General features: G+C 48.5%; 1 protein-coding gene across 2 annotated transcripts; it reads right to left on the minus strand.

Annotated features, from left to right (window-relative positions):
* Positions 1–21,221: 21,221 nt before the first annotated feature.
* On the minus strand, positions 21,222–96,462 carry LOC135202965 (uncharacterized). Of its 2 annotated transcripts, XM_064232481.1 has the most exons (12): positions 96,335–96,462; positions 95,179–95,286; positions 71,577–71,713; positions 70,652–70,826; positions 39,872–40,031; positions 39,568–39,709; positions 30,863–30,936; positions 29,393–29,513; positions 28,541–28,632; positions 22,945–23,231; positions 22,274–22,352; positions 21,222–21,710 (listed from the first exon to the last, which is right to left on the minus strand). In XM_064232481.1, the coding sequence occupies exons 1-12, from the start codon at positions 96,386–96,388 to the stop codon at positions 21,655–21,657; spliced, it is 1,485 nt and encodes a 494-aa protein (XP_064088551.1). In that variant the 5' UTR covers positions 96,389–96,462; the 3' UTR covers positions 21,222–21,654. The 2 variants fall into 2 exon arrangements, with proteins under 2 accessions (XP_064088551.1, XP_064088552.1); XM_064232482.1 differs by lacking the exons at positions 70,652–70,826; positions 71,577–71,713.
* Positions 96,463–103,999: the final 7,537 nt, after the last annotated feature.

The raw sequence follows: 103,999 nt of genomic DNA on the forward strand, positions 1-103,999 counted from the left end.
TCCATAAATCCTTCGATATTCATAAGTAAATTATTCTTTCTTTTTTTTTAATAAGCCACATTTGTCACTTTAGGTAATATGCTGTATGTTAAATCAAAAACGTTTGCTGAAGCAATAATGAAAATAATAACCTAATATATAACATAGGTCTAGGCTTAAAATCAATGTCAAAAGCATTGTAAAGTGACAAAAGCGATATGAAACAAGTAGGTTCTATATGCCACCTTTTATGATCCGGATATTTTTGAAATGAGATATTTCCCCAAGAGAATGGACAGCATATTATGCATGATTTATGGTGTACATGTGGCAATCCTATAAGCCAACGAATGCCCTATTCATGGCTATGAGTTTAAAAAAATTGGAAAAGGGCATCTCATAATTGGTCTTTTTTTATCAATAAGCTACATTAATATAAAGAAAATCCACGAGTATAATACACCACTTCCTAGCATACTAATATCGAAACTTATTCGGTTATAATCAGTTGAATCACTTCAACTAATGCAATTGCTAATACATATTTGCAGATGTTTTCTCAAATAAATAAATAAACAAATAAATAAAAACTCATTAAACACGACTATACTTTACAATAATGTAAGTCAGTCTTCACCCTAAGATTAATTCACAAATTGACAAAGTTTTATTAACCTATATATATATATCATATATATATATATATATATATATATATATATATATATAATATATATATAATATATATATATATATAGATTATTTATGAATTATTTTATATATATTATTTATATATAATAAGACATCACGTTTGGGCTACGTCATCTGCTGTTGTCAAGATCGGTTCTTACCTGATATTGGCAGGTGAACACTCGAGACTATACTCTGTTTTTTTCCATCTGTCCATCCGCCTGTGGTTTTTGTGTATGGTAACACCGCGTCCGGGCTTTAGATAGTTTACACTAATTGTAAGTTTAGGTAAATAAAAGGATATTTGGGTGTACATTTGCAACTGAAAAGTGTTTTTAATACTTTACTTGTATGCGAATTACACCGTTAATATTCGAAATGTGATATTATTAATAACGTTGAATGTAAGCTGAATGAAAACTATCTTAAGCCCGGGACGCAGTGTTACCATACAAAAACACCACAGGCGGATGGACAGATGAAAAAAAAAAAACAGAGTATAGTGAAAATGGTTAATATTTCAAAAATATTAGTATTTTCAAAAATACTATGTAATTTTAATCATATTTTATTGATTGAAAAAAGTTTTAAAAGCATAAATATAATAATGCGGACCTACAGCGCCGCATACGTGAGGAGTGCAGACCTCAGCTCTGCATTCAATGACTCCCCCTCGAATCTTCTCCGCACTTTTTGGTCGTTTCTCCGCGCTTTGGCAACACTGCAGTAGAGGCAAGTTTGTCCAAGCATCCGGGTAAGTCACGTGACCTTCGCCCTTTAAAGAGTTATGCTGAGAGACCAAACAAATAAAATATTTTTGTTAGTCACCGATGCCGGACGGCGCGGCGATGATTCTCTTAATGCATAAGCTCAAAAGGCGAAAGTCAATTGCCTTCAAAAGACCGAGGTCCCTGATGGCAAGAAAATCTCATAGACGTTGAATCTCAGCTTAAGGAGAAACAACACTGTGACGTGAAGACGAAGGTAGGCAATGAATGCAACCTACGTCTTCCAGCTGAATCGAGAGAAGGAATCTCAAGATTCTAAAACCTGTGTTTACAAATGACTGAAAACGCTAACCGCCATTTCATTGCTGTCCGTTGTGCAACACAGGGGAGAGCCGCTTGAAGAACTGCTTCTCATGGGCTGAACGTTTGGAAGTAGAGCTGGCAGGTGTGGGAGTAGGCGATGTCTTTCAATACATCTGCTAATCCGGGGTGAACAATGAACAATTGTACACCTCCGAATACAAGATATTTTGAGGACAAACTCAGATTCCGCAAAAAATCATTCGCATTATCGGGATACGATGCAGCAAGAGACTATTACAGAATTCTGTTACCGTGCGGTAAACAGAAAGATGAGAGTCGAATAGATATCTCTGTTTAAAATTCTCGCAATACCGAAGACGATGAATACTAGCGTTTCACAGCAGTAGATGGTCATTCATGTATGCGAGAATCCCCGTTAATCAGAGACTTAAGTCCGTGATTGTTGGGCAGAGATACGGTTGTTATTCAATCAAAGCAGGTGAGAAAGACATAAACAACCGTCTATCTCAAAGCGGCAGCTGATACTGAAATGCCTCTGGCAAAGTGGCAATTCAATACGCAGTAGCTGTCGCTGACATCGTCATCCTGAGTTGCCAAGTAATCCTTTCCACGAAGGAATGCGTTCGGCTAGAACCACCCGAGCATAAAAAGATATGCTCGAGCATTATATTTAAGCGAAACGAATTTCGGTAAATATAAAAGCTTAATGGTGTTGTTGTGACAACACCATAAGTATATAAAATTGAAACTGGAAACTCCTGGGAGGTTGCAGGCAACCCGGGTTGCAGTTCATTAGAATACTTTTCGTCTAAGTCGCAATCCGTAGAATAACCAGAGGATATGCGCCTACCCCTCGGACCATTCAACTGCTTAGCAGAATCATGTCCGCGAGGTTAATATACGTAGTATATTTGTCGGATTCTGAAACAACGATCTCCATCCTAAATTCTTTCCTTCAGAAAACAAAATAAGGATTGGAGATCGACCACCTTCGTTCTATTAAAGAGAGTGAAGGAGAAAGTCTTCCTCGAAGGAAAGCTTCAATGGTGAACAGAATACTAAGACGATAGTTCCAGCCAAACTGGATATTCCCGTCCGTTCTTCTCTATTCCAGGTTGGTCGCCTACTGTGAGATAGTCTTCTTTCAGCAGCAGTCTTCTTCCTAATGCTAGAAATTACAGGAATTCGAGCATAAGGCGAGGTTCCCGATTATCGTGTAACATATCGGGGATTCTCGTCTCGCTCACTTTGGACCGTGGTCTCGCCTAAGTGTTTGGAGATCGTAAGAAACTCTAAGGCCGGGCCACACACGTGCAGTTTTAACTGACAGTTATAACTGTTCAGTTATAACTGAACAGTTAAAACTGTGTGTGGTATCTCATTGCTCATTTCGTCAGTTCAACAAAACTGTACAGTTAAACTGAGACAAATGCAATGTTCCATATTTTTAACTGAAAGGAGTAACTGAACTGAGCGTGTGTGGGGGGATTCGTACTGTACAGTTCTCAATTTCTCATTTCTACAGGTGGTAGCGGTGAGTACAGTTTGTTGAGATAGCACGTAAACAGCGAAAGCAACTTTTGGTACAGTTCCAGTCATGTGCAAATAATTGAGAAAATCAATTGGTTCTTCACTTAATTCCTTTAATAATTTAATATCAGAACATTGATTTTGCCTTCAGTAACCACTTTTTGCACCTCACCACTGTTTACGCTTTTTAGTTTTATTTTTTCTATTTGTTTGTAGCATTACAAAGAATACATCGAGAGCACAAGATCGTACTTCTCGGAATCCATGGTAAAAACTGAGGGATTGAACTGTGTGTGTGTGTGCATTTCATTTTTAACTGACGGTCAGTTAAACTGTGTCAGTTATAACTGCACAGTCATAACTGTCAGTTAAAACATGACAATTTGTCGAAAATTGCATTTTTCCTAACTATACAAACCTGAGGTCCTTTAACAATAGGAAGGTAACTAGCGGCAGCTGGGACGGTCGTAAGCTTCGAACAAGGGGTAGAACGGTAGTTAACTGCTTGTCCGATCGTGCGCGCGCCCGCGCGCCCGAGAGTGAAGAATCACTTTTGCTTTAGGCCCATGCAAAAAGTTGCAGAGTGAGGGGTGGCATGAGGTGGGACTATATGTAAGGACCTCAGGTTTGTATAGTTTAGGAAAAATGCAATTTTCGACAAATTGTCATTTGTTCCGATACGTAATACAAACCCTCGGTCCTTTAACAATAGGAAGACTCACTTCTTGGTGGGAGGAATCTGAGTCTTTGGTGAACAGACTGGTGTTCGTCAACCCTGGAGTGCCTCCCTGGTCGTAAGAGCAAGGGAGGGATCCAAACCTCTGTCCGATTGATCGGGGTGTGCACGCAGGATCAATGGTCAGACCTCTGGGCCAAGTACTAAGAGAGAGGCAAGCGTATCTCTTCGTACCAGCAAGCAAGCAAGAACTTGTTCCTGTTTGCAAGAGACAATCATAAAATGATGGGTTGTCTCAATTTGGCATCCACTTCCTCCTTGTTGGAGGAAGTGTGGTGGATATTTACTCCTATCCCTACTGAAAGGGATAGGATGGTGCTCTATTGAGTAGCTCACCTGCATCTCGTCTTACCCAGCAGGGTGACGACCGTGTCCCCTCTACCCAAAGGTAGAGGGAAGAAAAAGAGATGGGAAGAGGAGCCAGTCACACTCTCATTCCTCATCCATTCTTACGGTCACACCAGGACTCGATGCTGTTCAGCCTGCGAGGGTCTGGGTTAACTACACAACGTGGTTGAGCAACCACCACGGTTCCCAAGGAAAAAGATCCAGGAAACTGTGGGCAATATCCTGAAGGTAGAAGGAGGTGCATGCGGTCCGGTTGGACCAGGCGCCTGCCTTCATTTACCTTCGCCACGGAGGAAGTTCTTGCGGAACGCGAGAGAATGATGAAGAGGCGTCCGCACTCATCCTGGGTGTCGAGTTTCTTCAGACAGCTCCGTCGCACCTTCACAGAGGACAAAGCAGCATAGCCTTCGTATCGGAGGCGGTGACGTCCATTAGGAGGGTATTGTGAAGGACTCGAACCAATCGTCAGTTACCGAAGGGTTCCGAGTCTTCGCTACGAGATCGGTACGAAATCGAGCGTCACAAATCCCCATCCCTTTGTGCTTGAACTTCTCAAGAGAAGTCATGCAGTTACCTAAGACGAAAAGAAGGGAATAGTCCGTATGACCTATCCCTCTTCTCGACTTTGGTTATGTACAGTACTCATACTGACAAGCTATTAAGACGAAGTAATGATTGCTCTGGAACAACCGAACTAAGTCCACAGCATAGTTCGTAACTGACTCGGGCGCTGAAAGCTGACAGCTGCCGACTGACCTGGTTCGGAATCAGTAGAGGCAAGTTGTCCAAGCATCCGGGTAGTCACGTGACCTTCGCCTTTAAGAGTTATGCTGAGAGACCAAACAAATAAAATATTTGTTAGTCACCGATGCGACGGCGCGCGATGATTCTCTTAATGCATAAGCTCAAAAGGCGAAAGTCAATTGCCTTCAAAAGACCGAGGTCCCTGATGGCAAGAAAATCTCATAGACGTTGAATCTCAGCTTAAGGAGAAACAACACTATGTGACGTTGAAGACGAAGGTAGGCAATGAATGCAACCTACGTCTTCCAGCTGAATCGAGAGAAGGAATCTCAAGATTCTAAACCTGTGCTTACAAATGACTGAAACGCTAACCGCCATTTCATTGCTGTCCGTTGTGCAATGAAAGCAGGGCGTTCTTCAGTAATGAAACACAGGGGAGAGCCGCTTGAAGAACTGCTTCTCATGGGCTGAACGTTTGGAAGTAGAGCTGGCAGGTGTGGGAGTAGGCGATGTCTTTCAATACATCTGCTAATCCGGGGTGAACAATGAACAATTGTACACCTCCGAATACAAGATATTTTGAGGACAAACTCAGATTCCGCAAAAATCATTCGCATTATCGGGATACGATGCAGCAAGAGACTATTACAGAATTCTTACCGTGCGGTAACAGAAAGATGAGAGTCGAATAGATATCTCTGTTTAAAATTCTCGCAATACCGAAGACGATGAATACTAGCGTCTCTCAGCAGTAGATGGTCATTCATGTATGCGAGAATCCCCGTTAATCAGAGACTTAAGTCCGTGATTGTTGGGCAGAGATACGGTTGTTATTCAATCAAAGCAGGTGAGAAAGACATAAACAACCGTCCATCTCAAAGCGGCAGCTGATACTGAAATGCCTCGGGCAATTCAATACGCAGTAGCTGTCGCTGACTCGTCATCCTGAGTTGCCAAGTAATCCTTTCCACGAGGAATGCGTTCGGCTAGAACCACCGAGCATAAAAACGATATGCTCGAGCAATTATATTTAAGCGAAACGAATTTCGGTAAATATAAAAGCTTAAATGGTGTTGTTGTGACAACACCATAAGTATATAAAATTGAAACTGGAAACTCCTGGGAGGTTGCAGGCAACCCGGGTTGTTGCAGTTCAATTAGAATACTTTTCGTCTAAGTCGCAATCCGTAGAATAACCAGGATATGCGCCTACCCCTCGGACCATTCAACTGCTTAGCAGAATCATGTCGCGAGGTTAATATACGTCAGTATATTTGTAGGATTCTGAACAACAAGATCTCCATCCTAAATTCTTTCCTTCAAGAAAACAAAATAAGGATTGGAGATCGACCCACCTTCGTTCTCTATTAAAGAGAGTGAAGGAGAAGTCTTCCTCGAAGGAAAGCTTCAATGGTGAACAGAATACTAAGACGATAGTTCCAGCCAAACTGGATATTCCCGTCCGTTCTTCTCTATTCCAGGTTGGTCGCCTACGTGAGATAGTCTTCTTTCAGCAGCAGTCTTCTTCCTAATGCTAGAAATTCAGGAATTCGAGCATAGGCGAGGTTCCCGATTATCGTGTAACATATCGGGGATTCTCGTCTCGCTCACTTTGGACCGTGGTCTCGCCTAAGTGTTTGGAGATCGTAAGAAACTCTAACACTCTGAATGCGCTAGAAATTCCGTAGAATTCTAAGCAGTCTGCGAAACCCGCCACCGAACGTTTCGTCAAACGATATCGGCTGGTGGTCCTCTCGATTCCCGTAGAAATCGAGAATGGGTGGGCAGGATCCCTCCTCAACCGACCGGGGCTTACGTCAGGTAGGAACCAAGAAGGTCCCCCTGGTAGCGGAAGTCCCCAACGTGGGGGATCCTACAGAGAAATCTCTGTAGGATCCTTCCCCTTTCCCTCGTAGCCGTAAGGAGAGAGGGAATAGGGGAGGAATTGGATACTCTCTCGCCTTCCCAGTGGAACTAGCAGTTGGAGAAGAGTAGAGCAGCCATCGCCTTGCGGCGATGGCCTCTCAGAGTCTGGGAAAACGTATCGTCAGGAGAAAACGTTTTCCCCGAGGAGGGTTACGAACTCTCACTGTAGGTAAGGGTCTGCCGCCACTGTGAAACGTCGTCTGGGTGGGGCTGATTGACACCTGACAGGAGAGAGCCAACCTACCGTCCTCCGACTCATTCCAGTCCTCGTCGAGTCGAAACCTCTCAGGAGGACCGAAGGAGTATTTAAATACGGTGTCCGAAGACACGTAGAAACGCCGCTGTCGCAGTAGAGGAGGTGGAAGTAGCTTGATCGACCGGCCAGAACTGAGAGAGCCTTCTTGTCCGGAGACGAGAGACTCTGGTTCAAGACAGAATCGGCAAGCTCCGATCGCGGCATACCCACCGTCGGTTTGGGTTCCCTCTCGGGCCCCAAAACGACTCGAGCAGAGACATGGGCTCTGCTGGTGGGAGCGGCGATCCTTCCCCCCCCGGTCGTTGTGCTGACGAATCAGTCCAATAACCTGGGTAAAGTTACTCTGAATCTCGGAAGTTACAGCGTCTTGGGAGGCGTAGGACCGTCCAGTCCTCAACAAAGAGCAGCTCCAGGACCCTCCTCCTTCAGAAGAAGGACCAGCAACAGATCCCTGACGGTTGCCTACCAATCACTTGCGCGTACGTCCTGGTGGTTCCTAAGACCAACCTGGCGTGCGGGCGTCGTACGATGCGGCGTCGTAACGGGATCGTGAGCGGCGCATCTCTCACGATCACTCCATATACCTCGCTCTTGCCTGGCGTATGCCGAGGAAGTTGAAGGTATCGGAGAGACAGAACTGACGCTACCCCTCTCCCCCTCCCCCCCCCCCCTGTACGGTCGCCTCCAATCACTTGCGCGTACGTCCTGGTTGGTCCTAAGACCATACGTGGCACGTGCGGCGTCGTGACGGGATCGTGAGCGGCGCACCTCTCACGATCACTCCTAGCTACCTCGCTCTTCCCGGTGTAGCCCGAGGAAGTTGAAGGTAGTGGAGAGACAGACCTGACGCTCCCCCCCCGCTCGCTGGCAAGGACCACGTACGTGGGGGGCTGCAGCCGATCACCACCCGCGGTGGGGATCGATCTGCAGGCCTGGCCTCCGTGCGCTCACCTGCTGGGAGCGGCTCGACTGAGCACGTCGACCCCGGTCCCGTGCGTCAGACGAGCTGCTGCTGGTCACCGTATTCGCCCGGTCCCTGTGGGAGCGGCGGTCAGGGTGACCTGCAGAGCTCGCTTTCGCCGTGAGACCGGTGAGCGTCCTCGCGGCACGTCAAAACGCTGGTACCAGCCGAGGCTGGTTACCGTCGGTCGAGGGACCTGGGGACCTCTTCCCAGCCTTAAACGTGGCCGGTCAGAGACCGTCACGTCCACCCGAGGTACCGGCTGGTCGCTGCGAGAGCGGCCGCTGGCCTGGCGAGAGTCACCTGAGCGGCTCTCGACAGTCTTCTGCTCCGTGCCTCGGTCATGACGCTGAGCGAACTCAGGCGTCTTAACTTTGGCTGCACGGTCACCCGAAGGAGATCGTACACTCGGAACTTCTTCTCGCGGACGAGAAACCGAGCCGGTACCTGGCTTAGCAGCAGAGCTGCCAAGACCAGGCGAGGGTGTACCAGCGGTAGCCAGCACACCCTTGTCCCCGTCTTCTTCTTCTTCTCAGAAGGGGAGACGGGCCCCGTTCCCGAAGGAACAGGAGGACCAGCAGAAGAACCCCCCCGTCACACCGGAATGTGACGAGCCCTTCGAAGTTCCCGAAGGAGTCTTCTTAGGGGGAATAACAAAACCCGGTTACCAGCTGGTCGCTGCGAGAGCGGCCGCTGGCCTGGCGAGAGTCACCTGAGCGGTTCTCGCCAGCCTTCTGCTCCGTGCCGTGGTCTTGGCGCCGAGCGAACTCTGGCGCCGAAACTTTGGCTGCACGGTCTCCCGAGGGAGAGCGTACACTCGGGATCTCCCGCGAACGAGACCGAGCCGAAGCCGGGAACCTGCGTAGCGGCATCGCCGCTAGCACCAGGCGAGGAAGTACCAGAGCTAACCGATACTCCTCTGGTCCCCGTCTATCTCTTCCTTACGGAAGGGGGAGACGGGCCCCGCTCCCGCGAGGACCAGCAGGAGGACCAGCCCAGTGGGGACCCCCCGTCCCACCTCAGGTGGGGGGGGACGGTGGCCTTTTAGAAGTTCCCGAAGGAGACTTCTTAGGGGGGGGAGGCAGCCTTCTTCTTCTTTCGGCTTATGGGCCTTAGAAGTCGAAGGGGAAGAGGCAGCAACAGACGAAGACGAAGATGACACCTTCCTCTTCTTCGTCAGCTCACGCAGGACAGTCGTCAGGTCCTCCATCCAGGCCGGAGTCGGGCCTATTGCCGAAGCAACATGGCCCGACTGCACCTGTCCGGAAGGACCTGGGACTGGGGTGACACAGCCATGGGCAAGGAACCAGCATGGACAGGCGCAGGAACCAGGAGCGACAGGAACAGCAACCCATCTCAGGAGCGGCAGGGCGGTAAACACAAGAAGGGACAGCCAAGCCAGTAGCGGGAACCACATCAGTGACAGGTACGGCAGGCCCAGCCATCGCCTCGTAGAATCATCGGCAGCCAGCGTGGTACTGGCGGCCGGTCCAGGGGCGAGCTGCTGGAACAGCGGAAGTCTGGGGCAGGCAAAACACGAAGAAAACACAGGCGGCGGCGGCATACCCCTCCTCGGTACGGCGGCGACCGGCCCTAGAAGCGGCAGACGGCGTCACCGACACAGCATGGGGAGGGTAGACCAGCGGGGGGAAGCAGCATAAGCGGCCGTGAATGTTTGTAGTGGAGACCACTCCAAGGTCACCGCCCCAGACCTCGCTAGACTCTGCAGCAGATCGTGGATGCTAGGCACGCCCTGCAGCCGCAGTGGTCCATACCTGTCCAAGGTCGTCTCCCACGGCTGTAGCACCTGCGGTAGCACAGACAGATTAGTAAGAGGGGTTCCCTCACGCACGGGGGGGGGGGGGGGGAGACATGCCCCACCCCGAACGGAAGGAAGACCCCAAAACAAAAATACGAGGAACTGAGCGGGGGGGCAGGACAGAAGACGAAGAATCGGATACCAAGGGAGTCGCGGGAGAGCTTTCCGACGACTTCCTGGCAGACCTTCGCTTCCCCTACCCCGCACAGCAGTGAAAAGTAATATGAAAATGAAACAGAATACTGCACTTGCGATTCACTTCATAGAACTTAAAGAGGGAAAATCAATTCCCGGTAAGAGCGGAAACTTGATCCATAATAATATGATGCTATCATAAATATATATGAAAATGAACAATACTGCACTTGCTATTTTTCACTTTCACAGCAATAAATTCGTAATGGATTAATTCCCGGGTAAGAGCGGAAATTGATCCAAAATTAAATTTGATGCAATTAATAAATGAAAATGAAAGAAAACTGCATTGCGAATCCACTTTCATTGCATTCTATTCATACAAAATAAGAGGCTCTTGCCGAGCGCAATCAAGCTCTCGGCAACGAACGCACAGGGCAAAAATATAATGAAAAAAGAGTACTTACATCTTTCAATTACACACTTTCGCCCAAAATACATGACTCGGCGCGAGTGCGCCCGCCCTCGGCACCGAGACATAATTCAAGGGTTCAATTCATGAAAAGAGCGGAAATCGCCGTCTCTACGGCGATAGCTCCATGTTGATTCATAATTAAGTAATGAAAATGAAAACAGTGTACTTACAGTTTCATTTTCAAGTCAAACCAACCATTAGTAGAAAACACAATATAAACAAAGCATACGACGATGAAGGCGGGCAGAGAGCGATGACGAACACGTCCTTCACACCGCGGCCGAAAGCAAAAGTGATTCTTCACCTCTCGGGCGCGCGGGCGCGCGCACGATCGGACAAGCAGTTAACTACCGTTCTCCCCTTGTTCGAAGCTTACGACCGTCCCAGCTGCCGCTAGTTACCTTCCTATTGTTAAAGGACCGAGGGTTTGTATTACGTATCGGAACAATGCACGTGTATGGCCGGCTTAACACTCTGAATGCGCTAGAAATTCCGTAGAATTCTAAGCAGTCTGCGAAACCCCCACCGAATTCGTCAACGATATCGGCTGGTGGTCCTCTCGATTCCCGTAGAAATCGAGAATGGGTGAGGATCCCGCCTCCTCAACGAACCGGGCTTTAACGTCACTGGTATTGGACCCCGAAAGGTCCCCCCTGGTTAGCGCAGGTCCCCAACGTGGGATCCTACAGAGAAATCTCTGTAGGATCCTTCCCCTTTTTCCTCGTAGCCGTAAGGAGAGAGGGAATGGGGGAGGAATTGGATACTCGCTCGCCTTCCAGTGGAACCTAGCATTGGAGAAGAGTAGGAGCAGCCATCGCCGCCTCTCAGAGTCTGGGAAAACGATCGTCAGGAGAAAACGTTTTTCCTAACTATACAAACCTGAGGTCCTTTAACAATAGGAAGGTAACTAGCGGTCAGCTGGGACGGTCGTAAGCTTCGAACAAGGGGAGAACGGTAGTTAACTGCTTGTCCGATCGTGCGCGCGCCTCCCGCGCGCCCGAGAGGTGAAGAATCACTTTTGCTTTAGGCCCATGCAAAAAGTTGCAGAGTGAGGGGTGCATGAGGTGGGACTATATGTAAAGGACCTCAGGTTTGATAGTAGGAAAAATGCAATTTTCGACAAATTGTCATTTGTTCCGATACGTAATACAAACCCTCGGTCCTTTAACAATAGGAAGACTCACTTCTTGGTGGGAGGAATCTGAGTCTTTTTGATGAACAGACTGGTGTTCGTCCATCCCTGGAATGCCTCCCTCTGGGTCGTAAGTAGCGAGGGAGGGATTCCAAGCCTCTGTCCGATTGATCGGGGTGTGCACCGCAGGATCAATGGTCAGACCTCTGGGCCGAGTACTAAGAGAGAGGCAAGCGTATCTCTTCGTACCAGCATTGTAAGAACTTTTTCCTTTACATGAGCAAATGTAAAGTAATGGGTTTGTCTCATGTTGGCATCCACTTCTCCCCCTTGTTGGAGAAAGTGGTGGCTATTTACTCCTATCTCTAGTTAAAGAGATAGGATGGAGCTCTGTTGAATAGCTTACCTGCATCTGACCTCCAGTTTCCAGCAAGGTAACGACCGTATCCCTCTGCCCACAGGTAGAAGGTAGAAAAAGATGGTGAAGAGAAGCCAGTCACTCTCTCATTCACGCATTCATTCTCCCAGTCATACCAGGAATCGATGCTGTTCTGCCTGCTCGGGTGCTGGGTAAGCTTACACAACGTGTTGAGCAGCCACCACAGTCCCAAGGAAAAAGTATCCAAGGACTTGTGGGCAAATATCCCGAAGGTAGAAGGACGTGAAGTGGTCTGGTTGGCCCAGACACCTGCCTTCAGGACCTGCGCCACGGAGAAGTTCTTACGGAACGCTAAGGAGGTCGATACCTCTGACTTCGTGGCTCTCGGACGGAGCGTACGGATGTCGTCGCTACCATCAGCTTCGTACGCTCTCCTGATCCCCTCAACGCAGCCAGAAAGAGCGTGTTCTTGGAGACTTCTTCCTTGGTGCCCCGGTGCTAACGAGAGAGCGTCGACACTCAAGGCCTGAGATGTCGAGTTCTCTCAGATAGCGCCGTAGCGCCCTCACAGGACAAAGCAGCATCTCATCCGCATCGTTATCGGTGAAGTCCAGGAGGGAGGGGATCGTGAAAGAACTCGAACCTGTCGTCAGGGATCGACGGATTCTGAGTCTTAGCTACGAAGTTCGGGACGAAATCGAGCGTCACAAGATCCCTAGCCTCTGGTAATGTTTAACAATCAATAAGAAAGGCCCATTAGTTATTCCCCTACTCTCTTCGCCGATGCCAGGGCCAGCAAGAAGAGGGGTCTTGAGGGTCAGATCCCTGTCTGACGACTCTCGGAGTGGCTCGAAGGGTCTTTGAAGTCAAACTCCTAAGTAACGATAGTCACATCCCACGCAGGGGGCCTGAGTTCCCTGGGTGGGCAAGACCTTTCGAAGCTCCTCATTAGCAAGGATATCTCGAACGAATTCGAGATGTCCAGTCCCCCTCAGTTTTTAGGACGAGAGCCAGGGCGGCTCTTATATCCCTTAACCTGTGGGTACTGAAGAGGACTTCTCTCGCAAGAAGACAAACGAGGAAATCCGTACCTGCTGAAGAGTGGCTCTGAGAGGAGACAGACCCTGTCTACGACCACCAACCAGAGAAGACGGCCCACTTCCCCTGGTACACAGCTGCAGAGGACTGTCTGACGTGTCCAGCCATCTCTGTTGCTGCGCTACGAGAAAAGCCTCTCGTTCGCAAGAGGTGGTGGATACAGCCAGCCGTGAAGTTGAAGGACTGGACTGCGTGGTGGTTACCGTTCTACGTGTGGCTGGGCGGGCTAGGAGTTGTGCCAGGTGGTATTCTCTCGGTGCGTCCGCAAGAAGAGACAGCAGTCCGGGCGGATACCAAACGGCTTGAGGTCGTTTGGGAGCACCAGGATCATTCTGAGATTGGGATTGTGACCAGCGCTCGACTGATCACTTTCCGAATCAGACAGAAGGGAGGAAAGGCGTAAGCGAAGAGGTTGTCCCAGGGGTGTTGAGAGCGTCCTCTGCAGCTGCCCATGGGTCCGGCACAGCTGAAAAGAAAACCTGAAGTTTTCTGTTGTGCCGGGTGGCGAACAGGTCTACGACCGGTCGCCCCCACAGGTTGAAGAGCCTTTCCGCCACATCTTTGGTGTAGAGACCATTCGGTCCTTATCACCTGATCCGACGGCTGAGCTTGTCTGCTACTACATTCCTCTTGCCTGGAATGTAGCGTGCTGACAGCTCTATCGAGTGAGCCGTGGCCCCCCCACTCGTGCACCTGCACTGTCAACTGATGGAGAAGGAAGAGACACTAGCCCCCCCCGCCCCTGATTGTTGACATATGCCACTACTGTGGTGTTGTCGCACATCAACACCACTGAGTGTCCCCACAAGCGGTCCGCGACTCTTTGAGAGCGTTGAACGCCGCCTGAGTTCCCAGACATTGATGTGAAGGTGCTTTTCGTGATGGTTTTTTTTTTTCCAACACACCTGGCAGTCCAAGCAACTCCTCCAGGTGTGCGCCCCATCCCTCGGTCGATGCGTCTGAGAACAGAAGCATCTCCGGGGGGGGAGTGCGTTAATAGGCACTACCTCTTAAGAGGTTCTTTGTCGTCGAGACCACCAGGCTAGGTCCTGCCTCACCTTGTCCGTGATAGCCACGGGAAAGTAAGGAGGATCCCTTAGGCCATGGGTACCAAACCTCCCTTCCTTAGCCTCCACTGGAGAGACCGTAGGTGAAGACGCCCGTGAGGGTGGACTAACTTCTCGAGTGACGACAGATGGCCGATCACGACTTGCCATTGCTGTGCTGCCTGTTTCCTGCCGCGACAAGGAACCGGCCGGCTGCCTCCCTGAATTTGCTGATACGCAAGTCTGGCGAAAGACTTGCCCTGCTACCGTATCTATCAGCATACCCAGGTACTTCATCTTCTGCTTGGGTTCGAGATCGGACTTCTCGTAGTTTATCACGATCCCCAGATCGCGACAAACTTGAGGAGTCGATCTCTGTCCTGTAGCAACTGCGAGCGGGAGCTCGCCAGGACCAGCCAATCGTCGAGATACCTCAGAAGACGTATCCCGTTCGAATGGGCCCAAGCCGACACCAGAGTGACACTCGCGTGAAACACCTGTGGGGCGGTTGATGAGACCGAAACAAAGTGCCCTGAATTGGTACACCGTCCCGTCGAAGATGAAGCGGAGGTACTTTCTGGAGGACTGATGGATGGGTATTTGAAAATACGCTCCTTCAGGTCCACTGAAAGCATGAAATCGTTCCCCCTGATCGAGTCGAGCACTGAGCGTGCGACTCCATCGTGAACCGCGTCGTGCGAACGAAGCGGTTCAGGGGAGAGAGGTCTATCACCGGGCGCCAGCCCCCCGATGGCCTTCTCCACTAGGAAGAGGCGGCTTGTAAAAGCCCGGTGACTGGTCCTCCACGATTTCTACAGCTCGTTTCGCCAGCATGGTCCTTGATCTCCTGTCGAAGAGCGTTGTCCTTTGCTGATCCCCGACATAGGTCTGTAGATGGACCGGTTGGAGGATGAGGGGGGGCCGAGACTCGAAGGGTAGTAGATCTTCCCTCCCTGAAGGACGTCTACTAATCCACCCAGTTCTCTGGCCGCCGTAAAATCGCTGCCAAGAGTCCCCGCAATGGCTCGCCTAGGCACCCCCCCACTTCCGGCAGCAGGGTGAAGGGGGTAAACCGCCGTCCCTAGCGTTTCCCTCCTCGTTTCGACTTCTTTCCAGCACCTCCTCGGGAAAGGAGGTCTGGGAGGAGGGCTGGTTGCGGCCTCCTCTCGCAGAAGTCGAAACAACTGGAGTCTTCACGGGGTTTGGGGACGGTGACGGTGCAACCGTCTTCGCCGCCGTGGAAGCGCTAGCCAAGCTCTTTGGTTTGGCCGCAGTTACTCGAGATTGCCCAGAAACCTTCGAGACTGCCTGGTGGACTAAGCGGTCACTCTCGTCAGTGCGCCGCCGTTCCACCGCAGCGTCCACCATCTCTCCAGGAAAGAGAGCTGGGGAACTCCTAAGAGGTCCATTTCGTAGCCCGAGTGCCGCCTCACGCCCAGCCCCCTTGGTCCCACCTCGGGTAAGGACTGCGTCCCTACGTCGAAGAACCAAGTTGGCCCACAGGTTAGCAGTCTGATGGGCGAGGTAAGAGATTGCTCTTCCTCCAGACTGGCACAGTCTCCTAAAAGAAGCGTCGTCTTCGAGAGCAGAACTCCCGGAGCCGGCCGCTACTTTGGATATTGTGAGGGACCACAAATCCAACCAGGAAACTGCCTGGAATGCTGCCATAGCGGTAGATTCCAGGGCAAGTGCCTCCTGCTGCGAGAACCATAGGTTCTCCGACAGGAGCTGCTGCAGGACACACCTGGAGTCAGCCTCGCTAACTCCGGGTTAACCTGTTTCGGCAGTATCGGGTCTTCCGATGGTGCACGTAGAATCGCCTCTGCCGCTGTAGAGGAGGAGGAAGCAGCTTAGAGGACCGTCCGGATTTTTAGCGAGTCCTCCCGTCCTGAGACGAGATTCTCCACCTGATCCAGGGACTGAGTCCGCAAGCTCTGATCGTGGCAACCCCATCGTCATTTTGGGCTCTCTCTTGGGACCCCAAAATGACTCGAGCCGGGACGTGGGCTCTGCTGGTGGTAGCGGCGATCCTTCCGCGAGGTCATTATGCAGACGCATCAGCTTAATGACCTCTGCGAAGTTCCTCTGTATCTCGGGCGTCACAGCGTCTTGTGGAGTAGGACCGTCCAGTCCCTCCAGCAAGAGCATATCCCTCGATACTCCTTCTTCAGAAGGAGGAACAGCGACAGACCCCTGACGGTCGCCTCCAACTACTTGCGCGTACGTCCTGGCTCTGGTCCTAAGACCGTGCCTGAGCCGTTACGGCGTCATAGCCGGGTCACGAGCGGCGCAACCCTCTCTTGATCGACTCCTTGTGGACCTCGCTCCTCCCTCCCGGTATAGCCGAGGAGGTTGAAGGTACGGGAGAGGCAGACCTGACGCTCCCCCCTCGCTCGCTGGCAGGACCAGCGTGCGTGGAGGGCTGCTGCTGATCGTCAACCCGCGGTGACGGTCGAGCAGTAGGCCTAGCGTCGCCGCTCGCCTGGGGCGATTGGCTCGGCTGAGAACGTCGAGACCGATCTCTAGCGTCAGGCGAGCTGCCGCTGGTCACCGTCTCCGCCCGGTCCCATCGGGAGCGGCGGACGGGTGACCTGCTAGGCTCCCTTTCGCGTCGAGACCGGGCCAGCGTCCTCTCGGCGCGTCAAACCGCTGGTACCAGCCGTGGCTGGTACCGGCGGCCGTGGGACTCCTTCCTCGCCTCAACCCGTGGCCGGTCAGCGACCGTCACGTCAGCCCGAGCAGCCAGTTGGTCGCTGCGAGAGCGTCCACTGGCCTGGCGAGAGTCGTGTGCACGACTCTCGCCAGTCTTCTGCTCCGCGCCGCTGTCTTGACGGCGAGCGAGCTCGGACGTCAAAACTTGGCTGGACGTCCTCTTTGGAAGAGCGTCCACTCGGTGCTTCTCGCGAACGAGAAGCGGCCGAGACGGAACCTGGTTTAGCGCAGAACCGCTAGCACCAGGTGAGGACGCACCAGCCGAGGCTGATGCACCTCTGGTCCCCGTCGACTTCTTCTTTGCAGAAGAAGCGACGGGCCCTGTACCCGAAGGAACAGGAGGACAGCAGAAGAGCTCCCCAACTCGCCTGAGCGAGCCGGGCCCTTAGAAGATCCCGAAGGAGTCTTCTTAGGGGGGAGGAGGCAGCCTTCTTCTTCTTCGGCTGTTTAGCCTTAGAAGTCGAAGGGGAAGGAGAGGCAGCAGACGACGAAGAAGACGATGAAGACGACGACGACACCTTCTTCCTCTTCCTCTTCTTCTTCGCCAGGCTCCGCAGGACAGACGTCAGGTCTTCCATCCAGGAGGGAGCCGGGGCAGTTGCCGAAGCAACAGGGCCCGACTGCACCTGTCCGGAAAGACCTGAGACTGTTACAGCAACACCAGCAGCAGGAACAACAGGAACAGGTCCGGAACAGCAGGAACGGCAGGAACATCTGAAATGGAATGTGCAGGCCTATCTGAAAAGGAAAGAGTAGCTGGAACGGCAACAGGTACGGCAGGCACGGCAGGTACCACGGGAATTGAGCCAGGCGTCCTGTTCGACAGTCACCGTCATCCGTGGCACTGGCGGCAGGTCCAGGGGGGTACTCTTAGGGCAGCGGAAGTCCGGGGTCGGCAAAGGAAAAAATCCAGGTGGTGGTGGCATCGTCCTCTTTGGAACGGCGGCAATGGGTTTTTGTACTGCCACCGTGGGTGTCACCGACATTATATGGGGCGTATATACCAGATGTGGTGGCATCTCATACGCTGGTGTCGTTAATGTGGTAGTAGTGGTGGTCACCGCACCATGATGACCACCGCCGACCCCGACAACCGCTGAAGCAACCCTGGATGCTGGGCACTCCCTGCAGTCCCCAGCGACTCCCACACCTGTCCCAAGTCGTCCTTCGCTGATGGCACACCTGCGGAAGCAACAGTCGGGTTAATTGGAGGGGCTTCCCCGCGCCTGGGGGCGAAACACCCCCCCCAGAGCGGACGGAAGATCCCGAGTACAGCTGTACGTCCGGGTAGCGGGCGCCCTCCTCCACACTCGACGGATCGAGAGAGGAAAAGGACTCCGCTACCCCCCCCGCAGGGGAAGGCGCGAAACGTGGGGGCTGGCCGGGAGGCAGGAAAGAGGACGAAGTGTCCGTCACCAAAGGAGTCACTGGACTTTCCGATGACTTCTTGGCCGGCCTAAGTCTCTCCTGCCTCGTACAGCAACCCACACTGGCGCCTCGGACCAATTCATACAAACCACACATGGTTCGTTGCGGGAGCACTCTCGCCCGACAACAAGTACAAACCTCGTGGGGGTCCACCTCAAACGAATGACCTGAACCCTCCACATTTACGCCCCTCCAGCCGGACACACTCTACGGGCGACTGGAGGGCGCGGTGATATTTCCATTTCTTCCAATTCACTCATTGCAAGAATAATAGAATTGAGAAAAGTACTTACAATCACTCCTGATATACAGAAAGAGAAACAAATACTCAAAGTTGAAGCAAACGACAAAGCGGGCAGAGCGATGGCGAACACGTCCTTCCCACACACGGCCGAAAGCAAAAGTGATTTGTTTAACCTCCCAGCGCGACGATCGGACAAGCAGTTAACTACCGTTCTCCCTTGTTCGAAGCTTACGACCGTTCCAGCTGCCGCTAGCTACTTCCTATTGTTAAAGGACCGAGGGTTTGTATTACGTATCGGAACAATGAACAATACTGCACTTGCTATTTTCACTTTCACAGCAATAAATCGTAAGGATTAATTCCCGGGTAAGAGCGGAAATTGATCCAAAATTAAATTTGATGCAAATAATAAATGAAAATGAAAAGAAAACTGCATTGCGAATCCACTTTCATTGCATTCTATCATACAAAATAAGAGGCTCTTGCCGAGCGCAATCAAGCTCTCGGCAACGAACGCACAGGGCAAAAATATAATGAAAAAGAGTACTTACATCTTTCAATTACACACTTTCGCCCAAAATACATGACTCGGCGCGAGTGCGCCCGCCCCCTCGGCACCGAGACATAATTCAAGGGTTCCAATTTCATGAAAAGAGCGGAAATCGCCGTCTCTACGGCGATTGCTCCATGTTGATTCATAATTAAGTAATGAAAATGAAAACAGTGTACTTACAGTTTCATTTTCAAGTCAAACCAAACCATTAGTAGAAAACACAATATAAACAAAGCATACGACGATGAAGCGGGCAGAGAGCGATGACGAACACGTCCTTCACACCCGCGGCCGAAAGCAAAAGTGATTCTTCACCTCCCTCGGTGCGCTGCGGGGCGCGCGACGATCGGACAAGCAGTTAACTACCGTTCTCCCCTTGTTCGAAGCTTACGACCGTCCCAGCTGCCGCTAGTTACCTTCCTATTGTTAAAGGACCGAGGGTTTGTATTACGTATCGGAACAATTGCATTCTTATTGCATTTTTCATAAAGAAAACTTCAAATATTGATTATTTTGCATTTTTGGTGTCATATCTCTTCTGCCAGATCAGCGTTGTAGGTGGCGTAACCCTGGAACGTGTTGTAAGCCTGGAAATAATTTCTGATGAATATAATTGAAAAGAGCCTTAACCTCGGAACGTCGTAAGCCGAACCCGTCGTAACCCGGGGACTGCCTGTATACCTGTCTCCATCTTCTCAGGATGACTCCACTTTTGTGGATATACCAACAGAATGTCTCAACAATCCTCAACATACCCTAATAATGCTACAAATCCTAAATAAGCAGCACAAGCTCTCTGGCCACATTCTTTGCTTCTCCAGAATGTCACTCAAGTTTCACCTAGTGACAGCACGTTGCGCTTTGACTGCACAGACACAGAGAGAGAGAGAGAGAGAGAGAGAGAGAGAGAGAGAGAGAGAGAGAGAGAGAGAGAGAGAGAGAGAGAGAGAGAGAGAGAGAGAGAGAGAATAATATGAATCATCAGTGAGAGATTTGTAATGTAGGGAGAGGGAGAGTACTGTTTAACAAGAATCAACAGAGAGAGATAGTGTACAAGCACAAGTCAAAGACCATCTTGCAGGCGTCAACAAAATTACATTAAGAACAAATGTATTGTACATAAAAAATAAAAAATAAAGCTAGCCATTAAAAATAATTCTGATGTTCCTCAGCCCAAGTTCACTTACCTTCTCAGGTATCTGGAAACCTTTTTATGGTAACCCAAAGGCTCTTTGCTCATACCCTCACAAGTAGTTGGGTATCTTCCAAGAAAATGTGCCCCAATTCTGCGGAAGGAACAAGGCATGCCCTTTAACTGCAGTGCATATGTAATGGCATGAATAAAGACAATAATCTTTTAAATCAAAATCTTATGCATACACATAGTGAAGTACATTCGCAAGATCACCATTTACTGTAAGCAGCACACAACAAAGTGGAAGCACACAACAAAGTGTAAGCCAAACATTGAAAAACAAAAGCCTAAACCCTTCTCTTGATCAGAATGAAACTGGCAAAAAGTACATTCTGAATAACTGCTCAAGAGGTATTTAATATCTTTATTGCATTACTATCGACATGAAAAATTAACAAGACCAACAAGTCTCACTTCTAGACTCTCACTGTGCTTGACCACAAGATTTGTTGGGCAATGAGAAGGGAAATCTGAAGAAACATAAAGGTACAGAACTTGGAAAGATAGGTAGGAGACCAAAGGAACACATGAAAAAAAGAAGTACGTAATGCAATTGGAGCAGAGTAGACATATCATAGCTTTCAAGTGAAATAAAGACCAGTACAATATAATTCAAACAGCAATAGAAATTCACTTTTACATTGCTATTCTGTGTAGCTATAGAAGATGTATCACTAGTTAAATATTAAGGATAATCTTAAATATAATGAACTTTACTTATTATGTACTTAATTTAAAAAGAACCTCTGTAAGTGACTGAAAAAGGGGAAAAGAAACTCCTGGTTCTATATAAGAGTTTAATGCATCCTTTCATAAATACTACGTATATACAAATTTACATAACATTTTGGCATAATAACAAACTATAAAAGATACATTACATTTTAAAATAGTGAGGCATCACCTGAAGTTACCAAAGCCTTAATCTGGCTCAAAACAAAGTTACCAAAGCCTTAATTTGGCTCAAAACATAACTTAACAATCAGTTAACATCTATCACATTTAGGAGTTATTTTACATAAGCTAAACACTCTATTTTGGGTCCAAAATTAAATGCAAACCAAAATTTAAAATAACTTAACTTCAAAAAAGATTTAGTCACTTAGAGTTAATATATAGTTCGTGTTCAGCCCACACAGAACATAAAAACAATTTGGCTTTTCAGTATATTAATAATGCTCACAAGACTTCATTTTTAAGCCCAGGACTGAAGATGTCACTGCTTGATTCCTTCTGACTTTCCTGATGAAGACTTTTTGCAACTGATGTCATCTAACCAGAATCAAAATTAAGAAAATAACATAAGTCATAAGTTAAAAGAGAGATTAGAGATTAATGCATCATGTACATTTTCTTCTTGTGTGTGTGTGGTGTGAGCGAGAGAGAGAGAGGGAGACGAGAGAGGAGAGAGAGAGGCGAGAGAGAGAGAGAGAGAGAGAGAGATCGAGAGATAGAGAGAGAGAGAGAGAGAGAGAGAGAGAGAGAGAGAGAGAGAGGGTTAAAAGTTACAAGAGTTTCAAAACTCTTCTACCTTCTTAGCTATCTACCCATCAACACGACATTCCATCTACTCAGTAATAACACATAAGCTACCAGTCTATTTCTTCATTATCTATCAATTTAATTCTTCACCATTTCCTCATTACCTAATATGACTATGAATATTTTTTAAACCATTATCCCCAACAATGAGAACCACTCTTAAACAAATTCTCACAAGACCTGCCCCACTTTCATTCACTTCAGGAACTTATGGCTTATCAACATCACTGTCACTTTCTCTTTCATCTACGTACCTTTATATTGACATCCCAAGCTTCTAGGAAATATCTTACCTAATTGCAAATATGACTTGGACTCATCAAATGCTTCAGGCTCCATATACAATGGCTCTCCAGAACTCTCCAGGCAATTCTGAAATTGAACTTCAACTCATCATACAAGTCAATGATAGTATTTTTCTAGAGTCACATAAAATATAGTCACATCACTGAGTCATTTCAAAACAAATAAGGATAGGAGGGATGTTGGGAGGGGAGAACTTTAATTCCTGAAGGGATGACTAAGAAAATGAAGCTGTATAGTTAGGAAAGATGATTCCTAATAAAATGGCTGAAAAGTGAGACACATAAAGCTGGAGACTGTCATAACATTCTTCAAACCTAAGTAAGAAGTGTAAAATCTTTGTATATTACATTCACTTGGAGTAACACAAAGTTAAGGAATTGAACAACTAACAGAGAGAATCAATGTTATGAATTATAAGTGTAAGACTGCAAATCTGCTTGGGTCAAACGGACATTATAATGATCCTTTAGCATTCTCTACAGTTCACCAAGAAATATTCCCCCAAAGGTCTATGGGGTTATCTCATCAATTTCCATTTTTTCCCACCAATTCTGGATTGGTTTACTGGTACTGGCAGGGTCTGAATTTAAAAAAAAAAGATGAATAAAAAGTTCACTCATATGAAAACATACTACGTATAAGAGAACAACCACCTTACCGAGCCTGAAGTCCGCCTCGCAGAAGTCACCTGCTCCTTCTTGGGGGAAGCTGGAGGGGGAGGAGGGGTAGCACAGGGCCGTACTGGAGGACACTTCAGATAAGACAACTGACCCTGAGACATTCCACTTAAAGTTCGAAAGGACACTTCCTTCTGACTGACATCATGACTCGTTCTGCGACGATGGTCCATTGGTTGGCCTCTGGGGGCTGGGTGATGTCTATGATCTTCCTGACTATCAGCTCCTATTGTGTGGAGACTTGCCGCTAACATAGCAGTAAGGGCAACTGAAAATTGTTCAAAAGAAACAGATGAAAACAGCATGTACAATCTATATCAAGAAACGATAATGCACAACCTTGAAGAAAAGGAAGTTTCAATTATGAGAAAGAAAGTGATAGTGAGAGATTGTAACAGGAAACTTTCACAATGCATAAGTAATTTCAACAAACCAACTTGAATAAGTACATAAATCAGTATGTATACTGCATGGTAGAACCCACTAACAGTACTATATTGAAATTAGATAGGCACTCTTAACACTCCAAAGAGAAAAGGAACAGAGCAATTTTAAATACAGTATGATGGGAACAGGTATATAACATCATAATTCCGTATCCGATTACTTATTCTCCTAGTACATGTATATTAATTTTAAGGTGCATATAGTGTACTTTATGTTCCACTCTATCATAGCATCTTACATGTCAAAATCTTAAACAGTTTCAACCATCGCTTTGATAAGTACGTAGGTGACTACAATAATCTAACGTTTGACATGTTTCTTGTAATTATTTGATATATTGTATATACTATTTCTTCCATCTTTATTTTTCATCATTACAGAAAAACTTTTATTTTGGCTACATTGATTATTTCAAATTACATACATATTACACAATATGTATAACCTCATAGTATTTTGTTTCTGTAAATCCTTACATCATATTAACTTTGATGAGTGTGCAAATCACAATCCCAATATTTTGATGATTATTTCTACTTACACATACTTTACTGGCCACCATTACTATCCATTTTATTATTTCTCTGTCACTGATTTTTGAGAGCATATACAATTACATTATATCCTAACATACATACTATTTTTTATATAAAAAATTATACACATATGTACACATTAAGAAACCATGATGAACTGTAACAAGATGTTCTAATCCATTACACAGACTAGCCTAACACTGGAATGCTTGGGAATTTTGGATTCTCAACCTTTACATAGAGTATAAAATTAAATCTCATACCACTTTGGGGAAATAGCAGGTGCACAAACATTACACAAAGGTGAATATCATAAGGGTATATACAGCATGTTAAGTTATGACCAGAAAGCATGCAGAGCTGCTTAAGCTCCCCTTATCCACTTTTTAAGCCTGGCCCTTATCTTTGACTCCAACTCTGCATCATCAGCTTATCATACAATGTAACCCCAACCTTTAAGCTATGTCTGTTCATTTGCTTATATCCACTATTATTTTTGGTGAGTACCTACATTCAGTATCAATATGAGTGCACTGTTGTTCATTTTTATGTTGCTTATCATTTAAAGTTTTTTTTTTTTTTTTTTTTTAGACTAGTAAGGTTTTAATAGATATTCACAGTGGATACAGCTTAAGCATTGGAGCAAGTTGTTCCACAGTGTCAGTATATTACCATTGGTTGCAAAGTATCAATTAATTTTGAATTCTGACTTGATGTAACTGTATTATTTTATTGTTATCGAAATGTTGAATTAGCAGTTAGTTTGGATGATAAACTGTAATGCCAGGCTAATTATCACCTGTTAAGGGTTGCCTCAGCTTAGCTAATTACTAAAATACACTTGGTGAACATTACTTGCCTTTCAAATGTAAACTACACATGAATAAATTATTAAGAAAGTTAGACAGTACATCATCTGGTACCATCATTTCCTTTAAATGTTTTTATAAAGTTGTAAACAAGGTTTGAAATGTTTCTAAAGGGCTACAACTAGATTGTAAGAGTACTATAAGTACCTATTTTCAACATATATAAGAGGTTCAAGAATATAAGACTCATTTACAGTGCAGTTACAATATACAGTAGAGCCTCGGTTCTCGACGCTAATTCGTTCCAGAAGGAGCGTCGAAATTCGATTATTTCGAGAACTGAATCAAGTTTTCCCATAAGAAATAACTGAAAATGAATTAATCCGTTCTTGACCATCAGTTATTACCCTAACCTTGCCTTTTTATACAATAAATTACATGTAAATTACAACTAAATAAGTTAAAAGTTAAATAAATATCATGTTAAACGTATATTTATAATTTTAAATGTATAATATACAGTATAAAAGAAAACTGGCCTGCGTCCAACCGATTGTTGACCAAGCGCCATAGGCTACCTAGGTAAATAGTAAGTAGAACGTAGTGTAGTGGGTAGGCATAAAAGGTGTTGCTAACATAATAAAAACATTAAAAAGCATGTCTAATTATTACAGTAAATTAATAAACTATTAAAAATAAACCCAATTTATATTTATCAAAAACTTACGAAAGTTTGCCTACAGTAAGTCGGCATTAAAGGATGTAAACAAACCATAGCGCAGCCCTGGTGGTTTATAGCGGGACTATGGTAGTAAACAAACCATATCGTCGCTATAAGCCTAGAAACGTTTACATTCTATATTAATTTATGGTAAATCTTATACGGAGTCGACTGCAATACTGTATACAAAATCACTTGAAAATTATCTTTCAGTAAATGTTATGATACTAACGATTTTGTTTCATAAATGTCCTTATAAAAAAGGTGCGTCTTTTATGGCAAATTGTCCAATATCAGGGCTGGTTTCAAGCTTATTGGACTTTGACAATTATTATGGTACTGCATGGTACATATATACGTACATATAAGTAAAAGAATCTTCTTGGTTTCTATAATTACTATACCATTACGTACCAGCATCTCTTGAGTTTAATATCAAGCTAACCTCTTTTTTACGAGGACGCTTATAAACCAAGCATACAGATTGCGTTCGTTACCGCGCACGCATTACATATGTAAACTGTGTCACTACCAGATCTCATACGTAAACATTGACGTCTTTTTACAGTAGACATAAAAGAATCGTCTTAATTTCTATAATTATTTTATACCATAGTGGCTTCTCTGATTTAAGCTAAGGCTAACCTCCTCTTTACCAGCAAGCTTAACAAAGCTTAAGATTGCATTCGCTTCTGAACGACACACGTTATGTATGTAACAGTGGTTTCACTACCAAATCTCACACGTAAACAATGACTTATTTTTACAGTAGACATAAAAGAATCTACTTAATTTCTATAATTAATGTATACCGTAGCGGCTTCTGAGTTAAGCTAAGGCTAACCTCTTCTTTACTGGCAAGCTTAAAAAGCTTAGATTGCGTTGCTACCGAACCGAACATGTTACATATGTAACTGGTTTCACTACCAAATCTTACACGTAAACATTGACATATTACAGTATGACATAAAAGATTCGTCTTAATTTCTTAATTACTATGCACTTAATATGGCATAGTGGCTTCTCTGATTTAAGCTATGGCTAACCTCTTCTTTACCGGCAAGCTTAACAAAGCTTAAAGATTGCATTCGCTACCGAACCGCACATGTAACCTACGTACGTAACATTGCCTTCACTCCAAACCTAACACTTAAGTACATATTGCATTTGCTACTGAAACGCGCGCCTCAAGTGTGAGCATGGTTTTAGAATAGGTCTACGCTTGAAAAAAAATCAAGCAAGGGTGCTTGATTAAATCTTTTTTTCACTCATCACTTTCATGCAGAGGAGAGGATAGACGAAACTTAAGGTTTATTTTGGAGTTGGGAATGATGGAAACATTTTGAAGAAGGAAAACGCACTTTTCCATTATTTCAGAGATTAACAATAGCAAAAGGTTTGAACATAGATAGCCAGTAGTAATGTTGGGACCCATGATGAATCAAAAGGTAACTACATATAGTTGATACCACCGAAAAAGCAAACGAAATGCGCGCAAGGTGTACGAGACACGACGTGTTTGAATGTTTGTAAACAATAGCTGCGGACTTTAAACAATGCTGAGTGGCATCACCAGTGTTACCAACTGTTTTGCTAAATTATGCTAGTCAGTCCAAGCAAGAATTTATGCCAAATATAGTGCAATTTTGTGCCAGAATTATGCTATTAATCTATCATTATCTAATTTCTCTAATACATTTGAGCTAAAACAACGATGTAATGGAAATTTAAAACATTTATATATTAGGTGAAATGATACAAAGTGACGAACAGACAATATTATAACTAATAATTTGATGATCTTTACATGTTAGCAAACTCGAAATAAAACACCATTTTTCTTTAATAGATCACATATGTAATCACTAGTATACTATTTGATATGCAATCACTAGTATACTATTTGACAAATGTGTGAAGATCACACATACAAATGTGAAGGAAAACATACAAATTTTACTTATTACTGCATCATTATCATGCCACTGAGAACCATTTTTCTTTAACAGGTCACATACACAATTAATAAATACATACTTGAAAATGTGTGAAAATTACTTCAAATATAACATCTTGATATTTACTGAAAAATTAAAACTAAAAAAAAAAAAAAAAGGTAAACAAACAAACCAGTCTCTACTCAAGAAGAAAAACATACGTACTGATTACTTGATCATTATCATGGCACTGAAACACCATTTTTCTTTAACAGATCACATACACAATGAATAAATACTTGAAAATTGTGTGAAAACCACTTCAGACATAATTAAAATTTTGATAACTACTGAAAAAAATAAAACTTAAAAAAGGAAAAAAAGATTTACGCATGAAGAAAAAACATTATTAACACTTTACTGATCGTTTGTCATGCCACTGTGTACTATTTATTTATATTCACAAAATTTAACATTCCTTAGTTGGGTTCAAACTTAGCAATTACCTCATTTGTTAGTGCTGCTTTTGAGGCAATTTCACTATGAAGATACATATATTCACTATAGCTGTGTATGAAATTGAGGAATTTTCTGCATTTTATTTAAAATGTTAGTGAAAATACATTATAAAATTGTACTAGAACCCTAAGTGTGAAAGAAATTATGCTAAGCTCCAATTCTTGGGTCAAATTATGCTAAAAAACATGAAATTATGCTACATTTGGTAGCACTGGATGACGCCAACTAGAGGCGGCTTACAAACATCATATGGTCGGGGGTCGGAAACTGGTTTTTTGTTTGAAAACAGATAGAGTTTATTGGAAATTTAGTGGCGAAATCCGATTATGTCGAGTTCTAATACGGTCGTGAACCGGGGCTCTAGTGTATACCATATATACATACTAGTTTACCACACACTACAGAACATACAGCACTTCACTTCTGTTTTCATCCACTTCTGCAATCTTCCATCTTTAAAGTCAGGCCTACTTCTTCCTCTAAATTATGCCACCCATTTTCACTCATATTCTTTTTCTTATATCCATCAAATCTGTGCAGCTGTGCATTATTGTATAAGGAAATTAAGCATTTACCAATCAAACTCTGTAGTACTGAGTATTACCAACCTTCTTGTCTTCCTCGTCTCTGAGATACAAGCCTCTCTTGCATTACTTGCTGCTGCATGGCAGCCTGGTGATCTTTTATGTAACGTCTAACCCTGTAACATGAAACATGTATCAGTTCAAGTGGTACAGAAACACATCCAATTAGGCACATGAAAAGTTACTCAGCACATCCCCTAATACTTCTGGATGTTCTTAATTGAAAACATTAAATTTGGGATCAAAACAAAGAAAATTCCCTCCACATGGAGATTCCGACCTGGCCTAAGAGGGCTAGTAGTTAACATGTTAACATTTAAATCTATATACAGTAATTAAAATTTCCTATTCAGATGGTTCAGGCATTGATCATCTGACTAATAAGAATATAAAAGCAGGCCATAATAAAAGAGCAAATGAATGCACAATTTTGGCCATACTGGGTCCTTCACTGTCCATGCTTTTACTTCTGCTTTCAGTTTTCCCTCAAACTGATTGTACAAAGACAAAACAACAACCTGTTGTGAATGTGAGCTTGTCAAAGACCTTAAACTAGTCCCAAGTCCTGGTCCTCATAATTCATAGCATATTTGTTACATGCTATAGCATAATATAATATATTAGTATACTATTACACTTTTGTTGCTCTGTTCTTTTCCTGCTTTGCTGATTTCCAGTCCATATACTAATTATCTTTCTTATTCTGTCTGTCAGACAAATGATTGGTGATCCTGATAGCATTGTGGGACCATGATATGGACAGATAGTATGTACATGATTATTGAGACTGTAAGGTAGAACATTTGAGTTATCAGAACAGTATCTTTGAAAAAGCTAGAACACTGAATATCCAAAATAAAAAATGAATGTACTCACAGAAAACACACAAAGAGGGCAACAACAACTATGAGTATACACCCAAATAAAATTGCCATGATTTCTCCATGACCCAAAAGTTCTGGGTCTTTCACCACTGGCCTGGGAATGGCTGCAGCCCCTGGTATGAAGAATCAAGTAAAAAACTTAATTACAGCACAATAGCATAAACAGTTTCATATGCTGGATGTTGATGGATTGTCTCAGAATAAAATATGAAAATGCAGAGCTGTACAAAGTGAATGCAGTCCTGGATCAATGAAGTGAATATTTTGAAAAGCTGTTGAATGTGTAGGATAACTCAGAGGCACTGAATAACCCAAAAGCAGAAGGGGTTAATGTAAAGTTGATAATGCTTGTGGAGGTGACTGCTAAGGATGGAATGAAGACAATGAAGTAAAATGGAAAAGGACAGGTACCTGGAGTTAACTGGATTACAAATAAGATACTACGATAAGGTTGTGATAGTTTAACTGAGTGGCTGATCGGGGTTTGTAAGGTGAATGAGAGAAAAGTTACAAAGCCACAGGCAACAGAGGCGCCACAAAAATTTTGGAGACACAATCTTAATTAGTATACCATAGGTGTATGGTAGAATTTGAACTGAGACTAAAACAGACAACAGGACTGATGGGGGAAAAACAGAGTGACCTTACATAAAGAAGAGGGTGGAGAGATCTAGTGTTTGTCTGAAAGTAAAGGGAACAAGCTATATGTGGCATACATGGATACATAAAAAAAAACTTACATTAGAATTAACAGAGGCAGTTTGGGGGTTGTTGAGGATGTATGTACTACTACTGTACACAAAGTAAGTTATCAAAATTGTGAATGTTGAATGTGCATAAAAGAAATAAGGTCAAAGCTATGGAGATGAACAGTTTGTGTAGTATATATGGCATATAACTAATATGATGATGAATACAGGGACTTCTATATAGCATAAAAATAACTAATAGGATGATGAATGTGGAGGGACATACCTATGAACAAGTAAAAAAATTTTGGCACAATCGAGGTTTCTGTACATTGTATAATCAAGGCCACTGAAAATAGCTTTATCTTTTGGGGGTCTCAATATAATGCTGTATGAGCTGCAGCTCATGAAACTTTACCATGGCCCCGAGGTGCCCTGGCGTCTATTGTTGCCACACACAAAAGTTTATGGCTAACTTTAACCTTGAATTAAATTAAAACTACTTAGGCTAGAGGACTGGAATTTGGTATGTTTTATGATAAGAGGGTGGCTGATCAACATAGCAATTTGCAGCCCTCTAGCCTCAGTAGTTTTTAAGATCTGAGAGCACACTAAAATTGTGGACAGAAAAAAGTGCAGACAGACAGACATAGCTGGCACAATAGTTTTGTTTTCAAAAAATTAGGTGGTAAAATGTTACCAAAAGTGAAAGGATTGAGCAGAGTTCAATAATATAAACAAGACAATAAATGAAACTCTACAGTAGAATTTACCTAACGACGTAACTGTTAAGTTGAAACCAGCATATTCTCCAATGGGTCTTGGGAAGAACAAGCCAGAAGAAAACCTGTTGAATCAAAATCATTAATGTACAGTACATTTGAAGAAAATCTTCATATACAACTCTTGACTATGGTTCTTGGTAGACATTTTTTCAATAACAGTAGTTGGGAGGAGTAGAAATTTAAATATTTCATTAAACGGTTACCTTTCTTTATTTTGTTAATAAAAAAAATACAGTATACAACTAAATAACTTCAAATTCACTGCTTTCATCCACACAGGGGCAATGATTTTAATCACATAACAGATACTAAGTATCAATGAGCTAGCTTCATGGCTGAAAGTTATAAACATAATAGTAATGAGCTTTGTATGGTTAAAAAGATATCAAATTACTGCTCTCTTTACTATCAAACATGTATTATGAAGTATTTCAACTAAAACACAGACCAACACTGAAAAACCATGAAATTTTTTCCTTTCTAATTTTATCCATTATGTATTGTATGTAGTATATGTATCATAATCTGGCTAAACTCAGTCTAAACAAAATATGCAAAATATCTAAAAGGATATGAACTCTTAGGCTTTTTATTCACAATAGGTAGCATACACTATCCAGAAAGGTATCACCTTCATCCCCATTTGTCAAATACAAGATGGTGTCAAGCAGCACCTTCCAGTTAACTTATGCAGTACCTTAACTTCTTTATTATGCACTCCAATAGATCCAAGAAGGATGCAGATTTCTACAAAATGAAACTAATATAATATACAGTACGTACATATATGATTGGCCACCAAAAAGTCCTACTATGTCCCACATCTGCTGTTTCTGTTGCTCAAATCTTCATGTTAACCATATGTTTCCCCTCCCCTCCTCTTGCATTAAGTTAAGAAGTAACTTACTTTAGTCATGAAATTAGGCTTGTCAGCTATTACCAAATGACTGAAGAGAACAGCACCCAGTGTGTCCAATTTTTATTCCAGTTTTGTTATTCATAATAGAATACTCCTTTGGCATGTGAGCCCATGCCTGCCATACAGTATGGATAAAACTTCAAATGTGTTGTAGGGTGAAGCCTGTGAATAGTCTTGTGCAACCAGCCTACAACTTATGCCACTTTTTTGCTCAAAAACAGTGAACCTAGCAGCCTTCAGAATCAATGTTTTAACGCAATCAGGAGCCTCTTCAGATGGGGGAAGACTTCAAACTTAGTCTCTTTCATGTCTCTGTCGAAACTTGAGAGACATGCAGCCTTCATATATCAAGATCTTTAGGTGAGCACTCTACATGGAGTTTCTATCAAGACAGTAAGGGTCATCTCCAGATATTTTGATGTACTTTTAATCAAATTTTGTCTAAACAGGAGTTTATCATCAGTGCTTCAGTCACCTAGGACTTTGTGGCAGCACTTCATCAGGGAGCACTCCTCAGGTCTATCAGCCACCTGGAGTTGTTCTCCCCAGTCTGAGATCTGATTACCTTGGTTGAGTCTTCGGTTCAAGGCTCTCTTCAGTCCTTTTCTCAAAAACAGCTAATTTCATGGGTCCCCTCTGCAAGACATTTTTCCTTATCCAAGTTAGCAAGACTCCCAACTGGGATTCCACAAGCCTTTTCTTTTGTAAAGATCTCAGCGTCAGATCCCATGCTTCTGCATATGGTAATCATACCTTCCATTTCTCACCTTTTCAGTAGTAATGGAAAACACTCCACTGGTATGGTTAATTCTGAAGCAAGTTATCCCTCTTATTTTTACTTCTACAGTAAAATTTAGTGTCTAAGGATTTCACATGAGGCACAAATTAGACTATGGTAAAATTATGGCTTATACATATTGCAAAATTATAAGAAAAATGATATTGTTATGATACAATAAAGTTTCATACATACTTACCTGGCAGATATATACATAGCTATCGACTCCGTCGTCCCCGACAGAAATTCGAATTTCGCGGCACACGCTACAGGTAGGTCAGGTGATCTACCTGCTGCCGCTGGGTGGCAGGACTAGGAACTATCCCCGTTTTCTAATCAGATTCTCTTCTTCCACCTGTCTCCTGCGGGGAGGCTGGTGGTCTTTAATTGTATATACTGCCAGGTAAGTATGTATGAAACTTTATTGTATCATAACAATATCATTTCATACATTCACCTTACCTGTCAGATATATACATAGCTGATTGACACCCTTTGGTGGAGGGCAAGAGACAGCTAATTACTGACTAGACAGGTAAACAACATATGTTGTAGGTATTTATAGACCTTAGTTCCTCTGTGTTTCTAGACGAAGGATTGACTTCCTAGCTATTGCATAGGAGTCTGCTTCATCTCAAGAGCCTTAGCGAGATAGTGATCTGTGGCCAAGAGTTCTTGTGGATCTGTCGATGGGGTCTCTTCCACTTACTCGACAGAACCTAACTGGCGTTTGTCATGGGAGCACATCCGCTTATATGACAACACGCACTTATTTAAGGAGCGCAACACCGATCCCGATCACCTGTTCCTAACATGAGGGTTCGCGCTAAATTGAAAGAGAGTTATCCCCCAAACTCCTTTCAAACCTCCAATAAAAATCATTGAGTTAAAATAAATTCAACTCATTATTAAAAGGATCAGTGGTCGGCTCCATTATCCCAGCAACGTATCCGCTGATACGTATAAACCAAGAGAGAAGAATCTCTCGTAGGTTAACTTGAAGTCCTTCGTGTAATGAGCAGTCAACACATAGTTGCATCTCTTATATGTTAAAGCTAATATGTCTTCCTGACATATTGTTACGAAAAGAACAAGAATTTGCAAAAGCTCGCACTTCATGAGCTTTTTAAATTCTCAGCTGTTTGAAGGTATCATCAAGTCACTTATGAAGTGCTTTAGAGGTCACCATTGTTTCAAAGAAGACTAGGACTTTCTTGAACTGGATCTCATCTGGATGAAGCCTAACGCCTGGCTTGCGCCTGGCTGGCGCGAGGAGTATCCTGTTTAGAATACTCCTGGCGCCTGACAGTCGTAAACCTTCGAATACTCCTGCCCGTCTGGAAGGCGCATCTCGCTCCAAATACTCCTGGCGCCTGTTAGGAGTATTAAGCTCAGAATATCCTGCGCCTGGCAGGAGTATCGCGCTTTCGAATACTCCGGCGCCTGGCAGGGAGACGGCGCTTTCGAATAATCCTGGCGCTTGGCAGGAGTATCGCGCTTCGAATACTCCTGGCACCTGGCAGGAGTATCGCGCTTCGAATACTCCTGGCGCCTGTTAGGAGTATTAAGCTCAGAATACTCCTGGCGCCTGGCAGGAGTATCGTGCTCCGAATACTCCTGGCGCCTGGGAGGAGTATCGCGATCGGAATACTCCTGGCGCCTCTGAATACTCCTGGCGCCTGGCAGGAGTATCGCTCTCCGAATACTCCTGGCGCCTGGGAGGAGTATCGTGCTCGGAATACTCCTGGCGCCTGGCAGAAAGTATCGCTTTCCTAAGAGGAGCATCGTGATCGGACTATCTCCCTGGCGCCTGGTAGGAGTATCACGTTCCGAAATACTCCTGGCGCCTGGGAGGAGTATCGTGCTCATCGGAATACTCCTGGTGCTTGGCAGGAGTATCGCGTTCCGAATACTCCTGGCGCCTGTTAGAGTATTAAGCTCAGAATACTCCTGGCGCTTGGTAGGCACATCGCGCTTCGAATACTCCTGGCGCCTGGTAGGAGTAAAAAAGTCTAGAATACTCCTGGTTCCTGGGAGGAGTATCGAGGTCAGAGTACTCAAGGCGCCTGGCAGGAGTATCTCTCCCGAATACTCCTGACCTATGGAAGGCGCATCTAGTTCCGAATACTCCTGTGGCTTGGTAGGAGTATCGCTCATGGAATGGCCTTTCGAATGGCAAGTATATTGCGCTTAGCGGGCGCTATACTCCTATCAGGAGTTCTCTCTTCTCCAGTTTGGCTCTTGTTGCTTGGATGAAGATCTTGGCCTAGAACGATCTACAGTAAAGTCAGGCTCTTTGCGCCTACTTGGCGCCTGGCTCCTAGTTGGCGCCAGACGCTTGGCAGGAGTTACTTCCTTTCCCACGTCTGCCTGCCTAACGCATCGCTCCCCCCCGAGAGATGGCCGCTTGTGCGACAACTCCCCTGTAGGGTTCGTCGCGCCCAGACAGGAGATCGGTATTTGGATCTCTTAATCAGAAGTCCTGTCATCCTTTTTACGAGTAGGATCTTTAGAAAGTACTCCTACCAAAGACGCTAATTGCTCCTGCACATTCATCACAATTTAGTCCGCTCCATCCAGTAGACAATAGGAAATCTCAAAAGTCCAAGAGACAAGTCTTCCTCCGAGGAGGATCATTATTGCATACTTCCGTTGCTAACGAGTTTCTCCTCCTACATGTTGATGAGTTTTTCTCGTTGCAGAAGCTTCCCTATCCTTGCCCGAAGGAAGGGAAGGAGCTTGGAATTTAAAGAGATTCTGAGCTGAAAATTTGGTTGATTTCTAGCTCTTGAATGTATCTCTCTGAACCTTTTGGGAAGTAGTTTGAGCCCTTCTCGCGTTCCAAAGACCTCTGTCAGTAAACGTTTAAAACCTTTTCTTCTTCTGTAGATGACAATGTCACTACATTACCCGGAACAACGAAACCTCTATCTAAAAGCGTTGATCCAGGAATAAAAGGCTTTAGTTCTCTTGCCAAACATACTATGCTGGCCAGAACCCATTGCCGAGTCGTCATAGAATTTGATTCCAGATTCTAAAGCCCAAAATTTCACTTGTCCTTTTGATCGTTTAGGACCAAGAGAAACATTTGATTAGGAGCAGTTCCATCTTGTCGGAACACGGAATTCTGAGGCCCAAATTAGGATCCCATTCTAAGTATAAGATCTCTTACTCTTATCGTATAGAGGTATTGTATAAAGATCCCCGAAGATCTTAATTCTCTACTATCTCTAATATTCTTTGTCTAGACAGAATATATCTTTTCACTGTGTTCATTGATAGCATAAATTACCAAGGTGATTCTTCCCTCTGAAAGGGAAGAAAACCATTATGTGGTTCACAGAGGTATCGGAAGAGGACAGTTTCCCCTTTCTATCTAGCACGATCTGCAGCAACTCTATGTCTTTAACATATTTAAAGGAATTATCAAGCTTCCCTTGAAAAATCCTCTCATTCATATTTCTTCTGGTCAGTCTGCACGCAGACAGACTCAAGTGAATAGGTTTTTCAGTTCCAATAGTTTATAATAGATTCCGATCAAATCTCTTAGAAAAACCTTCCGACACATGCTGAAAGAAGAACGTGACTTCTGTGAATCCAACCTTTTATTGCCAAAATGATGCATTCATCTTCTTCCTTAGACGCCCATTTATTTTAATATGTGTTAAGAATATATACAACTAGGGGAAAAAAAAAAAGACTAAAGTTTATTCCCCTATTTAATTTAAAGATGGCGTATCTTGCTACCTCTCTTGTTTCGAGGAAAAGGAAGCAATCTATAAGAAGGTCGTTCATCTTCTGCCTTGCGAAGATATCTGTGAATATTTTCCGCAGGGTCTGACACTCTTTCCAATGAATGTTATAATCGTGCTCTGCCGAATTAAAATTCTTTATAATCCTATCACCTTGTGGTAAACAGCATTCATCTAGGAAACTCTGTAAGGATAGTAGGAACGCTGTAATTAACCACGGTGTGTGCATAAGGCTTAAGCGTATCGTTATCTTAAGGTGAATTTTCCTACTACATTCTTTCCCTCGCCGAGGCAGAGAGATATCCTTAGCAAAACGAATACGATGTTATTCATGTTTGCCTAAAAAAATCCCCTCAATTCGTGGTTAAGTCCCTGATTGTAATGGGGATATACGGTGAAATAAGCATTCGATTCCTTTAGGAGAGAAAGATGTAACCAACCGTTCACGACCGAGAACCGGATGGTACTAGATTGGCTCACAATTACAGCCGTGTCGTTCACCTGCCTGGCTGCATTCATTCTGAGTTGCCCAGTTACTCCCTTCAATGAATGGATATAATAAAATTATTCTCCAGTCTAAGAAAGCTCTCAATAATGCAAATTTTTAGGTGGCAAACAACCTTTGTTAAATACCGAGGCTGAATAGGTATTGTCGTAACAAACCTTTTAAGCGAAGTCTTTACTAGGAAAATCCTGTAAGGATATAGACAATTCCGTAGCGAACCAGAAAGGCAACTATGGTATGCGTATTATGACTTGTCATTCAGTAGTCATATACAGCAAGCCTTCTATCGACACTCTTTCCTTTCCTTTTGCCGACATGCAGAGAAAGAATAGAAATCTTACTCTCTTCGTTCATTTCGTCAATAATCCGAATGAGTATTAGTCGAAAGATATTGCAAATGACAACCGAGGATCGAAGAGAATCTCTCCAGCTTTTATTATCTTGGAGATAAGTCCGTATTTTACGCCTTTCTTATCTGGAAGAGCCTCTAATCAATGAATGAGAGCTCGTACGAATCTTGTTCAACTTCCAAACGATGCCCCTCTTTCTGTAAATGGTTGGTTGCAATCTATTTTAGAAGGAGGATGATTTTAATATCCTCTTACTAATACTGAACTAATTCTCACAATTCTGCTCTATCTTCCATTCCTCAATTTGGGGCAAGATTGAGCAACCGAAGGAGAGCGCTTTCCTTTCGAAAGGTGAAGGGCTATTCGCAGTACCGACTCTAACCTGACAAGGGCTACGGCAGCCTGTGCTACATCTTGAGTCCCTGCCTGGAAAAAACCGAACTTGCTCTTGCCTTTATTGCACTAAGACGATCCTGACAAGGGCAACGGCCGCCTGCGCGACAACTCCCGTCTCTATCAGGAGAAGCCTCGAATGTCTTTCACCCTTCGCCTGGAGGACTCTCGGCGGTTTGTCAGGCTCTTCTTTGTAGGAGAAAGTGTCTGGCGCTAAGCAGGAGTATCTTGCCTAGAATACTCCTGGCGCCTGGTAGGAGTATCACGTTCCGAATACTCCTGGCGCCTGGGAGGAGTATCGTGATCAGAATACTCCTGGATCCTAGAAGACGTATCGCCCTTGGAAAGTTTTCTTGTTGGAAAGTTCCGAGCATCTGAAAGGCGATCCTCGCCTGGAAAGTTCTGTACGTCTGGAAGGTTATTCGAATCTGGAATCTTCCGCCTTCTGGAAGATCCTGTGTGCGGAAGGTTCCGATCTCTTGTATATTTGTTCTTGCTTAGAATTCGACAATACTTCCATTTTCGACATAGCCCTCCCTTTCTTCTGAATGAGAAGGACTTCCATTTCCGATAAAGATCCTGGTCATAGGTATTTCAGGCGCTTTGCGCCCCATATCAGGCCCTTCGGTGCTTTGCGGCCCGTTTCAGGCGCTTTGCGCCTTGTTTCAGACGCTTTAGGCGCATTGAGCCTCGTTACCGGAGCTTCATGCCCAAGGAGCTAGAAGCTTAAAAGTTATATATATGTGTACTCACTAAACGAGATCCATATAATTCATTCGATCAACAAATATTCTTTAATATCTAATTCGTTCTTCTCAGAATAGAAATATTTTCATATACTTCTCTTTCCTTTCTCCGTCTCTTCTGAGGTTCCGATAGCCAGACGAGATTATCTTGCATCTTCATTTAATCTACGCCGTTGAATGTTTAACTCCTTATTCGTCAAGGACGATAATAATAAAAAGGGGAACACATTGAATTAGGATGCCTTTCCAATGGCTATCCCTGGCAGTCTGGGACGTTCTACAGAACCTGCCGAGGGGAACGCCTGAACGGTGGGGGTTCTCCATAACCTCCGTACGGCTTTCGACATTCCTTCTCTCCGGGCCAGGAGCTTGGAAGAGGTCCTAGGGGCCTGGGAGCGAGACAGAGAGCCGATCAGACGCACCCTCTATTGCAATGGGGAACACTATAATCACTTCTTACCTTATAATAGCTCGTATCTTGAGCTACATTCCTTTATCTTCAAATTGCAAATGAATTTGTAGTTTTCTGTGAAGTAAGAAGGTGATGAGGAAACAACACTACTATGTACTGTTAATATTCTAACTGCTTGTCAGAACGAGGGCTATTAAAGCTTCTACAGAAAGCATATCTAGTTCTATGTTTTCTGACTTCCTCAAATAGGAATTAGTTACCTTATTTTCCTCAATCAAATTCTAACATTTATTACACTTTATCAATGAATAAATATTTATATTTCCCTTTCTTGCAAACTATGTAATTGTCTACCGAAAACTTCGGTAGTTACACATACTCTATTCTTCGAAAACTTCGAAGTTAATTCATTAAAAGTTATTAAAAGTTATTAAACACGTATGCCAAACCACCGATCCAGTACTTCCCTGTAAAAGTCGCCCAGAAGATCGATGGCGATGAAACACGAAAATCAATCAGGAGGGAAAGCAAACATATGTTTTACCTTCCCAGCGACAGAGAGAATCTGATTAGAAAACGGGGATAGTTCCTAGTCCTGCCACCCAGCGGCAGGCAGGTAGATCACCTGACCTACCTGTAGCGTGTGCCGCGAAATTCGAATTTCTGTCGGGACGACGGAGTCGATAGCTATGTATATATCTGACAGGTAAGTTGAATGTATGAAATTATATACATACTCTGAAAACTACAGCCAGTTTCTATGTCCAAAATACTTATCTAAGAAACCATCCAGCCTTGTGCCTAAAGGATGAAAAAAAATGTATCCCCTTACACTCACCTGATAATGACTCCTTTGGCAATAAAGTTAATAGGTTCTGGAAGACCACTACCACAAAAAGTTTCAATGATCTTCATTTTGGGTTTTCCTGGTTCACCTTTCTGCATCTCACCAATACTCAATGATCCTCGATGACACTGGTCTAAAAGACGAGAGCACATAGAAATGTAAAAATTTCCCTCACAGGACATTTTACACTGCAAATATAATCTCAGATTTATGAAAATAAGCTAAAGTATGTGAGCTTTAGAAGCTCTTCTTATGACTGAAGTTAACTTTCTTTGATCTGCTGCCAATCTTTTACCTTTCTCATTGCGGCGAGGTAGATTGAAATTTTCAAAATCTATTTCAAATTCAGATGGAGATGGTGTTTCGACTATCCATTCACAGATGACGTCATCAAGGTAATGTGGATATTCTGGGTTTGAGATGATAATGCTCTTACCAATGCCAAGTGAGATTTTCTGTTAAAAAAAAAAATAAAACAGGCATAACAGCAGAACATCTCACACTATCAAAATAAATAGAAAAAAGAACACAACAAAATCAGTTTAACAGGGCATGGTATTTCATCGTAATCTACTTTACCATGCTCAATGTGCATAGTCTCTAATCCAGGCACTATCATTACAGTCTCTAATCCAGGCACTATCATTACAGTCTCTAATCCAGGCACTATCATTACAGTCTCTAATCCAGGCACTATCATTACAGTCTCTAATCCAGGCACTATCATAAGCATCAATATAAAGAGGTAATAGTAACTGGTAAAAAGTAGAGCTACAAAAGTTGGAAAGCTAAGCTGAAAGAGATCAATGGTAATGGTTTAATAGTGTAAGGTAAAAATCAATACCGCTGAGGGTCAAAAGGACAGTACAAAGAACCATTAGTAGTCTTTATATAGTGTGGAGTACAATACAAGCAGTAACCTTCATTGCATACTGACAGAGTTATGATTAAACAAATGAAACTCATTCTCCAATAATATCCAACAGAATTTATGATTATATAACTGCTGTATAGGTACTTAATTCTTATACAAAATTATGAAAACATGTACAGTAGCTAGAATCCGAAAAGCTTTGCTAATAAGCAGCATATGAACTTTTTCTAATAAGGAAAAGATCTTGCAGTGGGTCTTGTGCAGCACATGTAAAATAATACTACAGATGCACTCAACTTTGCAAAGTCTCTTTGACTATTGACGTATTGCTTTCTTGTATTTACAATTGTCCCCTTTGGTCCATTATCATCCAGACATCTAACCTGTTTAACAACCTTTTTCTTGTCAAAGTACTTTGCAATGATAAACATCTTAAGTCCTTTGTAGTCTCCTCCTATGTACCCTACTTTGCTTTACACCTGTTGTTTTTTTCCTCTTCCCATTTACCTGTCCTACTCCATTTTTTTCAACAACAACTTTTTCCCTTCTTGTTGAGGTCTGAATAAGTAATGCAGTACCAATAATAATGTAATAATAAATAATAACAGCAATAAAAATGATAATACAGGCAGTCCCCGTTCATCAGCAGCGGTTCCACTCTTGGCGCCGTGCTGATGAGCGAAAACTGCCATTACCTGAAACTTTGCGATTTATGGGGCTTTCGGTACCAATATCTAGTTCATGGCACCATAACTCTATTATTGGTGCCTTATCCCGCTGACAACTGAAACTCAGTATGCCATAGCGCCATAAATCACCTATTTTAGCACCATAAAACCAGATCGCCATTAACCGAGTCCGTCAATAACTGAGGACTGCCTGTACTGTAATAATAATATGATATTGTTATGATACAATAAAGTTTGTTCATACTTACCTGGCAGATATATATATAGCTGTATTTTCTGAAGTCCGACAGAATTTTAAAAACTTCCGACACACGCAGTGGTCGGCCAGGTGGTTAGTACCCATTCCCGCCGCTGGGAGGCGGGTATCAGGAACCATTCCCATTTTCTATTCATAATTTTTATTTCCACTGTCCCCTGAGTGAGGTGGGTGGGTACTTGATTATATATATCTGCCAGTAAGTATGAACAAACTTTATTGTATCATAACAATATAATTCTTTTGTTCATGAAAACAACTAACCTGTCAGATATATATAGCTGAATCCCACCGTTGGAGGTGGGAAGGGACAGAATAGAAGGATTTTGGGAAACAAATGCATGCAGATGATTTACATCTTGGTTCCACCTGTTAGCATAGCCGACTTCGTGATTACTGTCACCCAAGTCTGCTTCTGCTTTACTAGAGTTGCCAGCGAGGTAGAGACCTATAAAGCTGGTGCACTCCAGATGATCTGTCAACGGGGGCGTGACCACAATGTTATAGACATATGTGACCATACCATGAGGGCTAAGAATAAAATAAATATATATATATATAAATATATATCACCACCTGACAACACCTAGCCAAAGTTAAGGTGTGTTAACTAAGGCTTAAGAGTTAAGAAGTCGCCGTTGTCAGCGACTCAACAACTAAATTAAGAGCTCTTCCTAACCATTTTCTACAGGATAGGATGAGTGGTACTTCTTGCCCCCAAGATTGTGTCTGCAGACACGTATGGCCCTAGCGAGCAGCAGATCTCATATGCCATCTTCACATCTCGCAGGGAGTGTGAAGTGAACACAGAGTTGCTTCGCTAAAACATTGGTACTCAGGATGTTACTGAGTGCCATGCTCTGTTGAAATGCTTCCGAGGCCGCGCCCTCACCTCGTGAGCATTCAGATAAAAAGATTTCAAATCTTTGTGCAAACACAATGAAGGAGGCATTTGAAAGAACTCCTTAACACTAAAGCCAGGGTGTTCTTCGATATGGGCCAAGTCTGGTCTTTTTCGGAACACTGCAGATTGCCCAGAATGACTTCGACTTTCTTGAGTTTTATGTAGATAAAACTTGAGAGACCTGACAGGGCACAGGACTCTCTCTGGCTCCTGCCCACTAACTTGTGCCATCCTTGGCTTCCAAGCTCCTGGCCCAGGACAAAACGGGTTTCCATTCTTAGGCCACCACGAAAGGCTTAGAGAGCACACCGCCTTGTGTTCTCTAAAGCCAAAACTTGTGACGATGGCTTAAAATCTCACTAACCCTCTTTGTCGTATCTAGGGTGGTTAGAAGAAGGCATTCCTGATTCACATGCAAGAAGTTAAACAGGTAGGAGGGGAAAAGTTCGAATGCTTTGACATCAAGAACTTCAGACTACGTCTAAGTTCCATATTGAAAGCTTCGATCTGGACATGCACAGTCAGTCCGTCTTGTTACTAAAGTCAGGTGACCGACCAGTTGACCAGTTCAGACGAATCAAGGACAGCAAGGCTGTACCCTGAAGACCATAAGGCACTATTCTTCGCTGAAGGATGAGTGTCTGGACTGCCTGGGCGATTCAATCTAAGCAAACCTTGGGGGTGTATCAACGCAACCCAACGTCGTCAGCGAATCAACTCCTGACTCGAGCTTCTGGTGCCAGGAGAAAGGAGCAAGGAGCAAAAAGGCGATTCAGTCCCGAAGGAAGAATGCCTGACAGTCCAACCTGGTCTCATGTTACACGATCATCGGGGGTGTATAAACGCAACCGACTTCGTCAACAAGAAACTTCACGGGCTACTATATGTCGCCTGATCTCGCACGAGTGTCTTGACTCCGAGAAAACAGGTGAGACAAAAAGTAGATGGTGAGCGAGTTTCGAGATTCCACAGAACTCAAAGATCGTGAAGGGCTTTGTTGTTTGACAGACGCAAATCTCTGAGCCCAAAAGCCGTCAACAACATATTTGCGTATTCTTTAATAGTTGTGACTGCCAGCTTTCCCATCTTCGACGGAAATGGAAGACGGTAATCTTATCCTGTCAACATCTCGATAGTCTGAACGTTGTCAGACTCAGAGCGGAGAGGTTATAGGTACCTTTCGAGTTAGAGTAGACCGACTCTCTCGGAAAAGGTCCTTGGAAAGTGAACTAGGAAGGAGTGACCTCTGTGAATCCAGGATCCTGGAGGCCAACATGGGGCGATCAGCGTCATTGTCGCTCCCTGTGACGTCATAAATCCTCATACATCTCCTAAGCGATTGAAAAAGGGGAAAAAGAGGACTAAACCATCCATCCCCGTTTAATATAATAGGATGGCGTTTAATGGTACCGATCCCGGATCGAGAAAAAGGGAGCAGAGAAGAAGAAGCCTCTTCGTCCTCAACATATCGAAGAGAAGAATGAAGGGCGTCCCTAAAGTCTCCACAACTCTCAACTTACTTCTAAAGAAAGATTCCACTCGGACGTCAAAAGTTGCTGCCGTCGATCAGACGATTCGTACGGACTTTTGCAATCCTGTAACGAACCTCTAGAGGATCGTTACATTCTACGCCTGTGTTATAATAGGCTCTTTCTCGTAAACTCGAGCAGGGACCGAGAGAAGATACTTCTTAAGATATGAGAGCTGTGGAATATCAGAGTTGATGTGGACCACTGGTTCCAAAAACTCGTTTCGAGGACTGGAGGGACGACCGAATTGCATTTACTTCTTTCAGATTAAGATCCAGGACATCTGAAACACTATCCAGATGTCCGGCACCTTCTTCTATCATGACGCACTGAGAGATGTTCAGAATAATTCCTAGATCTTGAATAATATTTCAGTTTCCCGGTAGGAAAAAAAACTGTGGTCTGAATTGCAGTCTATTCGGGGAAACAAACTTCTTCAGGAAGGAAATGGTCCCCAGCAAGCTCATCCATTCCCTCCCCGAGTATGCTTACTTCCCTATAAGGCTGCGCTTTGCCTAAGCAGGAGAGCATATAAAAGTGCAATGTTGCGGTAGACTCGTAGTTATACCGTGCGGTAACGAGCACCGAAAGGATTAAGAGATAACTCTGTGAACATAGTAAGGCAAAACGAATGCAACGTTTATTCATTCACGTAAGAAATCCCCTCAATCTTAGGCTAAAGTCCGTGATTGTAGGACAGAGATAGTTGTCATCAATCCCGCAGGAGAGAAAACCGCCAGCAGAGATACGGTAGTCAGTCAATCCCGCAGGAGAGAGTAACCGCCAGCACAGAGATAAGGTTTTGTCAAGTCAATCCGCCAGGAGAGAGGGACGTAACCTACCGCGCATGACAGCACACGATCTGTTACTGGCTCGGTTGGAAACTTGGACAGTCAGACACAGCAGCAGCCAGCAGCTTACGAACGTCGTCTCTTAACTTTATGTCTGGGTTGCCAGCTACCCTATTCTACGAAGAAATAGGTCCGTTTATTTTTTTGAGCAAAAAGAGACTCTCAAGCTGGTATATTTAAGCGAAACAGAAAACGCTAAATATATAGATGCGTTTGTGTCGTCAGAACATGACAATTTGTCGAAAATTGCATTTTTCCTAACTATACAAACCTGAGGTCCTTTAACAATAGGAAGGTAACTAGCGGCAAGCTGGGACGGTCGTAAGCTTCGAACAAGGGGAGAAGAACGGTAGTTAACTGCTTGTCCGATCGTGCGCGCGCCCGACCGCGCCCGAGAGGTGAAGAATCACTTTTGCTTTCGGCCCATGCAAAAAGTTGCAGAGTGAGGGGTGGCATGAGGTGGGACTATATGTAAAGGACCTCAGGTTTGTATAGTTAGGAAAAATGCAATTTTCGACAAATTGTCATTTGTTCCGATACGTAATACAAACCCTCGGTCCTTTAACAATAGGAAGACTCACTTCTTGGTGGGAGGAATCTGAGTCTTTTTGGTGAACAGACTGGTGTTCGTACAACCCTGGAGTGCCTCCCTGGTCGTAAGAGCAAGGGAGGGATCCAAACCTCTGTCCGATTGATCGGGGTGTGCACCGCAGGATCAATGGTCAGACCTCTGGGCCAAGTACTAAGAGAGAGGCAAGCGTATCTCTTCGTACCAGCAAGCAAGAACTTGTTTCCTGTTTGCAAGAGACAATCATAAAATGATGGGTTTGTCTCAAATTGGCATCCACTTCCTCCCCCTTGTTGGAGGAAGTGGTGGATATTTACTCCTATTCCCTACTGAAAGGGATAGGATGGTGCTCTATTGAGTAGCTCACCTTGCATCTCGTCCTTACCCAGCAGGGTGACGACCGTGTCCCTCTACCCAGAGGTAGAGGGAAGAAAAAGATGGGAAGAGGAGCCAGTCACCACTCTCATTCCTCATCCATTCTTACGGTCACACCAGGACTCGATGCTGTTCAGCCTGCGAGGGTCTGGGTTAACTACACAACGTGTTGAGCAACCACCACGGTTCCCAAGGAAAAAGATCCAAGGAACTGTGGGGTCAATATCCCGAAGGTAGAAGGGGTGGGGGTGCATGCGGTCCGGTTGGACCAGGTGCCGCCTGTCGTCATTACCTGCGCCACGGAGAGAGAAGTTCTTGCGGAAACGCGAGAGAATGATGAAGAGGCGTCCACACTCATCCTGGGTGTCGAGTTTCTTCAGACAGCTCCGTCGCGCCTTCACAGGACAAAGCAGCATGCCTTCGTATCGGAGGCGGTGAAGTCCATTAGGGAGGGTATTGTGAAGGACTCGAACCAATCGTCAGTTACCGAAAGGTTCTGAGTCTTCGCTACGAAGATCGGTACGAAATCGAGCGTCACAAATCCCCATCCCTTTATGCTTGACTTCTCAAGAGAAGTCATGCAGTTACCTAAGACGAAAAGAAGGGAATAGTCGTATGACCTATCCCTCTTCTCGACTTTGGTTATGTACAGTACTCATACTGACAAGCTATTAAGACGAAGTAATGATTGCTCTGTAACAACCGAACTAAGTCCGCAGCATAGTTCGTAACTGACTCGGGCGCTCTGACAGCTTGCCGACTGACCTGGTTCGGAATCAGTAGAGGACAAGTTGTCCAAGCATCCGGGTAAGTCACGTGACCTTCGCCCTTTAAAGAGTTATGCTGAGAGACCAACAAATAAAATATTTGTAGTCACCGATGCCGGACGGCGCGGCGATGATTCTCTTAATGCATAAGCTCAAAAGGCGAAAGTCAATTGCCTTCAAAATAAGACCGAGGTCCCTGATGGCGGAAGAAAATCTCATAGACGTTGAATCTCAGCTTAAGGAAAAGAAACAACACTATGGTAACGTTGAAGACGAAGGTAGGCAATGAATGCAACCTACGTCTTCCAGCTGAATCGAGAGAAGGAATCTCAAGATTCTAACCTGTGCTTACAAATGACTGAAAACGCTAACCGCCATTTCATTGCTGTCCGGTGTGCAGTGAAAGCGGGCGTTCTTCAGTAATGAAACACAGGGGAGAGCCGCCTGAATAACTGCTTCTCATGGGCTGAACGTTTGGAAGTAGAGCTGGCAGGTGTGGGAGTAGGCGATGTCTTTCAATACATCTGCTAATCCGGGGTGAACAATGAACAATTGCACACCTCCGAATACAAGATATTTTGAGGACAAACTCAGATTCCGCAAAAATCATTCGCATTATCGAGTTACGATGCAGCAAGAGACTATTACAGAATTCTGTTACCGTGCGGTAAACAGAAAGATGAGAGTCGAATAGATCTCTGTTTAAAATTCTCGCAATACCGAAGACGATGAATACTAGCGTCACAGCAAGTAGTTGGTCATTCATGTATGCGAGAATCCCCGTTAATCAGAGACTTAAGTCCGTGATTGTTGGGCAGAGATACGGTTGGTATTCAATCAAAGCAGGTGAGAAGACATAACCAACCGTGCATCTTGAAGCGGCGCTTTTTTTGGTACTGAAATGCCTCGGGCAATTCAATACGCAGTAGCTGTCGCTGACTCGTTCATCCTGAGGTTGCCAAGTAATCCTTTCCACGAAGGAATGCGTTCGGTCTAGAACCACGAGCATAAAAAAGATATGCTCGAGCATTATATTTATGCGAAACGAATTTCGGTAAAATATAAAAGCTTAAATGGTGTTGTTGTGTACAACACCATAAGTATATAAAATTGAAACTGGGAAAACTCCTGGGAGTTGCAGGCAACCCCGAGTTGCAGTTTCAATTAGAATACTTTTCGTCTAAGTCGCAATCCGTAGAATAACCAGGATATGCGCCTACCCCTCGGACCATTCAACTGCTTAGCAGAATCATGTCGCGAGGTTAATATACGTAGTATATTTGTAGGATTCTGAACAACGATCTCCATCCTAAATTCTTTCCTTCAAGAAAACAAAAAATAAGGCTGGAGATCGACCACCTTCGGTCTCTATCAAAGAGAGTGAAGAAGTCTTCCTCGAAGGAAAGCTTCAATGGTAAAGAGAATACTAAAGACGATAGTTCAAGCCAAACTGGATATTCCCGTCCGTTCTTCTCTATTCCAGGTTGGTCGCCTACTGTGAGATAGTCTTCTTTCAGCAGCAGTCTTCTTCCTAATGCTAGAAATTCCAGGAATTTGAGCATAGGCGAGGTTCCCGATTATCGTGTAACATATCGGGGATTCTCGTCTCGCTCACTTTGGACCGTGGTCTCGCCTGTGTTTGGAGATCGTAAGAAAACTCTAACACTCTGAATGCGCTAGAAATTCCGTAGAATTCTAAGCAGTCTGCGAAAACCCCCACCGAATTCGTCAAATGATATCGGCTGGTGGTCCTCTCGATTCCCGTAGAAATCGAGAATGGGGCAGGATCCCTCCTCAACGACCGGGGCTTACGTCAGGTAGGACCCGAAGGGCCGTCCCCCCCGGTAGCTCAGTCCCCCAACATGGGATCCTACAGAGAAATCTCTGTAGGATCCCTCCCCTTTCCCTCGTAGCCGTAAGGAGAGAGGGAATGGGGAGGAATTGGATACTCGCTCGCCTTCCCAGTGGAACTAGCAGTTGGAGAAGAGTAGGAGCAGCCATCGCCTTGCGGCGATGGCCTCTCAGAGTCTGGGAAAAGAAAACGTATCGTCAGAGAAAACGTTTTCCCGAGGAGGGTTACGAACTCTCACTGTAGGTAAGGGTCTGCCCGCCACTGTGAACGTCGTCTGGGTGGGGCTGATCGACACCTGACAGGAGAGAGCCGATACCGTCCTCCGACTCATTCCAGTCCTCGTCGAGGTCGAAACCTCTCAGAGGACCGAGGAGTATTAAATACGGTGTCCGAAGACACGTAGAAACGCCGCTGTCGCAGTAGAGGAGGTGGAAGTAGCTTGATCGACCGGCCAGAACTGAGAGAGCCTTCTTGTCCGGAGACGAGAGACTCTGGTTCAAGACAGAATCGGCAAGCTCCGATCGCGGGCACCCACCGTCGGTTTGGGTTCCCTCTCGGGCCCCAAAACGACTCGAGCAGAGACATGGGCTCTGCTGGTGGGAGCGGCGATCCTTTCCCCCCAGGTCGTTGGTGCTGACGAAAAATCAGTGCAATAACCTGGGCAAAGTTACTCTGAATCTCGGAAGTTACAGCGTCTTGAGGAGTAGGACCGTCCAGTCCCCCTCCAACAAGAGCAGCTCCCAAGACCCTCCTCTTCAGAAGAAGGATCAGCAACAGATCCCTGACGGTTGCCTCCAATCACTTGCGCGTACGTCCTGGCTGGTCCTAAGACCATACCTGGCACGTGCGGCGTCGTGACGGGATCGTGAGCGGCGTATCTCTCACGATCACTCCTATATACCTCGCTCTTCCTGGCGTATGCCGAGGAAGTTGAAGGTATCGGAGAGACAGACATAACTGACGCTAACACCGCCCCCCCCCCCCCTCCCCCCCCCCCCCCCCTTCCCCCCCCCCCCCCCCCCGTGACGGTCGACCTCCAATCACTTGCTGCGTACGTCCTGGTTGGTCCTAAGACCATTACGTGGCACGTGCGGCGTCGTGACGGGATCGTGAGCGGCGCACCTCTCCATGATCACTCCTAGCTACCTCGCTCTTCCCGGTGTAGCCCGAGGAAGTTGAAGGTAGTGGAGAGACAAACCTGACGCCCCCCCCCCTCCCCCCCCGCTCGGCTGGCAGGAACCATCGTACGTGGGGGGCTGCAGCCGATCACCAACCCGCGGTGGGATCGATCTGCAGGCCTGGCCGTGCCGCTCACCTGTGGCGAGCGGCTCGACTGAGCACGTCGACCCCGGTCCCGTGCGTCAAGACGAGCTGCTGCTGGTCACCGTATCCGCCCGGTCCCTGTGGGAGCGGCGGTCAGGTGACCTGCAGAGCTCGCTTTCGCCGTGAGACCGGTGAGCGTCCTCGTCGGTCGAGGGGACCTGGGGTACCTCTTCCCAGCCTCAACCCGTGGCCGGTCAGAGACCGTCACGTCCACACCGAGGTACCGGCTGGTCGCTTCGAGAGCGGGCCGCTGGCCTGGCGAGAGTCACCTGAGCAGCGGCTCTCGACAGTCTTCTGCTCCGTGCCTCGGTCATGACGCTGAGCGAACTCAGGCGTCTTAACTTTGGCTGCACGGTCACCCGAAGGAGACCGTACACTCGGAACTTCTCGCGGACGAGAAACCGAGCCGGTACCTGGCTAGCAAGCAGAGCTGCCAAGACCAGGCGAGGGTGTACCAGCGGTAGCCAACACACCCTTGGTCCCCGTCTTCTTCTTCTTCTCAGAAGGGGAGACGGGGCCCCTTCCCGAAGGAAACAGGAGTACCACAGAAGAATCCCCCGTCACACCAGAGTGACGAGCCCTTCGAAGTTCCCGAAGGATCTTTCGGGGTTAGGGGGAAAACCCCGGTTACCAGCTGGTCGCTGCGAGAGCGGCCGCTGGCCTGGCGGAGTCACCTGAGTCTGTTCTCGCCAGCCTTCTGCTCCGTGCCGTGGTCTTGGCGCCGAGCGAACTCTGGCGCCGAAACTTTGGCTGCACGGTCTCCCGAGGGAGAGCGTACACTCGGGATCTCCCGCGAACGAGAGACCGAGCCGGAACCTGGCGTAGCGGCATCGCCGCTAGCACCAGGCGAGGAAGTACCAGAGCTAACCGATACCTCCTCTGGTTTTCCCCCGTCTTTATTTTTTTTCTCTTCCTTACGAAAGGGGAGACGGGCCCACTCCCGAAGGGGAGCTCCCGAAGGAGCAGAGGACCAGCAGAAGGACCCCCCGTCCCACCGGGGTGGGACGGGCCCTTAGAAGTTCCCGAAGGAGACTTCTTAGGGGGGGAGGAGCAGCCTTCTTCTTCTTCGGCTTATGGGCCTTAGAAGTCGAAGGGGAAGAGGCAAGCAGCAGACGAAGACGAAGATGACACCTTCCCTCTTCTTCTTGCGTCAAGCCTCACGCAGGACAGTCGTCAGGTCCTACCATCCAGGCCGGACGTAGTCGGGCCAGCCTAATTAGCCGAAGCCAACCACGGCCCGAACTGCAACCTGTCCGGAAGGACCTGGGACTGGGGAAGACAGACCATGGGCAGGACCAGCATGGACAGGCGCAGGAACCAGGAGCGACAGGAACAGCAACCAGCTCAGGAGCGGCAGCGGTAAACACAGAAGGGACAGCCAAGCCAGAGTAGCGGGAACCATATCAGCGACAGGTACGGCAGGCCCAGCCATCGCCTCGTAGAATCATCGGCAGCCAGCGGAACCTGGGTACTGGCGGCCGGTCCAGGGGCGAGCTGCTGGAACAGCGGAAGTCTGGGGCAGGCAACACGAAGAAAACACAGGCGGCGGCGGCGGCATACCCCTCCTTGGTACGGCGGCGACCGGCCCTAGAAGCGGCAGACGGCGTCACCGACACAGCATGGGGAGTGTAGACCAGCGGGGGAAGCAGCATAAGCGGCCGTGGAGGTTGTAGTGGAGACCGCTCCAAGGTCACCGCCCCAGACCTCGCTAGACGCTGCAGCAGATCGTGGATGCTAGGCACGCCCTGCAGCCGCAGTGGCCCATACCTGTCCAAGGTCGTCTCCCACGGATGTAGCACCTGCGGTAGCACAGGCAGATTAGTAAGAGGGGTTCCCTCACGCATGGGGGGAGACATGCCCCACCCCGAACGCAAGGAAGACCCCAAATACAAAATACAACGAAGAAGCTGAGCGGGGGGCAGGAAGGAAGACGAAGAATCGGATACCAAGGGAGTCGCGGGAGAGCTTTCCGACGACTTCCTGGCAGACCTTCGCTTCCCCTACCCCCGCACAGCAGTGAAAAGTAATATGAAAATGAAACAGAATACTGCCCTTGCGATTCACTTCATAGACTTAGGGGTTAAAGGGGAAAAGATCAATTCCCGGGTAAGAACGGAAACTTGATCCAAATAATATGATGCTATCATAAAATATATATATGAAATGAAACAGAATACTGCACTTGCGATTTCACTTTCACAGAAAATAATCGTAAGGATCAATTCCCGGGTAAGAGCGAAAATTGATCCAAATTAATTTATGCAAATAAAATAAATGAAATGAAAAGAAAAGAATACTGCATTGCAAATCCACTTTCATTGCATTTTATCATACAAAATAAAAGGCTCGTGCCGAGCGCAATCACGCTCTCGGTAACGAACGCACAGGGCAAAAAATATAATGAAAAAAGTACTTACATTTTTCAATTACACACTTTCGCCCAAATACATGGACTCGGCGTGAGCGTCGGCACCAAGACATAATTCAAGGGTTCAATTCATGAAAAGAGAGGAAATCGCCGCATCTACGGCGATAGCTCCATGTTGGTTCATAATTAAGTAATGAAAATGAAAACAGTGTACTTACAGTTTCATTTTCAAGTCAAAATGACAATTTGTCTAAAATTGCATTTTTCCTAACTATACAAACCTGAGGTCCTTTTACAATAGGAAGGTACTAGCGGCAGCTGGATAGGTCGTAAGCTTTCGAACAAGGGGTTCGGTAGTTAACTGCTTGTCCGACAGGCGCGCGCGCGCGACTGGAGAGGTAAACAAATCACTTTTGCTTTTGGCCCAAGCAAAAACTGCAGAGTGAGGGGTGGCATGAGGTGGGGCTATGTGTAAAAGGACCTCAGGTTTGTATAGTTAGGAAAATGCAATTTTTAGACAAATTGTCATTTGTTCCGACACGGCATACAAACCTTCGGTCCTTTTACAATAGGAAGACTCACTTCTTGGTGGGAGGAATCTGAGTCTTTTGTGAACAGACTGGTGTTCGCCCAACCTTGGAAGCCTCCTGGTCGTAAGAGCGAGGGAGGGATCCAAGCCTCTGTCCGATTGATCGGGGTGTGCACCGCAGGATCAATGGTCAGACCTCTGGACCGAGTACTAAGAGAGAGGCATGCGTATCTCTTCGTACCAGCAATGTAAGAACTTGTTCCTGTACAGGAGCAAATATAAAGTCATGGGTTTGACTCTTGTAGGCATCCACTTCCCCCCTTGTAGAAGGAAGTGGTGGATATTCTGCTCCTATCCCTAGTGAAAGGATAGGATGGGGCTCTGTCATATAGCTCACCTGCATCTCGTCCTCATCAGCGTAGTGACGACCGTGGCCCTCTGCCCACAGGTAGAGGAGGAGGAAAAGATGGGAAGAGAGAGCCAGTCACTCACTCACTCACATCCATCCACACAGTCACACCAGGACTCGATGCTGTTCAGCCTGCGAGGGTCTGGGGTTAGCTACACAACTTGTTGAGCAGCCACCACGGGTCCCAAGGAAAAGGTATCCAACAGGACCTGTGGGCAATATCCCGAAGGTAGAAGGACGTAAAGGTAGTCTGGTTAGACCAGACACCTGCCTTCAGGACCTGCGCCACGGAGAAGTTCTTACGAAACGCCAACGAGGGCAGGGGCCAATACTTCTGACTTCGTGAGCTCTCGGACGGGACGTACGGATGTCGTCACTACCATCAGCCTCATACTCCTGATGACCTCACGCAGCCAGAATGAAAAGAGTGTTCTTGGATACTTCTTTCTTTGGTGACCCCGGTGCAATAACGAAGAGGCGTCGACACTCAGGCCTGAGGTGTCGAGTTCTCTTCAGATAGCGCCGTAGCGCCCTCACAGGACAAAGCAGCAATCTCATCCGCATCATTATCGGTGAAGTCCAATAGGGAGGGAATCGTGAATGACTCGAACCTGTCCGTCAGGGATCGACGGTTTCTGAGTCTTCGCAACGAAGTTCGGGACGAAATCGAGCGTCACAGATCCCCATCCCCTGGAGTGTCGTACATCATAGGAAAGACCATGAAGTTCCCCTACTCTCTTCGCCGATGCCAGGGCCAGCAAGAAGAGGGTCTTGAGGGTCAGATCCCTGTCTGACGACTCTCGGAGTGGCTCGAACGGCGTTCGAGTCATACTCCTAAGGACGAGAGTCACATCCCACGCAGGGGGTGCCTGAGTTCCCTGGGTGGGCAAGACCTTTCGAAGCTCCTCATAAGCAAGGAGATCTCGAACGAGTTCGAGATGTCCAATCCCCTCAGTTTCAGGACGAGCGCCAAGGCGGCTCTGTATCCTTTGACTGTGGGGACTGAGAGGAGCTTCTCTCGGCGAAGAAAAACGAGGAAATCCGCTACCTGCTGAAGAGTGGCTCTGAGAGGAGATAGACCCCGTCTACGACACCAACCACAGAAAGACGGCCCACTTCCCCTGGTACACAGCTGCAGAGGACTGACGGACGTTTTCCAGCCATCTCTGTTGCTGCGCTACGAGAAAAAGCCTCTCGTTCGCAAGAGATGGTGGATAACAGCCAGCCGTGAAGACGTAGAGACTGGACTGCTCGGTGGTACCGCTCGACGTGTGGCTGGGCGAGAAGGTTGTGCCAAGGGGGATCTCTCTCGGTTCTCCTGCGAGAAGAGCCAGCAGGTCCGGATACCAAATGGCCTGTGGCCATTTGGGAGCCACCAGGATCATCCTGAGATTCGGGGTGACCAGTGCTCGACTGATCACCTTGCGAATCAGGCTGAACGGGGGAAAGGCATAGGCGAAGAGGTTGTCCCACGGGTGTTGAAGAGCGTCCTCGCAGCTGCCCATGGGTCCGGCACGGCCGAGAAGAACACCTGGAGCTTCCTGTGTGCCGGGTGGCGAACAGATCCACGACTGGTCGCCCCACAGGTCGAAGAGCCTTTCCGCCACGTCCTGGTGTAGAGACCATTCGGTTCCTATCACCTGATCCCGACGGCTGAGCGTGTGCTACTACAATTCCTCTTCCTGGAATGTAGCGTGCCGACAGCTCTATTGAGTGTGCCTCGGCCCACTCGTGCACCTGCCGAGTCAACTGGTACAACGGGAGAGACACTAGTGCCCCCCTGTTTGTTGACGTAAGCCACCACCGTGGTGTTGTCGCACATCAACACCACTGGAGTGTCCCATCAAGCGGTCCTGAAACTCTTGGAGAGCGAGGAACGCTGCCTTGAGTTCCAGTACATTGATGTGAAGGTGCTTGTCGTTCTCGTCCCACACTCCTGAAGTCAGCAACTCCTCCAGGTGTGCGCCCCATCCCTCGGTCGATGCGTCTGAGAACAGCTGCATGTCCGGGGGGGGGAGTGCGCAGGGGCACTCCTCTTAAGAGGTTCCTGTCGTCCAGCCACCAGGCTAGGTCCTGCCTCACCTCCTGTGTCAGTGACACTGGAAAGCTTGGGGGATCCGTCCCTGCCTGACCAAACTCTCCTTTAGTCTCCACTGAAGAGACCGCAGGTGAAGACGCCCGTGAGGGACTAACTTCTCGAGTGACGACCAGGTGTCCGATCACGACTTGCCATCGCTGAGCTGCCTGTTCCTGCCGAGACAGGAACTGGTTGGCTGCCTCCCTGAATCTGCTGATCCGCGAGTCTGCGGGGAAGACTCGCCCTGCTACCGTGTCGTCAGCATACCCAGTACTTCATCCTCTGCTTGGGCTCGAGATCGGACTTTTCGAAGTTCACAACGATCCCCAGATCGCGACAGAACTCGAGCAGTCGATCCCTGTCCTGTAGCAACTGCGAGCGGGGAGCTCGCCAGGACTAACCCAATCGTCGAGATACCTCATCAGACGTATCCCGTGCGAATGGGCCCAAGCAGCACCCAGAGTGAACACTCGCGTGAACACCTGTGGGGCGGTTGAGAGATCCGAAGCAAAAAGTGCCCTGAACTGGTACACCGTCCCGTCGAGGATGAAGCGGAGGTACTTTCTGGAGGACTGATGAATGGGTATTTGGAAATACGCATCCTTCAAGTCCAACTGAAAGCATGAAATCGTTCTCCCTGATGGAGTCGAGCACTGAACGTGCCGTCTCCATCGTGAACCGGGTCTGGCGAACAAACCGGTTCAGGGGAGAGAGATCTATCACCGGGCGCCAGCCTCCCGTAGACTTTTCCACCAGGAAGAGTCGACTGTAAAAGCCCGGTGACTGATCCGTGTGCGATTTCTACAGCTCTCTTGCTCAGCATGGTCTTGATCTCCTGTCTCAGTGCTACGTCCTTCGATGACCCTGGAACGTACGACTGCTGTTGGACCGGGTTGGGTTGGAGGTGAGGGGTGGCCGAGATTCGAAGGGTAATAGATATCCCTCCCCGAAGGACATCTACAATCCAGGTCTCGGCGCCGTAGCGCTGCCAAGTTGCCCAATGGCTGGCCAGGCACCCCCCCACTTTTCCGGCAGCAGGTGAGGGGGAACGCCGTCCCTAGCGTTTCCCCCCTTTCTTCGACTTCTTCCCAGAGCCTCCACGGGAGGAGGAGGGCTGGGAGGAGGGCTGGTTACGGCTCCCCTTGCCAGAAGTCGAAGAAGACAGAGTCATTCCCTTCGGGGCTTCGACGCAAACTACCGTCTTAGCCACCGAGGAAGCGCTAGCCGAGCTCTTAGACTTGGCCGCAGTCCCGAGGCTGCCCAGAAGCCTTCGAGACCGCCTGGTGAACCAGCCGGTTCACTGTCGTCAGTGCGCCGTTCTGGTCCACCGCAGCGTCCACCATCTCTCCTGGGAAGAGAGACGTGGAACTCCGTAAAGGTCCGTTGCGAAGTCCCAACGCCGCTTCACGCCCAGCCGCCCTGGAAACCCGAGTAAGGACAGCGTCCCTTCGTCGGAGAACCAGGTTGGCCCACAGGTTCACCGTCTGGTGGGCAAGGAAGGAGATGGCTCTTCCCCCAGACTGGCAAAGTCTCCTGAAGGCCGAGTCATCTTCGGGAGAAATTCCCCCTGGAGTTGGCTGCGGCCTTAGATACTGTGAGGGACCACAGATCTAGCCAGGAGACGGCCTGGAAAGCTGCCATGGCGGTAGATTCCAGGCCGAGTGCCTCTTGCTGCGAGAACCACAGGTTCTCGGACAGGAGCTGCTGCAGAGACACACCCGAGTTAGCCTGGCTACTCCGGGTTCACCTGTTTGGGCGGCATCGGGTCTTCAGATGGCACGTAAACGCCGCTGTCGCAGCAGAGGAGGTGGAAGCAGCTTGCTCGACCTGCCAGACTTGAGCGAAACGTCTTGTCCGGAGACAAGCGATTCACCTGGTCCACACGAGGTCCGCAAGCTCAGAACGCGGCAAACCCACCGTCGGTCTGGGTTCCCTCTTCGGGCCCCCGAACGACTCGAGCCGGGACGTGGGCTCGGATGGTGGGAGCGGCGATCCTTCCGCGAGGTCGTTGTGCTGACGAATCAGCGCAATAACCTCGGCAAAGTTCCTCTGGATCTCAGGAGTGACTGCGTCCTGCGGAGTCGGACCTTCCAGTCCCTCAAACAGGAGCACCTCCGAGACCCTCCTCCCTCAAGGAGAGGAGCAGCGACAGACCCTCTCGGTCTCCTCCAACCACCTGTGCGTACGACCTGGCTGGTCCGAGAACCGAGCCTGGTACGTACGACGACGTGGTGGGATCCTGAAGGGCGCACCCCTCACGATCACTCCTCAATACCTCGCCCCTCCCGGTGTAACCCGAGGAGGTTGAAGGTATGGGAGAGGAAGACCTGACGCTCCCTCCTCGCTCGCTGGCAGAACCAGCGGGCTTGGAAGACTGCAGGCGATCGCCAACCCTTCCGCTCCCGAGACGACCCTGCTGCTGTGCCGAACCACTGACAGCAGGTGAGGAAGTGCCGGTGTTAGCCGGCACTCCTCTGGTCCCCGTAGTCTTCTTCCTTGCTGGAAGAAGAGACGGGTCCTGCCCCCGAAGGAGCAGGGTGACCAGCGGAAGAACCCCCCGTCTCACCAGAGCGAGACGGGCCCTTAGAAGTTCCCGAAGGAGACTTCTTAGGGGGGGGGGGAGGAAGGCGACCTTCTTCTTCTTCTGCGGGGAGCCTTAGAAGAAGAAGGGGAAGAGCGGAGGCAGACGACGGACGACGACGAAGAAGACGGATGAAGACGACGACGACACCTTCCTCCTCTCTTCTTCTTCTTCTTCGTCAACTTCTCAGGACCGACGTCAGATCTGTCATCCAGGACGGAGCCGGGGCTGCTGTTGCCGAAGCAACAGGGCCCGGACGCACCTGTCCGAAACAGATCAGCATCGGGAGCAGCGGCGCCAGGAACAGGAACAACATCAGCAGGTGCAGGCATCACAGGAAACGGCAGAAAAAGACAGCAGGAGCAGGTACAGGAACGGCAGCAGCGTGGTCACGGCAGGTACGGCAGACTGTGTAGGCGGTCCAGATGGGCGGACCAGCGGCACAGACATCCTAGGTACCGGTGGGAGGTCCAGGGGCGAGCTCTTCGGGCACACGAAGTCCGGTCGCGGCAGCACGGCAAACCCAGGTGGCGGCATCACACTCCCCCGAGTTACGGCGACTGGCCCCTGCACCGAGTAGGTGGGTGTCACAGAGACCACGTGCTGGGTGTACACCAGGTGAGGAGGTGAAGCGTAGCCGGGTGTTGTAAGGGTCGTGGTGGTGGTCGTGACCGTTGCATGGGTGACCGCCACAGCGCCAGCGAGATGGTAGAGCAGCCCCTGGACACTCGGCACGCCCTGCAACCCCAACGATGCCCACACCTGTCCGAGGTCATCCTTCGCGGCAACCGCACCTGAGGAGGCAAAAGTCGGGTGATTAGGGGGATCCTCTACCCGCTCGCGCGAAGACGAACGGATAGAGGACCCAGAGTACAACTGGACGTCAGGGTATCTAGCGCCCTCCTCCACACTCGACAAGTCAGGAGAAGAGAAGGACCTAGACACCCCCCCCCCGAAGGGGAAGGCGCGAGACATGGAAGTTGAGCGGGCGGCAGGAAAGAAGACGAAGTGTCCGTCACCAAAGGAGTCGCGGGAGAGCTTTCCGACGACTCCTTTGCAGGCCTTCGCTTCTTCCTGCCCTCATACAAAGTACCCTGCGCCTCCGACCAATCATTACAAACATCACAAGGCTCGGCTCGGGTGGCATTCGCGACACCGCCCCGAGCACACAAAATATGAGGGTCTATCTCCGGGAAAGAGCGGAACTTCCCGCATTTACGCCCTTCGGTACCCGGGCATAGTCTCCGTGGGGTAGCGAGGCGAGGAGATTCCATCATTATCAAATTTAGTTGAATTAATATGAAAGAGAGAATGATTGTACTTACAATGAACTCTTTCATACACAACACAACCAATACTCAAGAAAGCAAACGACGAAGCGGGCAGAGAGCGTCGAACACCACACGTCCACTCGCTGTGAGGCCGAAAGCAAAAGTGATTTGTTTACCTCCCAGTCGCGCGCGAGCGCGCCTGTCGGACAGCAGTTAACTACCGAACCCCTTGTTCGAAAGCTTACGACCTATCCAGCTGCCGCTAGTACCTTCCTATTGTAAAAGGACCGAAGGTTTGTATGCCGTGTCGGAACAAACACAATATAAACAAAGCATACGACGATGAAGCGGGCAGAGAGCGATGACGAACACGTCCTTCACACCCGCGGCCGAAAGCAAAAGTGATTCTTCACCTCTCGGGCACGCGGGCGCGCGCACGATCGGACAAGCAGTTAACTACCGTTCTCCCCTTGTTCGAAGCTTACGACCGTCCAGCTGCCGCTAGTTACCTTCCTATTGTTAAAGGACCGAGGGTTTGTATTACGTATCGGAACAAACTACCATACAACGGTAAAATGACAATTTGTCCAAAATTGCATTTTTCCTAACTATACAAACCTGAGGTCCTTTTACAATAGGAAGGTACTAGCGGCAGCTGGATAGGTCGTAAGCTTTCGAACAAGGGGTTCGGTAGTTAACTGCTTGTCCGACAGGCGCGCGCGCGCGACTGGTAGGTAAACAAATCACTTTTGCTTTTGGCCCAAGCAAAACTGCAGAGTGAGGGGTGGCATGAGGTGGGGCTATGTGTAAAAGGACCTCAGGTTTGTATAGTTAGGAAAAATGCAATTTTGGACAAATTGTCATTTGTTCCGACACGGCATACAAACCTTCGGTCCTTTTACAATAGGAAGACTCACTTCTTGGTGGAGGAATCTGAGTCTTTTGTGAACAGACTGGTGTTCGCCCAACCTTGGAATGCCTCCCTGGTCGTAAGAGCGAGGGAGGGATCCAAGCCTCTGTCCGATTGATCGGGGTGGTGTGCACGCAGGATCAATGGTCGACCTCTGGACCAAGTACTAAGAGAGCAGTGGCAAGTATCTCTTCGTACCAGCAAACAAGAACAAGTTCCTATTTGCAAGAGGCAACATAAAGTTATGGTTTGTCTCTTGTTGGCATCCACTTCCCCCCCCTTGTAGGAGGAAGTGGTGGATATTCGCTCCCATCCCTAGTGAAAGGGATAGGATGGGGCTCTGTCGAGTAGCTCACCGGCATCTCGTCCTTATCCAGCAGGTGATGACCGTATCCCTCTACCCACAGGTAGAGGGGGAGAAAAAGATAGGAAGAGAAGCCAGTCACTCTCTCATTCACTTATCTATTCTTACAGTCACACCAGGACTCGATGCTGTTGCAGCCTGCTAGGGTCTGGGTTAGCTAGACAACGTGTTGAGCACGCCACCACGGGTCCTAAGGAAAACGATCCAAGGACCTGTGGGCAATATCCAAAAGGTAGAAGGAGGTGCCGGTGGTCTGGTTGTACCAGACCCCTGCCTTCAGTACCTGCGCCACGGAGAAGTTCTTGTGTAACTCGAGGGAGTGTACTTCTAGGTCATCTTGGTGCTGACGAAGAGTCTTCAACACTCAGCCTGGGATGTCGAGTTTCTTCAGAAAGCGCGGTCGCGCTTTCACAGGACAAAGCAGCATCTCCTTCGCATCGAAGGCGGTGAAGTCCATTAGGGAGGGGATTGTGGAAGGACTCTAAACCGATCGTCAGGAACCGAAGGGTTCAGAGTCTTCGCTACGAATTCGGTACGAAATCGAGCGTCACGAATCCCCATCCCTGGATGCTTGACTTCGCAGTAAAAGTCATGCAATTACCTCAGAGGAAAAGAAGGGAATGGTCGTATGACCTATCCCTCTTCTCAACTTCGGTGATGTCCTGTACCCATACTGGTCTATCCGTCTGCAGCGAAGTTGTTGTTCTCGGTAGTGGATAGGACACCGACACTCAATGTTGGGTGTCGATGGTATGGGTACTGTGACAAGCCGTTAGGACGAAGAAAAGATTGTTATGGAACAACCGAACTAAGTCCACAGCGAAGTTCGTAACAGACTTGGGAGCTCTGACAGCTGCCGACTGACTGCGTTCGGTAGGAGGCAAGTTGTCCAAGCACCCAGCAAGTCACGTGACCTTCGCCTTAAAAGGGTTATGCCAAGAGACTAAACAAACTAATTTGTTCGTCACCGATGCCAGAAGGCAAGGTGATGACTCTCTTAAGGCATGTGCCCAAAGGCAGCGAAAGTCACTTGCCTTCTAGAGACCGAGGTCCTTGATGCAAGATAACTCATAGTATAGTTGATTCTCGGCTAAGGAGAACAACACTATGTGTCGTTGAAGACGAAGGTGTACAGAAAATGCAACCTACGTCTTCACAGCTGAACCGAGAGAAGGATTCTCAAGATTCTGAACCTGTGCTACAAGACTGAGAACGCTAACGCTATTCATTGCTGTCCGGTGAGGATCGTAGTTGCAATAAAAGCGGAGCGCTTTTCAGTAATGAAGACAGGGAAATACTGCCTGAAGAACTGCTTCTCATGGGCTGAACATTTGAAGGTAGAGCTGTCAGGTCGGAGAGTAGGCGATGTCTTCTGACATATCTGTTAATTCGGGGCGAGCAATGAATAATTGCACACCTACGAATACGAGATATTTTGAAGACAAACTCAGATGTCTGCAAAAATCATTCGCATTATCGCGGTGCGATGAAGCGGTTGACTAGTACAGACTTCTGTACCGTGCGGTAAACAGAAAGATGAAAGAGTCCAAGAGATATTCTCTGTTGAAAATTCTCGCAATGTCGAAGGCGATGAAATCGAGGCGTCCACAGCAGTAGATGGTCCTTCATTATTGCGAGAATCCCCGTTAATCAGAGACCTAAGTCCATGATTGTTGGGCAGAGATACGGTTCAGTAGTCAATCAAACCAGGGGAGAGAGAGACGTACCGACCGTGCATCTCCGAGACCTAGCTGATACTGAGCCGCTATCAGGCAGTTCAATACGCAGTAGCTCTCGGTGACTCGTCATCCTAGTTGCCAGGTAATCCATTATTCCACGAAGGAATGCGTTCGGCTAGAACCATCGAGCATAAAGAATCGCTCGAGCAATTATATTTAACCGAAACGGATTTCGGTAATACAAAAGCTGATTTGGTGTTGTCATGACAATACCAAGTGATCTAAAATCGAAACTGATAACTGCTGGAGGTTGCAGGCACCCCGAGTGCATGTTTCATTAAGATACAATTCGTCTCGGGTCACAAACAGTAAAAAAAAGAGTTTAACTACGGTATGCGCCTACCCCCCCGGACAATTCAACTGTTAAAAGATCATGTCGCGAGGGTAAATATACGTAGTATATTTGTAGGTTCTGTACCACGACCTCCATCCTAAATTCTTTTCCCCTCGAGGAATGAGAATAAGGATTGGAGATCGACCACCTTCGTTCTCATAGTCAAGAGAGTGAAGGAGAAGTCTTTCCCAAGGAAAGCTTCAATGGTGAACAGAATACCGAAGACGATAGTTCAAGCCAAACTGGAAGTTCCCGTCCGTTCTTCTCTATTCCAGGTTAAACGCCTACTGTGAGATACTCTTCTTCCAGCAGCAGTCTTCTTCCAAATGCTAGAAATTACAGGAATTCGAGCATAAGCGAGGTTCCCGATTATCGTGTAACAATTATCGGGATTCTCGCTCACTTTGGACCGTGGTCTCGCCTAAGTGTTTGGAGATCGTAAAAAACTCGAACACTCTGAGTGCGCTAGAAATTCCGTAGAATTCTAAGCACTCTGCGAAACCCCCCACCGAATTCGTCAAACGATATCGGCTGGTGGTCCTCTCGATTCCCGCTAGGAATCGAGAAAGGGGCAGGATCCCTCCTCAACAACCGGGCTTACGTCAGGTAGGACCCGAAGGTCCCCCCGGTAGCGCAGCCCCTAACGTGGGATCTTACGAGAAATCTCTGTAGGATCCCTCCCCTTTCCCTCGTAGCCGTAAGGAGAGAGGGAATGGGGAGGAATTGGATACTGGCTCGCCTTCCAGCGGAACTAGCAGTTGGAGAAGAAAAGGAGCAGCCATCGCCTACGGCGATGGCCTCTCAGAGCCTGGGAAAACGTATCGTCAGGAGAAAACGTTTTCCCCCCGAGGAGGGTACGAACTCATACTGTAGGTAAGGGTCTGCCGCCACTGTGAACGTCGTCTGGGTGGGGCTGATCGACACCTGACAGGAGAGAGCCGATACCGTCCTCCGACTCATTCCAGTCCTCGTCGAGGTCGAAACCTCAGGAGGACCGAAGGGGTATTCAACTACGGTGTCCGAAGACACGTAGAAACGCCTCTGTCGCAGTAGAGGAAGTGAAGTAGCTTGTTCGACCGGCCAGAACTGAGAGAGCCTTCTTGTCCGGAGACGAGAGACTACCTGGTTCAACACCAGTCGGCAAGCTCCGATCGCGGCAGACCCACCGTCGATTTGGGTTCCCTCTCGGGCCCCAAAACGACTCGAGCCGAGACGTGGCTCTGCTGGTGGGAGTGGCGATCCTTCCCCGAGGTCGTTGTGCTGACGAATCAGCGCCATAACCTCGGCAAAGTTCCTCTAGATCTCGGAATTCCACAGCATCTTGCAGAGTGGGACCGTTAAGCCCTTCGAACAAGAGCATATTCCGAGAACCTTCCTCCTAAGAAGGGGGAACAGCGACAGCCCTCTCGGTCTTCCCCATCCACTTGCGCATACGTCCTGGCCGGTCCAAGAACCGTGCCTGGCACGTAGGGCGTCGTGGTGGGATCATGAGGGGCGCACCCCTCACGATCACTCCTCAATACCTCGCTCCTCCCGGTGTAACCCGCGATGGAGGTTGAAGGTACGGGAGAGGCAGACCTGACGCTCCCTCCTCGCTCGCTGGCAGAACCAGCAGGCTTGGAGGGCTGCAGGCGATCGTCAACCCGCGGTGGCGATCGAGCTGCAGGCCTGGTCGAACCGTCTCGCTGTGGAGAACGGCTGGACTGAGCACAGCGGCCCCGATCTCGAGTGTCAGAAGAGCTGGTGCTGGTTGCCGTACCCGATCGTCTCTCTGTGAGAGCGACGGTCAGGCGACCTGCAGGCTCCACTGTCACAGTGAGACCGGTGCTTGTCCTCACGGCACGTCACCTTCGTCGCTGGTTCCAGCCGTGGCTGGCACCGGCGAACGAGAGGACCTCTTCCCAGCCTCAGCCCGTGGCCGGTCGTGGACCGTCACGTCCCCGGGTAGCCAGCTGTTTCGCCGCGAGAGTGAGAGCTGGTCTGGTGAGAGTCACGTGAGCGGCTGTCACCAGTCTTCCGCCCCGTGCCGTGAACCTGACGCTGAGCGGACTCAGAGGTCTGGTTCCTGGCTGCACGGTCGCTGGTAGGCGACCGTACACTCGGTACCTCCCGCGAACGAGAGGCCGAGACGGACCCTGATGCAGTGGCAGAACCACTGACACCAGGCGAGGAAGTACCGGTGTTAGCCGGTACCCCTCTGGTCCCCCGTAGTCTTCTTCCTTGCGGAAGAAGAGACGGGCCCCGTCTCCCTGAAGGAGCAGGAGGACCAGCGGAAAGAAAACCCTCCCGTCCCACCGAGGTGAGGACGGGTCCCGAGAAAGCTCCAGGGAGGAAGACTTCTTAGGAGGGAGGAGGCAACCTTCTTCTTCCTCGGCTGTGAAGCCTTAGAAGTCGAAGGGGAAGAGGCGGCAGCCGACGACGATGAAGAAGATGAAGACGACGACGACGACACCTTCCTCCTCTTCTTCGTCAGCTTCCTCAGGACAGACGTAAGATCTGCTATCCAGGGCGGAGCCGGGGCTGCTGTAGCCGAAGCCACAGGCCCGGACGCACCTGTACAGACAGACCAAAGTCTGGGTAGTACCACCACGAACAGGACGACATCAGCAGGTATGGGCATCTCAGGAACAGCAGGCACAGCCAGCACAGCATCGGTAGGGACAGCCAGCGCAGCAACGGTCAGGGACAGCCAGCGCAGCAACGGCAGGACAGCCAGCGCAGCAACGGCAGGACAGCCAGCGCAGCAACTTGCATGGACAGTCCATCCCAGAATCGCAGGTACGGCAGGCAGCACCGGAAACACAGGAAGTGGAGCAGCAGCCACAACATCCTGGTACCGGCGGCAAGGTCCAGGGGCGAGCTCTAGGGCAGCGGAAGTGTGGTCGCTGCAGCGCGGCAACCACGAGCGGCGGCGGCACGCCCCCCTCTCAGTAACGCGAACGGCACTTCAGCGGCTGTAGGCAAGACTGTTACCACGTGAGGCGAGTACACCAGGTGAGGAGGACGTCGTCACCTGGTTGCGTGGTCACCACTCCATGGGTGACCGCAGTAGGCCCAGACATAGAACCGCAGCAGCCCCTGGACACTAGCACGCCCTGCAAAATGGAAGGACGCCCATACCTCACCAAGGTCCACCCTCGTGGCAGTAGCACCTGCGGAATAACAGTAGTAGCGATTAGTGGGGGGGAAGTCCCCTCGCGCGGGGGGGGTGAGCCTCTCCTTCCGAACGAGTGGAAGACCCCGAATACAATAGTACATCGGGCACCGAGCGCCCTCCCCCGCGCTCGACGGATCGGGCGGAGGAGAAGAACGCCGATAACCTCCCCCCCCCCAAGGGGGAAGGGCAGTCTGTGGGAGCTGAGCGGGGGGGGGTTTCTCGTTCCCCATTCCCCCCCCCGCACAGCACCCATGTACCCAACAACAATATAAGAGCCCGAGAGCATCGTGCCATCGGCCTGAATGCAAGGCATAAGGCTCAATTCCCTGACTGAGCGGAACTTGAAACCAAATAATATTGATGCAATCAATAATAAGGAATAAAATGAAAATGCATCTTGCATTACGATTCACTTCACAATGAATAAGGGCTCGGATCGAGCGCATTTGCGCCCCTCGGTACCGGGGGGGGGGGGGAGCGCAAGGGTAAAAGGATCCATTCCTTACCTTTATGGATCAAGGTTTATGGAAACCTTGATCCATAATGAATTGATGCAATCAAAAAAAATGAAAATGAAAAAGAATACTGCGCTTGCGATTTCACTTCATACAAATAAAAAGGGAAGGATCAATTCCCGGGAAATAGCGGAAACACACTGATCCCAGTAAACAATGCAATCTCAATAAAAATGAAAAATGAAAAAGAACTGCACTTGCGATTTCACTTCATTCAAATAAAAAGGGGAAAGGATCAATTTCCGGGTAAGCTCGGAACTGATCCAAAATGAGTATTGCTACAATCAAAATAAATATATGAAATGAAAAAGAATACTGTACTGCGATTCCACTTCCATACAGAATAAGTTTCCGTGCCGAGCGCATTCGCTCGGCAACGGGCATACAGGTCAAAAAAATATAAATGAAAAGAGCACTTACTTACGATTTTCATCTACACATTTCCAACCCAAATATACGCTCGGAGCGAGCGCTCCCGCCCTCGGCACCGAGCATACACAATACGAGGATCATTTCTGGGAAAATGAATTCCCGCACTTACGCCCTTCAGTCCCGGCACTCGGGTAATCGGAGGGCGTGGTGAAACCAAGATCCTTTAATTCACACTTGAATTCAATGGAAATAAATATGAAATGATTGTACTTACAATTCAGTTTCACTAGATAAATAGAAAAAGAAAAACACAACCATGCGAAAGCAACGACGATGAAGCGGGCAGAGAGCGATGATACACGTCCACACGCCAGCAGGCCGAAAGCAAAAGTGATTTGTTTACCTACCAGTCGCGCGCGCGCGCCTGTCGGACAAGCAGTTAACTACCAAAACCCCTTGTTCGAAAGCTTACGACCTATCCAGCTGCCGCTAGTACCTTCCTATTGTAAAAGGACTGCCGAAGGTTTGTATGCCGTGTCGGAACAAAGATAAATCGGAAACTCCTGGAAAGGCTGCAGGGAGTAACGATTAAATGTCCTTAAAATAATAGACAATAGACCTCTCAGTTGCCATCCGAAAGAGGTAACTACAGCAAGCGTGTATGACTTGAACCAACCAGTAGTAAAATAACGCAAGCAAATATTTTTATTTATATCACAATAAAGTTTGTTCATACTTACCTGGCAGACATATATATAGCTGAATTTGGAAATACAGCTACATACATATCTGACAGGCAAGTTTCATGACAAAACTTAGAGAATCGAAGCAGACAGCTCAAGCTTCTTATGTTATTGGACATAAGCGTTCATTGACGTAGTCTACAAGTCTATTTCTTGTACGAGTCTGCGAATGACGAATGAGAGCTCTTCCGAATCTAGTCAATAAGAGCTTATTCGCTTACGCAATATCAAGTTAAAGAGATTTTGTTTGTCAATGAGAACACTAACCCATTTACGGGACAAAGAGATTTTTGTTTTTTCAATTGAGGGGAATACCCACTTACTTGACAAAACGATAGTTATTATTGTCAATGGGGAAAGTCACTGAATTGACAAAACGTAATCCAGGAAGTCGAGCATTTTATTTTTCCGATTCCCGTCTCAAACGAGAAAGGGGTAAGATCCTGTTAAGAGACAGGGCTTACGGCAGGTAGAACGACGATGTTCAATTCGGCAGCGTAGTCCCGACTAGAACTAACCCAAAAAAATTCTTTATCCATCTGAAAAACCCTTTCAGATGGGTGCTAAAAAGCTTGCAAAATTATCCTGGGAAGAGGAAGAAACTCTCCAACCAGCTTCCTCTCCCATATCACCACTAATGCCTGCTAAAGCTTAAAATTTATTGGCAGTATGGCAAAGGTGGCAAAGGAAGTCCTGTCTTGCGCTTTCCTGAAGAGCGTCCTTTTGATGAATGCTTTGTTTGCAAGAATCCTACTGAACGTCGCCGAGACGTCGAGCCTTTACATAACCCGTAACTGCCTTATCGCAAAGTCTTGACTGCGGTAGAGAAAACGAGATCTTCCCTTGAGCTTTCCTTAACTCCATCCACCTTTGCGAAAAGCATATAATATTGACAGAGACCTCGAATTCACGAAACCCGAGGTCTTGCTGGGTTTCGAAGACGAAGTTGTCTGTTCACTTTAAGCTTCCTCCGAAGCACTGCTTACTTCACATTCTTGAGGCTCAAATCTTAAACAAGAGCTTGAAGTTGAAGAGTTCAACAGAAACGTTCAGCCAGGATACAAACCTGGTGTGCGCTGCGCGCGCTCGGCGTCCATTTGCGAGGACTCGGCGTCCTGGCGCGCGTTCGGCGTCACTGGCGAGCAAGCTCGGCTTCCACTGGCGCGCGCCTGGCGTCCATCCGAGCGTCCCATTCAAGCCGAGCGTCAAAAGAAGCGTGCGGAAAAGCGTCACCGCTCCTGACAGGCGTCAAAACAAGCGAGAGAAACTGCCTTCTTTTCATATTTCTCGGTGGAAAGACGTACTCGTGATCAGGCGACGTTCGCCTTCTTACTTCTCACTGAAACGCATAACAGAGAGAGTGAGGGGACGTGAAGCGTCCTCTTCTATAAAGCTTCTATTTAGAGGGCGCGAGTCCTTCGAGATTCGTGCACGATCTTCCGCAGCCTGGGAAACGTCAACAGGTCCTACCGAAGGGACGCCAGATCGATGTGGGTTCCCCGTAACCCTCCTTCGGCTTTCGACATGCCCTCTCCCTGGTCCTGGGAGTCCGACAGAGGTCCAGGCCTAGAGGCGTTATGGGGCGGATCTGGACGTTCCCTCCTTTGACGAGAGAGGACGTGAAGCGTCCTCTTTCTCTAAAGCTTCTTAGAGGGCGCGAGTCCTTCCGAGAGCTCCAACCCACTTGCGCGGGGAAGGACGCCTCGAGAGAGAAGCAATCCTTCAGGATTCGTGCACGTGCACGAACTTTGGCAGTCTGGGATTTTCATCAGAAACTGCCGAAGGCACGCCAGATCTGTGGGGGTTCCTCGTAACCCTCCTTCGGCTTTCGACATGCCCTCCCTGTGGTCCTGGGAGTCCGACAGAGGTCTAGACCTAGAGGCGTTATAAAGGCCGATCTGACGCACCCTCCACTACACAAGGGGCACTGTCACTGCACTTAGCCACTTCACTATTGCTCTCTAAAGCAAGCACTTTCGATTCTAAGTTACGAATCGAAAGAGTATAAGAGAAAAGGGCAATAACCTTTACAGACACTGCTTTAGGACCCGAAGGCAACATTACAGGGTTAGGAGTAACAATAACAGAAGTAGCACTCTTCACAACAATGAAGGAGAGCGATCACCTCTCGCAGACATATTCATAACCCGTAGGCCATACTATAGGGTTAGGCAAAATAAAGTCTACAGGAAGGTTAGCAGGTTCACTACCCTGACTTTTGTTTACTGATTAATTGCGTACATGCGAATCATACTTTTTCCTTACGAATTAGACATGTTTACTGATTAATTGCGTACATACGAATCATACGTCTTCCTTACGGAATAGACAAAGTCTCACACTCCTTACATGACAAATCTCAACAAAGAAGCAAGACCCAAACCCCTCGTGCCTACCAAGTGCGGATCTACCGAAGCTTTCGGTAGCCACACCCTATCTTTGCAGACAACCCCCTCTGAAACTAGCCTAACTAGATTCAGATATCTTATGCAAAAATGAATCAAATTCAAATCAATTTAAGATAGCGTATGCCTAGCCACAAATCCAAGTAAATAAATCAAAAGACAATTAGGATACTTAGCGGCAATGAAGTTTCCAAAATCCTAAGACGGAGGTACTGAAAACAGGTGTTTTCAGCACCGGCGACAGAAAAATTATGAATAGAAAATGGGAATGGTTCCTGATACCCGCCTCCCAGCGGCGGGAATGGGTACTAACCACCTGGCCGACCACTGCGTGTGTCGGAAGTTTTTAAAATTCTGTCGGACTTCAGAAAATACAGCTATATATATATCTGACAGGTAAGTTTCATGAACAAAAATGTAATTATTACATAGCAAGATTTATCTTTTAAAAACTTATTATACTGCCAATACACACACATTTTTATACTCCAGGCACATGAAATAAAGACAGTGCCTTCCTAAATATACCATCCATGTGGTAATTGTTCACATAAAATGACAAATTTTCTAAAAAAAATTTGTATTTTTCATAGCTACAAACTGAGGTCTTAACAATAGGATAGATTATGATAATTTCTAGTGCCTAGCTGGATCTGGTTAAATCAGAGATGAATGCAAGGAATCTTGTGAGAGCTGGCAACGCGTGCGTATATCGGGTGAAGGGTGGTCAAGGACCACGCATCTATGCCACCGTATCAGTCTTTCCCAACTCAGGATGTCTTAGCAGACAAGAGGGGTGGCTATAGGTAGGCAGTGCAATGTTAAGACCTCAGGTTTGTAGCTTTGAAAAATACAAACTGTCTTAGAAAATTTGTCATTTGTTCATACACGAACAAACCTTTGGTCTTAGCAATAGGATTAGACCTATACTGGGAGGGAGGTACAAGCCATCCTAAACCGGCTGGGGGCCTACCCACCAGTCCTGTTCCAGAAGAAATAACTCCCGACGAGGAACTGAAACCTGTGAGAAGCTAGATAAATTTATATCTAACCACCCAGTCACTGAGCGACATACAATGTTATATGGGAGAATCATTGCAGAGGGAACCAAAGAGAAACTTTGAATGTCCAATAACAAACCAACACACCAGGGTTTGTTACCACTCCCAATTCCCCCTTGCCAAGGAGCAGAGCATATGCTACCAAAGAGAGGGTTAACATATGACATACTGTACTTCCTCTTCTACAATATAGTAACCTTGGGTTCAATCTGAGATATTTCTTCAGTCCTTTCCCCTGGTTTTACTACTTACCTTTGAACAATATCCACATTTAATTCCCAGAAGGTTTTCACACTTTGCATCAACACTAGAGACGTTGAAAGTGAAACAGTGAGACAAAAGAGGCTCATAACCCATGCACTCAGCCATCCATTTCACTCTCTTATTCTTCTTTGGTAGATCTTTGGGTGCTGGCACTGGATACACCCTTTGGAGAAATTCAAAACATTTTTGGTTAATATAAAATAAAATTATTCTCAAATTATATTTAAATAAACATCAGGAGGACCACTGAAATACATGAAATACATTACAATCCACAGCTGATATGAACGCGCAAAGCAGTTACGATGAGTAAAATCTGACCTCTAATTTACAATTGGAATTCAATTAAAACAACTTAAATGTTAACAAAAGAAATCTACTTTATGTATAAAAATATTTGGAGAGCTTATGAAAATCACAGCTAGTCTCAATATTTGGAGTGTTCTTCCATTACCATTACTGTACATAACTTTACAGACATAATGAAGTTTGAGCTTTCTAGAGCACATGATTGTTATCTGATAACATTAATACTCACTGATGACTGTATCATTATCTTGTTGCTACTAAAATATGTAGTAGCAACTTAAATCATTTGTAAAGAGCAGCTTCTAAATTATTCTAGGAAAAGCCATACTCCTCAATACAGAGTATGAAAAGTTGTTTGTCCATTTTAGCTACTTTATTTCATATACAGAAAATCAAACTAACATACTAATATAGTATACATACTATGTTAACATGAAAAATTTTGTCCTTACAACAGAATGAAGTTTACAAATACAGAAAGTTAGAACATGCCCTCATCAAAAATATAACTAACTCCTGGAATTTAAGTATAACTGATGCCTAGAAATAAGAACCTCACCTAACTTACTGTAAATACTACTCTCATTGCCAAAAAAAACCTTACTTCTCAAGGTGAGTAAAACCACTGATCTCCTTGCAGATGACTCTGGCATTATTCCTTAACTGAGTTTCTTCATGGAGGGGGTCAAGTCCATGGTCCCTGTCTCGGGCAGGGAGGTGTACATGATGCGCATTCACTTCCTGAAAGAAGTTTCCTTATCTTTATTGGTAAAGGGCCAGGTGTTTAATTTACTACACCCTCCTGGTTTCAGATGAACAGGAAGGGAAATGCTAAATAATATGACAATTTGTCCAAAATTGCATTTTTCCTAACTATACAAACCTGAGGTCCTTTTACAATAGGAAGGTACTAGCGGCAGCTGGATAGGTCGTAAGCTTTCGAACAAGGGGTTCGGTAGTTAACTGCTTGTCCAACAGGCGCGCGTGCGCGACTGGGAGGTAAACAAATCACTTTTGCTTTTGGCCCAAGCAAAAATGACAATTTGTCCAAAATTGCATTTTTCCTAACTATACAAACCTGAGGTCCTTTTACACATAGTCCCACCTCATGCCACCCCTCACTGCAGTTTGTTCCGACACGCATACAAACCTTCGGTCCTTTACAATAGTACCTTCCTATTGTAAAAGGACCTCAGGTTTGTATAGTTAGGAAAAATGCAATTTTGGACAAATTGTCATTTTTGGACAAATTGTCATTTGTTCCGACACGGCATACAAACCTTCGGTCCTTTTACAATAGGAAGACTCACTTCTTGGTGGGAGGAATCTGAGTCTTTTGTGAACAGACTGGTGTTCGCCCAACCTTGGAAGCCTCCCTGGTCGTAAGAGCGAGGGAGGGATCCAAGCCTCTGTCCGATTGATCGGGGTGTGCACCGCAGGATCAATGGTCAGACCTCTGGACCGAGTACTAAGAGAGAGGCAAGCGTATCTCTTCGTACCAGCAATGTAAGAACTTGTTCCTGTACAGGAGCAAATATAAAGTCATGGGTTTGTCTCTTGTAGGCATCCACTTCCCCCCCCTTGTAGGAGGAAGTGGTGGATATTCTGCTCCTATCCCTAGTGAAAGGGATAGGATGGGACTCTGTCATATAGCTCACCTGCATCTCGTCCTCATCCAGCGTAGTGATGACCGTGGCCCTCTGCCCACAGGTAGAGGAGAGGAAAGATGGGAAGAGGGAGCCAGTCACTCACTCATTCACACATCCATCCGCACAGTCACACCAGGACTCGATGCTGTTTCAGCCTGCGAGGGTCTGGGTTAGCTACACACTTGTTGAGCAGCCACCACGGGTCCCAAGGAAAAGGTATCCAAGGACCTGTGGGCAATATCCCGAAGGTAGAAGGTGAAGGTAGTCTGGTTAGACCAGACACCTGCCTTCAGGACCTGCGCCACGGAGAAGTTCTTACGAAACGCCAACGAGGGGCCAATACTTCTGACTTCGTGAGCTCTCGGACGGGACGTACGATGGCGTCACTACCATCACCTCATACGCCCTCCTGATTGACCTCACGCAGGCCAGAATGAAAGAGTGTTCTTGGATACTTCTTTCTTGGTTACCCCGGTGCTAACGAAGAGGCGTCGACACTCAGGCCTGAGGTGTCGAGTTCTTCAGGTAGCGCCGTAGCGCCCTCACAGGACAAAGCAGCATCTCATCCGCATCATTATCGGTGAAGTTCATTAGGGAGGAATCGTGAAAGACTCGACCTGTCGTCAGGGACCGACGGTTTCTGAGTTCTTCGCAACGAAGTTCGGGACGAAATCGAGCGTCACAGATCCCCATCCCCCTGGGAGTGTCGTACATCATAGGAAAGACCATGAAGTTCCCCTACTCTCTTCGCCGATGCCAGGGCCAGCAAGAAGAGGGTCTTGAGGGTCAGATCCCTGTCTGACGACTCTCGAGTGGGCTCGAAGGGTCTTCGAGTCAAACTCCTAAGGACGAGAGTCACATCCCACGCAGGGGGCCTGAGTTCCCTGGGTGGGCAAGACCTTTCGAAGCTCCTCATAAGCAAGGAGATCTCGAACGAGTTCGAGATGTCCAATCCCCTCAGTTTCAGGACAAGTGCCAGGGAGGCTCTGTATCCTTTGACTGTGGGGACTGAGAGGAGCTTCTCTCGGCGAAGAAACACAAGGAAATCCGCTACCTGCTGAAGAGTGGCTCTGAGAGGAGATAGACCCCGTCTACGACACCAACCACAGAAGACGGCCCACTTCCCCTGGTACACAGCTGCAGAGGACTGACGGACGTTTCCAGCCATCTCTGTTGCTGCGCTACGAGAAAAGCCTCTCGTTCGCAAGAGATGGTGGATAACAGCCAGCCGTGAAGTCGTAGGGACTGGACTGCTTGGTGGTACCGCTCGACGTGTGGCTGGGCGAGAAGGTTGTGCCAAGGGGGAATCTCTCTCGGTTCTCCTGCGAGAAGAGCCAGCAGGTCCGGATACCAAATGGCGAGCCACCAGGATCATCCTGAGATTCAGGGTGACCAGAATACTCGCTGATCAACCTTGCGAATCAGGCTGAACGGGAAAGGCATAGGGCGAAGAGGTTGTCCCATCGGGTTGTTGAAGAGCGTCCTCTGCAGCTGCCCATGGGTCCGGCACGGCTGAGAAGAAAACCTGAAGCTTTCTGTTGTGCCGGGTGGTGAACAGATCCACGACTGGTCGCCCCCACAGGTCGAAGAGCCTTTCCGCCACGTCCTGGTGTAGAGACCACTCGGTCCCTATCACCTGATCCCGACGGCTGAGCGTGTCTGCTACTACATTCCTCTTCCCTGGAATGTAGCGTGCCGACAGCTCTATTGAGTGTGCCTCGGCCCACTCGTGCACCTGCCGAGTCAACTGGTACAACGGGAGAGACACTAGGACCCCCCTGTTTGTTGACGTAGGCCACTACCGTGGTGTTGTCGCACATCCAAACACCACTGAGTGTCCCATCAAGCGGTCCTGGAACTCTTGGAGAGCGCGAAACGCTGCCTTGAGTTCCAGTACATTGATGTGAAGGTGCTTGTCGTTCTCGTCCCACACTCCTGAAGTCAGCAACTCCTCCAGGTGTGCGCCCCATCTCTCGGTCGATGCGTCTGAGAACAGCTGCATGTCCGGGGGGGGTGGGGGGAGTGCGCAGAGGCACTCCTCTTAAGAGGTCCTGTCGTCCAGCCACCAGGCTAGGTCCTGCCTCACCTCTGGTGTCAGTGACACTGGAAAGCTTGGGGGATCCGTCGCCTGTGACCAACTCTCCTTTAGTCTCCACTGGAGAGACCGCAGGTGAAGACGCCCGTGAGTACTAACTTCTCGAGTGACGACAGGTGTCCGGTCACAACTTGCCATCGCTGAGCTACCTGTTCCTGCCGAGACAGGAACTGTTGGCTGCCTCCCTGAATCTGCTGATCCGCGAGTCTGCGGGGAAAGACTCGCCCTGCTGACCGTGTCGATCAGCATACCCAGGTACTTCATCCTCTGCTTGGGCTCGAGATCGGACTTCTCGAAGTTCACAACAATCCCCAGATCGCGACAGAACTCGAGTAGTTGATCCCTGTCCTGTAGCAACTGCGAGCGGGAGCTCGCCAGGACTAACCAATCGTCGAGATACCTCATCAGACGTATCCCGTGCGAATGGGCCAAAACCAGACACCAGATTGAACACTCGCGTGAACACCTGTGGGGCGGTTGAGAGACCGAAGCAAAGTGCCCTGAATTGGTACACCGTCCCGTCGAGGATGAAGCGGAGGTACTTTCTGGAGGACTGATGAATGGGTATTTGGAAATATGACAATTTGTCCAAAATTGCCTTTTTCCTACTATACAAACCTGGAGGTCCTTTTACAATAGGAAGGTACTAGCGGCAGCCTGGATAGGTCGTAAGCTTTCGAACAAGGGGTTCGGTAGTTAACTGCTTGTCCGACAGGCGCGCGCGCGCGACTGGGAGGTAAACAACAAATCTTTTTTAGCTTTTGGCTTTTTCCCAAGCAAAAACTGCAGAGTGAGGGTGGCATGAGGTGGGCTATGTGTAAAAGGACCTCAGGTTTGTATAGTTAGGAAAAATGCAATTTTGGACAAATTGTCATTTGTTCCGACACGGCATACAAACCTTCGGTCCTTTTACAATAGGAAGACTCACTTCTTGGTGGGAGGAATCTGAGTCTTTTGTGAACAGACTGGTGTTCGCCCAACCTTGGAAGTCTCCCTGGTCGTAAGAGCGAGGGAGGGATCCAAGCCTCTGTCCGATTGATCGGGGTGTGCACTGCAGGATCAATGGTCAGACCTCTGGACCGAGTACTAAGAGAGAGGCAAGCGTATCTCTTCGTACCAGCATGTAAGAACTTGTTCCTGTACAGGAGCAAATATAAAGTCATGGGTTTGACTCTTGTAGGCATCCACTTCCCCCCCCTTGTAGGAGGAAGTGGTGGATATTCTGCTCCTATCCCTAGTGAAAGAGATATGATGGGGCTCTGTCATATAGCTCACCTGCATCTCGTCCTCATCCAGCGTAGTGACGACCGTGGCCCTCTGCCCACAGGTAGAGGAGGAGGAAAAGATGGGAAGAGGGAGCCAGTCACTCACTCACTCACACATCCATCCACACAGTCACACCAGGACTCGATGCTGTTTCAGCCTGCGAGGGTCTGGGTTAGCTACACAACTTGTTGAGCAGCCACCACGGTCCCCAAGGAAAAGGTATCCAAGACCTGTGGGCAATATCCCGAAGGTAGGAAGGACGTAAAGGTAGTCTGGTTAGACCAGACACCTGCCTTCAGGACCTGCGCCACGGAGAAGTTCTTACGAAACGCCAACGAGGGGGCCAATACTTCTGACTTCGTGAGCTCTCGGACGGGACGTACGGATGTCGTCACTACCATCAGCCTCATACGCCCTCCTGATGACCCTCACGCAGCCAGAATGAAAGAGTGTTTCTTGGATACTTCTTTCTGTTACCCCGGTGCTAACGAAGAGGCGTCGACACTCAGGGCCTGAGGTGTTCGAGTTTTCTTCAGATAGCGCCGTAGCGCCCTCACAGGACAAAGCAGCATCTCATCCGCATCATATCGGTGAAGTCCATTAGGGAGGGAATCGTGAAGGACTCGAACCTGTCGTCAGGGACCGACGGTTTTCTGAGTCTTCGCAACGAAGTTCGGGACCGAAATCGAGCGTCACAGATCCCCATCCCCTGGAGTGTCGTACATCATAGGAAAGACCATGAAGTTCCCCTACTCTCTTCGCCGATGCCAGGGCCAGCAAGAAGAGGGTCTTGAGGGTCAGATCCCTGTCTGACGACTCTCGGAGTGGCTCGAACGGCGTTCGAGTCAAACTCCTAAGGACGAGTGTGATCCCACGCAGGGGGCCTGAGTTCCCTGGGTGGGCAAGACCTTTTCGAAGCTCCTCATAAGCAAGGAGATCTCGAACGAGTTCGAGATGTCCAATCCCCTCAGTTTCAGGACGAGAGCCAGGGCGGCTCTGTATCCTTTGACTGTGGGGACTGAGAGGAGCTTCTCTCGGCGAAGAAAAATGATATTGTTATTGTACAATAAAGTTTCATACATACTTACCTGGCAGATATATACTTAGCTATAGACTCCCGTCCGTCCCCGATAGAAATTCGAATTTCGCGGCACACGCTACAGGTAGGTAGGTCAGGTGATCTACCGGCCTGCCGCTGGGTGCAGGAATAGAACTATTACCTTCTAAGGACAGATTTTTCTCTTCCACCTGTCTCCTGAGGGGAGGCTGGGTGGGCCCATTCAATCGTATATATCTGCCAGGAGTAAGTATGTATGAAACTTTATTGTAACAAGTAACAATATCATTTTTCATAACATTTCACTTCCCTGTCAGATATTATACTTAGCTGATTGGCAACCTTTCTTTGGCGGTGGGTAAGAGAACAGCTAATTACTGATTAGACATGGTAAACAACATACGTTTGTAGGTAATAAATAAATAAAACCTTGGTTCCTATGTGTTTAGACGAAGGGTTGACCTCCTAGCTATTGCTAGGAGTCTGCTTCGTCTCAAGAGCCTCAGCGAGGATGTGACCTATGGCTAAGAGTTCTTGTAGATCTGTCCATGGGGTCTTATCCACTTACTTGACAGAATCTAATGGTTTATTTGTCAAAGGGGTCCTATCCACTTACATGACAAAACACCTATGCCTACTGGCATAATTAAGGAGCACAACACCGATCCCGATCACCTGATCCTAACACGAGGGTTTGTGCTTAATTTTGAAAAGAGCTATCCCCAAACTCATTTCAAATAACCCAAAGAAAATAGTTATTATGTTAAAAATAAAATTTTTTAACTCACTAGTTAAGGATCAGTTGTCGGCTCCCTATCCCAGCAACGTATCCGTAGACACGTAACCAAGAGAGAAAGGATCTCTCATAGGTCAACTTGACCTCCTTCGTGCAAAGAGAAGACAACACAGAGTTGCATCTCCCGTAAATTACAGCTAATATGTCTCTCACGACATATTGTTATGGAAAGAACAAGAATTGTTAAAAGCTCGCACTTCAAGCGCTTTTAATTCTCAGCTGTTTGAAGGAATCATCAAGTTACTTAAGAAGTGCTTTAGAGATCACACTTTGAAATTGATCTCTTCTGGATGAAGCCTAGAGCCTGGCTTGTGCCTGGCTGGCGCCTCGCGCCTCTGATGCCCTCGCGCTTGGCTGGCCGCATGTTGCTTGCCTGGCGCCTGGCTAGCGCCTTGCGCCTGCCTGGAGCCTGGCGCCTGGCTGACTTCTTCTCCCCACTTGCTGGAGCTTCGAGCTTGTTAAAGAGTCTCGAGGAAATTGGCGATGCCCACATCGGACACTTTTTCCGATTTATTTGCCTCTAGCGCATCTGCGCCAGGCTGGAGGCACGCTCCTTCTCCTCATCAGACCATGACAGTGTTTATTTGGACTGTCTTCCTCTGGCGTCTTTACGCCTGTTCTGGTATTTTGGCGCCTGATTGGCGCTACATTGTCCGAAAGTCCTTAACACCACAATCGTTTATCAGGAGACTGGAGAAGGGTGGAAGAAATTCTTTCACTTGAGCTTTGGTCTCTCCGGTAAGGGGAGGTGATTGTAATCAGCTACATCCAGTAGACGATAGGATATCTAACCGTACAGAGATAAGGTCTTCCTCCGAGGAGGGTCCTTCTTGAAATACTTCCGTGCTCACGAGATCTCTTCTTACATGTTGAAGGGGTGTCTCGTTGCAGAATCTTCCCTATCCTTGCCCGAGAAGGTAAGAAGCCTGGAAGTCGAAGGAGGACTCCGAGTTGAAATTGGGAGTACTCCTGATTTCTAGCTCTTTATTGTATCCCTCTGAACACCTTCTGGGAAGCATTTCGAGCCGTCATCGCATACCAAAGACTCTGTAGGCAAACGTTTGAACCATTCTACTGTAGATGAAAAACGTAAGTACTCTGCCTGGACAACGAAACCTCTATCTGAAAACATTGAATCAGGAATAGGGGGTTTCAGTTCTTTTGCTAGACATACTATGCTGGCAAGAACCCATTGTCTATGTCTCCATAGAATCTGATGCGAGATTCCAATGCTCAAAAAATTCACTTGTCTTCTTGGTCGTTTAGGACCCAGAGAAACAAAGAATTCCCTCATAAAAATTTCTCAAAGAAGTTTGATGAGGAGCAGTTTCCATCTTGTCGGAACATGGAATCTGTGGCCACAAAAAAGATCCCATTAGAAGACATGATATCCTATCTTGTCATATTAAGGTATATATCGAATAAGATCCTGAAGATCTTAATCCTCTGCTATCTCCAATTCCCTTTGTAGAGACAGAGTATAGCCTTTTACTGCGTTCTTTGATAGCAGTATATACAAGGTGATTCTTCCCTCTGAAAGGGAAGAAAAAACCGCTATGTGGTTCACAGAGGTATCGGAAGAGGACAGTTTCCTCATTCCCTCTAGCACGATCTGCAGCAATTCTATGTCTAGGCCATGACTATTGTCATCTACCTTGAAAAATCCTCTCATTTATGTCCACTTCTGGTCAGTCTGCATGCAGACAGACTCAGAGTGGAGAGGTTGTTAAGGTCCATTTAATAATAGATGCTGATAGAATATCGAGACTCTTGGAAAAGACTTCCAAAAACATGCTGTGAGAAGAACGTGACCTCTGTGAATCCAACCTCTCTGAAGCCAAAATGAGGCATAAAGTATTATCCTCTCTTTCTTTGACGCCCTTTATCTTAAATTCTGTAAAGAATTTATATTTATATTTATATTTAGGGGAAAAAAAAAAAAGACTATAGTATCTTCCCCTTTCTATAAAATAAAGATGGCGTATATTGCTACCTCTCTTGGTTCGAGGAAAAGGAAGCATTCTATAGGAAGCCTGTTCGTCTTCTACCTTGCTAAGAGATCTATGAAGAAGACTTTCCGCAGGTTCTCACAACTCTTTCCAATAAATGTTAGACATACATTAACAGTTATTATCGTCGATCGAGAAGGTTCTCACGGACATGCAAAATCTTGCATCGAACCTCTTTTTCCAAATAGGTTCTCTTTGTTAACGCGAACAGGAGCGAAAAAAGAGATTCTCGATGCTCTTTGCGATATGAGAGAGTCGTGGAATTGGCCTAAGTGATTAAATGGTAACGAAAATCAGGAACGAATCTTGCCGTTACCGAGCGTGCTGTCTGAGAGGCTACTGACTCAGGAAAATTATGTTAATAACTCGCTAAACGAGAAAATATCTTGGCTGGTGCTCTTGGCTCATTGTGCCAGTTGGCGCTTCAGACCGGCGCTTTCTTCTAATACTCTTTATGTTATGTACCAGAACATCTGTGCCTTTATGGTACACGACATCCTTACACATGTTAATTCCGTTTTTAGTAGGAAAAAACTCTTATATACGTAGTATATTCTATTCAGGGAAACCATTTCTGCCACGAAGAGAATGTTTCCCATTCCACTCATCCATCTTCTCTTGAGCAATATCTGATTCTAAAAGGTTGTGTGCGTTTCTCGAAAGACTTGACCATACCGTAGTCTTAAAGTGAATTCTCTACTACATCCATCTTCTCACTAAGCATGTATTCTAATAAGCCATGCTTTCGTAAGCATGAGAGCATTATATAATATAATGTTCTGCTGTGTTAGAATCCTTTAATAATGTTCCCTACGGTAAACAGCATTGAAAGGTTATAATATCTTTTTTATTGAAAACTTCTTAGGCAAAAGGCAGACATATTTTTATTTATGTTAGCTTAACTATCCCCTCCATTCGCGACTAAGTCCATGATTGTAGGGGGAATATACGGTTAACCATTCGATCCCTTGAGAGAGAGATGCAACCAACTGGTAATGACCGAGACCTGGATGGTACTGTATTGGCCTTACGCTTACAATGACAGCCCTGCCGTCTCGCTCGCTGCCTGGCTGCATTCATCGTGAGTTGCCAGTTACTTCATTTAATGAAGGAATATAATAAAATTATTCCCGAGCCTAAGGAAGCTCTCAATAATGCCAATTTAAGCCAAACCTTTGTTAAATACCGAAGCTGAGTAGGTATTGTCGTAACAAACTTTTTAAGCGAAGTCCTTACCAGGAAAATCCTGTAAGGATATAGATAATTTCGTAGCGAACCACAAAGGCAACTATGGTATGCGTATATGACTTGTCATTCAGCAGTCGTATGCAGCAAGTCTTCCTTCTACATTCTTTCCTCTCCGATGCGGAGAGAGAATGGAAATTTTGCCCTCTCCGTTCTTTTTCGTCATAAACACGAATTAGCATTAGTCGAAAGAGATCGCAATGAAAACTCTCGGATCGAAGAGAATCCCTCAAATTTTTATTCTCTTGGAGATAAGGCCGTATTCTACGCCTCTATTATCTGGAAGAGCCTCTAATCAATGAATGAGAGCTCGTACGAACCTTGTTCAATTTGCAAACGATTGCCACTCTTTCTGTAAAACAATGGTTGGTTGCATTACTTTAGAAGGAGGAAGATTTTAATATCGTCTTATTAGTAATGAACTAATTTTCAATAAAAAAAAGGTCGCTAAGGTCTTATAAACTGAGAGACCTGCTCCCTTATTGGCTTCCAATTCCGATCTATCTTCCATTTCCTGTCCATCAAGTTGGGAGAAGAATGAGCAACCGGAGGAGAGCGCCTCCTTCCGTAAGGTGAAGGGCTTTTAGCAGTACCGATTCTAACCTGACAAGGGCTACGGTCGCTTGTGCGACATCTTGAGTCCCTGCCAGGAGAAGGCCGATGTTGTTCTTTTACCCTAAGGCCCTCCTGACAAGGACGGTGGCCGCTTGTGCGACAACTTTCGTCCCTACCAGGAGAAGTCCTTATATGTCGTTCTCTTTTTTCATGATCAATTCCTTCCCGACAGGGGCTACGATCACCTGTGCGACACCTAGAGGCCCTGTCAGGGGAAAATTGATCTTGAGAAAAATCCCAAAGAGGAGCCTCCAAGTCCGCTTCAAATCCCGATAACTCATCCAAATTGTATTTTGGGTTGTACAAATCCTTGCGCCTGCTTTCAGGCGCTCTAGACGCTTTACGTCCTTCGGGCTTTGCAGGCGCCTTGCGTCTCCATTCGGACGCTTCAGGCGCTTTGCGCCTCGTTTCAGGCGCCTCAGGCTCTTTAGGCGCTTTGTTTTTCCTTTGAGGCGTTCTAGGCTCTCTAGGCGCCCTATGTTTTATATCAGGCGCTCTAGGCTCTCTAGGAGTTAAATATTTCCCTTTAGCCACTTCAGGCTTTTCAGGCGCGTTGCGCCTCATTCCTTTTACTTGAAGAGCTTTACGCCTCATTTCAGGCGCCCGAGGCGCCCGAGGCGCTCCAGGCGCCCCAGGCGCTCCAGGCGCCCCAGGCGCTCCAGGCGCTTCAGGCGCTCCAGGCGCCTCAGGCGCTTCAGGCGCCTCAGGCGCTTCAGGCGTTTCAGGCGCTTCATGTCCGAGGAGCTAGAAGCTTAAAAATTATATATGTATGTTTAATCATTAAACGAGATCCATAATTCATTCGATCAACATATATTCTTTAATATCTAATTCGTTCTTCTCAGAATAGATATATTTTCATATGTACCGATGAGGAATTTTGTTGAAATAACTCTTTCAAACCCCATGGGATAGAGCCTCCGTCTATTTGTACGGGGGACGAAAACAGGATAGGGCAATGCCTCTACCGCAACTGTTATCGAAAGATCTCTCTCTGAGGTTCCGATATCTACGACGAGATTATCTTGCATCTTCATTGAATCTACGCCGTTGAAACTTTCTTCTCCTTATCCGTCTAATAGGGGAACACATTACATTAGGACGCCTTTCCAATGGCGAACTTGGCAGTCTGGGACGTTCTACAGAACCTGCCGAGGGGGACGCCTGATCGGTGGGGATTCTCTGAAACCCCCCTGCGGTTGTCGACATTCCTTCTCCTCTGGGCTTGTGAGCTTGGAAGAGGTCTAGACCTGGGAGCGAGACAGAGCCGATCAGACGCACCCTCCATTGCAATGGGGGAACACTATATTCACTTCTTACCTTTTAAAAGCTTGCATTTGAGCTATCCATTTATCTTCAATTTGCATATATAATTTGTAGTTTCTGAGGAGTAAAAAGGTGATGAGGATGCAACAACTACTAGTACTGCTAACTACTCTAACTGCTCGTTAGCACAAACGCTATTAAGCTTATAAAGTAAGCGTATCTAGTTATATGCTTTTCTGACTTCCTAAAGTAGGAAATTAGAGTTTAATATTTCCCTTAATAAAGTTGTAACCTTTATTACATATAATAATGAATAAATATTAATAATTCTCTTTATGGCAAACTATGTGAGTGTCTACCGATGATTTCGGTAGTTTTCACTTAGTATTTTTTCTTCGAATTTCGAAGCGAAATTCATTAAAAGTTAATAAAAGCGTATGCCGAACCAAAGACCCAGTACTTCCCTGTAAAAGACAGCCCAGAAGATCGATGGCGATGAAACACGAAAATCAAATCAGGAGGAACCGTAAACGTATGTTTACAGTCCAACGATAGAGAAAAATCTGTCCTTAGAAGGTAATAGTTTTCCTATTCCCTGCCACCCAGCGGCAGGCCGGTAGATCACCTGACCTACCTACCTGTAGCGTGTGCCGCGAAATTCGAATTTCTATCGGGGACGACGGAGTCCTATAGCTAAGTATATATCTGACAGGGAAGTTGAATGTATGAAAACGATGGAAATCCGCTACCTGCTGAAGAGTGGCTCTGAGAGGAGATAGACCCCGTCTACGACACCAACCACAGAAGACGGCCCACTTCCCCTGGTACACAGCTGCAGAGGACTGACGGACGTTTCCAGCCATCTCTGTTGCTGCGCTACGAGAAAAGCCTCTCGTTCGCAAGAGATGGTGGATAACAGCCAGCCGTGAAGACGTAGGGACTGGACTGCTCGGTGGGTACCGCTCGACGTGTGGCTGGGCGAGAAGGTTGTGCCAAGGGGGAATCTCTCTCGGTTTCTCCATGCGAGAATGAGCCAGAACAGGTCCGGATACCAAATGGCCTGTGGCCATTTGGGAGCCACCAGGATCATCCTGAGATTCGGGGTGACCAGTGCTCGACTGATCACCTTGCGAATCAGGCTGAACGGGGGAAAGGCATAGACGAAGAGGTTGTCCCACGGGTGTTGAAGAGCGTCCTCTGCAGCTGCCCATGGGTCCGGCACGGCCGAGAAGAACACCTGGAGCTTCCTGTTGTGCCGGGTGGCGAACAGATCCACGACTGGTCGCCCCCACAGGTCGAAGAGCCTTTCCGCCACGTCCTGGTGTAGAGACCACTCGGTCCCTATCACCTGATCCCGACGGCTGAGCGTGTCTGCTACTACATTCCTCTTCCCTGGAATGTAGCGTGCCGACAGCTCTATTGAGTGTGCCCTCGGCCCACTCGTGCACCTGCCGAGTCAACTGGTACAACGGGAGAGACACTAGGCCCCCGTTTGTTGACGTAGGCCACTACCGTGTGTTGTCGCACATCAACACCACTGAGTGTCCCATCAAGCGGTCTTGGAACTCTTGGAGAGCGAGGAACGCTGCCTTGAGTTCCAGTACATTGATGTGAAGGTGCTTGTCGTTCTCGTCCCCACACTCCTGAAGTCAGCAACTCCTCCAGGTGTGCACCCCATCCCTCGGTCGATGCGTCTGAGAACAGCTGCATGTCCTGGGGGGGGAGTGCGCAGAGGGCACTCCTCTTAAGAGGTTCCTGTCGTCCAGCCACCAGGCTAGGTCCTGCCTCACCTCGGTGTCAGTGACACTGGAAAGCTTGGGGGATCCGTCGCCTGTGACCAACTCTCCTTTAGTCTCCACTGAAGAGACCGCAGGTGAAGACGCCCGTGAGGGACTAACTTCTCGAGTGACGACAGGTGTCCGATCACGACTTGCCATCGCTGAGCTACCTGTTCCTGCCGAGACAGGAACTGGTTGGCTGCCTCCCTGAATCTGCTGATCCGCGAGTCTGCGGGGAAGACTCGCCCTGCTACCCGTGTCGATCAGCATACCCAGGTACTTCATCCTCTGCTTGGGCTCGAGATCGGACTTTTCGAAGTTCACAACGATCCCCAGATTGCGACAGAACTCGAGCAGTCGATCCCTGTCCTGTAGCAACTGCGAGCGGGAGCTCGCCAGGACTAACCAATCGTCGAGATACCTCATCAGACGTATCCCGTGCGAATGGGCCCAAGCAGACACCAGAGTGAACACTCGCGTGAACACCTGTGGGGCGGTTGAGAGACCGAAGCAAAGTGCCCTGAAACTGGTACACCGTCCCGTCGAGGATGAAGCGGAGGTACTTTCTGGAGGACTGATGAATGGGTATTTGGAAATACGCATCCTTCAAGTCCACTGAAAGCATGAAATCGTTCTCCCCTGATGGAGTCGAGCACGGAACGTGCCGTCTCCATCGTGAACCGGGTCTGGCGAACAAACCGGTTCAAAGGAGAGAGATCTATCACCGGGCGCCAGCCTCCCGTAGACTTTTCCACCAGGAAGAGTCGACTGTAAAAGCCTGGTGACTGATCCGTGACGATTTCTACAGCTCTCTTGCTCAGCATGGTCTTGATCTCCTGTCTCAATGCTACGTCCTTCGATGACCCTGGAACGTACGACTGTTGTTGGACCGGGTTGGAGGTGAGGGGTGGCCGAGATTCGAAGGGTAATAGATATCCCTCCCGAAGGACATCTACAATCCAGGTCTCGGCGCCGTAGCGCTGCCAAGTTGCCCAATGGCTGGCCAGGCACCCCCCCCCCACTTCCGGCAGCAGGTGAGGGGAACGCCGTCCCTAGCGTTTCCCCCCTTTCTTCGACTTCTTCCCAGAGCCTCCACGGGAGGAGGAGGGCTGGGAGGAGGGCTGGTTACGGCTCCCCTTGGTAGAAAGTCGAAGAAGACAGAGTCTTTCCCCGGGCTTCGAACGCCGCTACCGTCTTAGCCACCGAGGAAGCGCTAGCCGAGCTCTTAGACTTGGCCGCAGTCCCGAGGCTGTCCCATAAGCCTTCGAGACTGCCTGGTGAACCAGACGGTCACTGTCGTCAGTGCGCCGTCTGTCCACCGCAGCGTCCACCATCTCTCCTGGGAAGAGAGATGTGGAACTCCGTAGAGGTCCGTTGCGAAGACCCAACGCCGCTTCACGCCCGGCCGCCCTGGAAACCCGAGTAAGGACAGCGTCCCTTCGTCGGAGAACCAGGTTGGCCCACAGGTTCACCGTCTGGTGGGCAAGGAAGGAGATGGCTCTTCCTCCAGACTGGCAAAGTCTCCTAAAGGCCGAGTCATCTTCGGGAGAAATTCCCCCGGAGTTGGCTGCGACCTTAGATACTGAGGGACCACAGATCTAGCCAGGAGACGGCCTGGAAAGCTGCCATGGCAGTAGATTCCAGGCCGAGTGCCTCTTGCTGCGAGAACCATAGGTTCTCGTCAGGAGCTCTGCAGAGACACACCCGGAGTCAGCCTGGCTACTCCGGGTTCACCGGGCTGTTTGGGCGGCATCGGATCCTCGGATGGCACGTAAAAACGCCGCTGTCGGCAGCAGAGGAGGTGGAATCAGCTTGCTCGACCTGCCAGACTTGAGAGAACCGTCTGTCCGGAGACAAGCGATTCTACCTGGTCCAGCTGAGTCTGCAAGCTCGGAACGCGGCAAACCCACCGTCGGTCTGGGTTCCCTCTTCGGGCCCCCGAACGACTCGAGCCGGGACATGGGCTCGGATGGTGGGAGCGGCGATCCTTCCCCGAGGTCGTTGTGCTGACGAATCAGCGCAATAACCTCGGCAAAGTTCCTCTGGATCTCAGGAGTAACTGCGTCCTGCGGAGTCGGACCATCCAGTCCCTCAAACAGGAGCATCTCCCGAGACCCTCCTCCCTCGGGGAGGAAACAGCGACAGACCCCTCTCGGTCTCCTCCAACCACCTGTGCGTACGACCTGGCTGGTCCGAGAACCGTGCCTGGTACGTATGACGACGTGGTGGGATCCTGAGGGGCGCACCCCTCACGATCACTCCTCAATACCTCGCCCCTCCCGGTGTAAACCCGAGGAGGTTGAAGGTATGGGAGAGGCAGACCTGACGCTCCCTCCTCGCTCGCTGGCAGAACCAGTGGGCTGGAAGGACTGCAGGCGATCGTCAACCCGCGGTGGCGATCGAGCTGCAGGCCTAGTCGAGCCGTCTCGCTGTGGAGAACGGCTGGACCGAGAAGCGCGGCCCCCGGTCTCGTGTGTCAGAGGACTGGTGCTGGTCGCCGTACCCGATCGCTCTCTGTGAGAGTGACGGTCAGGCGACCGGCGAGCTCCACTGTCACGGTGAGACCGGTGCGTATCCTCACGGCGCGTCACGTCGCTGGCACAGCCGTGGCTGGTGTCCGGCGAACGGGGGGACCTCTTCCCTTCCCAGCCCGTCAGCCCGTGGCCGGTCATGGATCGTCACGTCCGCCCGGGTAGCCAGCTGTCCTCGCCGCGATGAGCGAGAGCTGGTCTGGTGAGAGTCGCGTGAGCGGCTGTCACCATCTTCCGCTCCGTGCCGTGAACCTGACGCTGAGCTGGCTCAGAGTCTGGTTCCTAGCTACACGGTCGCTGTTAGGCGACCGTACACTCGGTACCTCTCGCGAACGAGAGGCCGAGACGGATCCTGCTGCCGTGGCCAAGAACCACTAACAGCAGGTGAGGAAGTGCCGGTGTTAGCCGGCACTCCTCTGGTCCCCCGTAGTCTTCTTCCTTGCGGAAAGAAGAGACGGGTCCTGCTCCCGAAGGAGCAGGGTGACCAGCGGAAGAACCCCCCGTCTCACCAGAGCGAGATGGGCCCTTAGAAGTTCCCGAAGGAGACTTCTTAGGGGGGGGGAGGCGACCTTCTTATTCTTCTTAGGCGGGGGAGCCTTAGAAGAAGAAGGGGAAGAGGCGGCAGACGACGACGACGACGAAGAAGACGATGACGACACCTTCCTCTCTTCTTCTTCTTCTTCGTCAACCTCCTCAGGACCGATGTCAGATCTGTCATCCAGGGCGGAGCCGGGGCTGCTGTTGCCGAAGCAACAGGGCCCGGACGCACCTGTCCGAACAGATCAGCATCGGAGCGTCGGAGCCAGGCACAGGAACAACGTCAGCAGGTGTAGGCATCGCAGGAACGGCAGTCGATACGGCAGGAGCAGGTACAGGAACGGCAGCAGTGGTCATCAACGTCACGTCCGTGAACAGCGGCTGGGCAGGTACGGCAGGCTGTGCAGGCGGTCCAGTTGGACGGACCAGCGGCACAGACATCCTTGGTACTGGTGGGAGGTCCAGGGGCGAGCTCTTCGGGCACACGAAGTCCGGTCGCGGCAGCACGGCAACCGGTGGCGGCATCACACTCCCCCGTGGTACGGCGACTGGCCCCTGCACCGATGTAGTTGGTGTTACAGAGACCGCGTGCGGGGTGTACCCCAGGTGAGGAGGTGAAGCGTAGCCAGGTGTTGTAAGGGTCGTGGTGGTGGTCGTAACCGTCGCATGCGTGACCGCCACGGAGCCAGCGAGATGGTAGAGCAGCCCCTGGACACTCGGCACGCCCTGCAGCCCCAACGATGCCCACACCTGTCCGAGGTCGTCCTTCGCGGCAACCGCACCTGAGGAAGCAAAAGTCGGGTGATTAGCAGGATCCTCTAACCCGCTCGCAGCGAAGACGAACGGATAGAGGACCCAGAGTACAACTCGACGTCAGGGTATCTAGCGCCCTCCTCCACACTCGACAAGTCGGGTGAGGAGAAGGACCTAGAAACCCCCCCCGAAGGGGAAGGCGCCAAACGTGGGAGCTGAGCGGGCGGCAGGAAAGAAGACGAAGTGTCCGTCACCAAAGGAGTTGCGGGAGAGCTTTCCGACGACTCCTTTGCAGGCCTTCGCTTCTTCCTGCCCTCATACAAAGTCCACTGCGCCTCCGACCAATTATTACACACTTCACAGGGCTCGGCTCGGGTGCATTCTCCCCCCGCCCCCGACACCGAGCGCACAAAATATGTGGGTCAATTTCCGGGAATGAGCGGAACTTTCCGCATTTGCGCCCTTCGGTACCCGGGCATAGTCTCCGTGGGGTAGCGAGGCGAGGAGATTCCATGATTGACCAAAATATCACAATTCAATGAATAAAGAGAAATGATTGTACTTACAATGATTCTTTCATACACAAACACAACCATATACTCAAGGAAAGCAACGACGATAAGCGGGCAGAGAGCGTCGAACACACACGTCTACTCGCTGTGAGGCCGAAAGCAAAAGTGATTTGTTTACCTCCCAGTCGCGCGCGCGCGCCTGTCGGACAAGCAGTTAACTACCGAACCCCTTGTTCGAAAGCTTACGACCTATCCAGCTGCCGCTAGTACCTTCCTATTGTAAAAGGACCGAAGGTTTGTATGCCGTGTCGGAACAAACGCATCCTTCAAGTCCACTGAAAGCATGAAATCGTTCTCCCTGATGGAGTCGAGCACGGAACGTGCCGTCTCCATCGTGAACCGGGTCTGGCGAACAAACCGATTCAGGGGAGAGAGATCTATCACCGGGCGCCAGCCTCCCGTAGACTTTTCCACCAGGAAGAGTCGACTGTAAAAGCCCGGTGACTGATCCGTGACGATTTCTACAGCTCTCTTGCTCAGCATGTCTTCATCTTCTGTCTCAATGCTACGTCCTTCGATGACCCTGGAATGTACGACTGCTGTTGGACCGGGTTTGGAGGTGAGGGGTGGCCGAGATTTTGAAGGGTAATAGATATCCCTCCCGAAGGACATCTACAATCCAGGTCTCGGCGCCGTAGCGCTGCCAAGTTGCCCAATGGCTGGCCAGGCACCCCCCCATTTCCGGCAGCAGGTGAGGGGGAACGCCGTCCCTAGCGTTTCCCCCCTTTCTTCGACTTCTTCCCAGAGCCTCCTCGGGAGAAGGAGGGCTGGTTACGGCTCCCCTTTGTCAGAAGTCGAAGAAGACAGAGTCTTTCCGTGGGGCTTCGACGCGACTACCGTCTTAGCCACCGTGGAAGCGCTAGCCGAGCTCTTTGGCTTGGCCGCGAGTTCGAGGCTGCCCAGAAGCCTTCGAACTGCCTGGTGTACCAGACGGTCACTGTCGTCAGTGTGCCGTCTGTCCACCGCAGCGTCCACCATCTCTCCTGGGAAGAGAGACGTGGAACTCCGTAACGGTCCGTTGCGAAGTCCCAATGCCGCTTCACGCCCAGCCGCCCTGGAAACTCGAGTAAGGACAGCGTCCCTACGTCGGAGAACCAGGTTGGCCCACAGGTTTACCGTCTGGTGGGCAAGGAAGGAGATGGCTCTTCCCCCAGACTGGCAAAGTCTCCTAAAGGCCGAGTCATCTTTGGGAGAAATTCCCCCGGAGTTGGCTGCGACCTTAGATACTGTGAGGGACCACAGATCTATCCAGGAGACGGCTGGAAAGCTGCCATGGCAGTGGATTCCAGGCCGAGTGCCTCTTGCTGCGAGAACCATAGGTTCTCTGACAGGAGCTGCTGCAGACACACACCCGGCGTTAGCCTGGCTAACTCCGGGTTCACCTGTTTGGGCGGCATCGGGTCCTCAGATGGCACGTAAAAACGCCGCTGTCGCAGCAGAGGAGGTGGAAGCAGCTTGCTCGACCTGCCAGACTTGAGAGAACTGTCTTGCCCGGAGACAAGAGATTCTACCTGGTCCAGCACTGAGTCGGCAAGCTCAGACCGCGGCAAACCCACCGTCGGTCTGGGTTCCCTCTTCGGGCCCCAGAACGACTCGAGCCGGGACGTGGGCTCGGATGGTGGGAGCGGCGATCCTTCCCCAAGGTCGTTGTGCTGACGAATCAGCGCAATTACCTCGGCAAAGTTCCTCTGAATCTCAGGAGTGACTGCATCCTGCGGAGTAGGACCATCCAGTCCCTCGAACAGGAGCAGCTCCCGAGATCCTCCCCCCTCGAGGGGGGGAACAGCGACAGACCCCTCTCGGTCTCCTCCAGCCACTTGTGCATACGACCTGGCCGGTCCGAGAACCGTGCCTGGTACGTAGGACGTCGTGGTGGGATCCTGAGGGGCGCACCCCTCACGATCACTCCTCAATACCTCGCTCCTCCCGGTGTAACCCGAGGAGGTTGAAGGTATGGGAGAGGCAGACCTGACGCTCCCTCCTCGCTCGCTGGCAGAACCAGCAGGCTTGGAGGGCTGCAGGCGATCGTCAACCCGCGGTGGCGATCGAGCTGCAGGCCTGGTCGAACCGTCTCGCTGTGGAGAACGGCTGGACTGAGCACAGCGGCCCCGGTCTCGCGTGTCAGAAGAGCTGGTGCTGGTGGCTGTACCCGATCGCTCTCTGTGAGAGTGACGGTCAGGCGACCGGCGAGCTCCGCTGTCACGGTGAGACCGGTGCGTATCCTCATGGCGCGTCACGTCGCTGGTACCAGCCGTGGCTGGTGCCAGCGAACGAGGGGATCCTCTTCCCAGCCTCAGCCCGTGGCCGGTCGTGGACCGTCACGTCAGCCCGGGTAGCCAGCTGGTCGCCGCGAGAGCGAGAGCTGGTCTGGTGAGAGTCGCGTGAGCGGCTGTCACCAGTCTTCCGCTCCGTGCCGTGAACCTGACGCTGAGCTGGCTCAGAGGTCTGGTTCCTAGCTGCACGGTCGCTGGTGGGCGACCGTACAATCGGTACCTCTCGCGAACGAGAGGCCGAGACGGATCCTGCTGCCGTGGTCGAACCACTAACAGCAGGCGAGGAAGTGCCGGTGTTAGCCGGCACCCCTCTGGTCCCCGTAGTCTTCTTCCTTGCGGAAGAAGAGACGGGTCCTGCCCCCGAAGGAGCAGGGTGACCAGCGGAAGAACCCCCCGTCTCACCGGAGCGAGACAGGCTCTTAGAAGCTCCCGAAGGAGACTTCCTGGGGGGGAGGAGGCGACCTTCTTCTTCTTAGGCTGTGGAGCCTTAGAAGATGAAGGGGGAGAGGCGGCAGACGACGACGACGACGAAGAAGACGACGACACCTTCCTCCTCTTCCTCTTCTTCTTCGTCAGCTTCCTCAGGACCGATGTCAGATCTGTCATCCAGGGCGGAGCCGGGGCTGCTGTTGCCGAAGCAACAGGGCCCGGACGCACCTGTCCGAACAGATCGGCATCGGGAGCAGCGGCGCCACGAACAGGAACAACGTCAGCAGGTGCAGGCATCACAGGAACAGCAGTGGAGACGGCAGGAACAGATACAGGAAACGGCAGCAGTGGTCGGCAAGGCACATCACGTCCGTGAAACAGCGGCTGGCAGGTACGGCAGGTACGGCAGGCTGTTACAGGCAGACCAGGTGGACGGACCAGCGGCACAGACATCCTAGGTACTGGTGGGAGGTCCAGGGGCGAGCTCTTCGGGCACACGAAGTCCGGTCGAGGCAGCACGGCAAACCCAGGCGGCGGCATCACACTCCCCCGTGGTACGGCGATTGGCCCCTGCACCGATGTAGTTGTAGTTGGTGTAACAGAGACCGCGTGCGGGGTGTACACCAGGTGAGGAGGTGAAGCATAGCCAGGAGTTGACAGGGTCGTGGTAGTGGTCGTCACCGTAGCGTGTGTGACCGCCACAGAGCCAGCGAGATGGTAGAGCAGCCCCTGGACACTCGGCACGCCCTGCAGCAGAACCCAACGATGCCCACACCTGTCCGAGGTCGTCCTTCGCGGCAACAGCAACCTGAGGAAGCAAAGGGTCGGGGTGATTAGCAGGATCCTACTCCCGTCCGTGCGATGTAGACGAACAATTAGAGGACCCAGAATACAACTCAACGTCGGGGTATCTCGCGCCCTCCTCCACACTCGACAGATCGGGTGAGGAGAAGGACCTAGAAACCCCCCCCGAAGGGGAAGGCGCCAGACGTGGGAGCTGAGCGGGCGGCAGGAAAGAGGACGAAGTGTCCGTAACCAAAGGAGTCGCGGGAGAGCTTTCCGACGACTCCTTTGCAGGCCTTCGCTTCTTCCTACCTTCGTACAAGCCCCACTGCCCCTCCGACCATGACATACATACTTCGCAGGGCTCGGCTCGGGTACATTCGCGGCCCCGACACCGAGCGCACAAAATATGGGGATCAATTTCTGGGAAGGAGCGGAACTTACCGCATTTACGCCCTTCGGTACCCGGGCACAATCTCCGGAGGGTAGCGGGGCGTGGAGACTCCATAATTGATCAGATTAATTATCAAGATGATGAAAAAGGGAATGATTGTACTTACAATGTTCACTCAAACACAAACACAACCATACAACCAAGGGAAAGCAAAACGACGAGAAGCGGGCAGAGAGCGTAGAACACACACGTCCACAATCTCTGTGAGGCCGAAAGCAAAAGTGATTTGTTTACCTCCCAGTCGCGCGCGCCTGTCGGACAAGCAGTTAACTACCGAACCCCTTGTTCGAAAGCTTACGACCTATCCAGCTGCCGCTAGTACCTTCCTATTGTAAAAGGACCGAAGGTTTGTATGCCGTGTCGGAACAAGTTAAACTTACTGTGTTTAGGGATTACACAAGGCCCTTATGAAGTATTCACAGTTGTTCTTAAACTATCAGAACAACAATTCACAATTGAACACTTTTGCTATACAAGCTTGCTTTGAATGCCTGTGCTAAGGCCAATGGGACAAGCAACCTAATACGTACCCTCATGCTACCCTGAAGACGACCAATGAAAAGGACTGAAGATAACACATTGAAGGATGGAAGATGGTAAGTCTAGGGAAACATAAGAAAGATGATAAAGGATTCTTGACTGTATACCAAATAAATGCAAGAACTACATATACTGGTAACAAACTATGTAAATGAATTTTCATTTAATACAGCCTCTATACTACATATATATTTACTGTCAAAATTTGGAACACAGGCCTATATATACCAGACAATCAAAATTAAATCCTCTCCATCAAATTAAGGTCACGTCTAATTTTGGTTTTCGTTATAAAAGGTTTGAGTTCTTGTTAATTTATTACTGGTAAAGTTGCTACACAACATCTAATATTACTTTCAACAAACAGCTATGTATGACAGTTTTACCAGTGCGATTTGTTTGTTGCGAGCTCTAATTAATCCCACTTAACTCACAAGGTGCGGCGCGGCTCTAAAATAGACGCTTTATATGCCGCGTAAGGACGACGTCGATATTATTGATGCTTTATTTTTTAATATCGCGGTTAATTTAGCCCCTCCCCTTAGCTCTGTTTCAGTGATGTCAACAGTCTCATCAGCCATTCAGCTCACTCTTGGACATAAAAGATGCCAGATTTCTCTTAATCATAGGTATCAAAATAGCATAATTGTAAATCTTCCGTCAGCCCCGGAGGGTGGGACCAAGGAGGCTTTCATATCTTGAATTTACAATGTTCGAAAATTTATATAAATCTTTGTTTATATTGTAATTTTGGTGATAATGGCTTTTGATGATGATGCTTCTTCTTTTCCATCAAATACTAATATAGAGACAGATAATTATAGCAACAGTGACAATGGTAATATTGGTTTAAAAGTTAGTTTGCATATGTCTGTTAACATACACACACATATACACCAATTCAACCAATTAATAACTGCTGTGTATATATTTTCCAATTTTATAAGTGTTTCTTGAATAGCTAAGGAGTAATATTGTCATGATAAAAATGTTAAATTATCTCAGAAAATATGGTATAAAGCATTCCAAAACTAAAATGCATTTTTTGAAAAGAAAGTTTTCTTTCCAAAATATATTCTTTTTAAATAGTTTTCTAAATATCTTGTATTTAATTTTTTATTATTAATCTGCAAAACAAGGATAATACAACCATGAATAACATTAGGTGATAAGTTAAAAAATGAGCAAGGAAATATTGGTTCCATTACTGATGTTGCTAAGGCATAATATTGCCATTGTCTTTTGGTAGCAACCCCCTAGCACCTCTTGGGTTAAAATACCAATTCTTCTGGATACTACATCAGTGTAATTACCCAAAACAGTTGGCTAGTACAGTTGGTAACATGCTAGTCTTGTAATCTTGCGGGCCGGCATTCGCCTCCAGTCAGGGGTATAAAAGTCAGGCTGTCTACCAGTGGTTACCACCATGAGTGACTTCATGGTAGGGAGTTGGAGTTACCTAGCTGACGTCCACCTACGAAGCAATAGCTTGGGGGAGGACTGAAACTAACAACTTTGACTTTGACTTTTGACATTAGAATATGAGATAAGGTCTTACCTCTTCCAAATTTGGATAGCAAAATGTTAGACTGTTTTCGGCATCAAAAACCACTAAGTTGTTCCTTTCCACACCAACTGGACGGAGAATAAGCTGTAATGATGAAACCTGAAAAGATGAAACAGAGTAGAATCAGATTGGCAACAGCCACAACTAAAAACTAAAACACTAGAATGATTTCAGAATTAATGTGTAAAAAGAAAGTGGTGTGCATAGGATTGATTCAATAAATTTGTACCTTCGAGCTGTACTTTCCAACCTTAAAACTGTGCTGGGTGCAATGCTAAGGGAGGGGAGAGGGGGAAAAGGGAAGCATCCTTACCAAATAGAATCCAGTGCAAGATTAGGCAGGATTAACCTCCTAATTTTAAGTTGTATGACTTATGCCATTGAAGGTCCAGTTAGGATGAGGGTTAGCCTATTAGGGACACACTCAAGAAGGGGCAGAGCCCCTAGGCCATTCGGGTAGGTACTGGCTCAAAGGCTTCGGCTAGATTAGGTTAGGATGCTTCCACATAAATAATTACGTTCCTTACTGCACTGTAAGTCAGATTTGGTAAGGACAAGGGGTTTACTACATCTGAGGCAAGGCATTCTGGTCAAGAACAACCCAGCATCCCAGGTAAGCTGAGGGTGCATCTAGCCTACCTCTTTAAGAGGCTTTTCTTAACTGCTATTGATCAGACTTGAACAATTTAGCCTAGTATTGGTACATCTAACTCATTAATCGTTTAAATGCTCACCTTGTGGTTTATGAATTTTTGAAGTTTCAAGTTTGTGCAATTTACTAGGCTAGCTAGGTAGTTTTGTTTTCTCACGCAATTTCTAATTGGAGTTCCCCATAGACTACTAGTATCTGTTAGCTATAGGCTACTTAATGGACAATAGCAGGCTACATGAATGCTTAGGGCTTTACCTCTTTAAAAAATATTTTTCATATTAATCTTCGAGTAGTACCATGTCAACCTTTACTATTAACTCAAGACAGTTACTACCTACCTACTAGCTATCTAAAACTGACAGGAATTGGTTAGGTAGTTACCAACTTCTCTGCTTCTGCACAACTAAACTAAAGTCACGACAAAATACAAATTAAATTAGCTTTCCCTATTATAGTAAACAAAAACATAAATGAACTTCAAACTTCAAGTCTTACTTCATAGAGGTGGATAATAAGCCACACAGGCACAAAATAGATCTTCAATTGCATATTACAATTAACTAAAGAACAAAAACGACTCTTATGTTTACTCGCTCGTTTGTTCTCAGCACAACTGCACCCAAGGAACCTGAAGTTAGAGGCTGACAACGGCATTTTAATTTTTAATCTAATTTGTATTCCTTTCATCAAATAAAGAAATGTAACGAAAATATGGAAAAGAGAAAGAAATATGCTAGAACATAACTAGATATACTGGGAGAAATGGTTTAAATAAATGCAATAAAAGAAGTCGGCTGTTTGTATTGTTCTCCTTTGCCTTTAGATACTGTTACATAAATGTCTAGGAAGAATATAGAAGACGGAAATGGGAGACTAAAATAGAACGTTAATCATACCTCTGAAAATAAGTCGATCAGCGCAAAAGTGTCAGTAAATTTCTTTTATGGACTCTTTTTCAGATTTTGGGGTTTGTCGCAATGGCGCTGGTTCTTATGGCCAAGGGTCGAGGTAATGGCTATAAAACTGCGCCTCTTAGTCGTATGAGGTATTTTTATTTGTTAAGCTCTTTCTTTAATTCTATCTTGTCTTTTTCTCCACATCTAATTTAAGGTATCTTTTTGTATTTCATTATGATCGTCTTTAAATAGGAACTTTCCAACAATATCACTTTCATTTTCTTCATATGGTTGCTGAAGGTCAATTATTTTAATTCGTTCTTCCTTGTCGCAATCTAACGTGAATTTGAAGAAGAAGAAGACTCCCACCCCAGGAGTCAGAGACAGTTACCGTTATTTTAGTGTCCTCGTTGTGATATTCAAATCGTTCTTCTTTCTTTATCCCCTTTGTCTTCGAAGATGGTCATTTCTTTTCTAGGTTTGAAAACCTGCGTTTCTAGGATTGAAAACCTGCGTAAAAACATCTACTGCTTTTGCCTGCCCTGATAATGAACGTTGTTTATTTATTTATAAAATATGGTAGAGCTAATATCGTATTATACATCTGTAAACTTTTCCAGTTGTAGGTAGCTACCTAGGTATTAGGTATACAGTAGACTTCGCCTAAATAATTATGCTACTCTTGACTCACCATAAGTACACTCGGTGTAAGAAATACCTATGCTAGGTGCACTATGTGTATATCAGTTAAGAATCCGGAGTTTGTTCCGATACGTAATACAAACCCTCGGTCCTTTAACAATAGGAAGTAGCTAGCGGCAGCTGGAACGGTCGTAAGCTTCGAACAAGGGGAGAACGGTAGTTAACTGCTTGTCCGATCGTCGCGCGCCGCGCGACTGGGAGGTAAACAAATCACTTTTGCTTTCGGCCGTGTGTGGGAAGGACGTGCTCGTCATCGCTCTGCCCGCTTTGTCGTTTGCTTTGAGTTTGAGTATTTGCCCTCTCTTTCTGTATAAATCAGAGTGATTGTAAGTACTTTGCATTTCTTTTGTTAATCATTATGATGAGTGAAGAAGAAATGGAGATTTCACCACGCCCCCCGGTCGCCCGTAGAGTGTGTCCCGGGCTGGAGGGGCGTAGATGTGGGGGATTCAGATCGTTTGTCGATGTAGATCCTCACGAGGTTTGTACTCGTTGTCGGGGGCGAGAGTGCTCCCGCAACGAGCCCTGTGTAACGTGTATGCATTGGTCCGAGGCGCAGTGGGTGCTGTACGAGGGCAGGAAGAGACTTAGGCCGCCCAAGAAGTCATCGGAAAGTCCAGTGACTCCTTTGGTAACGGACACTTCGTCCTCTTTCCTGCCCCCCGGCCAGCCCCCACGTTTCGCGCCTTCCCCTGCGGGGGGGGTAGCGGAGTCCTTCTCCTCTCTCGATCCGTCGAGTGTGGAGGAGGGCGCCCGCTACCCGGACGTCCAGTTGTACTCGGGGTCTTCCGTCCGCTCTGGGGGGGGTTCTTCTTCCCCCAGGCGCGAGGAAGCCCCTCTAACTAACCCGACTGTTGCTTCCGCAGGTGTGCCATCAGCGAAGGACGACCTGGGACAGGTGTGGGAGTCGCTGGGACTGCAGGGAGTGCCGAGCATACAGGGGTTGATTCAGCGGTTGGCGGGGTCGGCAGTGGTCACTCATGGTGCGGTGACCACTACAACAACCACAATCTCGACACCAGCATATGAGATGCCACCGCATCTGGTGTACACACCACATGTAATGTCGGTGACACCCACGGCTGCAATACAGAAACCAATTTCTGCCGTGCCAAAGAGGACGGTGCCACCACCACCTGGGTTCTTTGTATTGCCGACCCCGGACTTCCGCTGCCCAAAGAGTACCCCCCTGGACCTGCCGCCAGTGCCGAGGATGACGGTAGCTGCCGACAGGACGCCTGGCTCTCCTGTGGTACCTGCCGTGCCTGCCGTACCTGTTGCTGTCCCAGCCGCTCATTCCTTTTTCAGATCAGGTGCCTGCTGCCTCATTCACTTTCAGATGTTCCTGCCGTTCCTGCTGTTCCTGGACCTGTTCCTGTTGTTCCTGCTGTTGGTGGTGCTGTCACAGTCTCAGGTCTTTCCGGACAGGTGCCGGCTCCCTCCTGGATGGAAGACCTGACGTCTGTCCTGCGGAGCCTGGCGAAGAAGAAGAGGAAGAAGGTGTCGTCGTCGTCTTCGTCGTCTTCTTCGTCGTCTGCTGCCTCTCCTTCCCCCTTCGACTTCTAAGGCCAAACAGCCGAAGAAGAAGAAGGTTGCCTCCTCCCCCCCTAAGAAGACTCCTTCGGGATCTTCTAAGGGCCCGGCTCGCACAGGCGAGCTGGGGAGCTCTTCTGCTGGTCCTCCTTGTTCCCTTCGGGAACGGGGCCCGTCACTTCTTCTGCAAAGAAGAAGTCGACGGGACCAGAGGTGCACCAGCCTCGGCTGGGTGCGTCCTCACCTAGGTGTTAGCGTTTCTGCCGCTAAACCAGGTTCCGTCTCGGCCGCTTCTCGTTCGCGAGAAAGCACCGAGTGGACGCTCTTCCAAAGAAGACCGTCCAGCCAAAGTTTTGACGCCCGAGCTCGCTCGCCGTCAAGACAGCGGCGCGGAGCAGAAGACTGGCGAGAGTCGTGCACACGACTCTCGCGCCAGGCCAGTGGACGCTCTCGCAGCGATCAACTGGCTGCTCGGCTGACGTGACGGTCGCTGACCGGCCACGGGTTGAGGCGAGGAAGGAGTCCCCGCGGCCGCCGGTACCAGCCACGGCTGGTACCAGCGGCTCGACGCGCCGAGAGGACGCTGGCCGGTCTCGACGCGACAGAGAGCCTAGCAGGTCACCCGTCCGCCGCTCCCGATGGGACCGGGCGGAGACGGTGACCAGCGGCAGCTCGCCTGACGCTAGAGATCGGTCTCGACGTTCTCAGCCGAGCCAATCGCCCCAGGCGAGCGGCAAGGCTAGGCCTGCTGCTCGACCGTCACCGCGGGTTGACGATCAGCAGCAGCCCTCCACGCACGCTGGTCCTGCCAGCGAGCGAGGGGGGAGGGAGCGTCAGGTCTGCCTCTCCCGTACCTTCAACCTCCTCGGGCTATACCGGGAGGAGCGAGGTACCGAGGAGCGATCACGAGAGGTGCGCCGCTCGTGACCCAGCTATGACGCCGTACGGCTCAGGCACGGTTTTAGGACCGACCAGAACGTACGCGCAAGTAGTTGGAGGCGACCGTCAGGGGTCTGTCGCTGTTCCTCCTTCTGAAGGAGGAGTATCGCGGGATATGCTCTTGCTGGAGGGACTGGACGGTCCTACTCCACAAGACGCTGTAACTCCCGAGATACAGAGGAACTTTGCGGAGGTCATTAAGCTGATGCGTCTGCATAATGACCTTGCGGAAGGATCGCCGCTACCACCGGCAGAGCCCACGTCCCGGCTCGAATCATTTTGGGTCCCAAGAGGGAGCCCAAAATGATGGTGGGGTTACCGCGATCTGAGCTTGCAGACTCTGTCCTGGATCAGGTGGAGAATCTCGTCTCAGGACGGGAGGACTCGCTAAAGTCCGGACGGTCTTCTAAGCTGCTTCCTCCTCCTCTACAGCGGCAGAGGCGATTCTACGTGCCTTCGGAAGACCCGATACTGCCGAAACAGGTTAACCCGGAGTTAGCGAGGCTGACTCCAGGTGTGTCCCTGCAGCAGCTCCTGTCGAGAACCTATGGTTCTCGCAGCAGGAGGCACTTGCCCTGGAATCTACCGCTATGGCAGCATTCCAGGCAGTTTCCTGGTTGGATTTGTGGTCCCTCACAATATCCAAAGTAGCGGCCGGCTCTGGGAGCTCTGCTCTCGAAGACGACGCTTCTTTTAGGAGACTGTGCCAGTCTGGAGGAAGAGCAATCTCTTACCTCGCCCATCAGACTGCTAACCTGTGGGCCACTTGGTTCTTCGACGTAGGGACGCAGTCCTTACCCGAGTGACCAAGGGGGCCGGGCGTGAGGCGGCACTCGGGCTTCGAAATGGACCTCTTAGGAGTTCCCCAGCTCTCTTCCCTGGAGAGATGGTGGACGCTGCGGTGGAAAGGCGGCGCACTGACGAGAGTGACCGCTTGAGTTCACCAGGCAGTCTCGAAGGTTACTGGGCAATCTCGAGCGACTGCGGCCAAACCAAAGAGCTTGGCTAGCGCTTCCACGGCGGCGAAGACGGTTGCACCGTCCAAACCCCGTGTGAAGACTCCTGTAGTTTCAACTTCTGCTAGAGGAGGCCGCAACCAGCCCTCCCTCCCCCCAGCCCTCCTTTCCCCGAGGGGGTGCTGGAAAGAAGTCGAAACGAGGTGGGAAAACGCTAGGGACGGCGTTCCCCTCACCTGCTGCCGGAAGTGGGGGGGTGCATAGCGAGCCATTGGGCGACTTGGCAGCGCTACGGCGGCCGAGAACTGGATAGTAGACGTCCTTCGGGAGGGATATTCTACTACCCTTCGAGTCTCCCGGCCCCCATCATCTCCAATCCGGTCCACCTACAGACCTATGTCCGGGGATCAGCAAAGGACAACGCTCTTTCGACAGGAGATCAAGACCATGCTGGCGAAACAGAGCTGTAGAAATCGTGGAGGACCAGTCACCGGGCTTTTAACAGCCGCCTCTTCCTCCTAGGTAGAAGGCATCGGGGGCTGGCGTCCGGTGATAGACCTCTCTCCCCTGAACCGCTTCGTTCGCACGACGCGGTTCACGATGGAGTCGGCACGATCAGTGCTCGACTCGATCAGGGGGAACGATTTCATGCTTTCAGTGGACTTTGAAGGACGCGTATTTTCAAATACCCATCCATCAGTCCTCCAGAAAGTACCTCCGCTTCATCTTCGACGGGACGGTGTACCAATTCAGGGCACTTTGTTTCGGTCTCTCAACCGCCCCACAGGTGTTCACGCGAGTGTTCACTCTGGTGTCGGCTTGGGCCCATTCGCACGGGATACGTCTTCTGAGGTATCTCGACGATTGGCTAGTCCTGGCGAGCTCCCGCTCGCAGTTGCTACAGGACAGAGATCGACTCCTCAAGTTTTGTCGCGATCTGGGGATCGTGATAAACTACGAGAAGTCCGATCTCGAACCCAAGCAGAAGATGAAGTACCTGGGTATGCTGATAGACACGGTAGCAGGGCAGGTCTTTCCCGCAGACTTGCGTATCAGCAAATTCAGGGAGGCAGCCGGCCGTTCCTGTCTCGGCAGGAACAGGCAGACACAGCAATGGCAAGTCGTGATCGGCCATCTGTCGTCACTCGAGAAGTTAGTCCCTCACGGGCGTCTTCACCTGCGGTCTCTCCATTGGAGACTAAGGGAGAGTTGGTCTCAGGCCAAGGATCCTCCTTTACTTTCCCGTGGCTATCACGGACAAGGTGAGGCAGGACCTAGCCTGGTGGCTCGACGACAAGAACCTCTTAAGAGGAGTGCCCATACGCACTCCCCCCCCGGAGATGCTTCTGTTCTCAGACGCATCGACCGAGGGATGGGGCGCACACCTGGAGGAGTTTGCTGACTGCAGGTGTGTGGGACCATCACGAAAAGCACCTTCACATCAATGTCCTGGAACTCAAGGCGGCGTTCAACGCTCTCCAAGAGTTTCAGGACCGCTTGGTGGGACACTCAGTGGTGTTGATGTGCGACAACACCACAGTAGTGGCATATGTCAACAAGCAGGGGGGGCTAGTGTCTCTTCCGCTCCATCAGTTGACGGTGCAGGTGCGAGTGGGCCACGGCTCACTCGATAGAGCTGTCAGCACGCTACATTCCAGGCAAGAGGAATGTAGTAGCAGACAAGCTCAGCCGTCGGGATCAGGTGATAGGGACCGAATGGTCTCTACACCAAGACGTAGCGGAAAGGCTCTTCAACCTGTGGGGCGATCCGGTCGTAGACCTGTTCGCCACCCGGCACAACAGAAAACTTCAAGGTTTTCTTTTCAGCTGTGCCGGACCCATGGGCAGCTGCAGAGGACGCTCTCCAACACCCCTGGGACAACCTCTTCGCTTACGCCTTTCCTCCCTTCTGTCTGATTCGGAAAGTGATCAGTCGAGCACTGGTCACTCCCAATCTCAGAATGATCCTGGTGGCTCCCAAACGGCCTCAGGCCGTTTGGTATCCGGACCTGCTGGCTCTTCTTGCGGACGCACCGAGAGAGCTACCCACTTGGCACACCTTCTCAGCCCAGCCACACGTAGAACGGTACCACCAAGCAGTCCAGTCCCTTCAACTTCAACGGCTGGCTGTTATCCACCATCTTGCGAACGAGAGGCTTTTCTCGTAGCGCAGCAACAGAGATGGCTGGACACGTCCGACAGTCCTCTGCAGCTGTGTACCAGGGGAAGTGGGCCGTCTTCTGTGGTTGGTGTTCGTAGACAGGGTCCTGTCTCCTCTCAGAGCCACTCTTCAGCAGGTAGCGGATTTCCTCGTGTTTCTTCGCCGAGAGAAGCTCCTCTCAGTACCCACAGTTAAAGGATATAGAGCAGCACTGGCGCTCGTCCTAAAACTGAGGGGACTGGACATCTCGAATTCGTTCGAGATCTCCTTGCTAATGAGGGAGCTTCGAAAGGTCTTGCCCACCCAGGGAACTCAGGCCCCCTGCGTGGGATGTGACTCTCGTACTTAGGAGTTTGACTCGAAGACCCTTCGAGCCACTCCGAGAGTCGTCAGACAGGGATCTGACCCTCAAGACCCTCTTCTTGCTGGCCCTGGCATCGGCGAAGAGAGTAGGGGAACTACATGGCCTTTCTTATGATGTTAAACATACCAGAGGCTGGGGATCTGTGACGCTCGATTTCGTCCCGAACTTCGTAGCTAAGAACCTCAGTCCGTCGATCCCTGACGACAGGTTCGAGTCTTTCACGATCCCCTCCCTTCTGGACTTCACCGACAACGATGCGGATGAGATGCTGCTTTGTCCTGTGAGGGCGCTACGGCGCTACTGAAGAGAACTCGACATCTCAGGCCTGAGTGTCGACGCCTCTTTCGTTAGCACTGGGGTTACCAAGAAAGAAGTTTCCAAGAACACGCTTTCTTTCTGGCTGCGTGAGGTGATCAGGAGAGCGTACGAGGCTGATGGTAGCGACGACATCCGTACGCTCCGACCGAGAGCCCACGAAGTCAGAGGTATCGGACCCTCCTTAGCGTTCCGTAAGAACTTCTCCGTGGCGCAGGTCCTGAAGGCAGGTGTCTGGGCCAACCAGACCACCTTCACGTCCTTCTACCTTTGGGATATTGCCCACAAGTCCTT

Source organism: Macrobrachium nipponense, chromosome 33 (genome assembly GCF_015104395.2).
Source record: "Macrobrachium nipponense isolate FS-2020 chromosome 33, ASM1510439v2, whole genome shotgun sequence".
NCBI classification, from domain to species: Eukaryota; Metazoa; Arthropoda; class Malacostraca; order Decapoda; family Palaemonidae; genus Macrobrachium; species Macrobrachium nipponense.

Excerpts from the sequence above, each read along its gene's own strand:
- LOC135202965 (XM_064232481.1), bottom strand. The coding sequence starts at position 96,388 with ATGCAATTGAAGATCTATTTTGTGCCTGTGTGGCTTATTATCCACCTC. Across the intron at positions 40,032-70,651 it reads AATGTGGATATTGTTCAAAG|AAAATCTCACTTGGCATTGG; the intron begins GTAAGTAGTAAA and ends TTTTTTTAACAG. Across the intron at positions 22,353-22,944 it reads CGAGGCGGACTTCAGGCTCG|AATTGCCTGGAGAGTTCTGG; the intron begins GTAAGGTGGTTG and ends GTTCAATTTCAG.